This window comes from Martes martes (genome assembly GCF_963455335.1).
Source record: "Martes martes genome assembly, chromosome: 11".
Lineage (NCBI taxonomy): Eukaryota > Metazoa > Chordata > Mammalia > Carnivora > Mustelidae > Martes > Martes martes.
In genome coordinates, this window is record NC_137899.1 from 770,032 (window position 1) to 910,166 (window position 140,135).

At 53.7% G+C, this 140,135-nt stretch overlaps 4 protein-coding genes and 2 pseudogenes across 12 annotated transcripts in view; 2 read left to right on the top strand and 4 right to left on the bottom strand.

The window, feature by feature from the left end:
• Positions 1-3,753: 3,753 nt before the first annotated feature.
• Positions 3,754-4,704, top strand: LOC308352117 (putative olfactory receptor 2I1; annotated as a pseudogene). Its single transcript has one exon. The product of its transcript is annotated as a putative olfactory receptor 2I1 (transcript).
• Positions 4,705-6,380: 1,676 nt separating this feature from the next.
• On the bottom strand, positions 6,381-6,821 carry LOC308352118 (ubiquitin D-like; the record flags this gene model as incomplete). Its single annotated transcript, XM_080818173.1, has 1 exon — positions 6,381-6,821. The coding sequence occupies one exon, from the start codon at positions 6,819-6,821 to the stop codon at positions 6,381-6,383; it is 441 nt and encodes a 146-aa protein (XP_080674299.1).
• Positions 6,822-42,251: 35,430 nt separating this feature from the next.
• On the bottom strand, positions 42,252-44,470 carry LOC308352119 (histo-blood group ABO system transferase-like; annotated as a pseudogene). The gene is made up of 2 exons: positions 44,411-44,470; positions 42,252-42,902 (listed from the first exon to the last, which is right to left on the bottom strand). The product of its transcript is annotated as a histo-blood group ABO system transferase-like (transcript).
• An 11,202-nt stretch (positions 44,471-55,672) lies between these two features.
• MRPS24 (mitochondrial ribosomal protein S24) lies at positions 55,673-98,754 on the bottom strand. 3 transcript variants are annotated; one of them, XR_013967616.1, is made up of 9 exons: positions 86,805-86,825; positions 86,414-86,484; positions 78,266-78,298; positions 78,038-78,076; positions 67,164-67,232; positions 66,742-66,853; positions 64,977-65,340; positions 64,377-64,619; positions 55,673-55,907 (listed from the first exon to the last, which is right to left on the bottom strand). XR_013967616.1 is itself a non-coding variant. In XM_080817896.1 (7 exons), the coding sequence occupies exons 3-7, from the start codon at positions 78,269-78,271 to the stop codon at positions 65,057-65,059; spliced, it is 510 nt and encodes a 169-aa protein (XP_080674022.1). In that variant the 5' UTR covers positions 78,272-78,298; positions 86,414-86,484; positions 98,740-98,754; the 3' UTR covers positions 64,904-65,056. The 3 variants fall into 3 exon arrangements, 2 of the variants coding, with proteins under 2 accessions (XP_080674022.1, XP_080674021.1); XM_080817896.1 differs by lacking the exons at positions 55,673-55,907; positions 64,377-64,619; positions 86,805-86,825 and adding an exon at positions 98,740-98,754 and having other exon boundaries at positions 64,904-65,340; XM_080817895.1 differs by lacking the exons at positions 55,673-55,907; positions 64,377-64,619 and having other exon boundaries at positions 64,904-65,340.
• On the bottom strand, positions 73,289-98,883 carry LOC308351944 (up-regulator of cell proliferation-like). 2 transcript variants are annotated; one of them, XM_080817892.1, is made up of 6 exons: positions 98,740-98,883; positions 86,805-86,831; positions 86,414-86,484; positions 78,266-78,298; positions 78,038-78,076; positions 73,289-76,404 (listed from the first exon to the last, which is right to left on the bottom strand). In XM_080817892.1, exons 1-6 carry the CDS (start codon positions 98,751-98,753, stop codon positions 73,835-73,837), a joined length of 2,754 nt encoding a protein of 917 aa, XP_080674018.1. In that variant the 5' UTR covers positions 98,754-98,883; the 3' UTR covers positions 73,289-73,834. The 2 variants fall into 2 exon arrangements, with proteins under 2 accessions (XP_080674018.1, XP_080674019.1); XM_080817893.1 differs by lacking the exon at positions 86,805-86,831 and having other exon boundaries at positions 98,740-98,863.
• A 32,526-nt stretch (positions 98,884-131,409) lies between these two features.
• DBNL (drebrin like) overlaps positions 131,410-140,135 on the top strand; it is an 11,768-nt gene continuing 3,042 nt past the window's right edge. For all 4 annotated transcript variants that reach the window (XM_080818578.1, XM_080818580.1, XM_080818579.1 and 1 more), the window contains exons 1-7: positions 131,410-131,544; positions 135,738-135,793; positions 136,910-137,022; positions 137,542-137,616; positions 138,767-138,913; positions 139,574-139,651; positions 139,914-140,068. In XM_080818578.1, the coding sequence (XP_080674704.1) occupies positions 131,462-131,544; positions 135,738-135,793; positions 136,910-137,022; positions 137,542-137,616; positions 138,767-138,913; positions 139,574-139,651; positions 139,914-140,068 (707 nt within the window). In that variant the 5' untranslated portion in view covers positions 131,410-131,461. The remainder of the gene's footprint in view (positions 131,545-135,737; positions 135,794-136,909; positions 137,023-137,541; positions 137,617-138,766; positions 138,914-139,573; positions 139,652-139,913; positions 140,069-140,135) is intronic.

Below are 140,135 nucleotides of genomic sequence, written 5' to 3' on the forward strand. Positions count from 1 at the left end.
AGTAGCTACATGGTCGATGGAAAGAGGTATGCGGGGATCGGTTGGTCTGATTCTCGGTGTTGGTGCGAAATAAAGCTTTGCTTGACCTTTGCTTTGTATCAGTCTCGCTCCTTTGATCACAGACCCCATTAAATTGACATTTTTCCAAAGAAAACATACAAATGCCAAGAGGTACATGAAAAGGTGCTTGGTGGCACTAATCATTAGAGAAACATTAATCTTAACCACAAAGAGACATCACCTCACACTTGTCAGAGCGGTTCTTATCTGAAGGACAAGTGAGAAGAAGTGTTGGTAGAAATGTGGAGAACAGGGAACCCCATGCCCTGGTGGGGGGATGTGAACGAGCTCAGCCACCAGGGAAAACAGTATGCAGGTTCTCCAGCAAACGAAAAAGCACCACATCCAGCGATCTAGCAATTCCACTTGGGGATACATCCAAAGGAGATGAACTCACTTAAAGAGATATCCGCACTGCCGTGCTCCCTGCCCCGCTCCTCACGAGCCGTGTGAACAACTCCAGTGGCGCTGGATGCTCCCCCGTTTTCATACTGACCCCGAGAGTCACTGAGGTCATGCAGCTGCTCAAGGTCCCTCATCCCCAGAACAAAACCCTACACCGCTATGCTAGGAGAACAGGGGCTGGGCAGGAAGTCCGGGGCTGCCTCCAGCCTCCACGCAGCCAGGGACACACCACCCCCGAGGGCCTTTCCCTCCAGAATGTTCCTCTCCTTGCCCTGGGGGACTCTTCTCTGGACAAATCTGCACAGGTGCTCATTATGGGAGTGGGACAGGGGCTCCCCAGGGCCCCATCCTCTCTTCTCAACAGCAGGGAGAACTGATTCCCCTGCCGCCTCTCCAGTGAGCTGCTCACCAACATCCCCGCTGCACCGCTCCTGAGCCCTTTAGAATCCAGTGGGCGATTTCCGCGGCCAGCTGCAGCCACCGCCGCCCTGCGACCGGCCCAAGACGCCAGTCCTTGCCTGGGCTCACCCTGGTGTCGGCTCTCCAGGAACAGATACCACCACTCTGCCTGAATCTCGGTGCTTCTCCAGACCCGCCCGGCTTCTCTGCTGAAGACCTATGTTCACTCCTCGGCGGACGAGCAAGAGGCTCACCACCCCATGTCCTGTTCCTGAAGGAGGACCTGGCTCTGACCTCAGGCACCCATTCTCGAAATCAACAGTCATGCCATTCGCTCTTTCATCCCCCCCCACCCACGGCCATTTCCAACTCTGAGGATCCGGAGCGGACACAACAGACCGACGGATCATCTGGAAAGAACGGGCGGAACATCAGTGCCGGAGACCCGGACATGGAGGTAGGAAGACGGTCTTGCAGACGACGCGCACGCTCTAGAATACCGAGTGAGGTTTGGGGACACATCCTAGAATATTTTTACAACAGATTTGCCTCTGGAAGCTTCAGGGGAGTGATGAGGGGACATGTATGTGCACATATGTGTCTGAGTATTCGGGAATGTGTGGGTCCGTGGGTACAGGTGTTGGTTGTGTCATTTTATTGTTCTGCGCCTGTTTTCGGGGTTTGGCGTGTCTGGAGGGGAACTGTTCAGGGCTTGGCTGGCTGAACGGGTGTGTGTCTACGTGATCCCAGAATTAGAAAACTGGACTCTCTAGAACACCGTCTCTAGCACCGTTGGGCCACAAGGCTGAACGCCGGCTCTCGCCCGCATTCCTCTCCCCGATGGCCCTGGTGCTGCGCAGCCAGCTCGGGGTTCGCGTGTCCTTCCATCCCCCGCAGCCTCCGGCAGAGGAGAGCCTGGCTTAACGATATGTCCACAGATATAAAGCAAGGCTCTTGGAATTAGTGAGATTTGGGTGAAATCCTGACAAGCATTTATAAACAGTATGGCCCGGGCAAGTTATTTAACCTCAGCCAGCCGCCTACCTTCCTCTTAGAACAGGAGGATTGCCTCACTTCCGGGTGAATAAAGACCAGAGTTAATCAATAAAAAGACCTAAACTCACAGCCAGCTCTGGCCCTAACTGGTGTGGGAGTGTCCCACTGATGCACGTGTGGACAGTAAGAGCGAGCACTTACTAAACACCCACTCGGTCCCGTGCCTGTTCTGAGAGCTCTCTGTGCTTCCCCCCTCCACCAAGTCCGCTTTCTTTTTTTTTTTTTTCAAAGATTTTATTTATTTATTTGACAGACAGATCACAAGTAGGCAAAGAGGCAGGCAGAGAGAGAGGGAGAGGAGGAAGCAGGCTCCCCGCTGAGCAGAGAGCCTGATGCAGGGCTCGATCCCAGGACTCTGAGATCATGACCTGAGCCGAAGGCAGAGGCTTTAACCCACTGAGCCACCCAGGTGCCCCCCAAGTCCGCTTTCAAGTGAGGACACGGAGCCACAGACAGGTGAAGCCACGTGCCCAGGGTTATTCCACTGGGAAATGGCAGAGCCAAGACTGGAGCTCGGGCACTCTGACGGCCCCACCCTTGCTCTGACTCACACCATGAACACCTGTTCTGTCTCATAAGCATAAATGGATCCCTATAAGCACGACGTTCTTTGGGGGGAAAAGAGATTTTTCCTGAAACATTTTCAAGAAAATTAGGGGATCATGATTTTTAAACTCAGAATAGTGACTGTGAAGTTTATCTCTCTCCGCACACCTGCCAGGAAGTGTGCAGGAGCGAGATTTCACTGTAGCATTTAGTCATCGCATCTACCGTATGGTTTCTGTACCATTAGGAAATGCAACTCAGTGTCACTCTTCAGGGTTAAAGGCTTCTGTGTTGGGTCCCTTTTATTCAAATGACAATTTTTTTTCCCCCCGCAATGAGAGCCAGGTGATAAGACAGGAGCCCTGGAGATCATCTAGGTCAGGCCCCTCCTCTTACACATGGAAACACGAAGGCAAAGGGAAATGCAGTGACTTCTCCATATCAAATAATCCAACTGGCCCAAGGCAATTATGCTGGTGGGACCCAGGGCTTCTAGCTTCGTGTTCTGCCAGAGGACTCTGGGCTTCAAGGCCCCCAGATCATGACCATCACACTAGGGAGAAGCCAGAGGGGCATGGACGCTGGTGACAGCCTAGAAGACAAACTCCCCACAGAGTAGCGCTCAGTAGTCAGCAGCTAATGGTTGTATTCTCAAAAGTAGAATCCCTGAAACAAAGAAGGGGATAGACGGTTCTAATCTCCCAAGTGGTGGCTCTACCAAGCCTAGGGCACTGCACTTACTCGCAGGCACTACACACTTTGGAAGGAGGGGAGAGAGGCCCAAGGGGGAATCTGTCTTCCAGTATCTGAAGGACTAGTCTATGGGAGGAAGGTCAGATTTCTACTTTGGCCCCGAGGAGTGCAGTGAGAAGCCAGGGGGCAGCAGAAAAAGCGCGGATTTGGAAAGGAGACAAGCCCGACCACAAGCCCCACGGGGCCACTCACCAGCTGTGACCTTGGGCAATCTTCCCTCTCCCAGTCTAAGTCTGTTCTTCCCAAAGTGGAAATTCCTTCTTCCCGAAAGAGTCTGCGAAATAATTCATCAGCCAAGCTGTACTGAGGTAGGGCTAGCTTCCCAAAGTCAGGGCTCCCGTCTGTCATTGAGCGAGCGAGGTGCGCTCTGCTCGCTCCCATCGGATCCCCCGCCCACCCCACCCCGCACCCCTCGCTCCGGCTCCCATCCAGCTCCCGGACGGCCACGTCCGCCGGGCAGCGTTGCTCTCTTTAGCTCCCTGGGGGTAAACTCGCCCTTTCGCTCAGCCTCCTTCCAAACACTCTGGGAGTTTCCTCCCGCAGGCCAACCACAGCACCGGGGAGCGCTTCCTCCTGCTGGGTTTCTCCGACTGGCCCGCGCTGCAGCCCGCCCTCTTCGCCCTCGTCCTGCTCTGCTACCTCCTGACCCTGGCGGGCAACTCGACCCTCGTGCTGCTGGCCGTGCGCGACCCGCGCCTGCACACACCCATGTGCTACTTCCTGTGCCACCTGGCGCCGGCGGACGCAGGCTTCACCACGAGCGTGGCGCCCGCGCTGCCGGCCAGCCTGTGCGGCGCGGAGCTGTGGCTGCCCCGCGCGGGCTGCCTGGCCCAGCTGTGCACGTCGCTGGCGCCGGGCTCCGCCGAGTGCCCGCTGCTGGCGGTGATGGCGCCGGACCGCGCGGCCGCCGTGGTCCCCGCGCTGCGCCGCGCCGAGCTCGCCTCCCCGCGCCGGGGCCGCGCGCTGGCCTGCGCCTCCTGGCTGGGCGGCCTGGCCACCTCCGCCGCGCAGAGCGCGCTCCCGGCCGCGCGGCCGCTGTGCGCACCCCGCCGGCCGGACCCCTTCGTCTGCGAGCTCCCCGCGCTGCTGCAGCGGGCCCGTGGGGGCGGCCGCGACGCCAGCGAGCGCCGGACGTTCGCCGCGCGCGTGGTCATCCTGCTGCTGCCGTCCGCCGTCATCCTGGCCTCGTAGGGCGCCGTGGCCCGCGCCATCTGCGGCATGCGGTCCCGGGGCGGCCGCAGCCAAGCGCTGGGCACGTGCGGGTCCCACCTGACCGCCGTCTGCCTCTTCTACGGCTCGGCCGTCTACACCTACCTGCAGCCCACGCGCCGCTACGACCAGGGGCGGGGCAAGTTCGTTTCACTCTTCTACACCGTGGTCACCCCGGCCCTCAACCCGCTCATCTACACCCTCAGGAACAAGGAAGTGAAGGGGGCAGCCAGGAAGCTCCTGGGCAGTCTGGGGAGAGGGCAGGCTGGACGGTGAGTGCGGGGCGGGGGAGGGAGGAAAGGGTGAGCCCCGGGCCCACGGATGGGAATGTCCACTGGGAAGGCAGCGAGCCCTCAGCCTGTCCGTTTCCCTGTGAGAATCCGCAAGACGTGTCCTCAGGGAGTCCGAGGTCCCTGGGGGGGCCCCTCCTCCCCTCGGGAAATGTTCCTCTGCTTCGGGGCAAATCCCTCTACGCTGCATATACAGGTTCAGGGAGGGGAAGTGGCTTCCGGCTCTCTCTTAAGTTGATGAAGAGAGAGGGCATGATTTCGAGAGGAGCTTCCCCATCCTCAGGGGTCCAGTGACAACGCCCGGAGAGTCCACACGCTGGTAAGATCCTGTAGGACAGGACAACGAACATTCCCTCTCCCCCAGTCTGATGGCGCACACCGTGAAGACCCCACAGTGTCTGACCTCAGGAGTCCCCCAAGTTAACAGAGAAATCCCAGACTCTACCCTGCGAGAGACCCATCAGAAACAAGGAGCCGCAGTTCCTCCTCTCAGGAAATCAGTCCAACCTAATGTCCACCTAACCAGGTCACTAGAGCCACCAAGAGCACTAGAGCCCAAAGTGGGACAAGGAATTCCCCTAAGTGAGGGTTGTGCCGCTGGGGTTCAGCTGGGGACCTCTTCTGCACAAGGTGGTTCTTAAGCAAGTTTAAAGAGCAGAAGGGACTAGACGTGTCTTAGATGGTGCGAAAAATGTGTTCTTGACCAGTCATGAGACACAAGAGGGACAGTGGGACAGAGGAGTGAGTGAGGGAGAAAGATGGAGGAAGAGACCCACGTTCCCCAGGGAGGAGCAGACACGGGGTGGGAGGTGCAGGAGGCAGCCAGGAAAGGGCTCTATCAGCCAGGACCTGGGCACAGCCTTGGAAGTCAACCCAGAGTCCAACCGAAAGCCCCCACCCAAACGATGCCCCCACCCCAGAGTAGACCTGCTAGACCCTAACGCAGGCAGGACAGAGACGGCTCCACAACCACACCTTCCGCAGGGACCCCCCCACTGGAGAACAAAATCTCTGTGCCCCCAGAGGAGGTGTCTTCCCACGCCCACCATCATCTCCAGAAATAAGAACAGCTGAATTCGCAGTGGGGCGTAGAGAGTAAGATGGCACACCGTGCCGGGATTCATTTCCTACCAAACAACGTTCAATAAGGACAGAGAAGGTAGTTGAGTTGCGTTTCTAAATTCTTTATTGCTTAGATTGTAATCATATCAGAGGAATTAACACACTTCAATATAAATCATTTCACTGTTCTGTACAAGCAGAAATTCAATTCAATTCAACATATTGAGTGATATTACAGATGAAATGTATCGGTGGGAACACAGAAAGTAGGGGAACATGCATCCCAGTGTGAAACTTACTATCTTGTTGGGCAGAAGAAGAAATAGGAATTTTTCTAAAAATCAGAGGGAGGAGGGAAAGGATTAATTTTCAAGCTGGCTTTGATGTTATCTCAACTGTGCCTTAAAATACTATTTTCTATTTTCAGTAATACACACAATGCAGACACCTAATCAATTGTGTTTGATCAAAAAATCATGGAGTTAGAAAGTTTTCTGCAGTCTTCCTTCCCACTTCACCCCTACCTTTCCCTGTTTATCTTTCTCATTTATTTGGGGAAATCATCAAAGGATGTGGGAGGAGTGAGAGCTAGCAGCAGGCTCACCCCCCAATGCAGTATTTTCCCAGCCAGAGTGAAGCGCCTCGTCTGATGCCGTAATCCGCCACGGTCTTCCCGTCTTCCAGCCTCTTGCCATTGCAAGTCACAATCTGTCGCTCAGGCGGGATCGCGGTCTTGGTCTCGACCATCTGTTTCACCTGGGCCACTGAGCTGGACCTTCGCACCTGGAGGAGGTGCCTCTGCCCCCCATCACCTGGCTGCACCAGAGACACGGGCAGCTCCTCGTCACTGGGCGTCACCACCTTCAGAGTCAGGTGGGTGGTCGTCTCCTTGTCAATGCCATGAGAGAACAGCTTCCTCTGGGGCTTAAGCATCTCGGAGCCCAGCAACAGGACCTGGTCCCGCACGGGAATCCTGGTCTTAGCCCGGACGTGTTCTTTGATCTTCCTCACTGTGTCATCTGAGTTATCAGCGAAGGTCATTGATGTCTTTCCCTCAGAAGAGACCTTCTCCTGGACAAGGAAGGCCAAGAGACGGCAAATCAAAGTGCCTGGAACGCCTGCCACCTTTACACCACTGTCCCCTCCTTGCCCAGCCCCGCCCTCCAGCTCCTATACAACAGGCTGTGTCCTTCCCCTTTGTGGAACTCCTCTTTGGGAATCTCAAGCTTCTAACGCAGGAAAACCATCGTTTTCCTTTACAGCCATACCTCTCATTCATTCCAACGTCATGAGTGATTTCCCACATTTCGCATGCCTCCTATCCAGATAAAGGTTGTCAAGTGCCAAAAACTAAATCCAGTTACAAAGCACCCACAGTTACATACTGGACGCCAAAAACAGCTCCCAAAGAGAATTATCAAGACTCGTCAGCTCATGGGACACTCACGCACTGCCCTCCATGACTACTTTAGAAGGAAACCCTGGACAGGACACATACTCTTCCATACTCCTGGTTTCTTTCTTACTGTCCTATGGCCGTGTAATGACTCACACATTACGGTGACACGGTGTTCAGTGTGACTCGTCCCCCTGGACTTCCTGTGTGTTTCTATCTACCCATTGCAGAATATGGTCTCCTGTAGCTAGACCAGGGCCTCACTCACAGAAGGTAGGGCCAGATCGAGGTCTTCCTTCCATGGTCTGAAGCTGGCCAGTGCACCTCTGTGTTGTCGCTGGCAAGCCTGAGAGGACGTCCCTCTTGTTCCATTCAAAACCATCTTCCCAGTCTGGACGTCACAGACATTTCCTCGCAGGACCGACACCCCTCTGTGCTAAGCAGCCCCCCGATGCCAGCCCACATGTACTGCACGTGCTCCTCAAAGGCTCACGGATCTGGTCATTAATACCTTAGAGTGAATGAGTTTTGTGTACCTCTCTTTTGGGAGGAGAAGGAAGTTGAAGAGCCCAGGAGCCCCTAATCAAAGAAGGAGAAAGGCTCCAGACAACATTTCCATAGGTTCAAATCCAGCCCTGTGGGCCCAAAGCCCACTCCCACTTCCCACCGTCCTCCCTAATAGGGCCCAGTCGGGCCTGACACAGAAGAGCACTGAGGAGCCAAACAAGCCACTTCTATTCCCAGAACCTTCCTTCAGCTCCTGTAGAGATCGGAGCCTGTCTCCGGCCCTGCAGGATGTTTCCCAGCCGCTCTGCCCCCACCTCCCCGAGCTCTGTCCCTCGTGGACTCCTGAAATCACTCCCCAATGCTTGGCGGTGCTTTCCCTCTCCCCATCCCCACTTTTCAACCCCAGCTTACATGGAGGCGGGAAGAGCCAGATGCCATGTCTCCAGCCAGCAGGGCAGACACAGGAGGCTGAGGAGTTGGACCGGCGTCCAGCTTATGCACGAGCTGAGGTGGGAAGCCCCTGCCCGAGCCACTGTGCCCGCGCCCTGTGTCCTCCCATGATGTCATGAATTTTCTTTCACTTTCGCGTGGCAGAGTCAATACACAGAGAATACTCTCTGATCAAAACATTCCTTTCCTCCATGCCACCCGCCCTCCTCTTCCCAACATAGGAGGGTCCTTCTCTGTGGAGAACGTCCCCACTTAACAACCCACCACTACCAGTCTTGACTTACGACTCCCCAGCCCACAGCCTTGGGCCCTCACCCACTTCAAGACCTTTACTACTAGATGGTCCTCTCCTGCTGCTTTTGAGAACCTGCCCCATGCGTCGCTCAGGGGCCTTCCTGAGAGCAAGGGTGCCCAGGAGAGGCTGTAGGAGTCTGTGAGGAGTGATGAGACGTTGATCACCTTCTTCAAGCCAGTTGGGCAGAGTGGGAGGCCCAGGAGAAGATGTAGAGTCTGTGAGGAGTGATGAGACCGTGACCAGATTTTTCACACCAGCCACGCAGAGTGGGAGGCATGCCTCCAGATCACACAGGATACACAGCCTACTCTGAGAGGACACGGGAGTTTCAGTCCTGGGGTGCCCCTTGCTCCCTTAACTTGGGCAAGTCTGTTCACCACCTGAGATGTTTGTTTTCCAGTGAACGTGACATGATTGGTGAGAATTCAGAACACAGTTTGTAAAATGGACCTTACATCCCTGGGTCTTGAGCTCTCTAGCATGCTTCTGTTCCTGCCCCAGAATCGGCAGCCCAAATCTAGTACTTAGAACAATCCTGGCCCAACAGTCAAGGGCCAAGCCCACCTCCCATGTAGCAGAACAATACACATCGGCTCTCACGCTGCGGTGACTCTGTTTCTCCGCCTTTACTGCTGGACACTCCCTACTCCCTGTGCTCTGTGATCTCACACACACCACACGGCTCCTTCCTCCCTGGCTCTGGAGGTTTGGATCAGACAAGAAGGGAGGGCACAGGCTGTGTGCCCTCAGAGAATTTCTGTGACTACTCTGATCCTCCCAATATTCCAAAGGAATCCCTGCCCTCCCCCAAACTCCCAGGACAGTGCCACAAAACACATTCTCCAAGAAAGCCTTTATGAAAGGAACTCCCAATTTTTTCAAACTAAAAATCCCATAAAAATGTCACTATCATCTTCTTTGCTGTGTTCTTAGCGGCCATTTACTCTGTCTTCAGCACTGGTAGATGTCAAATGATCCCATTTTACTGCAGGACTTTCCATCCTGGAGAATGTGGTTTCTAGAAGTGCCTATACAGAGTAATGGCACTTCTGGTAAGCACCAGTCCAAGATTTCAAAAAACTCAACATAAATCAGGTTCTCCTATTTGAAGCTCTTATTAGATAGCCATAAACTTGGAAAATTTTTAGTTAAATGTGTTTTGGGGTAGACGCTACTTCAAACACATAGGATGAGTATGGAGGGAGAAGCGTGTCTGACGGAGCAGACAGGAAACAGTGGGCCCTGCCAGTCTCCCTTCAGAGGCCTCTCCGGGCTCCTATCATCCGCTCTGTGCAGAAACCAAGACTGTCATCTTGGATCTGCAGAAGCTGGAGCGGGGAGGGAGCCTCCGCAAGTTGGCTCCTAGAAAGTGATAGGACATCGGAAGCACAAAATCAGAACCCTTAGAAAACTGCTCCAGGGAGAGACATCCCTCTCTGAAAGGGGTTCAGGGGATGAAAAGGGCAGAATTCCAGGGGAGGCACTGTGGCTTCAGGATCCCCGGAGACACAGACAGAATGGGGGTGCCTGAGCCGGTAGAGTCGCCAAGCAGTGGGGCAGGGAAACTGGTTACAGTCACCAAGCCCGAGACGGACTCTCAGCTTGACTCACCATAAACTGTGAGCTGGGCCAGTCGGGTGATCATTTTTCCCCTGAGCACCCTGAAAAGGACTGGAACTTGCAGGCCGTTTACCATCCCCTGGGAGGGGCGAACAGCTGTGCCCATGGGCAACAGCTCTCAGGGTGGGGGTGGCCCTGGAAAGGACAGTAGGACGGCACCCAGCCATGACCCAGGAGCAGCAGAGCAGGGTGTACGAGTGAGCTGGCAATAGCTAGCAGACCCAAGTACACAAAGGGCAGTGGTGCTCGAGGGCCCCTGGGACTCCCCCCAGGGGACTGCAGTTGGGTGTGCACCACAAGAGTCTGTGAAGTTTGGCACCCACAAAAGGAAAACTCTTTGTCCTGAGGGTTGACTGGAGATGGGGGCCACAATCTTTCAGTTCTAGGCCAGAAATCCGGGCACAGCCATGGTTGCTGACCCTCTGTCGTGGTACAGAAAGCCTCCAGGGAACAAAAAGCACACAGACAACCAGCTCACACTGAGCCCAGGCCCTTGACAAGGGGCGGGGCAAATCCATGGATGCAAAGACCCCCGAGAAGAGCACAGCATGCCCCTCCCCCAGAAGACAGGCCGGAAGAACGGGTGGACCATGACTTCGTGGATCCACAGGACTGTACATCTCCAGCGCCAGGGGAGACGAGTACACTGAGCTCCGGGTGTTTTCTCACAACTCATTCAACTTTCAGTCTAAGGTTTTCCATTTCTTTTTTTTTTTTTTTTTTAGCTTTTTCAAGTAGATACTTATTTTACCAACTTGTGTTTTAAGTCACTTTTTAACTTTTTTAATTTTTGCATCTACATCTTATAGGTATATTCTTCATTTTAGTCCTTTGTTCTCTCCATTCAATTATTATATATATATATATATATATATATATATATATATATAGCTTTGTGTTATTTGCAGTTTGGGGAGGTGGTGTCTTCTAACACAGAGACCAAAATCCAATCAGGAACAAGTGGGTCACCCTGCTTTGTCCACCCTGCAAGATTATAATCTCCCCTCCACCTTTTTTTAGGTTTTGTTTCATTTTGCTAGTGTTTGCTTTTTGGTTGTGGCTTCAGATTTTTCTAGGGTAGATTTTGCTACGGTCATGGTTGCTATTTTGGACTCTGCTCATTCGCTCACCCATCCTTCTCTGGGCAAAATGACTAGAAGGTGGGATTCACAACAAAAGAAAGAATTAGAGGCAATGTTCCCTGATACAGAGTTAATTGTTATGGATACAGGTAAGATATCAGAGATGGAATTCAAGATAGCAATTATAAAGTTGATAGATGGGCTTGAGAAAAGCATAAATGACAGTACAGAATCTCTAAGGGTAGAAGTGAGACTGAATCCTGTTAAATTTAAAATAATACGAATGAGATGCAGTCGAAGTTGGATGCTATAACAGCTAGGGTCAATGAGGCAGAAGAGAGAACAAGTGATCTAGAGGACAGGCTGACTGGAAGGAAGAAAGAGGAGGTGGGAGGTTGGGGGCGCCTGGTGGTGGGTATTATGGAGGGCAGGTATTGTATGGAACACTGGGTGTGGTACATAAACAATGAATTCTGGTACACCGAAATGAAATTTTAAAAATTAATTAATCAATTAATTAAAAAAAAAAACTCCGAAGCTGACACCCAGACAGAACCCTTCCCTCAACTCTGTCCTGTAAAGCTCCCCTGTGCGGAGGTCCTCGAAGGAGCCTCGTGCACCCGGGATGTGTTCCCGGATGGCCGCGGTATGCACGGAGCAAGAATGTGCTCTAGACCACGGGCTCCAGCACAGCCAGAATCAGCGCCCAAGGCCAGCCAATTCTCAGTAGCTTTCTGCCCAAATCAATATCAGTTTGGGCAGAAAGCTCTTGAGAACTGTCCTGAAAACCCCCAGTGAACTCGATTCCTGTGGTGAATGTCAGCAGGGCCTCTGCCAAGGCCTGGCCCAGGGTCCCAAGTGGTCGCGGCCCACACCCTGCGAAAAAGTCCTCTACGAGTCAGGCGCATGCGAGTCCAATGCCTCCTGCTAGTCAGCCCCCTGGGGTAACCGCCCCGGCTCTGGCGAATTGGGACTGCCGTGCCCACAGGCCCTGGCCCTAACCCTCGGTTGGGTTTTCTGTCTTCCTTCTGCAGGGGCCTGTCCCTCAAGCCATCAAATTGGGGAACCTGGAACACACCCCATGAGTCCACCTGCCACTCAGGAAGAAACTGTGCCATTCGGAGCTGTGGAAAAGCCTCAGAGCGGGAGAAACCTGCATGACCCCCATGAGGCCATCACTTTCCTTCAGCAACACACAGGGCCGAAAACTCGGAAGCTGATGCCAAGCCAGAATCCCTCCCTCAACTCTGACCCCGGAAAGCTCCCCTGTGCGGGGGCCCCAGGGGAGCCATGTGGGCCCGGCCCGTGTTCCCGGATGGCTGCGACGCACAGACGAGAAATCGCTCTAGATCACGTTCGCCAGCATGGCCCGAATTGCTGCCAGACACCAAACAATACTCATGAGCTTTCTTTAGAAGCTCTCCTGCGTGGGGGCACATGGGGGAGCCGCATGGTCACGACCCGTGTTCCTGGGTGGCCGGGACATGCACCGAGCAAGGAAGCACTCTAGACCACGGGCACTAGTGTGGCCCGAATTGCCGCCCAACGCTGGCCAATTCTCACGATCTTTCTGCCCAAATAGATATCAATTTAGACAGAAAGCTCGTCAGAACGGGCCGGAAAACAACTGGCGGACTCGATTCCTACAGTGCATGTCTGCAGAGCCTCCTCCGGGACATGGCCCGGGGTCCCGAGTGGTCGCAGTCCAAACCCTGCCAGAAAGCCCTCCACAAGTCAGGTGCACGCAAGGCCAACATCTCCTGCTACTCCGCACCCAGGGGTACCAGCCCTGCACTCGCGGATCGGGACTCCCATGCCCATAGGCCCTGGCCTTAACCTTCGGTTGGGTTTTCAGTCTTCCTTCTCCAGCGACCTGTCCTTTGAGCCCTCAAATTGAAGTACCCTGAAACACACCCCACGAGTCTGCCTGCCTCCAAGAAGAAACCATGCCATTCGGAGCTCCACAAGTCGATATCGATTTGGGCCAAAAGCTCATGAGGACTGGCCGGAAAAACCCCGGTGAACTCGCTTCCTGCAGCACATGTGTGCAGGGCCTGGGCCTGGGCCTGGGCCAGGGTCCCCAGGGCTCGAGGGCCTAACCTTGGGAGAAAGCCCTCCACAAGTCAGGCAGACGAAAGGCCAATGGCTCCTGCCCTGGGCCCTGGCCCTAACCCTCAGTTGGGTTTTCAGACTTCCTTCCCCAGGGGCCTGTCCCTTGAGCCCTCAAATTGAGGTACCCTGAAACGCACCCCATAAGTCTGCCTGCCACCCAGGAGGAAACCGTGCTGTTCGGAGCTGCGGGAAACCCTCAGAGCAGGAGAAACCTGCATTCCCTCCCTGAGGCCATCCCCCATCTTCGATGTTACACCAGCCAGAAAACTCGGAGGCTGACTCCCAGCCAGAACCACTCCCTCAACTCTTCCCCAGAAAGCTCCCCTGTTCGGAGTCTTCAGGGGAGCCCCGTGGGCCCAGCCCATGTTCCCGGATGGCCACCACATGCACCGAGCGAGAAAGCGCTCTAGACCACGGGCTCCAGCATGGTGCGAATCGCCCCCCCAATGGCGGCCAATTCTCAAGAACTTTCTGCCCAAAACGATATTGATTTGGGCAGAAAGATCATGAGACTTGGCCAGCAAGCCTCCAGTGAACTCACAATCTGTGGCGCATGTCTACTGGTCCCGCACCTGGGCCTGGCCCGAGGTCCGGAGTGGTCGCAGCTCGAATCCTGCAAGAAAGCCCTCTACGAGTCACGTGCACACGAGGCCACCACCACCTGCTACTCATCCCCTGGGGTGCTCGCCCTGGCGCTGGTGGATCAGGCCTACCACGCCCCTAGGCCCTGGCCCTAACCCTCGTTTTGGTTTTCAGTCTTCCTTCGCCAGAGAACTGTCCCTCAAGCTCTCAAATTGGGGAAAGCTGAGACACATCCCATGGGTCCGCCTGCCACCCAGGAGGAAACCTGCCATTTGGAGCCGTAGGAAACCCTCAGAGTGGGAGAAACCTCCATGCTCCCCCGAGGTCATTCCCCACCTACGGTGCCATATTGGGCCGAAAACTCGGAGGCTGATGCCCAGCCAGGACCCCTCCCTCAGCTCTACCCCCAGGTAGCTCCCCTGCAGGGGGCTCTTGGGGGAGCCACGTGTGCCTAGCCTGTGTTTCCGGATGGCCGCAACACGCACCAAGCAAGAAAGAGCGCCAGCGCAGCCTAAATTCTTGCCCAATGCCGGCCAATTCTCACGAGGTTTCTGACCAAATTGGTGTCGATTTGGGCAGAAAGCTTGTGAAACTTGGCCAGAAAACCTGCGGCAAATTTGCTTCCTGCAGCGCAGGTCTGGAGGTCTGCCACCTGGGTCTGGCACAGGGTCCCGAGTGGTCTGGCACATGAACCTTGCGATAAAGTCCTCTATGAGCCAGGGACATGCGAAGCCAATGTCACCGCTACTCAGCCCCCTGGTGTGCCTGCTCTGGTGCTGGGAGATTGGGCCTGCCATTCCCCTAGGCTCTGGCCCAAACCCTCAGTTGGGTTTTCAGGCTTCCGTCCCCAGGGGCCTGTCCCTCAAGTCCTCCAGATTGCAGACGCCTGATCCTCACCCCATGAATTCACACGCCACCCAGGAGGAAACCGTGCTGTCTGGTCCTGGGCAAAACCCTCAAAGCCGGATTAACCTGCATGCCCCCCTGAAGCTACCCCCACCTTTGGTGCCCCACTGGGCCACAAACTCAGAGGCTGACACCCAGACGGAACCCCTCCCACAACTCTGCCCCTGGAGAAATCCCCTGCATGGGGGGCTGAGGGGAGTCGTGTGACCCCGGCCCGTGTTCCCGCATGGCCGCTACACATACCTAGCGAGAAAGTGCTCTAGACTGCCTGCACCAGGGAGGCCCAAATCACCGCCCAATGCCAACCTGTTCTCCTGAGTTTTCTGTCCAAATTGATATCAATCTGGGCAGAAAGCTCGGGAGAATCGGCCAGAAAACCCCCAGCGAACTCACTCCCTGCGGAGCACGTATGCAGGGCTGCTACCTGGGTGTGACCCGGGATCCCCGGTGTTCAAGGCCGGAACCCTGTGAGAATGCCCTCTTCGAGCCAGGCGCATGCGAGGACAATGCCACCCACCACTCAGCCCGCTGGGGTGCCCACCCTGGTGCTGGCAGATCCGGCCTGCCATGGCCCTAGGCCCTGGCCTGAACCCTCAGTCAGGTTTTCAGGCTTCCGTCCCCAGGGAACTGTCCCTCGAATCCTCCATATTGGGTTGCCAGATCCATACCCCATGACTCCACATGCCACCCAAGAGGAAACTGTGCCATTCGAAGCTGCGCAAAACACTCACAGCGGGATTAACCTACATGCCCCCCATGAGGAGGCCATCCCCCACATGTGGTCCCCCACCAGGCCACAAACACGGAGGCTGATGCCCAGCCGGTACCCCTCCCTCAACTCTGCCTCCGGAAAGCTGCCCTGCATGTGGCCCCTTGAGGGAGCCACCTGGGCCCAGCCCATGTTCCCGCATGCCATGTCACGCATCTAGCGAGAAAGCGCTCTAGACCGCAGGCGCCAGCGGGGCCTGAATCGCCGCCCAACACTGGCCAATTCTCACGAGCTTTCTGCCCAAATCGATATCGATTTGGGCAGAAAGCTCGTGAGAACTGGCCAGAAAACACCCAGCGAACTGGCTTCCTGCCACGCCTGTCTGCACGGCTGCCACATGGGCCTGGCCCAGGGTCCCAAGTGGTCGCAGCTCAAACCCTGGGAGAAAGTCCTCTAGGAGCCAGGCGCACACAAGACCAATGCCACCCGCTGCTCAGCCTCCTAGGGGATCCACCGCAGTACTGGCGGATCGGGCCTGCCATGCCCATAGGCCCGGGCCCAAACCCTCCGTTCAGTTTTCAGGCTTCCATCCCCAGGGGCCTATCCCTCGATTAATCCTCCAGATTAGGGACACATGAGCCACACCCCATGAGGGTGCCTGCCACCCAGGAGGAAACCGTGCCATTCAGAGCTGTACAAACCCTCCCAATGGGAGAAACCTGCATGCCTCCCTAAAGCTACCCCAACCATCGGCGGACCCCACGGCCATAAAGCCGGATTCTTGCAAGGCTGGATGTATGCCCTCAACTCAGCCTTGAGAGCGGCCCACCTCAGAGCCGGCAGATAGGGCCTGCAATGACTCTAGACCATAACTCGAACCCTAGTTTGGGCTTTCAAGCTTGCATTCCAAGGGGCCTGGCCCCCACGCCCCCCGGATAAAGGACCACTGAGCAGCACCCCAGGAATCTGCCCTCCACGTGGATGGAACACATGCCATTTGGAGCTGCGCTGAACCCTCAGATAGGGAGAAACCTGCATGTCCCCTTAAAGCCACCACTATCATCGGCAGCACCCTGGCAGCAAACCTGATTCAGCAGTGTCACCAGATGAATGTCCTCAACTCAGCCCCGAGGGGAGCCCGCTTCAGTGCTGCCACATCAGGCCTGCCATGTCCCTAGGCCCTAACCCTGACCCTAGCTGGGGTGTACAGGCTTCCGTACCCAGAGGCCTGGCCCCCAAGCCCGCCAGATCGGGGATGTCTGAGACTCACGCCGGCACTCCATCAGCTGCCTAGGGTTCAATGGTGCCACTTGGAGCTGCACCGAAACCTCAGAGGAGAAACCTGCATGCCCCCCTAAAGCCACCCCCATCATTGGCGGCCCCCTGGTCACAAAGCCGGATTCAGCCGTGGCACCGGATACCTGCCCTCAACTCAGCCCTGAGGAGAGCCTTCTTCAGCGCTGGCAGACTGGGCCTGTAATGCCCCAGGCCCTAACTCTAACCCCAGTTTAGGTTTCCAGGCTTCCTTTCTGAGGGACCTAGCTCCCCAGCCCCCCAGATCAAGGGCCCCTGAGCCATAACGCAGGACTCCGCCTGGCATCATGGAGGAAACCGTGCTGTTGGGAGCTGCTGGAAACACTCAGAGAGAAACCTGCACGCCCACCTAAGGCCACCCTCACGTTCGGCGCCCCCTTCTGCCAAAAAAAGCCAGAGCCTGAGGCTCAGGCTCACACCCGAACTCGACTCTGCCCCCAGAGACCTCTCCTCTGTGGGTGGCTTATAGGAGCTGCGTGGGCCCGGCTCCCGTTCTCGCACAGCTGTAACACACGCCCAGTGGGCAGCACTCCCAGCCTGGGGCCGGCGTGCAGGATGAATGGCCGCCCAATGCCGGCCGATTCTCACGGGCTTTCTGCCCAAAGCGATGTCGATTTGGGCAGAAAGCTCATGAGAACTGGCCAGAAAGCCCCCGCAAACTCGCTTCTGGCGGCCAGTGCCTTCAGAGGAGCCAGTTGGGCTTGGGCGGGAGTCCTGCGTGCTGTCGTCCAAAGCCTAAGGGAACGATCTAAAGGGCGGATGCACACGCGGCCCCGGTCGCTTCTGAATAATGGCCAAACCCTCCATCAACGCAGCCCCGCTGGGAGCCGCCTCATCACCGGCAGGTGGGGCCTGCCATGCCCCTAGACCCGAACCCTAATCCTGGGTTGGGTTCTCAGGCTTCTGTCCCCAGAGGATTGGCTCTCAAGCCCCCCACTGGGGACCCACAGCCATACTGCAGGAATCCATCTGCCACCCCGGAGGACACCGTGCCGTTGGGAGCTGCAGGAAACACTCAGAAGAGAGAACCCTACACGAGCACCTCAGGCCACCCTCACCTTCGGCGCCCCCTTCTGCCAAAAAAGCCAAAAACTGAGGCTCAGGCTCACACCCTAACTCAACTCTGCCCTCCGGGAACTCGCCTGTGCGGGCTGCCTCCAGGAACCGCATGGGCCCGGCTTGTGGTCTCACAGGACCGCAACACGCACCTAGAGAGAAAGCGCTCTCAGCACTAGCCCGGCGCGCGGACTGAGTCGCCGCCCATGCCGTCCAATTCTCATGAACTTTCTGCCCAAATTGACGTCATTTGGGGCAGAAAGCTCCTGAGAATTGGCCAGGAAGCCCCAGCGAAGTCGCTTCCGGCCTCGGGGCCCTTCAGGGGAGCCGCCTGGGCCCGGCCCAGTGTCCTGCGTGGTGTCACCCAAAGCCTAAGGGAAAGCGCTCTAAAGGGCGCAGGCACGTGTGGCCCCAGTCGCCTCCAAATGCCGGCCAAGTCCGCCCTCTACTCAGACCCGCAGGGAGCCCGCCTCAGCACCGCCAGGTGGGGCCTGCCATGCCCCGAGGCCCAAACCCTAACCTTGGGTTGGGTTCTCAGGCTTCCATTCCCAGACGCCTGGACCTCAAGTTCTGCAGATTGGGGACCCTGAGCCATACAGCAGCACTCTGCCTGCCACCCTGAAGAATTCTTGCCATTGGGAGCTGCGGGAAACACTCAGAGCGGGACAAACCTGCATGCGCATCTCAGGCAATCCTTGCTTTCCTCGAACCCTTCTGCCAAAAAAAAGCCAGAGCCTGAGGCTCAGGCTCACACCCTAACTCAACTCTGCCCCTGGGGATCTTGCCTGTGGGGGGGGCCACAGGAGCCGCGTGGGCCCAGCTCTCGGTCTCTTACGGCTGAAACACGCACCTAGTGAGAAAGCGCTCTGCTCGGGGCCAGCGCGCGGTCTGAATCACCGCCCAATGCCAGCTAATTCTCACGAGCTTTCTGCCCAAACTGATGTCGACTTGGTCAGAAAGTGCATGAAAACTGGCTGCCAAACCAGGGCCAACTCGCTTCCAGCAGCAGGAGCCTTCGGGGGAGTCACCTGGGCCCGGCGCAGGGTCCCACGTGATGTCACCCAAAGCCTATGGGAAAGTGCTCTGAAGGGCGGGCGCATGCACAGCCCTGGTCGCCTCCCAGTGCCGGCCAACCCCGCCCTTCACTCACTCCCCCAGGGAGCTGCCTCAGCACCAGCAGGTGGGGCCTGCCAGGCCCCGAGTCCCAAACCCTAACCCTGGGTTGGGTCCTCAGGCTTCCATCCCCAGAGGCCTGGCTCTCAAGTCCTCCAGATTGGGGACCCTGAGCCATACCGCAGGACTTCACCTGCCACCCAGGAGGAAGCCGTGCCCTTGGGAGCTGCGGGAAACACTCAAAAAAGGAGAAACCCGCATGCCGACCTCAGGCCACCCTCATCTTCAGCGTCCCCTCTGCCAAAAAAGGCTCAGGCTCTCACCCTACCTCAGCTCTGCTCCTAGAAAGCTCCCTCCATGGGGGCCCACAGGGAGCTGCGTGGGCCCTGCTCGTGGACTCACCCAGCCTCATCATGCACCGAGTCAATGTGGATTTGGGCAGAAAGCTCATGAGAATTGGCCAGAAACCCCAGCGAACTCGCTTCCGACGCTGGGGGCCTTCAGGGGAGGAGGCACCTGGGCCCGGCCTGGAGTCCCGCGTGGTTGCGGCCCGACGCCCGGGAGCGAGCACTCTGGACGCCGTGTGCAGCCTGGTCCGGGCAGACTCGGAAGGCCGGCCAGCTCTGGCCTCTACTCAGCTCCCCAGGGCAGCTCGCTTCAAGGGTGGCAGGCGGGCCCTGCCAGTCCCCTAGACCCTCACCCTAACCCGGGTTGTGTTCTCTGGCTTCTGTCCCCAGGGGCCTGGCCTCCTAGCCCTCCAGATTGGGGACCCCTGAGCCACCCCCCAGGAGTCCGCCTGCCACCACCCAGGAAGAAACCGTGCACTCTGGAGCTACGCAGCACCTTCAGAGCCGCAAAATCCTGCATGACCCCTGAGGCCACCGCCGCCTTCGGCAGCCCCCTGGCCACAAACCCGCAGCCATACACCCCGACGCCCACCCTCCACTCAGCCCCTCGGCGATCCGGCTTCAGTGCCGGCAGATCAGGCTTGCGAGGCCCCAAGGCCAAACCCTGGCTCTAGTTTGGAATTTCGGACTTCCATCCCCAGAGGCCTAGCCACCCAAGCCCTCCAGATTGGGGACCCCTTAGCCATACAGCAGGGCTCTGCCTACCACCAGGGAGGAAACCGTGCCCTTGGGAGCTGCGTGAAACACTAGAGCCGGAGAAACCTAGATGCCCCCTTCAGGCCACCCTCGAATTTGCTGCCCCTTTTGGCAAAAAACACGGAGGCTGACGCTCAATCTCACCCCCTCCCTCAAATCTGTCCCTGGGAAGCTCTCTGTGGGATCCCAGGGAGCTGCGTGGGTCCAGCTGCCAGTCCCCCATGGCCCCAGGATGCACCTAGCAAGAACGCACTCCCAGTATGGCACTAGCGCGTGGCCAGTATCACGGCCCAGCACCAGCCAATTTTCACAAGCTTTCTGTCCAAATTGATGTTGATTTAGGCAGAAGGTTTGAGAATTCGGAAGAAAACCCTGGAAAACTCACTTCTGGGGGTGGAGCCCATTGGGGGAACCACCAGGGTCCCGTGTGGTGTTGCCCGAAGCCTGCAATAAAACACTATAAACACTGGGTGCACCCGTGGCTGGGATCACTTCTGAACACCAGCCAACACTGCCCATTACTCAGCACCCGGAAGACTGATACAGCACCGGCAGGTGGGGCTTGCCATGCCTCAGGCCCGATCCCAAACCCTGGATTGGGTTCCCAGGCTTCCTTCGCCAGAGGCCCAGCCCTCAAACCCTCCAGATTAGGGACCCCTGAGCCACACCACAGGAGTCCACCTGCCACCCAGGAGGAAAACGTGCCCTTTGGAGCTCCGAAAAACCCTCAGAACGGGAGATACTGCATTCTCCTGAGACCGCCGCCACCATCGGCAGGCCCCCTGGCCACAAACCTGGAGACTGAAGCCCTGTCTGACGGCCGCCCTCCACCCAGCCATCCGGCAATGCCACCTCAGCGCCGACATACTGGACCTGCCATGCCCCCAGGCCCTAACTAGCTCTGGGTTGGGTTTGGGCTTCCGTCCCCAGAGGCCTGGCCATTCCAAGCCCTCCCGATAGGGGACCCTGATCCCCACCCAGGACTCTGCCTGCTGCCCAGGAGCAAACTGTACCCTTGGGAACTGGACAAAACCCTCAGGGCCGGAGAAACCTGCATGCCCCACTCTGGTCACCCCCATCTCCAGCGCCCCTTTTGGGCCAAAAACCCTAAGCCTGACACTCAGCCTCACCCACTCCCTCAACTATGCCCCTGGGGGAGCTCGCCTCTGTGAGGGCCCTATGGGAGCCGCGTGAGCCTGGCTCATTCCCGAACGGCCCAAACACACACCAAGCAAGGAAGCGCTCCCAGCACGGGGCCGGCATGCGATCGGAATTGGAGACCAATGCTGGCCACACGGGATTTCTACCCAATTGACATGCTCGTTAGAATTGGCGGAAAACCCCAGCGAACTCACTCCCAGCGCAAGGGCCCTCCGGGGAGAGCCGCCTGGGCCTGGCCTGGGGTCCCGCATGGTCACAGCATGATACTTGCGACAAAGCCTTCTAAATGCCAGGTGCAGGCCCGGCCGAGATCACCTCTGAGCGCTGGCCAACCCCACGCTCTACTCAGCACCCTGGGAGCCCAATTCAGTGGCAGCAGGTGGGCCCTGCCAGGCCCCTGGGCCCGAACCTGAACCCTGGATTGGGTTCTCATGCTTCCATCCACAGAGTCTTGGCCCTGAAGCCCCCCAGATTGGGGACCCCTGAGCCACACCCCAGGAGACTGCCTGCTCCCTGTGAGGAAACCATGCCATTTGGAGCTGTGCAGTACCCTCAGAATGGGAGAAACTGCATGCCCCCTGAGGCCACCGCCAACTTCGGCGGACCCCCATGCCAAACCCGGAACCTGACACCCCATTTGACCGCCGCCCTCTACTCAGCCCCCCGGCGATACTGCCTCAGCACCCACAGATCTTTCCTGTACTCCCAGACTCACATGGGGCTCTTCATGGGGCATACTGTGGAAACAAAGGTCATGTCGGGACCCACAAACCTCTGGCACTGGTTATAACAAGACTCTGGGATGTCAATGGAGTCCCAAGCCATGGGCCATCTCTGAGTTCATCTGCAAAGATATGGTTGGTGGGAGGGACGCCTGGGTGGCTCAGTGGGTTAAGGCCTCTCTGCCTTCGGCTCAGGTCATGATCCCAGAGTCCTGGGATTGAGCCCCGTGTCGGGCTCTCTGCTCTGCAGGGAGCCTGCTTCCTCCTCTCTCTCCGCCTGCCTCTCTGCCTACTTCTGATCTCTGTCTGCCAAATAAATAAATAAAATCTTAAAAAAAAAAAAAAAGATATGGTTGGTGGGAAACTCACATGCTGACAGAGGGTAAAGGAAGATGGAAAAAGCTACGCCTTTCCATCGTGACTGCACAGGTGGCCTAGGCCGAGCCCGCGCCAGTGCTCCAGGTGGCCCAGGAAGCCAGGGGCATTGCTGAGGGCTGAGTCAGACTCCTGAAGCCCAACATGCTAGACCCTCTGCTACCTCAGGAGACCCATAAATGTGCTCGTGGTATTGGCCTGAACAAGAGGAGCACCCGTGTGGAATAGGACCCACAAGATATACCCGCCTGATAATGGGGACTAACTCGGCCAAACAATACCTACATCGGATTCAACCACAGACAAATGTGTTGTGGGAAGCTCAAGGCCTCCAGAGACATGGGGGGGGGGGGGATTCCTGAGGCCTTAACTGTTGGCCAAACTCACTATCATCTTTTTTCAAGTGCAGGGGATGGGGTCAGGCAGGATAGATCCCAGAGTCTTCCCACTCTGCCACTGGAAAGGAAGAGCCCTCACCCCATCATCCATCCTGTTGCAGATCTGGGGTGTAGGAAACCACCACCTGTGGGCCAAATGGGATCTCCCCCCATATTCTCGCAATCAAGGGTATCTAGAACATGAGTTATGGGTGGTCTCTGGCTGCCATCAAGCCACAACGCAAGAGTGGAGTCGTTGTCAAAAACAACACATGGACTGCAACACCTAACAGAAAATCTTTACAGACGACTTTCCAGAAAAGATTGTGCCAATCCCTGGTCTCAAGGATCCTAGGACCATGGCCCTTCTTTGAGAACAACGTAGCGCCTTCTGGGTCAAATCTAATTGCTTCACCCCAGAGGCAAGGACTTCCAGCCTAAGCCAGAACTGCATCTCCGCCCTCCTCTATTACACCTGGACTGGCACATCTACAGGTCTGCAGCCCAATGGGAATTCACTGTTATTTCCATGGTCGAGATGCTCAGAAACGGAGACCTAAGTGTGAACGTGTGTGGGTGAGCGTGTGTTTCCTCTTTGGTAGCCACAGTGTGCAAGGAGACTACAATACACTAACATGCTTTCTGCCCCCCAGGAACGGCCACGCAATGTGGTTGCATAGTGTTCTCAGAAGGAAGCCATCTTCATAGAACAAACTTCTTCTGGGAGGACTCCCAAATCCCTTGCCCTGGACACTAGGTTCCAGCGAGGCTGGGGGCACTCAGAGGGACAGAGACTCCCCCTGCCCATCAGGGTTTTGAGGAACAGCTGCTGCTCCAGAACAAAAGATCCCGAAACCACTCATCCTGCTGCCATCCAGCCAGGAATCTGTGAGAGATCTACTCCATGCAGAAAGGACAGCCCGAGAGAGAACAAATGAGAGCCTTGTGTGACAAGTGCCACGACAGGGGACACTCGGGAACACTGGGGGTGTGCAGAGTTGGCCAGACCTGGGGGTAGAGGGACAGGGAATGCTCCATGAGGGTGATCACAGCTGTGTCACGACAGGGGATGCTTGGGAGGACTGGGGGTGTTGCAAGGTTGGCCTGAGTGGGGGGGCGGGGGGACAGGAGGACCAGGGGTGCTCCAGGAGGATCTCACAGCTGTGCCCTTGGGTGGCTACACGTGTCAGTGTGGCTGGGCATTGGCCAGGCTGGAAATGACAACACAGGTGAGGGTTGGTGTCCCTAAATGTCTTCTGCAAGGCACAAGTTCAGTAATGAGATTTCTTTTAGTACGATTTCATGTCACATGCATCCGTGAGTCCCTAAAGCTGATTGTGTAGAAGATGAAGTACATAGCTGGTCGTTGCTTCCAAATCTATGGTGCCGGTGGCAGAGCACACGTAATCTTTCTTTTGGCTGCTCTCAGAGTACTATGACTCTTCCTGCCTTCATCTCCAACCCCAGCATGGAGAAGAAAGGCAACATACATCTACATTTCGAAATGTCAACAGAAATCTGCAAACCCAAGTTCTCCCAGGAGCTAAAGCTTCAGGACCAGGGTGATGGACAAGGGAGGCAGACAGCAAGGAACCGAACATACACACGTCATGTGCACGTGAGCTGGCCCACTTCTCTGCCTGTCGGAAGCGAGCCATGCCTGCCCGGAGGGAGTCCCTCCTGCACCCGGTCCGTCTGTTTGCTGCCCTTGAGCAGGGCAGAGGATGGGCTGAGCCGGGTGTGGGTGTCGGGGGGAGATGGCCAGCTGGCCAAGATGCTGCCTGCCGAGGACCTGTAGGACCAGGTCCCGGTCCTCAGCTAAGATGACACCATCATTATGTGTGGTGACCTATTTCCGGGGACAGGGCATGCGCTCAGTGCTTTCTTTGTATTTTTTTAAAACACTACGATGGTTGGGAAGTAAGTAGTTGTGCATAAGGGAATATATAGCACTGTTTACAAGCACTGTCTCACTTTGTAGAAGAGGCTGAGCTGAGGGCTTTTAAATACTATTTCAGACCTGTCTTGCAGCACATTCTGAACATACTGGAACCTGAATCAATTTTTAAAAAGATACTTCTTTCAGTAACTTTAATATCAGAAAAATATTATCATGTCTCTGTTCCTAGGGATCTTCGAGTATCTTACTCAGAGGTCCTCCACGCTTCATGATCATGATGGGCAGAGATGAAAAGGCCAGCTGAATTCATTCCAGTTGACCACACAACAATAAAATCCTGAAACCAGAGATGTTTCCAGATCGAGAAGAGCAGAGATAAGAGGGAAATAGTACCATGTATGGAATAACAGGGATCTGGAGTCAGTTTGGGGATCCCACTTAGGTTTCTGACATTCAAATCCTCTATGACTCGAATAATCTCTGATCCCCTGTCTAACCATCTAGAAAATGTGACTGATAATGTCTACATCCAAGTCTGGACGTTTAAGAGAAAGAATTCCACAAAGAGCCAGTGTGCTGGCTCTCCAGACAGGTACTCAGGAAGCCATGATGACTTACTGGGGTCTGTTTCTTTGCCAGAACAAAGAACACATGTTGAATCCATATTTCTAAGAGATGACTCCCAAGATGATTTTCAAGCCTTAAGGAAGATCGAGAACCTATTATCGTGTCATATTTCCCTCAGAAAGCATGCTGTTGGACTGGTGAGGACAATAGCGCCATCATCATTAGTGTTGTGCAGTTTCCCATTTCCATATGGCCATGCTGACACCCTGAGGTCAGGGCAGCCTGGGCGGGGGGCACCATCATCACTAGGAGTGGGAAGCTTCCCATTTCCATACAGCCATGTTGTCCCTCTTAGCTCGGGGCTACCAAAAAGGGCAGACGTGGGGGGACCACAGGCCAAGGCTGCCAGGTGTGGCTGGGGCAGGCAGAACTCTGACTTAAGGCTCAACTCCTGTCTGGTTAATCACACTGCTCTTCGCAGACACAGTGTCATTGTCTGCGAGCTCTGATGTAGGAAAGGTTGAGAATTTCCCTTGTGACTCCCTCTCTGATCCTTAGGATATATAGCAAAGTTACATTTAATTTTTAAACATTGAGGGACTTTCCAGTTTTCTTTTCATTATGACTATGACTCAATTTCCCTGTGGTCTAAGAATATAATCTAGTTAATTTCAGGCTTTAAAATGTGTAGATTTGCTTCATGGCCCAACATTTCATCTGCTTGGGGAAATATCCTAGGACCACTTAATAATAATGTATTCTGTACTTAATGTGCAATGTCCCATATATGTCAATTAGGTCACATTTGTTACCAATGTTTCATCTTCTTTTTCTATCAGATATTGAGAAAGATATATTAAAATCTTCAAACAATGCTACTCTAGTCAACACTGCATTGGAAAATCTATCAAGTATTATAAGGCAAGAGAAACTAAAAGAATAAGAATTGAGGGGATAATTGTGACTATTCACAGATAATATGAGGGTGCACATAGAAAATATGAAATAGTCTATAAATACACTATTGGAATTTAAAAAATGGAAAACTTACAAATCTTAGAACCAAGAAAGCAATCCAGAAAGCAGCCCGGGGAATGAGATTTCTTTTTTTTTTTTTTTTAAGATTGTATTTATTTATTTGACAGAGAGAGATCACAAGTAGGCAGAGAGGCAGGCAGAGAGAGAGGGGGAAGCAGGCGCCCTGCTGAGCAGAGAGCCTGATGCAGGGCTCGATCCCAGGACCCTGAGGTCATGACCTGAGCCGAAGACAGAGACCTAACCCACTGAGCCACCCAGGCGCCCTGAAATTTCTTATAGAGGGAGGGAGGAACATCAGAATAATGTCAGAGCTGTCCACAGAGACCGGCAAGCCAGAAAGGGCTGGCAAGACATATTCAGGACACTAAATGAGAACATGCAGCCAAGGATCCCTTATCCAGCAAGGCTGTCATTCAAAGAAGAAATAAGACCTATTCTTCTGAAGCTGGTTCAAAAAATAGAAACAGAAGAAAAACTTCCAAATTCATTCTATGAGGCCAGCATTACCTTGATCCCAAAACCAGGCAAAGACCCCATCAAAAAGGAGAATTACAGAGCAATATCCCTTATGAACATGGGTGCCAAAATACTCAACAAGATCCTATCTGATAGGATCCAACAGTACATTAGAAGGATTATCCATCATGACCAGCTGGAATTTATTCCTGGGATGCAAGTGTGTGGTTCACCATTCGCAAATCAATCAACATGATAGAGCACATTTATAAAATAAAAGACAAGAGCCATAGGAGCCTCTCAATTAATGCAGTAAAAGCATTTGACAAAATACAGCACCCTTTCCTGATTAAAACTCTTCAGAGGGTAGGCATAGAGGAGACATTCCTCAGTTTCATAAAAACCATCTATGAATAGCCCACAGTGAATACCATTCTCAATGGGGACAAGCTGAGGACTTTCTCCTTAAGATCAGGAACACAACAGTGATGGCCACTCTCACCACTGTTGTTCAACATAGGACTAGACGTCCTGGCCTCAGCAATCAGACTACAAAAAGAAATAAAAGGTATTCAAATTGGCGAAGAAGTCAAACTCTCTCTTCCCAGATGACATGATACTTTATGTGGAAAACCCAAAAGACTCCACCCCCAAATTACTAGAAGTCATACAGTAACTCAGTCATGTGGCAGGATACAAAATCAATGCACAGAAATCTGTTGCTTCTCTATACACTAACAATGTAACTGTAGGAAGAGAAATTAGGGAATCAATTCCATTTACAGTAGCACCAAAAACTGTAAGATACCTTGGAATATACCTAACCAAAGAAGTAAAGGATCTATACTCTAGAAACTACAGAACACTTACGAAAGACATGGAGGAAGACACAAAAAGATGGAAAACCATTCCATGCTCATGGATCAGAATAAACATGGATAAAATGTCTATGCTGCCCAGAGCAATTTACACTTTCAACGCCATCCCTATTAAAATACCATTGGCATTTCTTATCGAGCTGGAATAAACCATCCTAAAACTTGTATGGAACCAGAAAAGACCCCGCACAGCCTGGGAAATGTTGAAAAAGAAAACCAAAGCTGGGGGCATCACAATGCCTGACTTCAAGCTATATTCCAAAGCTGTGACAGCAGGGTATTCACACAAAAACAGACACGTAGATCAATGGAACAGAATAGAGACCCTGGAAACTGACCTTCAACTCTATGGTCAGCTCATCTTTGACAAAGCAGAAATGAATGGCCAGTGGAAAAAAGGCAGTCTCTCCAATTAACGGTGCTGGGAAAATTGGACAGCCACATGCAGAAGATTGAAACTCAACCATTCTCTTACATCACACACAAAGATGAACTCAAAATGGATGGAGACCTCGATGTGATCCAGGAATCCATCAGAATCCTAGAGAAGAACGTAGGCAGTCACCTCTCCGACATCGGCCACAGCAACTTCTAGACACATCAGCAAAGGCCAGGGAAGCAAAAGCAAAAATGAACTATCAGGACTTCATCAAGATAAAGCACTCTGCACATCAAAGGAAACAGTCATCAAAACAAAGAGGCAACCCATGGAATGGGAGGTGTTTGGAAATGACATGTCATATAAAGGCTGGTATCCCAGATCTATAAGGAACTTCTCATTGCACAGAGGCAGAGAGCGAGGCCCAGAGGGGGGAGGCAAATGGCTCCAGTCACAGGACTGGTCGGCGGAGGGGCTGGGAGGCCAGCCCTCCCGAGCCCCCGTTAGCCCAGCCAAGGACTCCCTGAGCCCAGAGCAAGCCCTCCCCTGCCTGCGCAGCCACACACTGGCCCCTCAGCTGGATGATGAACTGTTCTTCTTGACCCTGGGGGTGTTGCTGACTAACTAGGAGAGGGAGTCCAGCTGGCGGGACAGGCTGTAGCTACAGGACAGAGTGACACTTCTGAGCTAGCACAAGCCACACTCTGGTCTCCCTCCTGGAGCCTGACTGGGAGCTGGAGTCTGGGTGCCCAGGGGTCGGCACACAACAGGGTCTGTGCTGACCAGGGAGCCGTGGCATCCAGGGAGAGTCCATTCTGCTCTCCCAGCCCCTGCCCCGAATAACCTCTCCACACTGTGGGGTTCCAGGGCCCGGAACCAGGCCCCATAGGGCTGACTCAGCTGCATCTTGTAATGAGTTTGCTGCCCCTGGGGCAGCTGGATTTCCTGGGGCTGGAGGGAGGATCGGCTGCAGACAAGGACTGGGCTGGGGGATGTGGGGCCTCATGGAGGGTGAAGGGTGGGGCAGGGGCTGAGTCCTGGGGCCACTGTTCATGTCTAAAAAGGGCTGAAATCCCTGAATGCCCACAGGGTCCCTCATTACAGTAACAACACCCTCACACTCGGGCAACCTGGTGGTGGGCCCCTCCTCCCCAGCCTCCTTCCCACACCTCTGACCCCAGCCAGGGCTGCAGCCAGGGACAGGCTGGACCTCTGTCCCAGGGTCCTACCAGGAAGATGAGGAAGGGGGGGGTGGACTGCTCTTCCCCCTGCCCTGAGTCGGCCTCCACTGCTGCCTCCAGATCCTCTGGCCCAGCCTGCACTTAGCTGGACCCGGGGAGGCAGTCTGCACTCCCGGCCAGCTGGGTGGGGGGTATTCAGTGACCTTTGTGTCCCCAGATGTCCAATCCACCTGGCCTTGCACCCTGAGGCTTGCTGCCCAGGATGAGCATGGTCCCAGGGCTAAGTGGACTTTGGGGCCACAGAGCCCTTGGCGGTATTGAGGAAACATGGGAGACCGGCCAGGTGCGGAGTCATGGGTGTCATGCATGTCCGCCATGGGACTGGGTCATGGTACAGGTGCTGTCTGCGGGTCCCCCGTGCACACTGGGCCCCCTCAGGAGGGAGGCCTGTGTGCCTGGTGTACCTGTCCTCCACCTACCCCTGGAGGAGTGGCCAAATTCAAACATTTCCACATCCAAACCTCAGGGACAGTTGGGAACCTGGGGTTAAGAAAGGCAGGGACTCAGCCAGGACAAATGAGAGGTACAGAGTCCAAGAAGTGGGGCTGCTCTCCAGTCCCAGGCCAGTCCCAACCCTCCTGTGAGGTTTGCTTTGGGGATGAGAGCCCCTCAGATCCTTGGGGAGAGCTACCCACCCTGTCCCATGTGGGGACATGGGCATCCCCAGACAAGTAGAGGCATGTGTGCCTACACACACACACACACACACACACACACACACACCACTCTGACTGCCCAGCTCGGGGTCTGAAGGGGCAGACACCTTGGGGGCCAGCTGGGTGACAAGGGGGAAAGAAGAAAGAGGTTGGAGACAGCTGGGCCATGGGGCAGGGGCATCAGGATCCCTGGCAAGAACCCAGATCCATAGCATGGGGTTGGGAGACAGGCCAGGCTGATAGTCAGGGGGTCCCCAAGGGAGCCTAGAGGGGGTTGCCAGGGCACTGGGAGAGGACAGGGTCTGGGGTCTGGTGTCCATCACAATTCTGGGCTACTGGGAGTAGGAAGAGATACCCAAAGGCCTCGGCTTACTCTTCTGTCAATGGGGCCATAGAGATGGGGTGTCCCTAGGGTCCCACAGGCTTGTGGAAAAGTCTGTTGGCCTTGGATCCTCACCCCTGACCCACTGTGCTCCAAGTCCTGGGAAAATGCTTTGTACTCCCTCGAGGTCCTTCTGAGCAGAGGACAGCCTGTGGGCTTGGGGGCCTGGTGACCTGGGTTTGCAGAACATGGCAGAGCACTGGACCACTGGTCTAGGGACCAAGGTCAGGACCCTCGTTGCAGCTTCAAGGTCCCCATTTGGAAGGGGTTCCAGAGTCAGTGCTCTGGTCAGGGTGAGGAGGCCTTAGGAAGGAACCAAGCACCAGGACAGGAGAGGGAAACGGGGAGAAGGTGGGCTTCTGAGGTTTCTCCCATCATCCCCAGAGCTCCCAGGTCCTGCTCCCGGGGGACAAACAGAGAAGACAGAGACAGAGAATGAACACAAGAGAGGGAACCAGAAGAAGTCACAGACCTTCCTCAATCGGGTTGGGAACAACTTCCCAACATTTTGCTCCATTCTATTCCTTAGAGCACAGTCACACAGGCCATCCACACTGGAGGGGACAGAATTCCACAGGGATGTGTGACCAGGATTCGGGAACGCCAGGAACCGCTGTGGGGACTGCCAAGCACATGGGCGCAGACGAGGCCCTGGGACTGGGCCTGAACCTAATGGGAGCCCCTGGAAGTCTGTGTCTCCAGGGGACAAGGTCGGAATCAGTTCACTACAACCTTCCCAGGCAGGAGGAGGGTGGCTTTGCCCGGACCCCAGAGCAGGCCCGGGCTCCTCTGAGCTGTGTTCTATGTCCCACCCAGCCCCCAACTCATCCTTGTATTGCCACGTGCGTGTCCCAGCCTCCTGTGATAGCAGGAACATATGGAGAGGTCCTACCCCTGATGGTGTCCCTAGAAGTAGAAGCCAGAAGACCCCACAGTGCAGACGGGGAGCCTGGGGAGGCCGTGAGAGGCACAGAGTCTGTCCAGGGTCGCAGTCCTGGGCATGAGCAGGAGCCTGGTCTGAACCCAGCTCTGTGTCCTCACAGCGGGGACACTGTCCACACCCAGGCCTCACAGGGGCTGTGGGTAGACTGAGTGGGTGTCACTGTATGGACGGGGCATGGGGTAGAGGGTGAGCACTGAGCAGCTGGGGGAGGGGAGCCCTGAAGGGGCTCTGGTGTGAGGAGGAAGTCAGGTAAGTGGTCCCTAGGAAGCAGTGACCTCACTTCCCTGACAACAGAGCCTAACAGGATTTGGAACCCAGGTAACCAGGCACCCACATTCCAGACACAGCCCCCTGCCCAGCTCATTTTGTCGGAGATCTTCGAAAGAAGAACATGCTTGTGTGTTGCATCCCGAAGTCCAGAGGCTGCAGGCCAAGGAAAGCACACCCTGCAAACACTTTCCCTTGCTGGGGATGTCATATCAGTGCTCCCCACATCTCTGGTTTGGCCAGAAGTACAGAAAGGTGACACCATGAGGCCCAGAGCCAGACCCCAGCCCCATATGCTCTGATCCGACCTGTGCAGCCCCAGATCCCCTCCCCATGCATGTGTGTGTGTGTGTGTGTGTGTGTAAAGAAGGGCCATGTGGGGTGCACCTACCCCATTCAAGAGCAGGGGTCAGATGCCTGGTGGGCAGGTCATGTTCACACCCCAGGTCAAGTCTGGCTGGGTGGGACAGGGTGTTGGGGGCTGTGAGCTTCTCCCCAGGGTTTATCCTGTGTCCTGCAGGTGTGGGTCCCTGTCCCAGGTGTGGGGCTGTGCACACACAGGTCTGTGTCTGATCTTGGAGCAGCAAGGGGACTGGGCAGGAGGACAGTGAGGATGCCGGGCAGGGCTGTGACGTATCCAGGCTGGTTACCAGTCCCTGTCTTTGCAGAACACCAGGGATGATGAAACAGGGAGGAGGCTAATGGACACCGGATCCATTTGCCTAACACAGGGAGTGACCGTAGGGGGCTCTCCAGGAGCAGGGACTGGGGACTGCCTGGGAAGGCCTCTGACACTGCCCAGACCACTGTCTCTGCTGGTACCGCACCGGACAGTGGTCCAGCACATGGAGGCCGAGCCCAAGCATGGGAAGGCCGGGGCTGGGTGTATGTGGATGTCTGGGGATGGGACAGAGCGAGGCCCCACAGGCAGGAGAGCCCAGAGGCTGGTGTAGGGCCAGGAGCAAGGACTGAGCTCAGAGCACCCAGCAGGTGGACTGCTGGGGAGATGTCCCAGCGAGGGCTCCTTCCTGGCTGTAGCTTCTCTGGGAGGCCCTGGGCTGAGCTCTGTCTCTGCAAAGGCACGTAAACATGTTCTTCGTTCCAGGATCTCCAACGAAATGAGCCAGGCGGGGGGCTGTCTCTGGAATGTGGGGGCCTGGATACCTGGGTCTAGCTCTGAAGAGCCAGAGCGTGCCCCAGCTTCACCCGCAGCTCCAGAGGAGGGATGGTGCCTGGAGAGACTTCAGCAGGAGACCAGGCACCTGCCCACAGAGAGCCTGACACTGTCTGGGAAGAGCTGGCACTGCCCCTGCCCCACCCCTGCTCCTGCTACGGTTCCTGCCCCTGTCCCTGCCCCTGCCTGCCCCTGCCCCACCCCCGCTTCTGTTCCTGCATCTGTCCCTGCTAGAGCCGCTCCCCCTTCCCCTGCCGCAGCCTGTGCTCCTGCTCTTGCATCTGTCCCTGCTCCTGTCCCTGCCCCGTCTCAACCCCTGCCCCGACTCCTGCTCCTGCGGGGCTCCCAGAGCCACATCCGCAGCCCGCAGCCCTGCTCCTTGCACAACTGTCCCTTGTTCTATCCCCAGAACCCGACGGCCCGCAGGAATGTGTCATCCCCTACCTGTATATTCTTTCTCTGATACATATTAACTTATTTTACCTTTCCATGTTCTGTGTACTGTTTATTATTGGTCTTAAATAAAATTACTTGTTTTCACTTGAACACATGACAAGTGTTAAGCACATTCCCAACGCTGTGCCACCACACCACAGAACACCGCAGCAGCAGGAGAACATCTCCTTCCCCAAAGGAGACCCTGAACCCAAAGCCCTCCCTGCGCATTTCTCCTCCAGCCCGGCCTCTCGCAACACCTAAGTTGCTTTCTCTCTCTGTTCCTTTGCCTGTTCTGGATGTTTCTGTATGTGGAATCACACAATATGTGCCTTTGTGTCTACCCACTTATTTTCAAAGGGGGCTTTTTTTTTTTTTTTTTACTGTGTTCATGTAACATAGAATTTCTTTTATTCGATATTGAGACCCCCAATGGATTAGAAATGAGATGTAATCATAGAGGTCCCTTTAGGCATTATGGGCACAATCTCGGGTTCGAGATCCCTGTTCCTGCTGTGACACCAGCCTGACCCCAGACAGGACATGGCTGGTTTCTCCTGTGGCCCATACAGAAACCAGAGAAAAGCAGAAAGCTGGAAGACACACCACAGAGGGCAAATGCATCGCTCACAACCCAAGGCCAGAGAAAAGTTTCACCTCACTCTGCTCCAAACCAGGTTCCAAGTCATGGGGTTCAACAGGGACAGAGACCAAATGCGTGCAAGTCCAGGGGGGAGGTTAGGCATGCGGGGAGTATGTGTCAGAGATGCGGGAGCTCCCGGGGAAGGACTCTGGCAAAGGAATCCCTATGGAGGCAAGACTTGTCACCCTCAGAGTGGCAGGTGTCTGGTCTGGGGACCGGCAGCCTTGGGGAGAATGTGAAGAACCAGAGGTCCAATGCAGGTCCCCTGGAGAGAAGGATGGCGGGCACCCCTGTCTGGGAAAACAGTGAGCAGCCCCCATCCCAGGCCACAGGGGCACCCATCACCTAGCAGTGCTCGGCCTCAGACTCAGCCCCAGAAACTCTGGCGTGATTTTTCACAGATGCATTGTCAGGAGTGTTCAGCAGAGCGGTGGTGGAGAGAGCAGGGAATGGCACAACACTCATGCCCAAGGAGATGGATGGGATCCATAGTCCCAGTCCTTATGATAGAACGTCCTGTAGCTACTGTCCCAGGGTCGTCCAGGCGCAGGATCCGGGAAGCCCCTCCCGAGACCCGCCTCCTGCCACCCTGCTCCTGGGAACATTCAGAATTGTTTGAGGAGGTGGAGAGGATCCAGGGGACAGCAGGGCCAAGGAGAAGGAAGGTCAGCACGGGGAGGACAGATGGACGTGCCCTGAGCCACCATCCAGGGCCCAGGCTGTGATGCCCTCGGACCTCACCCCAAATATCTCCTGATGTACAGACCCAACTTCTGCACTTTCACTGCCTCCTTCCCTACCTCATTTATTCACTCCCTCGTTCATTTCCCCCCTCACCTCCCCCTCCGTCCCTCCCTTCCCTCCCCCACCCCATCCCCCCTCCCTCCCATCCCCCCTCCCTCACTCTCATCCTCCCTCACTCCCACCCTGGCATTCTCCTTCTCTGCCTCCCTTTCTCCCTCAGTCCCCCCCCCCACACATCAATCCCTCCCTCTTCCCCTCCCTTCCTCTTTCCTTCCTTCCCTCTTTTCTCTCCCTCCCTCCATACCCTCCCTCCCTCATGCCTTCCTTCATTCAGCAAAAGGTCTGGGGTCCCTGCTCTGTACTGAGCACTGGGGCTTCATCAGTGAGCACCCCCAACCCACGTGGTCATGTCCACTGTGGGAGGTGATTGGGGGGGCGGCTAGCAGTGGTGATGAGCGCCAGGATTCCGCTCCCAAAAACAGAGGCCGGTTGCACAAAGAAAAGAAAGGAGAGAACCATGCTTAGCACTTCCTCTAGAAAAATCCAGTCCTTAAAAGTGATGAAAACTAAATATATCCTAGACTTCACGCAGTGTGTCGACTGGGGGTTGTGACAACTTTTCTGCCCAAATGACAGCGTTTCAGCCAACATCTCCAGGCCTCCCGAGTTTTCCCAGGGGCCTCTGCGATCCTCTGACTCTTCCACCGACCCCCTGAGGAAGTTCTGTCCTGTCGTCTTGTCTCCTGCCTTTTCTGCGACGCTTCTGTGGTCCCCCCTCCCCCCACCAGGGCCACCCTCGTCAGGATTCCCCATGCCCGTTGGCTGGGTGCCCACATCCCACACTGGGCTCCATGAGCCCTATGCTTTGTGCAAGGCCTGTGCGCTCCCTCTGGGGTCACCTGGCATCTCCCTTGAAGCGGCCTGCATCTCCCTGCACTGGGTCTCCTCTGACGAGTCTGTGAGGCCTGCCTGTGCCCATGTCACGGGCATGGAGCGCGAGTCCAGAAGGTCCAGACGACCCGTTCCCAGTCCCGGAGTGTGGACCCTGCGCCGAGAGTGGTCTCTGAGCAGAGAAGGAGTTGGGTTCAGGGAGCCTGAGGAAGGACGTGGCACAGTGAGCCCCCAGGAAGAAAATGAGCATCGTAGGGGCCTGGCGCTCAGGCCTGCTGGGAGACCACGTCCCACCCACACTGCATCTGTCCCCAGGGCTGGAGGTCGTCGGGGTGTCCACCCTCCCAGGCTGCAGGCTGGCAGTGACTGGCAGGGGAGGGGCACGGCTGGAGCAGGAGAGAGCCCTCAGGCAGAGAAGGGGAAGGCCCTCCCCCAGCAGCAGGTGCACTGGGGTGGACTAGGGTGGGGGGCATCGGCGGACAGCAGTGTCTGCAGCTGGGGTCTCCACACAGGCCCTCTCCTGAGGCTCAGCACAAGCTTGTCGGGATGGCCTGTGCTCCCAAACACAAAGTCTGGCCTAGGACCTCCCCTCAAGCTCCAATTGCCAATCCTTTGTACTCAGCTCATGCACAAGAAATGGCCAGTAGTTGAGGTGGTGTTGGGCGCACAGAGATGTGATTTTCTGGCCCACACTCTAACATTGCTGGCATTTTAAAGATGTCAGGGCTTTGATTCAAAAACAGTAGAATGCTGGGGACCCCACACAGCTTTCTGGAAACCTGCTTCTGTGCCTTGCAACCCTCCCATCCCATCAGCTCTGCTCAGAAGCCCTCCAGGCCACAGACCCATGGTCTCGGGTCCTCAGACAGCCCAGCGATCCAGGTAGGCCAGCAGGACACACTGCGGATTCCAGCTAATCCCCTCCCAGAAAGTGAGGGTGCTGCTGGACGAGCTGTCCAGAAACAGCCAGGTCCGGGTCCCAGGAAGACACCACAGGCACAGGAGTAACTGACGAGCATCTGAAGGTCAGGTAGGGACAGTGGGAATCTCGGGTGGTTTTGCCTGGGGGCAGCTCCCGTCCCCCCTAAACCCTCAGTGTGATGGCTCCACCGCGGGATGGGGGAGGGACCATGCCTAGAGGACACGCGGCTCCATTGTCAGAGGTCACCAACTTGATCTGTGCACAGGTGGGGAAACCCGGCCACACACCAAAGAATTTCTGGAAACAGGGGCCATCTTAGTGGCAGCCAACCTGGGAGGTCAGCCTTCCAGCTGCCTGAGGTGGGATCAAGCCACAGACCAGCACACTAGCCAGAAATGGAAGGAGAAGCAGTTTTCATTTCAACAGTTTCTGAGTTACTGGTTTGTTCCTACGGTTAGTATACTATGCGGGGCCTTGAAAATGTTCTCCTCATGTTCTTCTGCTGGAGAGGTGCTTGAAAAATCTCTGGCTTACAGGTAAAACCATCCAGAATTGACCTTGGTTGGCACAGCCATCATGCTGGGAAAAGTATAGAGTTTCGCCCAAATACTAAAAATAGAACTCCTATATGATCCCACTACCTGGGTAGACAATTGCAGGAAATAAAGTCAGTTTCTCAAAGATCCGTACACTCTCACCCAATGTCCTAGAGGAGGGGTGGCCACCCTTAGCAATAGGGCACCCACGTGGGAAGTCGTAGGCAACCCTCCCCTGGAGGCAGGTGCCTCCCTGGACAAGGGGCTCCCCCAGGGCTGGGCCGTCTCCACAGCAGCACACTCAATGTCCTGGATACTAGGAGGAGACGGACAGCACCAGGCCAGTGAGCATCAGGACACACTGCCCCAAATACAGCACCCTGGCAAATTAAATACAGAAACTGAGAGAACTGTGCATACAGCAGAGGCAGGAAGGTCCCTCTGATCCCCAGCCGTCAGCCCTTCTTCCCTGAAGCAGGTCGGAATACTCCCCTGGGGACTTTCTCTCCCCAGACCACAGGGAGGACGTGCTGATCACCCGAGTCAAGGAATTTAGGGCCACAAAGGCTGTAGGAACAAACCTGGTTAAACTAACCTTTATCTTCCTAGTTACTTTTTTACCGTTGACCAGCCCTAGCTCAAACCCCTGCGTCTCAATTCTTCATGCGTTGATTGTTTCTTTGCCTAAAATGTAGAACTGTCTGCTCCGGTTGCCTCTGCTGGTCTCCATGCTCTTGTGAGGCTCCCCCAGAAAAATCCATACACTCTGCCAGCTTTTCTCCTGTTCTTCTGTCTTTGTCAGTTTCCAGACCCAGGCAGGGACCTGAAGAGGAGTTGAAGAAAACTTTCTTCTCTTGCAGCCCAGGGGGAGGGGGGGTTAGGGGGGTGGTGGCAGCTGGAGTCAGGAAAACCCATCCCGTCTTCCTGACCTTGGTCAAAGCCGCCCTCTGCTGGGAAGCAGCACAGGGCTGCGCGTGGCCTGGGGAGCCCCGGAGAGGCAGGGGGAACATGTAGGAAGCGCCCTGACCCCCCGCCGGGGGACGTGGCCCCACTGACAAGTCCAGGGTGTGATGATGAATATTCTGATGGAAGCATCCCGAATATCAGACCTTCCCCACCCCAGGCTTCATCATTGCTGTTCATTGTGGTTGCTGCTGTTGGCTTAGTGGCTTTTCTGAGCTAACTTTGTCCAGTCTGTGTTCTGTGCTGTGTGTGGCCGCTGATCCCCCGTGCTGTGAACTTCGTGGTCAGCCAGTGGCTGGGCAGAGGGGTCACCCGTGCTTCCGAGCTACGGCTACAGACTGGAGGGCCCCACAGCCTCCTCCTCAGGTTTGAATAGTCTGCTCGAGCGGCTCATGGAACTCAGGGAAACACGTTACTTACTAGATGACCCGTTCATTCAAAGGACGGAGCTCAGGACCAGGCAGCTGGGAACAACGAGCAGGGCAAGGTGTGTAGCAGAGGCTCAGAGCAACCCCGCTCTCAGAGGGAAAGAGGCCTTTACCCCCTGCACTCTGACCTTCGTCTGTACTTCCGAACTGATGATGTCCCTCCTTCCGGCTCCTCTGTTAACTCAGTCACCAAAACAAGCCCTCAAGCTATAACCACTGCCTGACACCAGCAAGACCCTGCATGATGGACCCCAAGACAATGACTGACCGGAACATTACTGACCCCCTGCACCTGCCCACAGAGCTCTGTCCTAGACTTTCCTCATATAAAAGCGCAGGAGTGTTTTCAGCACCTTGAGACCACGCCAGTCCTCGGCCTTCTGGTGTCAGTGGCACTGAAACACATTCCTTTCCCGTGTCACCACCACTCGTCTCTCTGCCTTTGGATCTGGGACACTGCGGACAGTGCAGTGTAGCAAGTCAAATCCCAGTCCTGCCCCTCCCCAGGGTTCACCGCCGCTGCTGCTCTCGCTGCAGTTCTGCTGTGGCTCAGTGACAGTTCTCAACTGATTTTGTCGAATCTGTATCCCTCGTCGTGTGTGGCCACGGAAGTGTCTGGTCTGTGAAAGTAGTGCTCAACTGTCGACTGGGTGAGATTTCCTTAAACATCTGGAAACCGCCCTCCTTCTGGGAAAAAAAAAAAAAAAAAAACAACCTTCCAGTCCTTGCAGATGGGGAGGAGGGCTCTGGGGGCACGGGTGTCGGGATACACCTTCAGCACCAGCCAGGCCTCTTAGCACCCTGCCTTGGCCTTCGTTTCCTACTTGCCGAGTCTGACAATCACCAGAGGGCAGAGCCTAGGGCCTTCTCAGGTCGGCCCTGAGCGGGCACCCAGCCCACACATGCAGTGTCCCGGGGGCTCGGGAATAGGTCAGAGCTTCCAGGCCCTTCTTCCCTAAAGCTCCTCATCACTCGGCCTTTCTTCCAGTGATTCTGCTCGGTTTCTATTGCCCCAACTCTTGTCTATAGCCCTAGGCAGCAGAGACTCTCATATGCCTTTAAATGGTTTGGACATCGAATGTCCCCCAGTAGTGGGAGAGTTGGTGGAAAGCAACAAGTCCCCTCACTAGTGGGAGAGTTGGTGGAAAGCAACAAGTCACAGAGGAATCCAAGGGTCTGGACTAGGTGTGTCCCTCTCCTGAGATGGGGACATCTGTGAGAAGAGCAGGTGGCCGGCTGGTGGGGAGGGGGTGTGCAGGCACCTGAAGTGCACAGGACAGATGGGGTAGGTGAGGCCAAGACCCCCGGGGTGTGTTCCCGCCTCTGGGCTGAACTGGTCTTCAAAGCTGCACAGTGGTTGGGATCATCTTCAGGCTGAGGAGGAAAATGAGGGGAGCAGAGGGGACTGAGGAGGCTTGGCTTAGACAGGAAAGGGCTGAGCCATTCCTTTGGGGGAAAGGTGTGTCAGTTCCAGGCTCATGTGGACAGAACTTGAGCCCACGGCGCTCCGTGAAATAAGCCAGTCCCTAAACGACTGATACTAGAGGAGCCCACTAGTGAGGGACAGAGAGTGCTCCAACTCCTAGAGGTGGAAGGAGCTGCTGGGGGCCGGGGCTGGGGAGGGGAATGGGGATTCGGGTCTCATGGGTAGAGGTTCAGCTTGGGATGATGAAGAAGCGGCGGTGGTGGACGGAGGTGGCAGGGGCAGAACAGTGAGAGTATTTATCGCCACTGAACTGGACCCTGGAACGTGCTTAACAGTACCAGTTGTACGTCAGTTCCAGCACAGTAGGAAAGAAGTGAGTCAGGAGGACGGGGCCATCGCAAGTCCCAGGAGGGCAGGGGTCCTGTATCTTAGTTCTCACTCACGCTCTGCGCCTTGCTGGAGCTCACAGCAGGCACTCAGTGAATGCTCGCTAAGACGCCGTGCAGGCAGATGAGGGCACAAGTGCAGACCCACCAGTGGGCACCAAGGAATCCCAGTGGGACGTGCATCCAGACTGAGTGAGCACCCACATTTCACAAGCGCCAGCACAGAAATAGCCATTTAAAACCAAGGCAGGTGACTGTAAGCTGTATTACAAAGCTGTGATCATCAAGACAGTATGGTATCGGTACAAAAACAGACATAGATCAGTGGAACAGAATGGAGAACCCAGAAATGGACCCTCAACTTTATGGTCAACTAATCTTCAACAAAGCAGGAAAGAATGTCCAATGGAAAAAGACAGTCTCCTCAGTAAATGGTGCTGGGAACACAGGACAGCCACATGCAGAAGAATGAAACTGAACCGTTTCCTTACACCGTACACCAAAATAGACTCCAAATGGATGAAAGACCTCAAGGTGAGACAGGAATCCATCCAAATCCTTGAGGAGAACTCAGGCAGCAACCTCTTTGACCTCAGCCACAGCAATTTCTTGCTAGACACGTCTCCAAGGCAAGGGAAACAGAAGCAAAAATGAATTGTTGGGATTTCATCAAGATAGGAAGCTTTTACACAACAAATGAAACAGTCAACAAAACCAAAAGACAACAAAAAGAAGGAGAGAAGATATTTTCAAGTGACATATCAGATAAAGGGCTTGTATCCAAAATCTAGAGAGAACTTATCAAACTCAACACCCACAGAACAAATAATCCAATCAAGAGATAGGACGAAGACAGGAACAGACATTTCTCCAAAGAAGATAGCCAAATGGCCCACAGACATATAAAAAAGGGCTCAGCAGCCCTCAACAGGAGGGAAATACAAGTTAAAACTATGAGATACCACCTCACACCAGTTAGAATGGCTAAAATTAACAAGACAGGAAACAACAAGTGTTGGCGAGGTTGTGGAGAAAAGAGAACTTTCATACACTGTTGGCAGGAATGCAAGCCGGTGCAGCCACTCTGGAAAACAGTGTGGAGCTTCCTCAATGAATTGAAAATAGAGCTTCCCTACGCCCCAGCAACTGCACGCCTGGATATTTACCCCAGTGATACAGATGTAGTGAAAAGAAGGGCCACCTGCACCCCAATGTTCATAGCAGCAATGGCCACAATAGCCAAATTGTGGAAAGAGCCTAGATGTCCTTCAACAGATGAATGGATAAAGAAGATGTGGTCCATATATACAGTGGAGTACTACTCAGCCATCAGAGAGGATGAATACCCACATTTGCATAGACATGGATGGAACTAGAGGGAATTATACTGAATGAAATAAGTCAAGCAGAGAAAGACAGTTATCATATGGTTTCACTCATATGTGGAACATAAGGAATAGTGTGGAGGACCATAGGGGAAGGGAGGGAAAACTAAATGGGAAGAAATCAGAGAGGGAGACAAACCATAAGAGACTCTGGACTCTGGGAACCAAACTGAGGGTGACAGAAGGGAGGGGGTGGGGGGATGGGGTAGCTGGGTGGCAGGTATTAAGGAGGGCACATGCTGTGATGAGCACTGGGTGTTATAGGCAACTAATGAATCACTGAACACATTAAAATCTATTGATACACTATATGTTGGCAAAGAATTTAAATTTTAAAAATTAAATTAAATAAAAAATTAAACCAAGGCAGAAACCATACATAACCCAGAGGGCTCCGTGCTCCTGGAGGCTGAGCTACTGGCCACAGCCAAGGCCTCTGGCGGTCAGGGGACTGGGGATCTGACAGGTGGCTCTGCACAGCCCGCACCCTGAAGCCCCATGGCCCTGGCAAGGTGCAGGGACTGGGAGGGAAGATTTGGCCAGAGGCTATCCTGGCTCCCCAGCTGCTGCAGGACCACACCCACCCCCCAGGCAGTGTCTGTCTAGGAAACCTTTTCCCTAGATGGTTCTAAAGATGTTTGCTCAGCCTTGACACAGAAAAACATCTGACATAAAACTGGAGCCATTCACAGCTGCAAATGACCCAGAAGTTATCAGAACGTAGTGACCACGAAGAGAAGACCTTGTGTCCCCAGGCAGGCCTCCTGTGTGCGGGTGCATCTGGGGGCCCTGGACATGTCCGTGTGCGCAGAGCTGGGCTCCACAGTCTCCCTTGAGGGGACAGGAGTAGGAACCTGCTCTGACAGCTCTGCTCAGGACGGCACCCTCCGAAGGACAGGACAGCCCCTCATGAGTCCCAGATGTCCTGCTGATTCCTGGGCATGGCCCGAATCACAGCTTCTTCATGGGGGGTGGGGTGCAGGGAGGGCAGCCCGGCTGCTGCGGGTCCCACAGGTCCTCCGGGGATAGCTGGGCTTGTGGTCCAGCAGGTACCTGTTCAAATGGCTCTCATCACACCACACAACCCCAATCCCATTGGCCAGGTCGACCCCCAACGCCTGGTGACAGGCCAGGGTCAGTCGGTAAACCTCCACCACCAACCCCCCCAAAAAGGCCCCCGTGTAGTAAATGTTGCCCTGGTCCCGGGGGATATGGGCCTGGGACAGTGGCCGGCACTGGTAGCTGAAGTCTTCAAGGGACACCCAGTGGAAACTGGGATGCAGGGTGCCAAAGAGGGGGGACAGGATCTCCATGCCCACATGGTCACAGAACGTCATGTTCACATCCGCACACACCAGGTCGTCCATCTCACGGAGGAAGCGCTGCTCACAGAGGCAGGTGACCATCGCCATGCGCTGCACGGACATCCTGCAGTGCGGGGCGCCAGAGACCTCGAGGACCACCACCCTCCAGCCTTCCCGGGGTGGGGGGAGGGCACGCGGGCCTGGCAGCCCGCTGGTCAGTGAAGACCCAGTAGGTGACCCAGTGTCCCACCATGATGGGCTTCTGTACCCTCTGTAGGAACAGGTCCAGGAAGACCACCTACCTACAGGGACGAGGGACAAGGAGGAGGGACCCGGAGGAGGGTCACTGTCAGAGGCTGGTGGCAGGACCCCAGAGCTGGGGCCCACGGACGTGTGCACCTTCTTCACAGGGGCAGGTCCTGTGCTGCTGTAACCAATAGCTGCTCTCCCAGCCTGTCCCAAGCAAGTCTGCTCATGGGGCCTCCCTACCTTCTGCTCCCAGAGATGGGGGCCATCGGCACCCCATCATGCAAAGGGTAGCCTGAGGCTTCAGAGTCAGGAAACCAACCCCACAGTCAGCATGCTGGAGCCAGGAACACTCTCCCTGTGCCAAGTTCCCAGGCAAACCCTGCAGGTGCCCTCCCCTGGCCGAGCCCCTGCCAGGAGAGGAGCACCTTGCGGCACAGCCTTCCTTTCTATGCCCTACAGACTGGCTAGCATCAGCACGGCTGGCCTCCTGCCCCACTTGGCTTGGAGTGGGCTGTCGCTGACCCCCACAGAGCTGTCTCCACCACCATAGGGTCCTCCCGTGAAGGCTACGGGGCCTCTTGCTGACAAGGTCCATCAGTCAACCACTGCTACTCCTAGGGCCACCCTCGAACTCCCCCAGATCAGAAACCAGGTCCAACCCATGGGCAGGGAAGGGGAAAGAGGGCCGCTGGAAGAAGAGGGGGCTTGCTTAGGCCCAGCCATGAATCCAAGAGTGGAAGCTTTCAGGTCCAGGTCTACATCTCCCCAACCCCCAGAAGTTGGAAGTCTTGTCTCTCTGAGGGGACTGCCTGTGGGGACAGCAGGTCCCCCATTGTCAGCAAGGTGGTGAGCCCCTCCGAGACTGATTTTTTAAAGGTTTTATTTATTTACTTGACAGAGAGAGAAAGAGCTAGAGAGGGAACACAAGCTGGGGGAGTGCGAGAGGGAGAAGCATGCTCCCCGCTGAGCAGGGAACCCGACATGGTGGGGTTCGATACCAGGACCCAAGGATCATGGCCTGAGCTGATGGCAGATGCTTACTGACTGAGCCACCCAGGCGCCTTGAGACTGATTTTTTCACACAGGCATGAAGGCTACTTCCCTGTGCCTGCCCCATTCCTGGCATCTTAGTAAATCACTCCCACAGGGAAAGTGGGACACTACATTTAAATAAGGGACAAGGCTACCCACACCCAACAGAGACAAGTTAGGTCACCGGGGGGCAAATCCAGGTCCAGCCAATGAGGGAACAAGTCAGACATGAAGCAGGGAGAGAGGAGAGTGCTCCGGGCAGAGAGAATGTAAAGGCTTAGAGTCAGGCCCGAGGCACATGTGGGATGACACACACCTGGGAGGCCCATGGGGTGGGGGGGATATGATGGGAGAGGTGAGGCTGGAGAGGACAGACACCTGGGGAGCAGATCACAGAGAGGCTCAAAAGTTACGTTCCAAAAAGATCACTCTGGTTACCGGAGAACAATGGGCTCTGTACAGCGGAGGACAGGGAGACCCTAACCCTAAGCCTTAACCCTAACCCCACCCTAACCCTAACCAAACATCACGCTCAGTTTTGAAGACTGACAGGCTCTGCTCTGAAATCGCAAACAAGTCCATCATGCCGGCTTCCACTCCTTGCTCAGTATTGTACAGAAAGCTCTGCCCAGAACAATAAGACAGGAAATAGGGAATCCACATGTGAGAGGAAACAGTAGAACTAGGTCTATTCAGAGACCAGAGACGGCAGCATCTTATCCACAGAGCTTCCTTAAGAATCAACCAAAAATGATCACAGCCAGTTCCCTAATCCTGCAAATTTACAGGACTAAATATCAATGCACAGAAATCTCTCTTGTTTGTATACACTAGCAATGAACCATCCAAAATGAACTTTAAGAAAACAATTCCGTTTTAGGGATCAACACTGACCAAATACTTAAGAACAGATGTCATCAAGGCGTACGTCTCGTACACCGAATGTTACAAAACATTGCTGAAAGCAAGCAAGGGAAACCTAAATCAGCCTGAGGAAGGACACCCCCTGGTGATGGAAAGACGTACTATTGATAAGACGGCAACAGTACACAATGCGAAGTGGAAATTCAATACGCTCCCAAGAAATTTCACTTTTGGGAAGAAATGCACAAGCTAACTGTAACAGTTAAATGGAATTTTAAGGGACCACAAGATAACCAAAACCATCTTGGAAAAGAAAATCAAAGGGGAAAGGTCATTCTTCCAAAGTTCAATCTTAATACAAAGCAATAGTAAATAAAACATTATGATACAGTCGTAAAGGTATGTATACACCCTGAAACTAAGTTTACAAAAATTTTTAAATAAACAAAACAATTTTTTTCAAGAATGCATACAGATCAGTGGGATTTAACTGAGAGCCCAGAAATAAACCCCTTCATCTATGGTCCTCTGAATTTTGACAAGGGTGGACAACACTACACTGGGGAGACAGAATGGTCTTTTTAATGAAGGGTGCTAGACAATTGGCTACCCATGTACCGAGGAATGGAAATGGACCCTTACCTCACACGACCTATACACATTAGCTCAAGGGGCGCCTGGGTGGCTCAGTGGGTTAAACCTCTGCCTTTGGCTTGGCTCATGATCCTGGGGTCCTGGGATGGAGCCCTCTGTTGGGCTCAGTGGGGAGCCTGCTTCTCTCTCTCTCTCTCTCTCTCTCTGTGACTACTTGTGATCTCTGTCAAATAAATAAATAAAATCTTAAAATAAATAAATAAATAAATAAATAAAATGGACGAAGGACTTGGATAGACCCTTCTCCAGAGAAATCACAGAAATGGTGAAAAGCACATGAATAGATGTTAAACATCATCCGTCTTTATGGAAATGAGGATTCAAACCAGTTAGATGTCCTTTTACACAGAATCACTCTGATCAAGAAAACTGAAAGTAATAAAAGGATGTTGGGAAACTGAAACCCTTAACCCTCCCTTGTGAAAAATGGTGCAGTCTAGGAATAAAACAGTTTGTCATTTACTCAGAGATCAAAGCAGAACTACCATAGGGTTCAACAACTGCACTCCTAGATGTATCCCCCCAAAATTGAAAACACGGGTTCAAACAAACAAAAAACGCGCAGGAATATTCAAGCCGCGGGGATCCCGAGAGACAAAACCCAGAAACGATGCCAATGTCCATCCATGGGGAAAAGGACAAACAAAAGGAGGTAGATCCATAAACCTTGTTCCGCCCCATGAAGGGATAAGGTAAAATGGTTCATTTGCGGGAAAAACTGTGGTGGTTCCTTAAAACATTAAGCACAGAATTCCAGTGCAGCCTATATGCCCCCAAATAGAAAGGAGAACCGCCCTTATTCAGAGCAGCATTTCCCACGGCAGCGGGAGGGGGAAGCCACCCAAGCGGCCACGGACGGACGACGGACGGACGACGGACGGACAAACTGCGGTTCCTGGCCGCGGCACCGACTCACCCTAAGAGCGAAGCAGGTTCTGACGCGGCCGCAGCGCGGCGGAGCCCAAGTCCTCGCGCTGAGCGAGGTCAGCCCGCAGGGGAGGACGGACGCGGGAGGACCCCGCTCGGAGGGCGCGTCGGGACCCAACGCCGGCCGGGGCTGCGGGCGAGGGGACAGGACAGCGGGCAGCCGGCCGGGGCTGCGGGCGAGGGGACAGGACAGCGGGCAGCCGGCCGGGGCTGTGGCCGAGGGGACAGGACAGCGGGCAGCCGGCCGGGGCTGCGGCCGAGGGTCAGGGCAGCGGGCAGCCGGCCGGGGCTGCGGGCGAGGGGACAGGACAGCGGGCAGCCGGCCGGGGCTGCGGGCGAGGGTCAGGGCAGCGGGCAGCCGGCCGGGGCTGCGGCCGAGGGTCAGGGCAGCGGGCAACCAGCCGGGGCTGCGGGCGAGGGGACAGGACAGCGGGCAGCCGGCCGGGGCTGCGGCCGAGGGTCAGGACAGCCGGCAGCTGGTGTTCCGAGCGCGGCCTCCCTGGCGGGGACCGGAACGTCCTGGAGAACGAGGTGCCACCGCGGGACGCAGCCGAGGCCGAGCACCGCGCGCCGGAAGGGTCTCAAGGGGTCGGTGCTCCGTTTGCCACCGCGGAAGCGCGGACAGGGGCGGACACGCGCCCCCGCGCCGACGGACACTGAAGACGCCGGGGCCGAGCGCGCGGGAACAGCGCCGAGCCGTGCGCCCCCCGCGCCCCGCAAGCCCGTCGGGTTCCCAAGTCCGGAACGGGCCGGGGCAGCTCCGGAGGGAGAACGCGGCCGAGAGCCGGAGCACGTCGCGGCGGTGCGGCAGGCGGCGCCGCTGACCTGGGCCTGCGGTCTGGGGGCCCCTGCGGGCGCCGGCAGCCGGTCCTCACCTGGGGTTCCGTGGGGGTTCCGCGGGGCCGTGTCCCTGTTGGGGGTCAAACGCCCCGAAGCGGCCCGTGGGCCGCGGCGGACGCGGTTCGGAAGCGACGGCGGGGGCCCTGCGTGCGGCGAGGACGCGTGTCCGTGCGGCGGCGACCCGGTCCCGCAGAGCCGCCGGCGAGCGTCCCCGTCCCCCGAGCCCGGCCTGTCGTGCCCCGGACCCGCCGTCCCGCCCCCGACGCGCCCGCGGAGCCGCCCAGAGCCGGGGCCGCAGCGCGAGGCGACGGGCGGACACTCACGCCTCAGCGGCCGCGGCCGGGAGCGACCGGCGCAGAGAACCCCGGGCCGCCGCGTCCGACAGAGCGAGACTCGCGGAGCCGCGGCCCGGAGGGGACAGGCCGGTCCTCGCGCCGCCGCCGCCGCCCACGGACACGGACACGGACACGGGACGGAGACGCTCGGGCTCGGGAAACACCCGCCGGCCGCGCCGCTCCGGACCCGCGGACTCCGGCCGGCCCCGGCGGGTGTGGACGCGGGAAGGACGCGCGGGGCCGGGCGGGCGGGGCGGGGGCAGCGCGAGCCCCGAGGGGGCGGCCGCGCCGGACCGTCTGAGGAGCCGCGGGAGCCGCGTCCGCGACGCACGGACACAGCCGCGACCCGGGGCGCCTCCGAGCCCGGACAGGGGGACCCCGCAGCCCCGCGCTCCGCCCCGCGGGAGGCCGCCGCGCCGCGCAACCCCACGTCTACACGGCGCGCCCTTCCTCCGGGCGTCCTGCGAGCCCCGCCCCCTCGGCAGCCCCCGTCCGGCGGCTTCTGCTCACCTTCTCCCGTCAGCGTGGACGCGGCCTCACCGTCCCCCACAGCGGTCCCGTCAGCGTGGACGCGGCCTCACCATCCTCCACAGCGCTCCCGTCAGCGTGGACGCGGCCCCACCGACCCCCACAGCGGTCCCGTCAGCGTGGACGCGGCCTCACCGTCCCCCACAGCGGTCCCGTCAGCGTGGACGCCGCCCCGCGTCCCCCACAGCGGTCCCGTCAGCGTGGACGCGGCCTCACCGTCCCCCACAGCGGTCCCGTCAGCGTGGACGCGGCCTCACCGTCCTCCACAGCGGTCCCGTCAGCGTGGACGCGGCCCCACCGACCCCCACAGCGGTCCCGTCAGCGTGGACGCGGCCTCACCGTCCCCCACAGCGGTCCCGTCAGCGTGGACGCCGCCCCGCGTCTCCCACAGCGGTCCCGTCAGCGTAGACGCCGCCCCACCGTCCCCCACAGCGGTCCCGTCAGCGTGGACGCCGCCCCGCGTCTCCCACAGCGGTCCCGTCAGCGTGGACGCGGCCCCACCGTCCCCCACAGCGGTCCCGTCAGCGTGGACGCCGCCCCGCGTCCCCCACAGCGGTCCCGTCAGCGTGGACGCCGCCCCGCGTCCCCCACAGCGGTCCCGTCAGCGTGGACGCCGCCCCGCGTCCCCCACAGCGGTCCCGTCAGCGTGGACGCCGCCCCGCGTCCCCCACAGCGGTCCCGTCAGCATAGGCGCGGCCGCACGTGCTCCAGAAGCCTCCACAGCGGGTCGGGGGAGGCCGGCGGGGTCCCAGCTGCGGCTGCGCGGCCGGCTCGGGCGGGAGCTGCGGTCCGGCGCCCTCTGCAGGCGGAGGAGCGCAGTGCAGGACTGGGGAGCTCGCCCTTCCGCAGAAGCACCTGCTCCCTCCCGGGTCCGCGGAAGCCGTTTCATTCTGGAAACTGCAGCAATATGGAGCCCAGTGCGCCCCGACGTCTCCAAAAATAGCTGAGGAGCAACGAACTGGAAACACTGTGGAATGACGACAGTCCCTGACCCAAACGGGAGCACCGAACATGACCCTGGCCCTGACCCACACTCTGACCTCAACTTACTCTCAAGCCTGGGCCTGACCCAATGCAAGAGCCTAACCCCAGCCCCCAACCCAAACAGTGTTCCCAAGAACCGAAGGTAGAAGCTGCAAATATCCATCAGTGGTGCGTGCATCAACAGTGTGGTGAAGGGTTGGGGTCTGGGTTCAGGGTCAGGCTCCGGTCAGAGTTCTAGATCAGGCTTTGGGCTTAGGGTCAGAGTGAGGATTTAGAGGGAGGGGCGAGGGAACAGTTAGAGTTTAGGGCTTTAGGTTTATGATTTAGGGTTTAAGACTCAGGGCTTAGGAGATAAAGTCCAAATTTGGGGTTGGGTTCATGCTGGGATTTGGGATCAAGGTTCGTGGCTCAGAGTTCTGGTCTAGGGTGTGGGTTCGTGGTTCAGGGCTTGGACCCAGGGCTCAGGTTCAGAGTCCAGGCTTTGGGTTCAATTTTAGGTTTGGGACTGAGGGCTCCAGGTTGGGCTTTAAGGTCAGGTTAGGTTTCAGCGTTAAAGTTAGGGGTTAAGGTTAGGTTTAGGGATGACACATTTTCTTCAGTTGTCATCATGGACCCAAAATTTCTATCTGAAGTTTCGAAATCTGAAATGCATTTCATCTGGGTGTCAGGAGCTCCTTTAGAGTTTAAGGTCTCAGTAACTCCCTACCAATAGCATACTGATCCCAGGGCCTCCCAGTCACCCAGAATTCACTTTTGTCTTGGCTCAAACAAACCCTTGGCAGAGAAGGGTGAGCGGCTCCCAAAGTTGGGATGATTTCACTATGGTAGCGGTATGAATCCAAATATTGTGGACCTGTTCATGGAAAATGAAACAGGAGATGAATAACTGGTCGACTCCTGATTCTTCCACAATAGCAAAGACCGAGTTTCCAATAGAATCTGATAATGTTCCCTAGGAAGGACTACGGTCCTCATTACCAGTACTGAAAGAGGGCCCCCTCCCCTGCTTTAAACTAGGAATCACAGCAGGATATTTCCCACTCTGTGTCAAAAATAAAATTTTACTATTTGGCTGTGCCAGTGTACAATTTGTGGAAGCCCTGACAACGTGTCCCTCTCTCAAATCCGCACCAACACACGGGTAAAATGCAGGCAACGCTGTAATGCACTGCTCGTTGGAATACTGAGTACAAGGAGGGCTATTAGGAGTAATAAAAAGATATCAAATATGAACCTCAGAACAAGCACCCTTGACGGGCACTTAATGAGGATCCCTGACCATGAGATCTAACCTCTCATCCTGTGGAAGTCACCCATAAAAGTCATCACTAACAATAGCCTGCTCACCACTGTAACCACCTCGCCGTTGACCTCTCGGCTTGTAATACACACTGCAACCGCTAGAGACACACTTCTCAGTAGCGGAAGGGGACCTGCCCACTCCCCTTGGACCAACTCTTACAGTGAAGCCAAAAAATCCCACCCCTTGGAAAACCCAGCCATTAGGACACAGTCGCAGAAAGCACACCCAAAACTCAATAAAGGACAGACATCTCGTGAAGCAGATGCTGCAGATCACCCCCATCCCACGAAGTGGCTCTACAGTGGACTCCAGGTCTGTCCCCTGCCCGGGATCTCATGGGGCGCCGCATTCTTCCAAGACGCCACCCTCAGAGCAAAACCGTGAACCGTCCTCATCAGTCCTGTGCGCAGGCTCACAGTGAGCCCTGCAAAAGCCAGACACCTTCTTGAGAGCGCGCAGCCTCTCACGCCGATCCTAGCAGATGGAGGGCGCTGCTCTCCCCGACTTCCACACCAGCTAGAGAACACTTGGAATGAGTTTTGCCAAACTCCATGCAAAGGCATGTTCTTCATCTGCAAAAGATGGATGGTGAAACACCATGGATTCCCCGCACCTTCTTGAACCTAGGTATATCGGAGATACAGCTTGGCCAGAGCTATTATCCCCAACGCCCCACACACAGACACCCTCCCCTTGTGCACTCCAGACGAGTTTCCATCCACCTTGTTCATTTCCAGCCATTGTCTCTGCAGAGAAGGACAGTAGCACTGAGGTTCTGCGACTGAGGTGCTTTGTGCTAAGCCAGCACCTTGGACGAATTTACTATCAGAAATTATTATGTGTATTATTAACAGATGCGTCCCAGAAGATCTTGCCGCCACGGCCATTTGAAAAGTCATTACCACAGGGGTCCTAACAACCTCTGCCAATCTGCAGGGCTCCACTCCCTGGCTCCAGGGATTGGCTCGTTCATGGGCATGTGACCTGGTCCCAGCCAATGAGGTGGAAGGAACCTCGTGTCAGCCTGCAGAACTGAGGGATGGGGTGGGCCACCAGGCCAGGGGCTTTTCCATTACTACTGCAGAAGCGGCCTAGGCGAGGCCCAGGCCAGTGCCACAGAGGGCCCAGGAAGCCAGGTGCTCCATAACATTGCTGATGGCTGGATCGGACTCATCCTGAAGCCCACACAGGCTAGATCCTCTGCTACCTCAGGAGAACCCCCAATGTGCTCATGGTCTTGGCCTGAACAAGATGACCACCTATGTGGTATATAACCCGCAAGATATACCCACCTGGTAACGGGGCCCTACCCAGCCAAAGAGTACCTACGTGGAATTCAACCTCGGACAAACGTGTTGGGGGAAGCTCGAGGCCTACAGAGAAAGGTGGGAGAATCCTGAGGACTTAATTTTAGGTCAATCACACTATCTTTTTTTTTTTTTAACTTTCAAGAGGAGGGGCCATGGTCAGGCAGGATAGATCCCAGAATCTTCCCACTCTGCCACTGGAAAGGAAGAGCCCTCACCCCATCATCCATCGTGTTGCAGATCTGGGGTGTAGGAAACTACCACCTATGGGCCAAATGGCACTCCCCCTATAGTCTCTCAATCAAGTGTGGCGGGAACATGAGTTATGGACGGTCTCTGGCTGCCATCAAGCCACAATGCAAGAGAGGAGTCGTTGTCAGAGACCCCACGCGGACTGCAACACCTAACAGAAAATCTTCACAGACGACTTTACAGAAAAGTCTGTGCTGATCCCTGGTCCCAAAGATCCTAGGATCACGTCCCTTCTTTGAGTAGAACGTAGCGCCTTCTGGGTCAAATCTAACTGCTTCAGCCCCAGAGGCAAGGACGTCCATCCTTTTAGCCAGCACTGCATCTCCGCCCTCCTCTACTGACAGCTGGAGCGGCACGTCTGCAGGTCTGCGGCCCAACGGGACTTCACTGTCGATTTCACGGTCGTGATGCTCAGAAACAGAGATGTAAGTGTGGACGTGTGAGGGTGAGCGTGTGTTTCCTCTTTGCTAGCCACAGTGTGCATGGAGAATACAATACAGTAGCATGTTTTCTGTCCCACAGGAATGGCCGGCCACACCACATGGTTCCATAATGATCTCGGAAGGAAGCCACCTTCATAGAACAAACTTCATCTGGGAGGACTCCCAAGTCCCTTGTCCTGGACACTAGGTTCCACTGAGGCTGGGGGCACTCAGAGGGACAGAGAATTCCCCTGCCCATCAGGGTTTGGAAAGACGCCTACTGTTCTGGGACAGAAGATCCCGACACCATTCATGGGTCCGTCATCCAGCCAGGTGTCTGGGAGAGAGACCTACTCCAAGCAGGAAGGACAGACTGACAGACAACAACTGACAGCCTTGTGTGACATGTGCCATGACAGGGGACACTCAGGAGGACTGGGGGTGTGCAGGGTTGGCCAGACCAGGGTGGCAGGGGGACCGGGAGTGCTCCGGGAGGGTGTGGCAGCTGTGCCCTTGTGTGGCTACACGTGTCAGCGTGACTGGGCATTGGCCAGACCAGAAATAACAGCACGGGCGAGGGGCGGTGTCCCTAAACTGTCTTCTGCAAGGCAAAAGTTTGGTAATGAGAGTTCTTTCCATATGACTTCCCATCACATGCGCCCTGAGTCCCTAAAGCTGACTGTGTGGAACATCGCGTACACAGTTGGCCGCGGCTCTCAAGCCTGAGGTGCTGGGGGCAGAGCGCAGTGGATATTTCATCCTCCGCTTTCAGAGTATGATGACTTTTCCCGCCTTCATCTCCGACCCAAGCACAGGGAACAAAGGCAACACAGATCCACACTTCAAATGTCAACAGAAATCTGCAAACCCAAGTTCTCCCAGGAGCTAAAGCTTCAGGACCAGGGTGATGGACAAGGGAGGCAGACAGCAAGGAACCGAACATACACACATCATGTGCACGTGAGCTGGCCCACTTCTCTGCCTGTCGGAAGCGAGCCATGCCTGCCCGGAGGGAGTCCCTCCTGCACCCGGTCCGTCTGTTTGCTGCCCTTGAGCAGGGCAGAGGATGGGCTGAGCCGGGTGTGGGTGTCGGGGGGAGATGGCCAGCTGGCCAAGATGCTGCCTGCCGAGGACCTGTAGGACCAGGTCCCGGTCCTCAGCTAAGATGACACCATCATTACGTGTGGTGACCTATTTCCGGGGACAGGGCAGGTGCTCAGTGCTTTGGTGACTATATCCTCTCCCACTGTATTTTTTAAAAACACCTTAGGCATGAACACTGACATACACAAAGCTGTCCCCAGTTAATGTATGTAACTCGTCCCTGACCCCAACCCTGATATCTAGTGAGGAGACACTCGATTTAGAAAACTGCTCGTCAATTAGAGGATGGTTCTTAGGAGCTAAGGAATTCAGGCGCCAGCCCTCTCGTGTCCTCTCCCCGGAAGCCGGAAGCCGGTACACCGGAACACACGCGGCCTCGTGCTCTCTGGAGAGCGGCCACACGGGGGCAACAGGGAGTCAACCGCGCCCCAAACCCCACTGCAAAGCCAAGTCTCCCTTCATCCTGTCAAATTTTGTTCATTCAGTGTTTACAGATCATGGTAGAGATTATGAAAGGTCTGACTTTGCTGAAGCTTCTAAAACCAAATGAATTCTTTCAACCTGTTCAGAATAGAAGATGTTTTCTAAAATCTCAGAGTTGGCGAGCCGAGGAAGGCCCGGGGACCTGGGGAAAGGCTGTGACTGTAGACTCTCTTCGGGTCTACGTAGGACCGCGTGACTTCTACTCCACTTCGTTGCAGGAAGAATCAGGGTCCGCTCACAGCACTGAATCCACACAACAGAGTGCAGCTTGGAGGAAGCAAAGGAGGGTCGGCAGCCTCCAGAAGCAGAGAGCGAGCCACCCCGGGACCGAGAAGGCAGACCAGGAAGGCTCTGCGCAGGCCAGTTTGCATTTCTGGAGAGCCTCTGGAGCTGGAATGGCCCCACTGCCCCCGGGGTCGTGGGTCAGGCCCGGCGCACACCTGGCGCTGCACTGCCGGAACCCGTGACGAGCCTCCCGGTCCTTCCTCCACGAGACACCCCCTACCCTGGACGACTCCAGCCTGCCTCCTGGACCTCCCACTCCCCTCTCTGACCCCATCCTTCACTTTTCCCACCACGGCCGTAATACAGAGTACATTGAACTACCTTCTATTCTGTCATTTAAATCTTTTTTTTGTCATGGTTGCTCTAAAACTAAACCTTGCATCATCTACCCTGATGTAGAATCACTTGTTGCTTTGCATGACTGAACTGTGGACTCCGAGTGCCGTCACAGTGTCACGGGGCAAGCGTCCAGGGCGAGGTCCTCACTGGGCCGACCCAGCGGTTGCAGTGAAGGCCTGACCCAGACACTGCTGGTTTTGTGCAACTGAGGCAGCACAGCCAAAACCCGGGTTTGGCATCAGAATGGCTCATGGCCCCTCAGCCACTTCGGATGGCCTGGGGGCACGCCCTGAAGACACTTGCTGTCCAGTGTCGCCCTGGGGAATGTCCATGGAGTAGCCATTGTGTCCACAGGGGGAGCTCAGTAGGAGCGGGGACGATGGGAGTCGGAACTCCTGAGATAGAAGCCACCTTGGAGACTGCCCAGAACTTCCTGGGAGTTCATTCCATCATCTCGCATAAATCAATTCCTCTAAAACCATTTCCTCATTTTAGAAAGCATGAGCCTCAGGCTGCAATGACATGACTCTCCTGGGTCGTATTGGAAATCAGCGAAAGAGCCAGACTGAGCCTGGAGACGGTCTCCAGCAGGATCCCCCAGAGTGGCTTCAGCTAGAGCCACAATCACCCATTTATCTTTCCTGGAATCCCCGACTTGCATGGGACTCTTCATGGGGCCTATTCTGGGAACAAGGGTCATGTCAGGGCCACAGAAACCTCTGACACTGGTTGTAACGAGGCTCTGTGATGTCAGTGGAGTCCCAAGCCCTGGGCCATCTCAGAGTTTGTCTGCAAGGACACAGTTATTGGGAAACCCACATGCGGACAGAGCGTAGAAAACGGAAAAGCTAGGAAAGAGGGGGTGCTCACGTCACATCTGGCCCCAGATGTCCCAGCGGTGTCCAGCAGGATAAGCCCCCCAAATGCCCCCCAGCGGCTTCACAGAGCTCACCCTAAGGTTTGAAGCTGAGCTCATACACGGCTGAACATTCCGGCCAGCTCGGGGGAGCATGACATAGGACACAATGAAGCCTTGACAGATGTATAGTCATGGAGCAATAGCTTTCTCCAAATATATCCTGAAATGTTAAAAAAAAAAATCACTGATAAAACATCAACAGTTTTCATTAAAAAGAAAGCCATACATGTCATAGAGTATACTGGTTCAATTAATAAGTATTTATTGAGGATCTCCTTAGTGCAAATGTTTAGCTCTAGTCCCGCCTGGGAGCTTGCAAACAGCAGAGGATATAATCAACAGATCAGCAGTGGGAAGGAGTGCGGGCCAGGAGGACAGTGCAGACTAAGGGGCCGCCGCATTGAGGCCCACCAGGAACCCCCTCTGCGAAGGTGGCGTTCGAGCCAAGACCAGAATGAAAGGCGGAGCGAATCCATCTGTGCGGAGAGCAACAGAGCAAGGACATTTCTTATTAACTTTAAAGATAAAACAAATGCCGAGATGTTTTCACTTAGGTGTTGCTTTGGGAGCTCTGGTTCTTCCAACTTTTAGGGATACACGCTGACCTCTCCTCACTGTAAAATGGTGTAAGAAAAATGTCTTATTTAAGCATTGACATCTTTAATTAAAAGGCAAATAAGTTAACCCAAGCTAACCTCTAAGCCTAACCTAGAGATTGAGTACCGTATCAGTTTTCTACTGAAGCTTAAACAAATTTCTACAAACTTAGTGGCCTAAACAACAGCAATGTACTATCTCCGAGCTGTGCAGCCCGGGGGTCTAGTGTGGGGGTCCAGTGCGGGGGGCAGGGCTGTGGCCCTTCTGCAGGCTCCAGGGGAGAACCCCTTCCCAGGCCTTTCCTACCTAGTGGAGGGCGACTCCTACCTTCCACGGCTCATAGTCCCTTCCTGCATCTCCAAAGCTTCTAGAAAGGAATGTGGCTCTGTTGAAACTTTGCTTTTAACTCAGCAAGACCCAGTTTTGTCTTAAGGCCTGTGAAACTGTGATGAATACACCTGAATTACTTTAAGCCACTACACGGACCCACGCACGAGTGAAGGTGAGGGCCAAATGCAGGGATGAATCCAGCGTGAAGGTGAGGGCTATTAGGGTCAGAATCCTGTTGAGGTTAGCTGCAGGGTCGGGGGGGGGGCGCTAAGGGTCAAGGTCAAGGTCACCTGAAGGTCAAGGTTAGTGAGAAAGCAAGCATCAGGGTGAGCAGGGTCAGGGTCATAATCAGTGCTTCAGGGTTAATGTCAGGGTCAGTTTTAGGGGACTGGTCCACGTGAGTGTCAGGTTATGACTCAGTGTGAACAGTAGCATCAGATTACTGGGAGAGTTGGGTCCAGTTCAGGTTCCGGTGAGAGCAGGTTTCAGGTCAAAGTCAACATCAGAGTCAGAGTGAAGGTAAGGGTCAATTCTGGGTCAGCACCATGGTGAATGCCAGACTCAGAATCAGGTTAACGGTACACTGCAAGGTCAGGAACAGGGTGACGGTCAGAGTCGGGTCATTTCCAAGGGGAGGGTCATGATCAGGACCAAGGATAAGATGAGTGTAGGGTCAGGATCAGGGTCAGGTGTGACATCAGCATGGTGGCTGCAAGCGTCTTCCCTTTCTTCCTCTCCCCTTTTATTTACAACTACTTCGACGTTCATAATCAAACAAAAGTGCCTCTGATCATCACACCAGGGCACCCAGATTTCTATGCACCTGTGCATCAGAAAGCAGGCGGACAGGGCCGTGAAGGCGGCTGCAGATCCAAGGAAGAGGACGAGCCTGCCCCAGCCTGACTTGCCGGGACTGGGGGAGGCACACCTGGGCGACACTCACTGAAGACAGAGAGTTTGCGGAAGCCCAGCCAGCAGGGGAAACCAGGCCCAACACGCAAGCAGGGCAGAAATGGGCTTGGAGTCAGAGGAGCAGGAAGAATTCGAGTCGGTCCCTCCCCAGGGCACCCCTGGCGACAGCCTGCCCTTCGGGGTAGGTGGAAAGCCAAAGTGGCGAGTGAGTGAGTCCATGATGGGAGCTGGAGGAAAGGGAAAGAGGCAGACAAGACCAACCAAGGAACGTGTCCCCTGCCGTCCGCTTCAAGACTTCTGCAAGAGATGTGCCTGTGGGAGTCTGGGAGTCCCCTCACTGCAGGACACCCCTCCTGGGGTGTGGGCACCCCCAAAGCAGAAAGACCTTCTTCAAGGAAGGTCATTCATCGTATTTGACATTGTGATGACACTGGTACAGTCAGTCCTAAAGAGAGCCACTGGGGAACACAGGACGGTTAGCTACAACGGAGCCCCCGTTTGGCTATCAGTAGATCCCGCAGAAGGAACGCCGCAGGCCAGGAGAGTGGAAGGACCTACTCAGAGTTAAATGACAGAAACTGCCGGCCCCCAGTACTTCCTGAAGTGAAGCTCCCCTTCGGATACAGAGGTGCGACAGACACTTGGCCAGACACGCCAAAACCGAGGGAGCTCACCACCCCTAGACCAGCCTTGAAGGAAATGCTCAAAGGGTTCTCCAGCTGAAATGACATAAGCGCAGATGAAAGTACATAAAACACTAGCAAAGGCAAAAGGTGAACACAATTACAACTGGAAACTCTATATTAGAAGGGTGTGTTAAGGGGCACCTGGGTGAATCAGTCGTTAAGCGTCTGCTTTCGGCTCGGGTCACGGTCCCGGGGTCCTGGGATCGAGCCCCGCATCGAGCTCTCTGCTCAGCGGGGAGCCTGCTTCTCCCCCTCCCACTCCTCCTGCTTGTGCTCTTTCTCTCGCTGTCTCTCTGTCAAATAAATAAAATCTTTAAAAGAAGAAGGAGGAGGAGGAGGAGGAAGGTGTGTTAACACTTAATTACAGTTCAGAGGCTAAAGGAAAAGGGCATGAAAGATAACCGAAGTCACTCCCACTTCTCAGTGAATCCGCAGCATAAAAAGAGGCACATTTTAACATCAAAACTAAAGGGGAAGAGTAAAAGCGTGGAAACTTTACAGGGAATGAAAATAAGGTGTTATCAGCATCAAAAGGACTATTTTACCTAACAGATGTTGTTTGTAATCCACATGGTAAAACCTAGTCACGAAACAAGGAAAGGGGGAGACCAGACGCACGGTAGAAAACCAGGGCTTCACAAAGGTGGACAGAAACGGGGGAAATCACAAAGGAGCTACAAAACAACCAGAAGCAAGACGTAAGGTGGCAGCGTTCAGTTCGTACATATCAATAATCACTCCAGGGCGCCTGGGTGGCTCAGTGGGTTGAGCCTCTGCCTTCGGCTCAGGTCATGGTCCCAGGGTCCTGGGATCGAGCCCCATATCGGGCTCTCTGCTCAGCGGGGAGCCTGCTTCCCCTTCTCCAGCTCCCCCTGCTTGTGTTCCCTCCATCACTGTGTCTCTCTCTGCCAAATAAATAGATATAATCTTTAAAAGAAAGAAAAAAGAAAATGGAAAGTCGTCAAGCAAGCAACCTATCTTTACACCTCAGAGAACTAGAAAACAACAACAACAAATTAAGCTCAAAGTTAGCAGAACAAAGGAAACGACAAAGCTCAGAGCAGACAGAAATTAAATAGGAACAATGAAAACCATAGAAAGGACTGAAGAAACTGAGAACTTGTTCTATGACAAAGATAAACAAAATCAACAAACCTTTAGCTGGACTAAGAAAAAAAAATGAAAAGACTCAAATAAAATTAAGAGTGCTAAAGGAGACATTAGGTGCGCCTGCGGGCTTAGTTGGTGAAGCGTCTGCCTTTGGCTCAGGTCCGGATCTCAGGGCCCTGGGATCGAGTCCCGCATCAGGCTGCTGCTCAGTGCAGAGTCTGCTTGTCTCTCTCCCTCTCCTTCTGTTCCTCCCCCATTAGTGCTCTCTCTGCCTCTCAAATAAACAAATAAGATCTTTAGAAAAGGAAAAGAAAAAGGAGATGTTACAACTGAGACTGCAGAGAAACGGACTGTGAGACTAAATAATTACAAGCCAAAAACTCAGATAACTTAGAAGAAACAGACCCATTCCTAGAAACAAGCAACCTACCAGACTGAATCAGGAAGAAACAGAAAATCTGAACAGACCGGAGATTAAAGAGATTGAATCACGAATCAAAAACCTCCCAACACAGAACCTCCTCCAGGGCCAGACAGCTTCGCTGGAAATTCTACTGTCTACCAGACAGTCAAAGAATTAACATCAATTCTAGTCAAACTCTTCCAAAAAATGGAGGAGGAGGGACTACTTCTAAAAATCATCTTGTGGGGCTGCCATTGCCCTGATATGAAAGCCAGAGAAGGACACCACAAGAAAAGAAACCTACAGACCAGTATCTCTGACGAATCCAGATGCAGACGCTTTCAACAACATATTAGCAAACTGAACTCAAGATCAAGTAAAAAGGCACATCGTGAGCAAGCGGGCTTTATCCCTGGAAGCGAGGATCACTAGACACACACAAATCAATACCTGTGATCCATCACATTAATAAAATGAAAGGAAAAAATCACACGATCATCTTGACAGACACAGAAAAAGCATCTAACAAAATACATCATTTCGTAAAAACCCTCAGCAGATCGGGTATAGAAGGAACGTACCTCAATATATTAGAGGCCTACGTTAGGAGCCCACAGCATAGTACACGCACTGTTGGAACACTGAAAGCTTTTCCTCGAGGAGCAGGAACAAGACACGGGTGCCCACACACACCACTCTTACTCAGTCTGGTATTAAAGTCCCGTCATTATTTGTAGGTAACAGGATTTGGTATAGAACAAACCTGAAAGGCTGTTAGATTTCAATCAAGTTGCAGGATACAGAATCCACTCACAGAAATCATTTACGTTCCTATACACTATGAAAGAAACGTTGGAAAAAGAAATATAGAAAACTATCCCATTCACAGTAGCATCAAAAACAACAAAATACTAGGAATAAATGTAACCAAGGATGTGAAAATCCTGTACAATGAACTACAAGACTTCGCTGAAAGAAATCAAAGAAATGGAAAGATAAACAAATGGAAAGATATCCTGTGTTCATGGGTCAGAAGAATTAATGTTGTTAAAATGTCCTTCTTCAGGAAAAAAAATAACAAAGCCAGAGAAATCACACTTCCTGACTTCAAAATGTACTACAAAGCCTTAGTAATAAAAACAGTATTACTGCACAGACAGACAAAAACAGACACACAGACCAATGGAACAAGACAGAAGGCAGAGCAGTGAGAACGCCTGCTTATACAGTCAAGAAAATATTCAACAAAGGGGCACCTGGGTGGCTCAGTGGGTTAAGCCTCTGCCTTCAGCTCAGGTCATGGTCTCAGGGTCCTGGGATCGAGCCTCGCATCGGGCTCTCTGCTCAGCGGGGACCCTGCATCCCCCACCCCCCTCTGCCTGCCTCTCTGGCTACTGTGATCTCTGTCTGTCAAATAAATAAATAAAATCTTAGAAAAGAAAATATTCAACAAGGAAGCCAAACACACCAAGGGGAAAGGACAGACTTGCCAACCAGTGAGCAGGGAAAACCGGATGAGCACGTGCGATGAAATTAGACCCTATCTTACACCAGTCACAAAAATTCACTCAAAGAGGTTAGAGACTGAGACAGAAGAACCGGGAACAACAAAACTCCTAGAAGCAAATGTCAGGATGATGCTCCTTAACCTTGAATTGTTACGACCGAGTTTTCGCATTGGAGATACCATCAAGGAGCCAACACCGATGTAAACACACAAGGGTTTATTCAGCAAGCTTAAGCTTGGGCCCAAGTATACCTGACGCAGCAGAGTAGGGACTTGGACCCCGAACCACATTACAGTCAGAGTTTTTAAAGGCAGAGTAGGGGTGGACTCGGCGGTGGGTGAGAACAAAGGAGATTATGGATGATGTAAGTCTCCAAGGATTTTTGGAAGCGAGGTCTCCGGGACCTTGAGGGGCTAGCTATTGTTGGGAGAAAGGTTATTTATTAGAGTAATAAAAAGTATTCTCATGAGACCCTTTAGATGTTTATCAGTGGGTCATATGCTTGGGAATGATTCTCGACACTATCTTGGAGGTTTAGAGATAAAGTTTCACAGTTCTCCTATCAAGTGTCTTTGTTAGTGAGATTTGGGTTTAGAAGAAATTTAACTTTATTTCCACTTCCTTCTGCCTCAGCCTCCTTCAGTTTTATGGTGGGGAGGGCGACATTAGGGCTTGAGGAACTGAGTTATTTGTCTCTGGAAATTGGGCTATTGTTAAATCTCTAGGACATTTGTAAACCAAGCGAGACTCCTGTCTTGCAGGATTGTGATCTCTGCGAGTTAACTATTTGTTTTTCTTTCAGGGCAGCCAGGGGTGGCTGGGGAATGTCACACATATTACCGAGGGGAGCGGAGCGGGTGGAGAGGGGGTGCAAGGTGCCAGCTTTTGCTTTACCAAGATGGCTGTCCTTATGTCAGGGCTAAACTTGAGGTGGGTACAACCTTGTTTTTCTTGGCCTCCACAGAATATGACAATATGACACCAGCAGCACCAAAGACCAACGTGAAAATGAACACATAGGGCTCCATGAAACTTAACACCTTCCACACAGCAAAGGGAACCGTTAACAGAATGAAAAAGTGCTCTAGAGAATGGAAGAAAATTTTTGCAAGCCATAACTGGGTAAGGAGTTAATACTGAAAACATATAAAGAAGTCATACAACTCAAAATCAAAAACAAACAATCCAACTGAAAAATGCGTAGAACTAGACCTTTCTCCCAAGAACACATTGCAGCGGCCAGCAGACACATGAAAAGATGCTCCACATCACTGGCCGTCAAAGAAATGCGGATGGAACCACAATGAGATATGACGTCACACCCGTCAGAAGGCCAATTACCAAGAGGACGAGAGACAGAAATTGCTGGCAAGGGTGTGGAGAAAAGGGAACTCTCCCACACGGCTGGTGTGCGTGCGCACTGACTCAACCGCCGTGGGAAACAACATGAAGCCCTCTCACAAAATTAAAAATCGACCCACCAAGGATCCCATGCAACTCCACTTCCGGATTCATACACAAAGGAAATGAAAACGGGATTTTGAAGAGAGATGTGCACTCCGGCATTTACTGCAGTGTCGTTCTCAACACCCCGTCCGTGCCTGTCAGCAGATGAATAGATAAAGACGTGGTATAGAAATACAATGGAATACGATACAGCCATGAGAAAAGAGGACTCCTGCCGTTTCCAACCACATGATGGACCTTGTGGAAGTTATGCTCACTGAGATAAGTCAGACCAAGAAAGACAAATACCGCATGACATCCCTTATACATGTAATCTATAAAAGCAAAACTCCCCCAAAACAGAGTAAAATGGTGGTTACCAGGTGTCAGGGAGTAGAGGGGACAGGGCAGCTGTTGCCTAAGGGTATAAATTTATAACAAACAGGGAGCACAGACAACAATATTGTGTTATAATCAACGGACTTGATAGGAACCTACAACTTAATTATTCTAATGACTAAAAAGACAGAATTATGTAATTATGATAAAGGTGCTAATTGTCCAACCACATTATGATATATAACACATTAAGATACATAAATGCATCAACACGTATACCTGAAACTTACACAATGTTGTATGTCAAATATATTTCAACTTAAAAAATGGGTCAGGGTCACGATCTGGGTGAGGCTGTGGGGCAAGGCTGTGCGAGAGGGTCACAGTCTGGGACAGGACAAGCACCTGTGTCAGTTAAGGATTGGAGTAAGGTTCAGGATCAGGGTCAGGGTTAAGTGAAGTTTCATGATCAGTAACCGGGTGGATCAGGGTCATGAGGGTCAGGAACAGGATCAGTCAGCTGAGGTTCAGTCAGATCACTGCAGGTGGAAGGGTCAAGGTCAGTGTTAAGGTGCGAATCAAGAGTGTGACAGTCAAATTCACTTAAGTCCAGGGTCGGGGTCAGTGCCAGAGTGAAGGTCAGAAGGGTCAGGGTCAGGTCAAGGTTGAGTGTTGTCAGCAAGGTGTGCAGGTGTCTCAGGGCCTGAATGACAATCAGCCCAATCAATCCAGGGTTGCTGAGTGTTGGAATCAGGGTTAAGAGTAGCTCAGATCTGGGGTGCCTGGGTGACTCAGTTAAGCATCTGACTCAGGGGGGCCACCTGGGTGGTTCAGTCATTAAGCGTCGGCCTTTGGCTCAGCTCATAGTCCCAGGGTCCTGGGATTGAGCCGTGCATTGGGCTCCCTGCTCAAGCGGGAAGCCTGCTTCTCCCTCCACCTCCCACTCCCCGACTTGTGTTCCCTCTCTCACTGTGTCTGTCAAATAAATAAAATCTTAAAAAAAAAAATAAAAAAGTAGGCTCAGATCTGTATGAGGGAGAGTCTGGGTGACAATTGGGTTTAAGGATCAAGGTCAGAGTCTGGTTTATCAGTAAGAGAAGATCAGGGCTAGGGTCAAATTTAAAGGACTGTCAGTTTTATGGACAAAGTCATGGTAAGAGTCTGGGGGAGGATCATGGTCAGTGTTAGAACTAGGTTAAGATCACAGTCGTGATAAGGGTCAGACAGCATTAGGGTATTTTCAGAGTGAAGTTCTGAATGAAAGTCAGGGTTACGTGAGGAATGTACTGTCAGACATGATCAAGGGAGGGTCCCGGGGAGACTCTCAGTTAAGAGTGAGGTCAAGGGAAGATCAAGCTGTGGGCAAGCTCGGGAGAGCCTGACTGGTAGAGTGAGGGTAAAGTTTAGGGTAGAGTCAGGGTAGTAAGTCAAGGTTAGGGTTGGGATTAGGGTGTGTGAGGTTGAGGTTCAGGGTTAAGTGTAACAGGGCCACGGTCAGTGTCACAGTGAAGTTGGCCACCAATCCCTGCCCCACTGCCCAGCACCATGTGCAGCTTTGGCAAACGCCACCTCCTGAAACGCTCTCCCACCAAGCTGTGGGTCTACCTCGCTCACCTGCCTGGAGTCCTCAGCGCTGCCTGACCCTCCCCGTCCACCTCCATGGGGACTTAAGTGTCACGAAGGCAGGGATCTCGGAACAGAACGTTTCATACAAGGATGGATTTCAAGCCCTCCAAAGAACGTGGTGCACAGAGCGGGAGCTCAGCTGAAAGCCTGTTTAATAAGCGATGAGTGTCCATAAAGGTATTTCTGGAGGGAAAAGTGCATCTGGCCATCAACTGTCCACAGTAGTTCTCTCTGTGGAAGAATGACAAGAAACATCATGGTTCACTTGACACATGTCCATGCTGTTTAAAATTCCTTAAAATTAATGTTGATTATCTTATAATCACTAAAAATGGATTTTTCCACCTTGAGAGAAAAAGAGCTCCAGGTAAAGTTCCTGGTAAAGTGATAAGACACTCATTGCACCGTAGCTATTACCCAAGCCTCAAACAACCAGCAGCCTTCTGGGAGCCCTGGAGCACCCTCGGATCCCTGCTCTAGCGCTCTTCTCCAAGGAGGGAAGACAAACGAAGAGGCAAGACAACAGGAAGGCCCATTTATTCAACAGCAGCTTTGGAAAGGAATCCTCGAGACAGTGAGGGGACGTACTTCCCCGTCTCTGCTTCACTCCTCTCCCACACGCCTCTGTCCTTCGCAGGCTAGAGCCTGATGCAGAAGAGGTGACTGTCTCAGATGTACTTATACACCACCTTGGAGGGCACAGTCTGGAGGTGCAGACGGACAGGACATTTGTAAAAGTGGGACAGCAGAGTCTCACTGTAGCCCACCAGGAAGTAGAACTTGTGTGCAGGCAGCTGCCTCAGGACCAGGGCACAGATCTCCAGCTGGTTAGCCCGGCGCTTCAGGACCAGCTGGTCGGCCAGGCACCCTGGGAAGGTGCCCAGCATGAACTTCCGGAGGAAAACGTCCTCCACTGTTCGCTCTGCAGTGTGGTCCTCCCCATCCAGGTTACCTGAAAGGAGAAGGGACCTCGAAGACTCAGCAGAAACTCCAGGAGCCTGTCACTCAATTCCACCCCAAACCTCCCTTCTCATTCTTCTTCAAGTGGAATAAAAGGAATAACACTTTAAAGTTCAAAATACACGGCACTTGAGTGGCTCGGTTGGTTGAGTGACTGGCTTTGGCTCAGGTCATGATCCCAGGGTCCTGGGATCGAGTCCTGCATCAGGCTCTGCTCAGCGGGACCCTGCTTCTCCCTCTCTCTCTACGGCTCCTCCCCTTGCTTGTACTCTCCCTCTCACTGTCAAATAAACAAAAAATTCTTTAAATAAATAAATAAAATTCAAATACATTATTTCACTGCATTCGCAAACAAATCCTGTGACATCGGTATTATCATAGTTACCCTGGTTTTACAAAAGGGAAGACTGAGGCCTTAGCAGGGCATAAAATTCCTAAGATCCTTTCCTATCTAGCCCCTTCCCACTCTTTCTGGGCCATTTATAGAAGCACTGGCCATCCCTTGGCCCAGAGAGAGGAGGCCACCAGCTACTTCTGAGACTGGGGACATGAGCTCTGTCACCAGCCAGGGCCATGGCCTCAACCAGCGGATTCTCAGTGCAGACCCTGAAACCCCTCCACCTGCTGCAGTATGCCTCAGGAGTCTCCACACCCGGCCCCAGACCCCAGACCTAGAACCTGGAAAGGCTGGGGGACAGGAATCCATTATTTTAAGTTCTCTAGACAGACGGATCTCAAAACGCCCAAGTTGAGAAGCCTCATACTGGACAAAAGACAGCCGATTCCCGTAAGATCCCGGGAGTTAATGTCCTATGAAGTCAGCACGAGCAATGAGTTAGGAACACTGAACCCTCGCTCCTAGGGGATCCAAGGAGTTAGGTTTCTGCTTGCCCTGGACTAAGACAGTTTGGTCAACACATCAATATATAACCTTGTGTCCTGCGTGTTTCTGCGTAAAGACCCCTTGCTTAACACACATCACGGCTTAACCCTGAACTCTCGGCCCACGGCATTAGAGCTTATTAACACGTGTATCTTCTCCCCAACGGAGGTCACACCCTTCCTGAGCGCCACACGTCAGCATGAGGCTCCGTTAAGGCAGCGAAGTCACGACAAGAGCACAAACCGCAGACGTGGGGCACTCACGGGCCTCGGAAAGGCACCTGCTCACAGCAGGGGCGGAAACAAGGCGGCAGCGCCCTGCGCGGGGAGGCGCGAGCGGGCGGCGGCTCCGCCCTGGTCCCTCGCTGATGCGGGAATACGAAATCTGAGAATGAAAACCCCTGAACGAGCAGGAGTTGAACCGGGCCTCTCGCCCGTGTCTGCCGGATGTCTGTGCGACACCGCGACCGCGAACTTCATCCGCGGGGCCCCCAGCACCGCGACCCCTCACCTGTGTGCAGCGACAGCCAGCCCTTGCGGTGGGCGATGTAGTGCGGCGCGTGCGCCTCCTCGTAGGTCACCGGCTTGTCCCCCTTGCCCACTCTGACTCGGGCCGCCCGGTTCTAGGAGCACAGAGTGGCCGTGATGCTACGCGCCCGCCGACCCAATCTGCGGTGCGCCCCCCGACCCCTGCGCCCCCGCCCCCCGGAACCCCCGCCCCCAGGCCCCGGCCGCCCGACCCAGGACCCCCGGACCCTCCCACCCCCAGGCCCCGGGCCGCCCGACCCAGGACCCCCGGACCCCCCGCCCCCAGGCCCCGGCCGCCCGACTCCGGACCCCCGGACCCCCCGCCCCCAGGCCCTAGGTCCCCAGCCCCCCACCCCCGGCCGCCCAACCCCAGGACCCCCGGCCCCGGGGCCCCGCCGCGCTCACCTTGGCGCAGACCGCAGACGTGTGCAGGGCGCGCGAGGAGCACGGCAGCTCTCGGCTCCAGGACAGCACCTGCGGGAGGAGGGGACGTGAGACGGACACTGAGGCCCCCACCGCAGACCGCGGGCCCCCGCCAGCGTCGCCCGCTCACTCAGCCGGGGCCCGAGGACCCGGCAGGACGCGGCCGCCGCCATCTTGGGCCCGGCGCCGCGCGCCGGAAGTAAGAACCGCGGCGCCGCGAGGGGACACGAGGCGGGGCGGCCTCGGGGCAAAGGTCAACCCCCAGGCGACTGCGGCGGCCGATTAGACGAAATCGGAACCTGCGCAGGTGCGCCGGGCGCTTACGGGGGTGGGGTCGAGGAGGGGTGGGGCCTCCCGGCAGGGGCGGAGCCTCTGTCGGGATAGGGCCGCGAGAGGGCGGAGTCTCGGGCGGGGCGGGGCCTCCTGTCGGGAGGAGGCCTTCCATCCGGGGCGGGGCGTCGGGGGCGGAGTCTCAGTCGGGGGCGGGCCCGCAGCGGGCGGGGTCTCCGTGGGTGGGCGGGGCCTGCCTGCCGGGGCGGGTCCGTGGGCTCAGCGGGTAGAGGCGGTGCAGTGCCCGGCCAGGCGGTGCAGGCGGCGGGTCCTTCTCGCCGCCCCGCAGCGCAGCGGGGCCCCCAGCTGTGCCCGTCTCCACCTGCCACGGTCGGGGGGTGCGTGGTGGTTCAGGTCCGGGACGCAGGCGGTGCAGAGGTGAGGTCTCGCCGTCCGGGAGCTCGCAGCGACGGAGACGGAATCAGCGTGGGTCCCGCTGCGCCCGCTGAGCTCCGCCCCGACCCTCGGCGCTCAGCTGCGAGCGGACCGCGTCCCCACCTTCTAGAAAGCGGGCTGCTGAGTTCTGCCTCCAAATAAGTCTTTAAGAAGGAAAGAAAACGAACGAACCCGGCTTTTTTTTTTTTTTAAAGATTTTATTTATTTGACAGACAGAGAGAGATCACAAGTAGGCAGAGAGGCAGGCAGGGAGAGTGAGGACGAAGCAGGCTCCCCACTGAGCAGAGAGCCCGATGCGGGGCTGGATCCCAGGGCCCTGGGATCATGACCTGAGCCGAAGGCAGAGGCTTAACTCACCGAGCCACCCAGGGGTCCCGGAACCTGGCTTTTATCCACAAAGAAGAAATTCGTTTGGTTAAAATTTCATCCAGTTCTTTGAGGATGCCTTAGGCAGAGAAATAGGTCGTCTCCCATGGGACCATACCCTAGTGTCTGGTCGTTAGGGAAGGAAAATTTTAAGTAAGAGAGAAAGGGCTGGATGATAAGGAAATTCATACTCAAACCGAGCGTTGTCATGGTCATCGGTATCCAGTAATTATTGTCGGAGGGAAAGATACCAGCCCTGGGTATCTTACTTCACAGCTCATCACAGAAACGGAAAAAGCACGGACTCTGGAGTCGGCCCCAGGCGTGACAGTCTTTGGACAACTGAGCCTCAGCTCCGTAATCTATAAGATGGGTTTATTAGCTCTGCTAGCTCCAGGGCTGTTCGGATAAATAGCTCTCATCGCTGTGTTCAGCTGAATGGTACGGAATTGCCAAGGCTGGGCTGGTTTTGACCTACATCATTTACCCTAACACTGCTTGCAAAGTCTGTGCTGCCCGTGGTAGGGAGGACTGGGTTGTCATCTATGTGGAGGGGAAATGCCGGGTGCTGTGAGTTGCCCAAGGTCACAGGGGGCAGGGGGCGGGTGCAGAGAGAGACCAAGACACGGATTCTGACTGCAGGCCACTGTATTTTCCATGGTCAAGATTCCTCCGACCACTGGAAGCCAGGTCCTCAGAAAATCCTTAATAAAGGGACAGCATCTTTCATGCCGTAGGACATATTCCTAATACTAAGAATGTTTTACTTCCAAATGTTTAAACTACGGTCTCCAACTGTTCTGCATATCAGATAAGGGGGCAGAAGGAGTGTGAGATCACAATAGTTTCCAAATATAAGAACTCTCAACTTTTTCCAAAGGACCTTTTAAACTGATAGTATTTTCTCTTTTTAAAGATTCCCTAAAGTTTGATAATTTCATAATTTGATAAGTTTTCTAAATCTACCCAAAGTGGGAGGAATATGGGAGCTGGTATATGAATTACAGCTTCCGGGCAAGTGACTGGACCTTCCCAGGCATCAGTTTTTCTAATCTGTAAAATGGGAACAATGACAATTGTTGTGAAAATTACATTGTAAAATGCAGAGCAGAGTGAGCAGCTAATAAATGTGTCTTTAAAAAAGAATAAAGCCAGGGGCGCCCGGCTGCTCAGTCAGACTCTTGATCTCGGGGTGGTGAGCTTGAGTCCCAAGTTGGGTTTAGAGTTTAAAAAAACAAAACAAAACGAAAAAAACCGGCCTGTCACGCCTGACATGCACCTCCTCTTGGAGAAATATAAGAACTCACAGGAACCCTCATGAGAGGAAGGAAGAGCCTCTTGACTTCTGTTGGAGCCCCAGGAGGCATGGCCTCGCGAGCAGATCTACCCTCCACGAGCAGATCTACCCTCAAAGCATCGGACAATGACACTGGCAGATTTGGGTTTGTCTTCATTCCCGTCTCTCTCCCTTAGGTCTGAGGTGTCTCCAGGGAAATCCAGACAGCCCTAGGTCTTTGGAGTGGCTAACAGCCTGCTAACCTAACTCTCTGCCGTGCCTTGTTGCAAAGAGGGTTCCAGCTGGTGCCTTTGTGGTGGTGGTGGGGGAGGGGGTTGCATGTAAGTGAGTTTGCGGTGATTAAAATAAAGGAATGGATTGTATGGATTGTTAGATTGTTTTAAATCACAGTGGAAACAGTTTAATGGGATGTTTCATTTTTCTGTCATTTCCATTTGCTAATGGTTTTGTTTGTTTGGCCAGAGAGACAGAGAAAGCAAGAAGGGGGGGGGGTATGGGGGGCACGGCAGCAGAGGCAGAGAGAGAAGCAGGCTCCCCGCTGAGCAGGGAACCCGGATGCAGGACTCCACCCCAGGACCCTGAGATCAGGACCCGAGCCCTGGGCAGACGCTTCACCGACTGAGCCCCCAGGTAGCCCTGTTAGTGTTTGATGTGCTTTGCTTCTCCCCTCAACTCTGTGAAGGAGGCAGTTTTGCAGAACAGAAAATGGAGGCTCAGCGAGTCACCTGGGGTCACAGAACTAGCCAGTGGTAGCACGCCTCCTTGTTCCAAAGCATGTTCCTTGTCTGGGGTCCTCCTGTGTCTCGGGGTGAGCATTTAGAACCTTGTGGGACAGGGGAATGGCCTGGCTTTCTGGAGGTGGATGCAAAAAGCTCAGGAGTGGCTCTGAGGGACTTCTCGGAAACGGAGTGACCCTGGGTAGGAACAAGACCCACATGAAGGGCCCACAGGGGTTCCCACGCCAGAACTGTGGGAAGATGAGGACGGACACCTGTTTCTTCACTGACGTGAGCCTCTTTGCTCTCCGTGATAACCAGTTACCTTCATGCTTGCACGATGCCGGCTTCTGCTCGTTTAGAGTCAGACGGGCCCCACCGCAAGTACGGGGATGACAGGTTTACGTGGGCGACTCCCAGAACCGGACTTGTAGCGATCCTTCTCGGGGAGAGGGCTGTTGGCTGCTCCTCACACCTCTTTTCTACCCCTGGTCCTACAAGACTGCGGCAGCTTTCCCTCCAAGAGGCCTGGCCTTAGTCCGGTCCTGCTGCTCTTGGGCCACAGGGCAGAGGAGGGGCCCGTGGGCACATCTGGGCTCATCTGGACTTCTCGGAGACAGTCCAATAGGTTCCAGCGCGGCTCCAGGGCGCACCGGTCTCGGATGAAGGAGTGCTGGCCAGGCTGCAGGTGCGACCCTGCGTGAGACAGACACTGTGGGCCCAGCCGAACGTGCGGAAAGCAGTCCAGCCTGGACTGTGCTGTATTTCCTTGGAACTCACCAGAATCTAGCCTCAGGGAGGGATCCCTTAGCCAGAGACGTCTGCCTTCCTGTTGGAGTAAGGGTTAGCCAAGACAACCCTATTCTCCCAACTTGGAACTGCTGACGTTTGCATTTCATGAACCTCTGCTAAATCTGGTGCTTCATACTCCTGGTGATTCATTCTCTCCTGATGACCACAACCATTCACCAAAGAATCCCAGAGGCTCTCAGCTGTATTCAGGGAACTAAGCCAAACCACCAAGGAAGTCCAGTTAAAAGTGAGCCTTGAATTATCCCTCGTTTTTGCACAGGAAGCCAGGGGGATGCCAATCCCGCATTCCCCTACCCCCGCTCTCCTCCTGCTGAGGCACAGGAAGAAGGGGGCATCTCAGCAGGTCCATGCCCTGGTCAGCTCCACCATCGGTGGCCTGGCCTCTTCCCTCCCTGCCCCCGCAAGCATCATCAACGCCCTGAGGTCTTCAGGCCCAAGGCAGGGCCCTCAGGCTGTGGGGAGGGGACTGGGCAGGGCAAACTCATGCTGAGCGTTTGGAACCCCAGGGTCTGCCTCAGGCAAGACCCAGGTTTCTGGAAATTGGAATCACAGAGCAGCGCTGGCTTTGGGGTCTGAAGAAGCCCTCCTGGGACTGAACATCGCCTAAAACAGGGGGAGGGGAACGCCGCGACAGACGCTCTCCAAGGCCCCAGGGCAGCCTCTCCAGCCCCTGCACCCGAGCGGCGGTGGTCTGCTCCCACTTGGTCGGACGGCGAGTCCCCCACCGCCACCGGGGTCCTGCCCGGGCCCCCTTGTGGTCAGATTCTGTTACGCAAAGTCTTTAGACGGGTCTGTTTCCAAAAGTTTAGACACTTTCGGCAAATACTGGATGCAACACGAATACAGTGATTTTCCTGATTGTGAGGCAGTTAGTCTCGTCCGGGTCCCGCGTCCTTTTGAAAGCGTCAGACTCTTTCCGTGGGGGGAGGGAAGAGGCACACACATAATTCTCTGGAGTTCAGTGATTAAACCTCATCTCCGGGTGACGGACAGAGCCACTAGGGATAACTTGCCTGGTTCAGGTTCAAGAAGAGCTTGCATCAGTTTGTAAGGGAGTTGACATTCAACGAGTGTAACGGAGCTTTCCCTGAACCCTGGGCCCGTGAGTGTCCCCGGCGATGTTCCCACAGTGCTGGAGAAGCAACTGGGTAGCCCCGGCTCTGCGGGAAGGGGGGAAGGCAGGAGAGACTTTGGTATTTCCAGGGGAACCAACATCTTAAAATCTGTGTGATTTAATGATCCCGAAGAGAGGAGTTCCTAGTGCCCAAGGGTTAGAGATTCCTTCCGTGTCTCAGAAGGAAAAAGGTTTTCCCAACTTCATCAGCGGGAGGTCAGGTTTTCTGAGCCCAGTACTGCATTCAGCATGCGTCTTGTCCGTCCTGAGCCAGGCTCCCAGGACACAGGAACGACACTCTGAACATCGGGGGGCAGCAGCTGTGGCGACCCGGAGCTCCAGGAAAGCGGCCCAGGGGCTCACGGCTCACGAAGGGGCTCCCATCCAGAGGGCTGCCTCGCCGAGTCCGGCAAAGAGGGGGCAAGGACCGCGGAGAGGGTCCTGGTCACCAGAGAGGGCCCGTTTCCCCAAAGCCACAACACACAGACGGAAGGAGCCCCCAGGTTTCCAGACCTCGCAGAGTTGGGGTTGGGCCCAGGGACTGCGGGGTGCCCCCCAGGCTCTGTGAGGCCAGCACGGGCCAGGATTCAGTCACAGCATCCAGGAAGGAGCTCGTACGCAGCCAGAGGCCACGGACGCCATCAGGAAGAGAGCCTGGCCCTGAAGGGCACGCCACGGGCCAGCTGGGGTTGGCCTGGCAGCTGTGGGGGCCTGGGGGTGAGCCATGGGCCAGACAAAGGCCACAGCCTGCCCATCCGTCCCCCGACCCCCGAGGTGTATGGGTGTCAGTGCTCTAGGCCTCCCTTCTCGTCTGCAAGGTGGGACGGCCCAGGCCGTGCCCGGCGTTACTGTGAAGAAGCCGAGTCCCACTCCTGGGAACACCTGCAGGGTGGAGCTCTGCTTGAAGTCGGGGGAAAGTGGGGCATTTGTGAGACCCTAGTCTCGGGCGTCTGCCATTCCCAACCTTCCGTCCCGCACCCCTCCTCGGACACTGTGATCCTCTTGGAGGAAACAGGAAAATCAAGAGGAACCTGCCCGTCACCATCATTTACACATTCATTCATTCCTTTCTTTTAACAAACATTTATTAAGTGCCTACAGTGTGCCAGGCCCCTTGCCAGGCCCCGGGGGACAGAGTGGGGTCACACACAGCCCTCCCCTCAAGGAGCTCACAGCCTGGGGAGGGGCAGACTCGGGAGCTGGGCAGGAGGGACGCGCTGGGCTGAGTGTGGTGGAGGTGTAAACAGACGGCTGCAGGGGGACGATGTAAACAGATGGCTGTGGGGGACAGAGCAGTCGAACGGGCAGGACGGAGTCGCCAACGGCCTGCCCCCGCTTCCTCGGGACAGCATCTCGGCTACGCTCCAGGGGCACAGAGAGGGAGCCCGGACACAAAGCGCATCACTGCCGCGTCGTCCCCCCGCCAAGGGCCACTCTGCTCCTGAGAGCGCCTCCGACCCGGGCTGCGAGGTCGCCTCCTTCCTCAACACTGTGTAGGAAACTCCAGGCCCCCAGCTTCCGCTTCTCTCCCTTCTCGCACAGGTGGGCCGCCAGCCCCGCGCAGGCTCCGGGCACGGCCCCGTGAGGACGCCGGCCCTGGGACGGGCCTCCCCCCGGACACTCAGAGCCGCCTGACAAGCTCAATGAGCTGCTGGATGTTTTTGTTGGGGTTGGACAGGCCATTCCGGATGTTCTCCAGAAGGCATCGCTTTAACTCAAAAATGGCCTCACTGTACGCCAGGCTCACCGCGGCCATGGGAGGCACCCCGTGCCACAGGCCTGGGATGTGCCAAATATGCTGTTTCCCAGGGTCACAGAAGGCCAGGCCCGCCAGCGTCCGCATGCCGCCGCCCGGTCTCTCCGTGTGCGCCACGGCCCTGCCCGCCTCGCCGGGCGGATCCAGGAGCGGCCTCCTCTCGCGCGGCCTGGGCCCGGGGGCACACGCGTCATGAAGGTTCTGGCACACGAACTGACAGTTGGGCACGCGCCCCGTCTTCTCCAACCTCAGAAACGCGTGCACAATGGCCGGCGGTATGTCCCTGGTCTCAGCTAAGCTGACCACGGTGACGTTGCTCAGCCCCAGGAGCTGCGTGGCCAGGGAGGCCTCCTGCTCGAACCTCTCCCCGGCCGAGGCCAGGGCCCCGCCGATCAGGCCCCCGGAGTCTATCACCAGGATGTGGTCGCAGCCCAGGTCCTGGCTGAAGCTCTCGGCCACCGAGACGAGCTGCATGAAGGCCCCTCGAGGCCCCCGGCCCCGCCCCGTGGCAAAGCGCAGCCCGAACATGGTGTTGAGCAGCGTGGACTTGCCCGTGCCTGGCACGCCCAGCGCCGACAGGACCACCAGCCGCGGCCTGCGCTCTAGGCGCGCGTGCAGCTCCCGGAGGAGCCCCGTGACCCAGCGCAGCGGGGTGCTCAGCGCACTCCCGTCGATCAGCTCCACGGGCAGCCCCTTCAGCAGCAGCTCCAAGGCCAGGCCCGGGAAGTGGGCGAAGCGCCTCTGCGCGGCCGGCAGCTTCCCTGCCTCCACCAGGCAGCTCTCCGCCTCGTAGAACTGCCCCATCTCCCGCAGGAAGTGCTCCACGCCCAGGGGCTCGCCGGAGTCCGCGGCCCCACAGTGTTTCGGTCTCAGCGCGAGGATGGTCTCCGGAGGCTGCCGCGGCCTGGGCGGGGCCACCCGGGCCAGCCCCCACTCCATCCACCTCAGGAAGTACTGCTTCTCGCCCGGGGCCGGGCCGCTGATGCCCGAGATGAACTCCTGCAGGCCCCCGGCGGGCTCGTGGCCGAGCTGCTGCACCCGCAGCTCCAGCAGCCGCTGCCTCAGCTCCTTGTCCGGGGGGTCCCCGGCCCACTGGGCCTGGCACAGCTCCTTCTCCACCTGCGCCGCCTTCCTCCAGGCGTCGCCCTGCAGCCTGAGCTCGTCCCTGCGGTAGGCGTCCGCGTCCTTGATCCTCCTGGTGATGCGCTCCGCCCGGTCCCTCGCCCGCTGACACTCCTCGCAGTCCTCATCCACGCGCAGGCCCAGCTTGCGCGCCGCGTGGGCCATCTCCTCCACGGACAGCCTCCGGCAGGGGGCCCGCGCCACGTGAGCCACGATGGCGCGCACCCTGCGCACGAAGCCCGCGCTGTCCGTGCTGCTGACCTTCACCAGCACGTGCGAGTGGTCCATCCTGAGCACCGGGATGAGCCTGTTGAGGAACCGCAGGTTGGCGTTCCGCTTCCCGCGGTACGGGCTCAGGATGAAGTAGTACTTCGTGGCCGACCCCTTCATGGAGTACAGCAGCTTGTACTCCTTCTTGCTGATGTTGTCCGTCAAGATGAACACGGCGGAGGACACTTCGGTCAACAGCTTGAACTGCAGCCAGTGAGACCCGATGTCGCCCCGCAGGTTCAGGAAGGCCACGGGCTCCGGGAAAACGTCCAGGTCCTCCCGGCCGCTGGGAAGAAACCAGGAGACCTCCACCAGCCCGTCTGCGATCTCCCGAGGGTTGGTGCCCACGTTCAGGTCGCGGTGCCAGAAGCAGTCCCGCGGCCTGTGGCCCGGGCCGAGCACGGCGTTGAGGAGCTGGGACTTGGAGTTGCTGCTGACCTCCATGCGCACGAAGGCAAAGGCGGGCGTCCGCGACAGGACCGCGCTGTCTTCGCGGAGGCCGCCCACCCCCCGCGGGGGCTGCGTCCACCACGTCCGCACGACACCCCGCAGGGCCCAGAGCAGAAATGTGTGGTAGTGGTTCTCCGAGTCAGGCAGGACGAGAGGGAGGGCGAACTGGCAGAGGGACATCTTGTGCACGATTTCTTGCTGCAGGAAACTGTCCGAGGACAGCAGAAGGGCACAGAGAAGGTCCAAGGGGTTCACGGGCGTGTCGGGCGTTGGCAGCTCAGAGAAGGAGTAGATGTCGGCGGCGAGGTCGTCGGCCGCATCCCAGTAGATGATCTCCTCCTCCATCCGGCTCTCCTTCTCTGCGGGCCTGCCGTCCGGGGGCGCGTCCAGCACCACGGCGGTGCTCCGGGCTTCGGAGCTGAGAGCCTGCAGCTTCCTAAGGAAAGTCCAGGGCAAGTCCCTGGGGGCCTGAGGGGCCCGGTTCCTCACGCTGTCGCTGCTGATCTGCAGGGAGTCCTGGAGGCTGAGCTTGTGGGCCTGGTAGGTGTCCAGGCCCAGAAGCGACAGCATTTCCTGCAGCCTGCTCCTCTCCACTGTGGGAAGAACAGAAGACGTCAGCGCTCACCCTGCACGTCGGGGCCCCGGCTGGAGGTGGGGAGGGAGACGGCATCCTCCGGGAAGCAGGTGTGGGCGCCCGGGGCCTGCCTGAGGCCAACAGAGGCCAATGCAGCCAGACCCAGGAGATGTTAGCAAAGAGAAAGAAGAGGACACTCAGGGGCCGCGTTTAAGGATTGGGAGATGCTGTGAAAAGGTCTACATGTCTGGGTTCTCTTGGAACCTGCGAGACCAGCTCCGCCAGGCCCACCGTAACCGTGTGCAGCGTGCAGCCGCGCACCCGCATGTGGGATGCCCGCCCCTCCCGTGACCCTGTGCCCGTCCCCACATCCTGGGCCCAGCAGCGGGTTTCCCCACGCCGTCGCCAGGAATGTCCCACAGGGGACGTGGTCCCTGAGTCACTTGGATCTTCTAGGTAATGTTCTCTTCCTTTTTACAAATAAGTTGGGAGGATTTTTAAAGGGAACAGTACGTTATTATTAAATCCAGTCACAGAAATCATAGCTACACGACCCTTGAACAAATCGGAAGCCCACTGTGTGGTTTTCAGCGTTACCGTGGCAACATATGTGGCAGACGGGATCAGAGGCCTTCCAGCATCGTCCACACAGTACGAGTTCCTACGGGCACTAGGTTTCGCCCGCGATCCCCGTTCCTGGCCATGGTCACACTGCACAAGTTAGTACACTCTCAGTGTCACCTACGTGAACGGTTTAAACGCAAATCCCATGGAGGTTCGGGATCATCTCCATTATGAAGCCGCGCGCCCACTCCCACAAACCAGGGAGGAGTCGCGAGACAGCCCCCGAGCGGGACCCGGCCCTGGGGCACAGGTGCCCGAGCAGCGGGGGACGGCCCCGAGCAGGAGCTGGCGCTGGGCACAGGAGTCTCCTCCCCGAGGGCCCTGCGGGCAGCACGCGCCACCCGGCACAGGGCTGCAGAACCTGCCGCCGAGACGCGAGCGGCGCGGGGACACTGGGGGCGGGACCCTTCCCGCCGCTGCTCCAGTTCCCAGCGTGGCCTGAACGGCCGGGGCGTGGCCTGAAGGACCGACCGGGGCGGGGCCTGAACGACCGACCGGGGCGGGGCCTGAACGACCGGGGCGTGGCCTGAAGGACCGGGGCGCGGCCTGAACGACCGGGGCGCGGCCTGAACGACCGGGGCGGGGCCTGAACGACCGACCGGGGCGGGGCCTGAACGACCAGGGCGTGGCCTGAACGACCGGGGCGCGGCCTGAAGGACCGGGGCGTGGCCTGAACGGACCCGGGCGTGGGTTCCTCCACCCACACGAGAACAACTGGTTTCGTCCTTCCAGCAGCAGCAGTGACACACGCGGGGAAGAGCCAGAGCAGGGAACCTCTCGTGCGCTCCGGCCCGGCGCGTGAGCCGCGGCGGGAGCGAAACCACGGGTACAGGCCAGGGCTGCCGAAACCCGCCCGCTCTGGGAACGCGTCAAAAATCGGGGCCCTGCACCTGCCCCCGCAAAGACGCTAGTCTCCATCTCCTCCCTGGGGGGTCAGAGGTGGCGCACAGGGCCAGGGACGAGAGGGGCTCTCACAGGGCGGGGCCTCCTGCGACAGGACAGGGAGCCGGAGCGGAGAGAATGCGTACCTGCTGGGAAGTCACCGTCCTGAGCCTCATTTGCACCATCTGAAAAAGCAAAGGAAAGTGACGCGTCAAGCAAGTCAGCGCCTGAGATCAACACAGCGAAGGCTGAACCCGCAGCCCCTTCTTCTAAGGCAGGAACTTCTAAGGGCTCACGATATGCGCCCCCGTCACACCCCCCTTCCTGCGCCCGTCCCTGGCCGGTCCCCGCCCTGCCGTCCCCACAGGACTCACAGTCATCTGCGTCCATGTCTCTCCATTCCAAATCTGCAAGAGAGCACACACACGTTGACTTTTGTCAGCCAGCTAAGACCTTTCTTCCTAAAGTCTCGAGTTTACTTTAGTGTGGGGACGGGCTTCAGTTCTTCCTACATAAATTTCTGTTTTCCAAACCCAAACACAACAGAGTAGCGACAGCTACATGCAGGACAGCAATTTGCTCCAGAACATATTCCTGTAAGAATTTACTGAAGTTTCTGAAAATAAGATATAAATAAGTTCACGACACTTACATAGATTAATCTTGGATTTTTAGAAACTATTTAAAACATAAGTCAATGTAAATTCCTTGGTTCAGTTTCAAAATTGAAACATTTTTACTTTTTTAAAAAATTATTTATTTATTTATTTGAGGGCAGAGAGTGAGTGAGCACGGGAAGGCGCAGAGGGAGGGGGACAAGCAAGCGTAAGCTGAGCGTGGGGCCCAACATGGGGCTTGATCCCAGGACCCTGAGATCATGAGCTGAGCCAGCACCAAGAGTTGGACGCTCGGCTGACCGAGCCACTTAGCTGCCCCATTGTGCACTTTTATATTGTTCTGACTTCTGATCCAAGTAAAACTATCATCTAATCCAAAATGAAAATTAACATGTTTTAAAGCTTATGAATTGAGAAAAGATTCTGATATTTTCAGATTAATTCCTCTTCTGATTTCCATATAGTCAGGCAGATAAACAGATGTTTCAAACAGTCTTCTTTGATGGGGTCTCTGGAGACCGACATGAGGAACAAGGGAGAGAAACAGGAAATCACAAGAGATTATTCACACACATCAAACTGCAACATCGAGCAATAAAAGATTATTTTATCCAAAGTGGAGAAAAGACATCAGAAGAATTTTTTCAAGGAATTCAAAATGCCCTCCAAGAAAATACAGCAGTTAAAGGAGTGGACAAGACAGGGAGAAAAGCCCAGAACGGGCTGCAGGGAACCCTGAGAGCAGAGGTCAGGGATTAAATCTCAGACCCACAGAGGTCGAGGCCTCGCCTTGTTAGGGATGGGACACAGCCCTGATGGGACCGGACAGATTACAGATGATGGCAAAGATGCCCGTGGCCAGAGGGTCCGCCTCTCGAACTGCGGGAACCACCGAGGGGCAGGAGAGCCTCGTGGTCCATGGGCAGAGACGGCTGGGAGCCTGGGTTGGCACCGGTGGGCAGCAGAGGACACAGCAGGATTTCAGGTGGGGACACAGTAGAAGCGTCCTCACCAGTACATGTTCTTGGTCTCTCTCTGCGTGACAGTGGCCACGCAGTGGGGGTGAGTGGTAGTGGGACTGTGGTTTGCCCCCGCAGGTGCTCACTGCCCCTTCAAACACCACCTCCAGAGAAATGTCCATTTAGGTCCTCTGCCCATTTGTAAATCACATCGGTTTCATGGCGGAGACCAGGAGCTCTCCGGATACTCTGCCTATTAATCCCTCATCAGACACAAGGTTGGCAAACACTGTCTCCCATTCTGCAGGTGCCCGTTCTGTGCCGTAGAGAGTGTCCTCCGCGGCCAAAATGTTTACCTTTCCACGCAGTCCCGTTTGTCCCATTCTGTTCTTGTGGACTTTTCTGTGGCATCACCTCCCGGACGTCACTGCCGCATCCAAATGCATGAAGCTTCTGTCCAGTGTGTTCTTCCAAGTGTTTTGTTGTTTTAGGGCTTACATTTAGGATGACCCTGATCCGTTTTTGCCTTAACTCTTGTCCATAGTGTTGGGTAAGAGTCTGACTTCAATACTTCACATGTGAACATCCAGCTTCCCAACACCATGTGCTGAAAAGACTGTCCTGTACCCGGTACTTGGCACTCTGGTCCAAAATCACTTGAGCACGCACCTGAGGGTCCGTTTCTGGGCTATTTCACGGGTCTGGACGCGTGTCTGGATGCCAGCGCCACACTGTCTTGACTGCTCTCGCTCTGCAGTAGGCTTTGACGGCAGGAGCGGTGAGTCCTCCGGTTCAGTACGTGCTGCCGAAGCGAGCACAAGTCCTCTGGTTCATTTCTTCTTTCTCAGGACTGTCTTGGCTCTTCACGGGCCCTTAAGATTCCATGCGAAGGACGGGCTTTTCCTTTTCTGCAAAATGCCACTGGCTTGCTGATGGGCACTGCTATCAGTCTGCACATCACGTTGGGTGTCACTGACACGGGACAGTTGGGTGTCCCATCCATGAACATGGGATGTGTTTCCAGCTGCTTTTGTCTATTTTAATTTCTGGCAGCAACCTTCTGTACTTTCATTGTACGAGTTTTTCAGCTCCTTGATTAATTCCTAAGTGTTTTATTCTTTTTGATGCTACTGGGAGTGGAACGTTTTTTGTGATTTCTTCTTCAGTGTCTGTAGAAATGTAACTGATTTTCGTGTGTTGGCTTTGTATCCTCCCTTGGCTGAATTTAATTATTAGCTCTAACAGGTTTTTGTGAAATCTTTAGGATTTTCTACACAAGATGACATCACCCGCCAACAGATCATTTCAACTCTTCCTCTCCAGTTTGCCTTTTATTGGTTCTTCTCCCCCAGCTGCTCTGGCTGGGGCTTCCTGTACGAGGCTGGGTGGGAGCGGTGAGGGCAGCCTCCCCTTCTCGTTCCTGATCTTAGAGGAGAAGCTCAGTCTCTCACTGCCGGGGGCTGTCCACGTGTGGTTTCGTCATGTGGAGGTGGCTTCTATCTACTACTTGGTTCCTACTTGGAAGAGCGTTTTTTATCAAAATAAGGGGGTAGGGAATTTGATCAAACGCTTTTTCTGCATCAACTGAGATCATCCTTTATCTTCCCCTTCATCTCGTTGACACCACTGAGGAGTTTTGCATCAATGGTCCTAAAGGATGTTGGTCTATAGTTTCCTTTCTTTTGTCCGACTTTGGTTATGGGGGTTGTACTGGCGTCAAGAGCGAGTTAGGAAGTTTTCCCTCCCTTCAGTTGTTGAAGAAGTGTGAGAAGCAGAAATATTTGTCGAATTCACCAGTGAAACCTTCAGGACCAGGGCTCCTCCTTGTCGGGAGACGCTTTATCACAGATTCAGTCTCCTTACTAGTTACGGGTTTACTCGGACTGCTCATTTCTTTGTGATTGAGTCTTGGTAGGTTTTATGTTCCTGGGGATTTGTCCTTTCCATCCAGGCTAAGCAATTTTTTGGCATACAATTACTCACAGTAATCTGTTATAATCCCTCTTACTTCTGTAGAATCAGTAGTAATGTCCCATGTCCACATCCAATTTTAGTGATTTGAGTACTCTCTCCTTTTTTGTCAACGTAGCTAAAAGTGTGTCAGTGTTGTTGATCTTGTCCAATAACCCACTTCTGGTTTCGTTGATGTTCTGTACCACTTTTCTACTGTCTCATTGATCTCTGCTCTAATCTTTATTATTTCCTCTGTTTCCAGCTGTGGGTTTCATTTGTTCTTCTTCTAGTTCCTCAAGTTGTAAAATTGTCGTTGTTCTCATTTGTCTCTAAGTATTTTCTAACTCCCTTGAGATTTCCTCTTTGATATACTAGTTAGAAGTCTGTGTTTGGTGTCCACAATTTAAAAACATTTTTCGTTTTATGCTATTGATTTCTAATTACTTCCCACTATGCTCACTTTGTCTGACATCTGTCTCCTAACATCTGTGCAGACTTCGTCTGTGGACCTGGTGGATCCATGCTGGAAAGTGTCCTGTGTACACTTGAGAAGGATGCGTGTGCCGGGGTGAAGTGCTGCTTCTGTTCGATGAGGGTGGGTTACTGTGTTGTTTAAATCCTCTGTTCCTTTCTCGTCTTCCGACTGGTTGTTCTGCCATTATTGCGAGTAGGTATTAAGGTTCCCAACTGAAGCTGTAGAGCTATTACTTTCTTCAATTCTATCACTTTTTGCTTCAAATATTTTGATGGTCTGTCACTGGATGTGCAAATGTTTAATTATATCTTCGTGCTGTACTGAGACCTCTATTAATACACAACATCCTTGTCTGTCTCGAAAACGTCTTTATGTGCATTCCGTTCTGTCTGGTATTAGTACAGCCACTCCTTACTACCCAAGGGTTACTGTCTGCACGGAGGGACCTTTCTCTATCCTCCCACTCTCAACCCGTTTGTATATTCGGCTCTCGAGTGAGTCTCCTTAGACAGCATATAGTGGGATCCGTTCTGCCCATCTCTGTCTTTTCACTGGAGACAGCAATCCCTTCCCATCTGAAGTAATCACTGATAAGGAGGCATTACTCTGTCAATGCACTCTTGGTTTTCCTATGCCCTGTTTACATACAAAACTCTGTCCCCTGACATTCTGTCGCCACGTGTTTGGGTGCTGACATCACAAATCACAGCTTCATACACTGACTGCCCAGAACATGAACTGATAATTCTGTCAAAGCATTAGTCTCAGAAGTTAGAGAAAACAAGATGTGGAGTTACGAACCAAAGTTGCAGTGATACTAGATCCACATTTTTTGTTTTTTCTTTAAATGAATTAGTCTTTTAAATCATTAAGAAATCAGAAAGCACAGTTATGAGCCATCATTAAAATTGTTAAATTAGCTATTAAAACTGCCAGGAATTTCCCCTTACTGAGATCTTTGCTTCTTGAAACGGCTTCAAGTCCTTCTCTAGGACCCTTTCCTTCTGCCCACAGGTCTCCCTGGAGCACCTCCCGCAGGTGCACGGGTCTCCCTCTTTTGTTCCCCTGGGAGTGTTTGTTTCTCCCTCACTCTGGGAGGACATATTTGTGGAATATAGGATTCTTAACTCACAATTTCTTCTTTGGTTTAGCACTTTAAATATATCTGCCTGCGGCCTTGCGGCGTCTGAAGTTTCTGACTGAGAAATCGAGACATGATCTTGGAAGCCGGGGGTATGGATGGCCTGCTGCTCTGCTGCTTTCTAGACTCACGCTTTGTCGTCTGAAGATGAGCTTTGACACGTCTCCGTGCGGGTCTCATCTTACCTGGGGTCTGCTGAGCTTCCTGCACTTTCTACTCGTGTCTGTGTAAGAAGTTCTCAGCTGGGGGGCGCTCAGGTGGTTCAGTTTTAAGTGTCTGCCTTGGGCTCAGGTCATGGTCCTGGGGGCCTGGGATCCAGCCCCGCATTGGGCTCCCTGCTTCACCCTCTCCCTCTGCTGCTCCCCCTGCTTGTGCTCCCTCTCTCACTGTGTCTCTCTGTCAAATAAATAAAATCTTTTAAAAAAAAGTTGTTGTTCCTGGACATCATTTCTTCAATTTTCTCTTGCCCCTTCCTGTCTCCCTCTTCTCCCTCTGGGACGCCCACAACAAGCACCTACTGATGGCATCCGACAGGGGCTCTAGGCTCTGTTCGCTTTTCTTCAATCTTTCCTTTCTCTGGTCCTCAGCCTCCAGACACCCCATCTTCCCATCTTTAAGTTCACTGATTCCTTCTCCCACCGCCTCTTTCTGCCTCTGAACCCCACGAGTGAGGTTTTCATTCTGGCTACTGTACCTTTCCTTTGGTCTCTCAGGCTTTCCAGCTCTTTACCGATGCTACGGTTTTGTTCACATATCACGTTCTTGCCTTTCTCCACACCTTCCTCTAGATCCGCCAGCATCTTCAGGACCATCGTCGTAAAGTCTTCGTCTGACACGTGTGCCGCTGCGTCTTTTCAGAGACAGCTGTGGGTCAGTTACGCTCCCGCCCTGAGCGGGCCGGACCTCCCTATCCCGTGCGTCTCCTGGGATTCCGCTGCTGCACACCGGACATCTGAATCTAATAACGTGGTAACTCTGGAAACCAGGTTCCTCCCACCTCTCCCGGGGCTTACTGCTTTTTGTTATTGTCTTTGTCTGCGGGATCGTCGGAGGCTCTCTCTGTGCCCGGGATCAAACGGAGGTGTACAAGTTAGGTCCTCCCAGGTCTTTTCTGAGACTTTCTTTGGGAACGCACAGTCACTTTCTAATTTCCCCATATATGCAGTTGTCTCCCCAAAGGGGGAAAGAGCAAAAAGTTCATGGGAGGCAGGACACTGGCCTGGAAATGCCCTGGAAGTCACTTCAGCTGGAGGGGGAGGGGCTGGCAACCATGAGGCCCCCTGCGTCTGCACCTCCGTGACCAGAAGCGGCACAGCAGAGCTCCTGGTACCCGGACAGGGTTCTCTCTGCCCACGCCGGCTCGTTCCCACCCGCTGTGTGTGCACGGCTGCCTGCTGCTCGTCCAGGAACGGGAGACCGGGCACTGATACCGTGCCGACGGATAAAGTCGACCAGATTAGCTGGAAACTTACTCTCCACGTCTTGCCCTGTAAACTGCAGGGCTCCAACCGACTCCAAAGGCGCAGCACAGGTCACGGAACCTTCCGGCCGGGGCAACTGTCCAGCTCGGGAGCCAGGTTCCCGGTGCTTTCCATGCTGCCGTCTCCCCAGAACCCTCGCCAGTGGCTTTCTAAAACCTCCTTTCAAGGATGAGCTATGAGGTAACCGGCGTCCTCAGACCTGAGAGAAGGTAATACACTCCGTAGGACGACTGTACACGGCACAGCTAATCCGCGCTTTCAGGAAGTGCGAACACGCTTCTCCTCGGCAGGGGCGGGTGGGGACAGGCGTCCTGGGGGATGACGTGCCCGGCTTCCTCGTCCGGCGCTGCTCCAAACAGGTCCGTCCCGCTTGTGAAACGCATCAGGCTACACGCTGGTAAGATGGGCACTTTCCCACTTGCCTCTCAAGCGTCAGTATAACTTTTCCTTTTGAAGGGTTTGCTTTCAGTCTTACTAACAAAACACGCCACAGAGGAAGTCACCTACCTCAAGAAGAAAATTTCTAAAAAATAATTATGGGCGGGCCCCTGGGTGGCTCAATGGGTTAAGCCTCTGCCTTCCGCTCAGGTCATGATCTCAGGGTCCTGGGATCGAGTCCCTCGTCGGGCTCTCTGCTCCGTGGGGAGCCTGCTTCCCCCTCTCTCTGCCTGCCTCTCTGCCTACTTGTGATCTCTCTCTGTCAAATAAAGAAATAAAATCTTTAAAAAACATTAATAATAATGACGGGAGGCTTCTTCACTGGAGACATAATGAAGATGGAGCCTGGGGAAGCACCAGAGCGTGTCTGAGCCTCAGTTTCCCCAAGCAGAACAAAGGACCCCGATAACTAACCCCACGGCAGCATCCAGGGAGGAGACTGTGTCCCCGGAGCCCACCCCAGCTGCCCCCCCAGTCTCCCTAGAGCAACACTCTCACTCCCACAGAACTGTCTGTGAGGAAGCAAACATTCTCTGTCTGCGCCGGCCGACGAGCACCGTGTGCCTCGCTCCTCAGCACCAGAAATACTGCTAGTGTGGCTCAGCGGCGCACTGTTTACTACTGCTCAAATCTGCACCACGTGCCCGGTGGCTACCATACCACCCAGATCCTGAGAAAGTGAAGGGCTTTGGCCAATTACTGCCACTGGACCCCAATTTTACTGTGAGGCTTGCCCTGGCCATTAATCCCCCCAGCGCCCACAGTCTGCAACGTAAGTTCCAGGAAGACGAGGCATCGGGGCCACTTTGTTCACCACCGTTTACTACACTCACAGCACCTACTACAACGCCTGCTCATTAACTGTTCAGTGAGCATTTGTTTAAGTGAATAAAATAAAACAAAATTTGGTTAATCCAAACACCTTTGCGTATTTTTGTGGGACTGTCTTTGCCAGACACTATTAAATCCAACAGGACTTACTTATTTTCTGAAGTGCCGAATTAAGGACAGATCCAAAACAAGTTTCTAAGAGGAAAGATGTGTGGAATGTGGCCACAACCCGTTAAAGCTGAAGTCATGAGGGGCAGCCACAGACCTGGCCCCCAGATCCACGGAGACGGAGCCCACACGAACCACAGCCAGGAAGAGCACAAGCCCCGGCCTGCCCGGGACAGGCCCAGTTCACAGCCGTTGTCCCAAGTCAACACTCAGGAGTGCCCAGGTCAGAAACTAGACAGTCGCCCTAAGCCAGACCCGAGGTGACAGTTGTGACGCACTCGGATTGTGATGATGTGTTCCTGGTAAACTGCGGGATAATCACCGGTGTGAAATGAATCCTCTTAGGAAAAACCACAGCCTTCAGCCCTGTATGTCTGTGGCGTGTGCTCCCCTACCCCGGGCGTTCCGGAACCCAGAACCCGCCCCAGAGCTGCAGGACGGGCACCAGCCCCACACTACCTGCGATGGCCACCGCTGTTCGTCTCTCAGATGCTTTTATTTCTGGGGCCACTTCTCCCAAATCTGCGCGTCTGAAACAATTGCAGAAGAAAATTGTCATTAAAATAATGAAGTAATGCTACAAACTGAATCTATCTATTAAGTTAGCTGCATATCAGAATCTCTTGGGGAGCCTTTAAAAACTACAAACCCTGGCCACACCCCAGACCACCGAAACCAGACCGGGGGAGGGGGGGCAGGCCTGGGCATAAAAAACGGCTCCTAGGAGCAACCCCGAGGATTCCCATGTGCAGCTGCCGCCGAGAAGCGCCCGTCTGGACAGACCGGCACCCGCCGCCACCGCAGGCCAGGGCACGACTCGCCGCTCAAAAAGACATAAAAATATACATACCCTTTGACCAGTAATTCCACTTCTACCCTAAGGAAATAATTAAGATTTAGTTACAAAGGTGTTGATGTCAGCTTTATACATAATAGCGAACAACGGGGTGCCTTTTAAAATCAAAGTCCAATTACGGGGAAGTACCGTACAGGCTCGGCCTGCAGCCGTTAGAAACAGCATATTGATTTCATTTTGTGGACAGAAAGATGCTGGATGACGTTATGGGATGACGTTAATGGCATGTATATGAGTGGGAAGAAATACATGAATATTTACAGTGAGAAAATGTACAGTATGATGACATTTTAATGAAATTGTGTGTATTTATGCATTCGTCCATAGGTTTTTAAGGAGATCTAGAAGGACGGCTCATCAAAAGTTAATAGTGTGGGCAGGAAGGGGCGATCCTGAATTCTTTTAAGCTGATTTGGTAAATGTAGTCCGTTTAAGAATAAACTATTTTAGGTTTATTATCAGAATGAGTAAACGTGTTGATTTTATCGGGAGCCACGCACCACTGTTGTAGAAGGACGTACGAATGTGGGAAGAAGGTGGGGCACCCGGGGGGCTCACGCGGTGCAGCGCCGGACTTTAGCCCAGGTCACGATCCCAGGGTCCTGGGAGAGAGTCCCGCAGCATCGGGCTCCCTGCTGAACGGGGAGCCTGCTTCTCCCTCTGCCACTCCCCTCCCCCTGCTTGCACTCTTTCTGTCTCTCTGTCAAATAAATAAATAAAATCTTCTAAAATCTTTAGAAACAGCAAAACAAATATGGAAAGAAGTAAGAGGGGACTCCCAGGGCCAAGCTGGAACCCGAGGTGCAGCGTGAACACGCGACTTCCACCCACGTGCTTGTGTACAAGCCCATGCGTGTGCACACTGGCGTCTACACACATGCCTTCCAACCAAAGACTCTACAGAGGAGCGACGAGCACACCAAGCGCCCTTTAGCCCCTTGCACACTAAGAGACACGAGGTCTCCTTGGAGAAATGGCAGGTGCCAGACCTGGGGCAGGGAGAGAGTAAGAGGGGTCTGAGCATCTGATTTCAGAAAAGAAGGAAGTGCTCGGGGCGCCCGGGGGCTCAGCGGGTTAAAGCCTCTGCCTTCGGCTCAGGTCATGATCTCAGGGTCCTGGGATCGAGCCCCGCATCGGGCTCTCTGCTCAGTGGGGAGCCTGCTTCCCCCCCGCCCGCCTCTCTGCCAACTTGTGATCTCTTTCTGTCAAATAAATAAATAAAATCGTCAAAGAAAAGAAGGAAGTGCTCAAAAAAAAAGCTAGGGCATGCCTAGGAACACCGGAGCTGGCAAGTCCAGGGCCATCAGGCTCGGACGCAATAAATACAGCAGTTAGTGAGAAGCTGCTGAGAGACGGGAGCGAGGGAGTCCACACGGGTGATAAACAGGCAAGCTGGGGGCGGGGGGCTTATGACCATCTGACGTGTGGCAGCGCTGCCGTAGGACCGCGTCCTTCTGCAACCCTCCCAACCTCAGTGAAGGTCGGCTCAAGCCGGAAACGCCAACAAATGCCAACTCTGAGAAGACCGTGCGGACCGGGAGCAAGGTGCGGCCCAGTTCCAACGCGGCTCCTCGCGGAAGCTCCTCCGGTGCCAGGAGAAGAGCCCTAGCGATGGTAACGCAGGCCCTTGGGGAGCCGGATCGGGGACGGGTGACGCAGACCACCACTGTGTGCCCAGCTGCCCCGCCCAGAGAGCGGGACAGAAACACGAACACCGCGAGGCGGGGGATGGGAAGTGAGAGCGCGAGCGAAAACACCAACGAGACCGCACTCCGCATAGGAAACCTGTTATTTTTATAATTTAGCTCTAGGTACCAACTCTTTTCATAAAAAATGTAGTAATAGTGGGTGGCAGAGACATGCGTTTATTCTGTCCTGTTTGCGTTTCTTCACGCAGAAGGAAGCATTGACTGATTAAGACAGAAAGAGCGACAAGAAGGACACAAGGAGCAGGGTCTGGGTCAGAGAGAGACATGTGGGTGCCCAGAGGACACTGGTTCTCTGCGGCCTCTTGCACTGCGCGGACCCCGAACCCTATGCAAGGAGCCGCACAGACACAGCGACCCAGCTCCCATTTAATTCTGCAGCAAAATATATGAAATCCACCCTCCCGGGGGGAACCCCGGAGCCCCCACTGGTTCTTCCAGCATGTTCTCTGGGTGCCTCGTCCTCCGCCCGCCGCGGTCACTGTGTTCGTGGCTTTCAGCCCCTGCCCAGTGCACAGCACTAAGCAGCGCTTGGACACTGACGCTGATTAAAAAATGAGAAATACTCATCGCGTTTGTAGTAAGAAAAAAACCCCTTAAAAAGAGACAACAGGACAACAGGTTAAAACTAGCCCCAGAGCAGAAGCTGCCTGGCCTGGCAGCCGCACACACATCACTAGCCGCCCACCCCCAGCACACGGGCTCCCTGGACAGGGGCTGAAACCCAACCCACCGCTTCCCACGCAGGAGAGCACGCAGGTGACCGTGTCGCAGGGACGGGCTGAGCTTGCACGAGCTCATCCACGCGCACACAGAATTCTGCCCGGCAGCAGCAAAGGCCAAGCACAACCGCGTCCCTGAGCTGTGGCCCCGGGCAGGACCCAGCCTGGCAGGGGACAGCAGAGGCCCAGCTTTGTCCCGTGCTGTCCGCTTGACGATGACTCCACCTGCAACGCTCGCACGGCCTGAACCGCGCCCAGACCCCAGAGCGGAAACCCTGGCCCCCAATATCCCGGATCTGGAGAGGGGGCCTGTGACATCGGGTCTGCGTCCCTCTTTCTGGCACGCAGCCCCTAAACCTGAGTTGTGCAAGTACCTAAGGACGGGGGCGCACTGCCCGGGGAGCCAACTGTGTGCTTGGCATTTTCAGTCCCACCTCCCCCCACGTCCGGGCATCAATCCCCAGTCACCGGTGGCCAATGAGTCCAGAAAGCGCACCCGCACCACGAAGCCCCCATCAGACCCCGAAGGGACAGGGCTCCGAAGCTTCCGGTCAGCGCACGCGAGAGCCGGTGAGCAGCTCTGAGAGGGCTCGGAGGCCCCTGCCCCTTCCGACAGACTCGCCCCGTGCACAGCTCCCCTCGGGCCGTTCCCGAGCCACATCCTTTAGAAGGGTCATCTGGTAACGAAAATATTTCCCTGAGTTCTGCGAGTCACGCCGGCAAATCACGGAACCCAAAGCGGGGTCACGGAAAGCCGTGATTTACAGCCTGTCGGCCCCACAGACAGGTGGTAACCCAGACTCTTGCCACTGGAATGCTAGGCTGGAGCTGCTCATGGGACACCCCCCCTCCCCCGTCTGTCGCCGGCAGCCACAGCACGGCAGCGTCTGTAGCGGGGGTGGGAGCTGGCGGGGACAGGACTGACGGACAGGACAGGACGGAGGACGGAGGCCTCAGGACAGGACGGGGACCTCAGGAGAACCCAAAGCTGCCCACACGGCCATCGGGGTGTCCAGCCTCCAGGATGGTGGGAACCTCCTGTCGCTGAAGTAGCCTGGCCCGCGGGCCTCGTGATGGCGCCCTGAGCAGACGACGGTGAGACCCAAACCATCCTTGCCCGACACCACCCCGCCGGACTCACACATGAGTTTTCTGGTTCCCTCCAGGCCCATTACTTCTAAAACTCAGAGAGATTTTAGGGGACTTGCGCTTGTAGCCAGTAATCACAAGAGTCCTGACAATCAGACGGTCCGCCCGCTCCCAGCCCAGCCCTGGGAGTAACAGCCGCGCTCCCCGGGCTGCGGGCAAGCCCGGGGGGCCAAGTGCGCTCGCCGGGGCCCCGGATGCAGCCCCGGGGGCTTTCAGCAAAGCAGGCTTGCAGAACCACTAATATCTTAGTATCTTTTCTGACCCCCAAATAAGACAAATATAAAATACAGAAAAGTAGAAAGAAAATGCCTTTGCCATTTTGAAAATGACTCACCATGTTAACCAGTCCTCTCCCCGTCTCGTCCAGTCACGTTGCTGTCGCTCCTTCTGGCCACTGACTCTAGCCTCCGGCTTCCCTAAGGCCCTCTGTCCCCTAGGCTGAAGGGAGCCCCGCGGAGGGGTCAGTCTTCTCGTGTGGCGCGAGCACGGCGCGGAGCCAGACATGGAGCCCAGCTCAGTCCCACCAGACACTGGGTGCATAGAGACCCACCGCGGTGCTGACCAGACCTGGGGGTCTCCGCACACGGACAAGGGGTGACCTGCCCACACTGAGCGCCCCGAGCATCTAGCGGCTCTTCCTGACTAAGTCAGTGAGCGCACGGTCCGGCCTGTGCCCTTCGAAGGCTCCCTTCGGGCCTGCAGGGGCAAGGGGGCCTGGGCAACTCGGCGGCCTCACTGGCCGTGTCTCCCGGGGGGCACGGCAGGGCATCCTGTCCTCGTCCGTCCGCCCAGCAGCTCAGGCTGCGGGACTTTTCCACCTACAAGTCCCCCAGCACCTGGGGGTTCCGATTCTGGGACCACGATGTTCCGGGCTCGGACCACAGAGACACCGGCCCCCGCAGAGCTCAGGGCCACCAGACCAGAACGAACTGTCCAACCCTCGTGAGCAGGACTGATGCCCAGCGACAGACCCAGCCCCTTCAGCAGCTGGTGCTGAGGACACAGAGAAAACCACCCCAGACAGGAGGATGCGGGACAAACAGGGCACTGGCCCCGACCGTCATGCAGCCGGCGACAGACGAGGAATTGCTTTGGATAATAAAAGGTCTGACGGGATGTTTGCTGTTGGATGCCAACAGCTTCGAAGACCCACCACTTACCCTCCTGCCCCGCGCCTACGCCAGCCGACAAGAGAGCCTGGGGGCCCCCTCCTTCGGCACTGGCGGGACCCCCAACCCATTACCACCCCGAAACAAGATAAAACCTGCAGCCAAGTGATCTGCCCAGAAAGCCCACTAGACGGTACTGAACTTTTTAAACCGGCCTGGTGTGTGCTGTGGGTTGAAACGTGACCCCTGAAAAGATATGTCCAAGTCCTAACCCCAGTACAGCGAACATGGCCTTGTTTAGAAATAGGGTCTTTGTGGGGCTCCTGGGTGGCTCAGTGGGTTAAAGCCTCTGCCTTCGGCTCAGGTCGTGATCCCAGGGTCCTGGGATTGAGCCCCGTATTGGGCTCTCTGCTCGGCAGGGAGCCTACTTCTGCCTCTCCCGCTCCCCCTGCTTGTCTCTCTTGCTGTCTCTCTCTCTGTGTCAAATAAATAAATAAAATCTTAAAAAAAAAAAAGAAATAGGGTCTTTGTAGATGTGATTAGTTAAATTAAGATCAGATGATGGTGGGCAGGGTGGGCCCCCGATACAACCACTGGTATCACAGGCAGAGGCAAGTGTGGGCAGATGCGCAGGGAGAAAAACAGGACAGCAGAGTCACGGCGTCTCCAGTCCCAGGATGGCCCAGGATCGCCGGCAGCCACCAGAAGCCAGCAGAGGTGGGAGCACACTGGCCCTCAGAGACTCCGGGAGGCACCCACCGGCCCACACCTTCGACTCCCAGCACCCGGAACTGAGGGGATCCTCACGCCATCCAGCGGCATCTCCAGCCACTGACACGGCAGCGCGTGGCTCCGGGCAGGGGGATGGCCCCTGCCTCTGTCTGCGTCTCTTCTCTGCTTCTGGTACGGACACCGGGCGCTGGGGGAGGGGAGGGGAGGGGAGGGGAGGGGAGGGGAGGGGAGGGGAGGGGAGGGGAGGGGAGGGGAGGGCCCACCCCACCCAACCCAGTCTGGCCTCATTTTACCTCATCACATGGGCAAAGGGCCTACTTCCAAAAATGGTCACATTCACAGGTACCAGGGGTTAGGACTTCAACATTCGTTTGGGAAGGGACAGGATTCAACCCGGAACAACCGCCAAGCCCAAACCAGAGGCTGTCCCACAGCGGCAGGGTGACTGCGCAGTGGCGGGCCTGGCTGAGAAAACGTCGGCGACAAGGCTGCCCCACAAGGCACCGGGGCAGCGGTGGGGGACACAAGAGAAGGTCAGATGATACAGCACAGGTAGGACACAAGGACCCTGCAGCCTGGCAGCGTCGCCCCCACACATGCTGGAGCGTGTAGGGAGCACGCGGGAGCGCCTCCTGCTGCCCTCCTGCTTTTCTGCAGCGGGAACCCCTCGACAGCACAGGGGAGCCTGCACCCCGAGAAAGACGCACACCCCCTGGGACAGCCCCTGGCATCAGACACTGCTGTCCCCGCGGTGGGCCCGGGGCAGCCTCAGCCCAGCACGGCAAGCTGAGCGTCTTCCCAGGACAGGGACGGCGTGTCCCCACAAGGCTTTGTCCTGGGCTCCCACCGTGTGGGCCACTGAGCAAGGGGAGGCGGCCTTAAACTCTGCCTGATCCTCCAGGAGCCTCCACTAGAGCTGGTCACAGCCGTGGAGCACACCCGGACAATCTCTGGGCCAAGGCTGGCTGTCCCCTCCACCGCCGCACACCTCCTCGGGTCACCGTGAGCGTCTGGAGAGATGCGCAGGGGAAGCAGGTTCATACAAGGCAGCCAGTGTGCGCGGTTTTACGCGCACGTTACTCCCTGCTGGGAAACTCCCTAGGAGTCGGGGAGAGCTCCGAGAAGCACACCACTACCCAAGTTTTAACCAGAGCCTGGGCTGGGACGCAGGGGAATGGACCGCTGCGGGTATGGGGCGGGGGGCTCCCGGAGCAGGGGGCACCACCGGAGAGCGCGGGCGCAGGTAAGACTGAGCCTTCCCGGCCGCAGGCAAGACTCGCTTCTGCTCCGGAGGGTGAGCTGAGCGCAGATGACATGCTTGTCTGGCACTGGGACAGCGAAGGTGGCAGGGTCAGCCCCGGGGGATGGCAGCCTGGGGGCAGGGGGGGCGGGGGGGCAGCCCCGAGGCGCCCACACAGGGTGGGGCGGAAGCCACGGGCAGGTGTGAGAAAGCCAGAGGTGGGAAGGCTGCAGGCGGGCGAGCCCGCGGCTGGCGCGGCCGGGCTGGGAGCCGTCGTAAAGGGACTACTTGTGTGTCCCCAGCTCCCCAAATTCTCCTCATTATGGCAGGCAGTTTTCCGGGTCTATTTGCAAATAAAATTATCAAAACCCTGCTGCCACCCCGCAGCCCAGCAGAAGGTTAGAGAGGCCGGGGAAGGCTCTTACAGATGCATCCACGTTGAAAAACAGGTAAGATGACTCTGTGGAGAAACATGTGTATAACAACAATCGGGAAAATTCGGAAAAAGAACAGAAAGAGGACAAAGCCTGCGGAGAGGAGAACACGGGGACGGGCGGCCAGAAATCAAGGCTGTGGGCCTGGCTCACGAGAGGCAGCTCAGTCACAGAGACATGGCTCCCCAGTCAGCCAGGATCCTCGGCTCCGGCCCAGGGGCTCCGTGTCTGGGGTCATTCAGGCATAAGAACCTGGGAGAACAGGGCCGCCTGGGGGACTCCGTTGGTGAAGCGGCTGCCTTGGGCTCAGGTCATGGTCTCAGGCTCCTGGGATCAGCCGGGAGCTGGGAGCTGGGATCCCAGCTGATCCCAGGAGCCTGCTTCTCCGTGTGCCCCCCCCCCCCGCCGCCGCGCTTGTGGACTCTCTATCTCAAATACATAAATAAAATCCTTTAAAAACAAAAAAAAACTTGGAAAATAAAGGCAGATCCTGGCCACTCGCTTCTCCAAAATGAGTACCGACCAGACTTAAGGTGCAGACTGGAAAGGAAACAACACCCTGAAAGGAGACGTCGAAGCCTAAAACTCAGAGTCAGGAAGGCTTCAGAGTCACAAGGCAAGCGCAAGGCTGAGGAAAAGTATTCGTAACACAAATGACAAGGGCTCATTTCCTCCACACACAAGGAACTACAAATCCATGAGAAAACACCAAGAAAAGGCCTCTCCAAAACACATTTTGGGCTTAAAACAAACGAGGGGACATAGCGCCCTGCCGTGCCCGGACTGCGACCGGCCTGCATCTCCACCTAAGTCCCTTTTCTGCCTTTTGAAATCTGTACCATGTGCATATAACTCGTTTTTAAAAATAAGGCAACTGGGGGCGCCTGGGTGGCTCAGCGGGTTAAGCCTCTGCCTTCGGCTCAGGTCACGATCTCAGGGTCCTGGGATCGAGCCCCACATAGGGCTCTCTGCACAGTGGGGAGCCTGCTTCCCCCTCTCCTCTGCCCCTGCTCGTGTGCTCTCTCTCTCTCTCTCACTCTATGTCTCAAATAAATAAACACAACCTTTAAAATAATAAAAAATAAAAATAAATACAGCAACTAACAATTTCACAAAACATCACAACGCAGAGAGGCTGACAGAACGAGCCCAGTGAACCAGGCAGGCAGGTCTGGGAACCCCAAGTGGGAGCCAGGCTGTGGCGGGAGAGCTGAACCCCCCCAGGAGGCAAAGGCCAGGATCCGCTCCTTCGCCACCAAATGACAGGGTCAGGAGAGCGTCCTCGTGGGCAGGAAGGTCAAACACGGTTAAGACGGTCCTCAGTACTCGTAAACGTCTGGTGCATGGGGGGGCACCCTCAGCTGCTAGGAAGGCGGGCGGGCCTCTAGGACACTCACTGACCCCCTGCTTGTCGGAGGGCAGGCCTCACTGGGGTCCTTCCAGAAACGAAAATCTGAGGGGATGGCGATGGCGAGGCCCTGATGGCAACCACAGGACCAAAGGCCCTGGGACGGACTTGGCTGAGGAAACACAAGAGGTCAGGCAGGAAGTGTCCATCTTTAAAGATGAGGGGAGTGAGGATTCCTAGTTCTTACCTCAGTAATTCCATCAGACGGGCGAGACTTTTCAAGTCTAATGTCGGGTGTTGGGAGGCGCAGAGAGCCCTTCAAGTCCCGGGGTGGGGGGGAGGCAGTGCGACACCCCCCAGCCCCCCGTGAGGACACTTCAGTAGGATCAACTAAAAGAGACAGGCCCCAGGCCCCAACGTCCAATGCTTGCACACGTCCAGAGGGAGAGGCGACGTGCAGCATTATTTCACGGAGAAAACTAGAAACGCTGGGGCTGCATAATGGGGCCGTGCTGCACAATATTCCATAAATGTCAAAAGTTAGGGAGAGCTGGTCCTCGTTCTGACCCGCGGAGAACGGAAACCGCCCCACCGCGCGAACCAAGCAGGCCGCGGAGCTGCCTGTAAAACCCCAACAAACACGTTGTGCGGACGGCAAACCTCACGATGTCTATCTGACCGGAACAAAGAAAAAAACTGGGGTGAGGGACAAACAGAACCTGGAAGTGCAAAGGAGAATGTCAGACTGCTCGCCTAGCTGAGACGGGCAGGGGGCTCCCCAGCTGTGTCCGGAAGGCTCCCTCTGTCAGAGTACAGCCCAATACACCACGCCTGCAGAAGTGGTATCTGCGGAAAATCAGATTACGTTTGGTTTTTATTTTGTTTTATGGCTTTTTGTTTTTTAAATTACCTACCATTAACGATCTGAAAAATGGGGGCACCTGGGTGGCTCAGCTGGTCAGTCAGGCGTCCGCCTTCGGCTCAGGTCAGGATCCCAGGGTCCGGGATCCAGTCCTGGTTCAGGTTCCCTGCTGGGCAGGGGGCCTGCTTCTCCCTCTCCCTCTGCTGCTCCCCCCAGCTCATGCGCGCACGCGCTCGCTCTCTTTCTCAAATAAATAAATCTTTAAAAAAACGATCTGAAAAATGTATTTATTGAGCCCAGGTACTCCAGGCTTGTGACCCGTACTCCAGGAGGGTGTGGATGGAGGTGGTGAGGACGCTGAGTTGAGCCCCTCCAGATGGGCTGTGGACCTGGTCCCAGCAACACACATGCCAACCCCCTACACCATGCACCGCTTCAGGGGACACAGGAACCCCAGAAGCCCACCAGTGAGTCACGGCCCCCAGGGTTAAGAACCTCTGACTTAGACAACATTTCAAGCCACGGAAGCCATGGGGCAGGGAACAGGGGCTGGGATGAGCACACAGGGGCCACATAAGCTGTGCAGCCCTGACACGGAGGCACAGGGTACAGGAGACAAGCCTGGAGGCTCGCAGGACGTGGCTCACAAAAGCAGGTCCCCCAGCTCCGTCTCTCCTGCCCCTCCAGGCTGCTGTCACAGGGACTCCCCCTCCAGGAGCGGTGGGCAGGGAGCCCACACACCGGGCCAGGTCCCACAGTCTGGCCCAGCAGCCTTGTCTCTATGTAGCCCCAAACTCCACTGGACTGTGGGTCACCTGCACCGTATCTTTCCCTTTGAGGCCTTGCTCCTGGCCAGGCCCTTGTGCCTAATGCCCGGCACATCAGTCAGGGCCTCCCCTGTCCTTCCCAGCTCCCCCACAGTGATTCACAGAGGAAAGAACACCAGAGTCAGAGGCTCCTCCGTGCACAGCCCAGCAGACATCAGAGACCCCACCCCGTCCCCGCCCCGAAGCTCAGCCTTGCTCCCGCAGTGCAGGTCCGCCAGGCCGAGCATCTGCGGGTCAGCGGAGACAGGCCAGAAAGTCGAAGGAAGTTGGGTCTTCTTGGCTGGACTCTGCCCTACCAGTGAAACCGGCGGTGTACACAGGTCAGGGTTACACATGGACCTATGGACTGTCCCCAAATGCATACGTGCCTTAGTCATACGCCACAGTGCACAGTTCTCTCTGTAAAATGGAGCAGAGGACACTGAAAGTTCTGTGACCTCAGCTTTCCCGTGAACACGCATCACAGCGCCACAGCTGAACACCACCCTCAGACTCGTGGGGTCACTCACAACAGAACGATACCAAATTGACACGAACGCCACCTACTACAGGGACACCGCGTAGGGCCTGCGGGCTCATAGCAGCCCACCATAAGGCCACCTCTGAGCCAGGTCTACTAAGTCGTGTGTCTGGACGAAAGGCACCATCGCATCAGACAGGCCTCAGGACAGCCCCACACGGGCTTAGACGTCTGGCGGCTGCCTGGCCACCCCGCCTCCCCCTTTCCTGACGAGAGAGGCAGGGACAGGGTGGGACCTTGAACTCCTGTTCAGTCAGTCTGGCCTTCTGAGGGATGGGCCAGGTGTTTATTCTATTTATGAGCTCAAAGTACTGGGTACTTCGTGACCAGAGCTCCCCAGACTGGAAAGCCTGCAGGCAGGTGGGAATGCCCATGACTCCGCTGGGGTCATGAAGGCCGTGGGCAGTGCCAGCTGGGGGGGGGGGGGGCGGGGGCACAGCCGAGTCTCCCCAGTGAGAGGCCTGGCTCCGGCCCTCTCCACCCCAGAGGACCTGCTCCCACGGCCACCACCTCCGAGACCCTCCGGATGCGCAGTGGTGCCCCGAGAACCTCACGGGCTGAAGTAATGACCTTGAGACTCATTTCCCTCCCCTGTGGACTGTCATTTCCAGCTCGCATGACTAGTTAGATTATGGAAGCAAAAACTAATTATAATTAATGGCTGAGGTTTTATTTTGCAAGAAAGGATTTTTTCAAAAATGACAAGCTCGGCGTGTGTCACCATGTTTTCCTGAAGGCAGCACATTTTAGCGCCGAGGCCGAGGCCGTGGAAGACGGTGATGTCAGACCGGGGCTGCCCCCCTAGCGGCCCGCGGCCCGGCCGGCCCGTGTCCCGACCCGCAGCCCCGGCCTGGCGGGCGCGCGGCCTCCCCCTGCCCTCGCGCGCGACCTTCGGGGACCCTCGGGCTGCGCCCCCGGGGGAGAGTCCGGCGTCCGCTCCCCCGCGAGCAAGTGGAAAACAGCTGCGCAGGGCAGGGCGGGGGCGCCGGCCGGGCACCGGGCGCTCGGGGCCCAGCGGCTCCCAGACCCCCGGGTCGCGCCCGCCCTCCCCGCCCCCGCCCCCGCCCCCCGGCCCAGCCCCGCCGCCTCGGCCCGCGCCCCCCGCGCCCCCCGCCCGGCCGCGCTCGCCAAGGTCGGCGGGAGGGCCGCGGGGCCCGGCGGGCGGGGGTCCGGGCGGGGGCCTGCGGCGGGGGTCGGGGGCCGGCGGCCGCACCTGCACCCGGGGCCCCGCCGCGCGGCCCGCAGCCCCCTCTCCGGCGCGGCCCCAGCGCCGCACTCACCCGGGCGACGCCATCAGCGCGGCGAGATCTCCGCGCTGCCGCCGCCTCCGCTTCCTCCGCGCCGAGCGCCTCCGCCGGGGAGGGGCCTCGCGCCGGCCACGGCCACCCGCCCGGGCCGCTCCGGGCGGCGGGGGCGCGCGGGGGGGGCCCTGCTCGGGGAGGGGCCGGGGCGGCGGGGACGCGGGGAGGGGCCCGGCGTCGCCCCGAGCGGCCGAAGGGAGGGGACGCGGGGGGCAGGCAGGGCAGGGCTGGCCCGGGAGCGGGGGCGGCCGCGGAGGCCTGCAGCCCCGACGCGCCCGCCGGCCCACCTGCCCAGGTGCCCGCAGGCCAGGGCCCCCGGAGAGGTGCCGCGGGCCGAACCGGCCGAGAGCCTGTCCCGGGGCCACGGGTCGGCGGCGGGGCCGGGTGAGGTCGACGCCTCCCCACCGAGGACTTTGCTTCCCCGAAGAAAAGCCTTTTCTCCCGCCCAGGACAGCAAGGCGTGGTCACGGCTCTCCAGCCCGCGGTAACCGGGCTCCTGCTGTGCGGCCTTGCACCAGTCGCCGGCCTCTCGGGGCCAGTCACCCCCTTGTAAAATGTGTGTAGAATCAACGCCGTTCAGCCCGAGCGCGGTGTGGCACTTCGGTCCCCCTCACGTGGTGCGACTCAGCAACACGCAGGAGACCGGGTCCTGGGGCGCCCGCAGGCACCAGGTGGACGGCTTGTCTCGGTTCTGGTGGCGGCACAATGAGTTTTCGAAAAATAAATGAGCTCTTGTAAGTGAAAAGCTTAACGAAGAGCTTTGTAAAATGTAAACCACTGTGGATCACGTTTCTGTGTTGCATTAGACGTTACTGATAATTACTCTGTTTTTATTGCTACTAGAGTAGGAGCAAAGCCAAGACAGGAGCCAGAACTGGGTTGAAATCTGGGCTCTACCCGCCCGCAACCCTGCTATCTGGGCAACAGAGAACTTCTCAGGGCTGTCCTTTCCTCGCTGGAAAAATGGGGTAAAAACAGGTCCCTTCCCCTCCCTGAGGGCTGAACGAGTTAGTATTTGTAAAGTGGGTGACACATTGGCTGGTGCATGGTCTCTTTCCTTCCTGAGAATCCATCCAATGCTTTAAGCATCTCTGTTCCCTTGGGTAAAATGGAAGATCAAGAAATTGCTGTGTTCAATGGCCACAACCACGAAACTGTGGAAACAGTTGCCCTTCAACGGACCAATGGATGAGGAAGACGTGGTCCATATACACTATGGAGTATTACGCCTGCATCAGAAAGGACGAATACCCAACTTTTGTAGCAACATGGACGGGACTGGAGGAGATGATGGTGAGTGAAATAAGTCAAGCAGAGAAAGTCAAGTATCAGATGGTTTCACTTACTTGTGGAGCATAACAAATAACATGGAGGACAGGGGGAGATGGAGAGGAGAAGGGAGTTGGGGGAAATCAGAGGGGAGGTGAACCATGAGAGACTATGGACTCTGAAAAACAAATGGAGGATTTCGGGGGGGGGGGTTGATGTATTAGCCTGGTGGTGGGTATTAGGGAGGACACGGATTGCATGGAGCACTGGGTGTGGTGCATAAACAGTGAACCTTGGAACACTGAAAAATAAATAAATAAAAATAAAAAATAAAAATGCTTGGGGAAAAAAAAGAAATTGCTGCGTTAAGTTCAGCAGGTAATTAATGCTCTGTAAAGTCAGCTAAGTAAAGCCACAGGGCTGTGAGACCCAAATTGGGAATAAACCCAAGAGGACCAGGGTTAGGAAAAGTTTGGGGAGGGGGAAACTGCTAAATGGCCTGCTTCAAGGCAGTAATGATTGCTACTGGACTGATAATTTTTTTTAAATCAACTTAATTGATTTTAAAATATATTTCTAGGGGTGCCTGGGTGGCTCAGTGAGTTAAAGCCTCTGCCTTCGGCTTGGGTCATGATCTCAGGGTCCTGGGATCGAGCCCCGCATCGAGCTCTCTGTTCAGCGGGAAGCCGGCTTCCCTTCCTCTCTCTCTCTGCCTACTTATGATCTCTGTCAAATAAATAAAATCTTAAAATATATATATATATTTCTAAAAAATAACGAAATATAAGTTCACTGAAATACTCTTCCTCAACATGAATTTTAGTGCCACTTCTGTGCCCAGTGGATGATCATGTTTTAACCAGCCCTGACTGTTGGACATAAATATTGCTGCCAGTAGTCATAATTATACGAAATGCGGACAGCAAATATCCCCATCCATGATGATTTCATCCAGTATGCATCCATGATTATTTCCTTAGGCCAAGTTTGTAGGAGTTGAATTTCTAGGTCAGATGACATCAGCATTTTAAGTCTTTTCAGATACGTATATAATACACACACACACACACACACACACACACACACACACACACACTTGCATATGCTACATACACGTATCCACACATTCATACACACACACAGATTACTCTCCCAGCACACTCTTTGGCACTGATAGTACCAGTTTCCCAAAACTTGTTCTATAAATTTAACAGTTTCTTTTGTTGCCAATTTGATAGGTTAAAAACCAGTATTTTGGCAAAATGGCAAACTAGGAAGTTCCAAGCTCTCATTTCCCCACAGAAAATTGAAGAAAACAGCCTGAACCTGCCTGAACTAATTCTGTAGCTGCTCTGAGCACCAAAGACCAACACCAACCAAGCAAACACTCCAGCAGGAAACAGATGTATCCAAGATTACAGGAAAGTTTCTGGCGTTTTTACGTGCATTGCCCTAACCCTTCCCCAGGGTAGCAGTGTCTTGGCCTTCAGCAGATAGGGTCCTGTTGCCCAGGCCCCACATACTTATTGCCTTGGATGGGCCGTATAAGGGAGTCCATCAGATTGAAATGACATAATGCAAGACCATAACTCACAGCAGGATGAAGGTGTAAAGATCTATCATAAATATAAAGATATGGGCGAATACAAAAACCAAAATTTTAATTTTGGTAGTAACTCCACTTTTTATTTTCAATGGGGCTTAAAAGACTAATGCATACAAATAATTATGTTATAAATATATCTTACCGGGGGGCACCTGGGTGGCTTAGTCAGTGAAGCATCTGCCTTTGGCTCAGGTTATGATCCCAGGGTCCTGGGATCAAGTTCCACATTGGGCTCGTTGCTCCTTAGGGAGCCTGCTTCTCTCTCCGCCTCTGCCTGCCACTCTGCCTGCTTGTGTGTGCTCTCTCTCTCTCTCTGACAAATAAATAAATAAATAAATAAAATCTTTTTAAAAAATTATAAAATTGGAATGTTGTAACTTTAGGATGTTATCTGTAATTCAGAAAGAAAATCTCTATACAATATATAGAAGAGTCTATATTTGAAGGGAATCAAAACATGTCATTACAAAAAGTCAGCTAACCAGAAATAAGGCAGTAAGAGAAGAGAGACAATGCTCTAAGAAAAAAATAATAATAATAATTTTTTTTAAAAGGCAAAATGGCAGTAGTAAATTCCTCCTTATCAGTAATTATTTCAAATGTGAATGGATTATGTTGTCCAATTAAAAGGCAGAGATTGGCAGAATGGGTTTTAAAAAATAACCCAAGTACACACTGTTTATAAGAGACTCACCTTGAGGGGCACCTGGGTGGCTCAGTGGATTAAAGCCTCTGCCTTCGGCTCGGGTCATGGTTCCAGGGTCCTGGGATCGAGCCCCGCATCGGGCTCCCTGCTCAGTGGGGAGCCTGTCCTCTTCTCTCTCTCTCTGCCTGCCTCTCTGCCTACTCATAATCTGTCTGTCAAACAAATAAATAAATTAAAAAAAAAAAAAGAGAGAGACTCACCTTGAGTCTACAGACAGAAAAGGACTGGCAGTGGAAGGATGGTAAAAGGTGTTCCGTGCACACAGTAACCAAGAAAGCTGGGCAAGCTATCTAGACAAAACAGACTTTGTTACACTGTTACAAGAGATGAAGACATGATATATATTTTTTTAAATAGTCAATTCACCAAGACAGCAATTATAAACATACATGCACCAAATAAAGAGGCCCAAATATAGGAAGCAGATATTCACACAACTGAGGGGAAAACTAGTTCTGTAATAATACTCGGATACTTCACTAGGCACCTCCCACAGGAGACAGGACAACCGGCAGAAGGTCAGGCAGTTTACAAAACTCAACACCCTTTCATGGCAAAAACTCTCAACAAAACAGGTACAGAAGGACGTTACCTCAACACAAGAGAGGCTGTTGACAAGAAGCCCGCAGTAACACTGTACTCAGTGATGAAAAAGCTTGGCCTCTAGCACGTGAAACAAGGCAAGAATGCCCACTCTCGCTTCTCCTATTCAACATGGTACTGTAAGTCCGAGACAGGATAATTAAGTAAGAAAAAATAAATAAATAAAAGATATCCAAATCAGAAAGAAGTAAAATTGTCTCTGTTTACAGAAGACATGATCTTCTACGTAGAAAGACTAAAGACCACACACACACACACACACACACACACACACACACCATTAAAATAAATGGATTCAGTAAAAATCCACATACAAAAATCAGTTGCATTTCTATACACAAACAATATATCCAAAAAGGAATTTAAGAAAATAGTCTCATTTACAATAGCATAAAAACAATAAAACACTTAGGAATAAACTAAGGCGTTAAGAGACTTGTACATAGAAATGTATAAAACAGTGATGAAAGAAATTAGACACAAATAAATGGAACGACATTTCATGTTCATTGAACAAAAGAATTAACATTGTTAAAGTTAATTACTCAAAGAGATCTACAGTTTCAATTCAACCAAAAAAAAAAAAAAAAAAACAAATGGCATTCTTTATCAAAGTAGAAAAACTAATCCTAGAATTCATTTGGAACCACAACAGACCTTGAGTGGCCAAAGCAAATTCTGAGCAAGAAAAAAGCTGGAGGCATCACACTTCCTGATTTAAAAATATATTATAGAGCTGCAATAATCAAAACAGCAAGATACTGGCATGAAAACAAATATACAGGGCACCTGGGTGACTCAGTAGGTTAAGCGTCTGCCTTCCGCTCAGGTCAATGATCCCGGGGTCCTGGGATTGAGCCCTGTGTTGGGCTCCCTGCTCAGTGGAGAGCCTGCTTCTCCCTCTCCCTCTGCCTGCCACTCTGCCTACTTGTGCCCTTTCTCTATCTCTCTGTCAAATAAGCAAATAAAATCTTTTCAAAAAATTAAACCTTATCATAGGTATGCACATGCAGGAAACAACAGAGTGTATGTAGAGTTCCGTATTATTCCCCTTTCAGGCATCCACTGGGGATCTTGGAACACGTCCCCCACTGATAAGGGGAGACCAGCAGCGGAACAGACTGGAGAGCCCAGAAGTCAGTCCATGCATCTACAGTCACCTGATCTCAGAGAACGGTGCCACGAACACTGAATGAGGAAAGGACGGTCTCCTCAATAAATGGTTATGGGAAACTGGACATCCACGTGCAGAAAGATGACACTGGATACTTCCCTCACATCATCTACACACATCGACTCAAAATGGATAGAAGACATAATCCTATAACCTGAAACTATAAAACTCTTAGGAGAAAACATAGGGGAAAAGCTAAATATCGCACTTGGCAATGAATTCTTGGATAAGACATCAAAAGCACAGGCAACAAAACCAAAAACCACATGAGTGGGACTATCCCCAGCAAAAGAACAATTGACTGAATGAAAAGACAAACTACAGAGCGGGAGACGTTATTTGCGAACCACAAATCTGATAAGAGGTGAATATTCGAAATACAGAAGGAACTCCTTCAACTCAATAATAACTTCTTTTAAGAAAAACGGATTTTAAAATGGGCAAAAGACCTCAAGAGACGTTTCTCAAAAGAAGACATAAATTGGCCAACAGGTATATGAAATGGTGCTCTGCATAACCAATCATCAGGGAAATGTGAATGAAAACCGCGGTAAGATACCTGCTCACACCAGTTAGTAGGACCATTATCAAGATGGCAAGAAGGTTGAGAAGCAGGAAGGCTTGTACCCTGGTGCTGGGAATGCAAACTGGTGCAGCCCCTGTGGAAAACAACGTGGAGGTTCCTCAAAAAGCTAAACACAGAAATACCATATGATCCAAAATCACACATCTGAGTATACACCCCAAAGTACTGAAGCCGGTATCTCAAAGAGATACTTGTACTCTGATGTTCGTTGCAGCATTATTCACAATAATCAAGATACGGAAACAAACTAACTGTCCATCAAGGCATGAATGGATAGGGAAAAACGTGGTGTATAAATACAGTAGAATATTGGTCAGCCTTTAAAAAGCAGAAAATCCTGACATTTGCAACAACATGGAAGTACTTATGCTAAGTGAAATAAACCAGACAAAGGACAAATTCTGCATGACCCCATTTTTAAGAGGAATCTAAAATAGGAAAATTGAGAAGCACAGCTTGGAATAATGGTTACAGGGGCTGGGAGGAGGGAAGAATAGAGGCATTGGCTAGTCAAAGGGTACGAAGTTCCAGTTATGCAAAATGAATAAGTTCCGGAGATCTAATGGACAACACAGGGCCCATAGTTAACAACACTGCACGGCACACTTAAAAATATGCCAAGAAGGGGGGCACCTGGGTGGCTCAGTGGGTTGAGCCTCTGCCTTCGGCTCAGGTCATGATCCCAGGGTCCTGGGATCGAGCCCCGCATCGGGCTCTCTGCTCAGCGGGGAGCCTGCTTCCCCCTCTCTCTCTGCCTGCCTCTCTGCCTACCTGTGATCGCTGTCTGTCAAATAAGTAAATAAAATCTTTAAAAAAATAGGTCAAGAAGGTAGATCTTATATTAAGTGCTCTTAAACACAAAAGAAAAACTACATATAATAAGTAAACAAATAAAAATAATAAACTACATAAAGAGAGTGAGAAGAAACTTTTTAGGTGATAGAGGGTTTATGGCCTTCATTGTAATAATGTCTCCACAGGGATATTCTGATCTTCAAGCCCATCAAGTTGTCTACATTAGATACATAGAGCTGTTTGAATATCAGCCATACTCAATTAAGAGAGTAAGAGAATAAGAAATAAGAAAGAGAATAAGAAAAGCCAGTTGCATTTCCATTCACTAACAATAAGAAATATTAAAAAAAGAAATTAAGGAACCAGTTCTATTTACATTAGCATCAGAAAGAAAAAATATGTAGAAATAATGGCCACCTGGGTAGCTCAGTCACTGAAGCAGCCGGCTCTTGATCTCGGCTCAGGTCGTGATCTCAGGGTGGTGAGATTGAGCCTCACGTCAGGCCCCACACTCAGTGAGGAGCCCGCTTGAGATCCTCCCTCCTCTCCCTCTCTTCCTGCCCCTCCCCTGCTCATGTGATCTCTCTCTAAAATGAATAAATAAATCCTTTAAAAAATGTATACAAACTGACAGAAGATGTGATGGAAAACCACAAAACAATGTTGAGAAAAATTAATGAAGATAGAAATAAGTGAAAAGATATTCCATATTCACAGATTCAAAATCTTAATATTGTTAGGATGTCAATGCAACCCAAAGCGATTTACAAATTCAATGGAATCACGATCAAAACCGCAAGACATTTTTTAAAGGATAGAAGAAGTCATCCTAAAATTCACATGGAATCTCAAGAACAATGAGTAACCAGAATACTCCTAAAAATAAAGAACAGGGGCACCTGGCTGGCTCGTTCGTTCAGCATCTGCCTTCAATTCAGGTCATAATCCCGGGGTTCTGGGATTGAGCCCCATGTCAGGCTCCCTGCTCAGCAGGAAGCCTTCTTCTCTCTCTCCCATGCCCCCTCCTCATGTTCCCTCTCTCACTGTGTCTCTCTCTGTCAAATAAATAATAAAATCTTTAAAAATAAAAAAAATAAAGAACGTTGGAGTACTCATACATCTCAATTTCAAAACGAACTATAAAACTATAGTAATCAAAATAGTGTAGTACATAAAGACAGACATATAGACCAATGGAATAGAATATTGATCCCAGAAATAAATTCTCACATATGTGGTCCAATATATTTTTGACTTAATTGCTAAGACCAGTTAATGTGAAAAGGATAGTCTTTTCAACAAACGGTGCTGAGAAAACTGGATATCCACACACAGAAGAGTGAGGTTGGACTCATACCTTATATCACAGGCAAAAATTACTTGGGGGGGGTGCCGCATTGCTGGCTCAGTCGGTGAAGCGTCTGCCTTCGGCTCAGGTCATGATCCCAGGGTCTTGGAATGGAGTCCAACATGAGATTCTCTGCTCGGCAGGGAACCTGCTTCTCCCTCTCCCTCTGCCTGCCACTCTGCCTACTTGTGCTCTCCCTCTCTCTCTGTCAAATAAATAAAATCTTTAAAAAAAAATTACTCGGGGTGCCTGGGTGGCACAGTCAGTTAAGTGTCCAACTCTTGGTTTCAGCTCATTTCATGATCTCAGGATCGAGCCCTGCCTCAGGCTTTGCACTCAGCATGGAATCTGTTTGAGACACTATCCCCCCTCCATCTGCCCCTCTTCCCTGCATGTGCGTTCTCTCTCTCTAAAATAAATAAATAAATCTTTTTAAAAAATTACTCAAAATTGGTCAAAGACCTAAACATTAAAACAATAAAACTCTTATGAAAAAAAAAAAAAAAAACAGGGAAAAGCTTCATGACATTGTATTTGGCAATGATTCTTTTGGATATGATACCAAAAGCTCTGGCAACAAAAGAAAAAACTTGATCAATTAGACTTCATCAAAATTTTTTTAAAAATTGTATCAAAGGACATTACCAAAAGAGTGAAAAGACAACCCACAGAATGGAAAAAGATATTTACAAATCATATACCTGATAAGGAGATTAATATCCAAAATACATAAGGAACCCATACAACTCAACCACAAAAAAAAAAAAAATTTAAAAATGGGCAAAGGGCTTGAACAGACATTTCTCCAAGGAAGATATACTTATGGTAAATGAAAATATGCTCATCATTAGTCATTAAAGAAACACAAATAAAAAGCACAGTGAGATACCTCTTCCCACATACTGAGGTGGCAATCACCAAACAAAAGAAAATATCAAGTATTGATGATGATGTGGAGAAATTGGGACCCTTGTATATCTTTGGTGGGAATGTAGGATGGTTCAACCACTGTGGAAAACAGTTCCACAGTTGCTAGAAATGCTAAACATTAGAAATACCATATGAGCCAGCTGTTCTGCTTCTGGGTATAGATCCCAAAGAAGTGAAGGCGGGAACTCATACAGATACTTGTGCACCAAGGCTCACAGTAGTAGGTATTCATAATGGTGAACAGGCAGAAACAACCCAAATGCCCATCAACAACTGAACGGATAAACAAAATATGGCATAAACATACGATGGAACATTATTCATTCATAAGAAGTGGAGTTCTGACACACGCCACAACACAGATAAGCCTAGAAAACACACTACATGAAATCACCCAGACACAAAGGGATATTCTGGGACTCAACCTATATGAGGAAGCTAGAGAAGGCAAACTAACAGATACAGAAAGAGAATTAGGGGTTACCAGGGGCCAGAGATGGGGGAATGGGGAGTTACTGCCTAGTAGTTATAGAGTCTCTGGAATGATAAAGTTTTAGAAATAGTGACGTCATGGTTGGACAACATGGGAATGGAATGAATGCCACAGAATTGTACACTTAAAATGATTAGAATAGTAAGTTTTATTTTGAATAGTTTGCCAAGACAAAAAAAATTTGAAAAGAATCTATTTAGAAATCTCAGAAATCTTAAAAATATATTGTCAAAATAAAAGGTCTGAAAGAGTGGATTTTTTTAAATTTTTTATTTATTTTCAGCGTAACAGAATTGTTTATGCACCACACCCAGTGCTCCATGCAATACGTGTCCTCCATAATACCCACCACAGGGGTCCCCCAACCTCCCACCCCCCGCCCCTTCAAAACCTCAGATTGTTTTTCAGAGTCCATAGTCTCTCATGGTTCATCTCCTCTTCCAATTTCCCTCAACTCCCTTCTACTCTCCATCTCCCTATGTCCTCCATGTTATTTGTTATGCTCCACAAATAAGTGAAACCATATGATAATTGACTCTCTCTGCTTGACTTATTTCACTCGGCATCATCTCCTCCAGTCCCATCCATGTTGATACAAAAGTTGGGTATTCATCCTTTCTGATGGAGGCATCATACTCCATAGTGTATATGGACCACATCTTCCTTATCCATTCGTCCGTTGAAGGGCATCTTGGTTCTTTCCACACTTTAGCGACTTTGGCCATTGCTGCTATAAACATTGGGGTACAGATGGCCCTTCTTTTCACTACATTTTAATTATCAGAAAATGCAGGCTATATACCTAATGGACCCTAATCCTAAAAACAATTTAAAACTCTGGATAATTACTTTAAAATTAAATTGTCTAATCAGTAGGTAAGATAGCTGGGAATCTTCATCAGGTCACAGGAGCAAAGAGGTAAGCCTAGAGACGACAGTTGCTTCTTTCTCTCGGGGGCCTTCACCAGACCAGAGAACCTGCATTTGGGATTTCACAGCCACAGGTGTTTAAGAAACAGAAAATAACCTTCAGGACCCAACCAAGGCAGGGGCTATAAAAGAGCAGCCTCCCTCCCTTGGGCTGGGATTCCAGAGGGTCATACCCATGGTTTTGACACTGAAATAGAAATTACTGGCTTCCACCCCAGAGAAGAGTTGAATGTCTCCAGTTCAGCTTAGGAGATTATTGCCTCCGAGAATATGGGAACCACTAGTGGCCCTTACATGGCTGTGCAGTGTAAATTCATGCCACCTGGGTGATCTGAAAATTGAGAAGCAGCTTTAGAGTGATCCTGGGCTGGGAGTCCTTCTAAAGTCTGGCAGACGCAAACACACATTTCCTCAAATTGTGGAAGGATCCACAATTATCCTGGGCATCCGAGAATTTATGAAATAAAATTCCAAGGAAAATAAAATTCCAAAGAATAATTCCAAATAAATTTTGAAAGTCAAAAATAACGCAAACAGAAACACGGCACCATGGATGAGGGAAAAAAAAATCGGAACAGACCTTTAAGAATTTCAGATAAATGGAATTATTAGACACAGGCTTTAGAGTAACTATGTTTAATACTTTAAAACAGGTAAAAATGACCTTGAAATACATACAAAAAAGGATGAGATTTTAAAAAACAATCAAAATTCAAATAAAATAGAATTGAAATTACAAGTGTCATGGATGGGTCTCATAGCAAATTAGACACCCTGAAACTAGTGAAATGGAAAATAGAACTGAAAAGATTATCAGTAATGGAGCAAAAGTTCAAAGAGAAGGAAACTATGAAGGGTTAAGAAAATCAGCAGATAAAGCCAGAAGGTCTGACATGTGTAATTATGGACCCAGACGGGAAAAGAGGGAAAATGGAGAAGCAACAAATGAGCCCTAAATAAATTAGTTATGTAACTCCTGGTTACATAAGAGTGAAATGCATAAAACTCAGAGAGTGTACGCTAGACAAGAGGAAATTGGCAGATGGAAGATCTGGGCTGCATGAAGAAATAAAGACATAGAAAATAGAAATCTATTTATTTATTTATTTGTTTATTTTTTATTTGACAGACAGAGATCACAAGCAGGCAGAGAGGCAGGCAGAGAGAGAGGGGAAGCAAGCTCCCCGCTGAGCAGAGAGCCCGATGCGGGGCTCGATCCCAGGACCCTGAGATCATGACCTGAGCCGAAGGCAGAGGCTCAACCCACTGAGCCACCCAGGCACCCCAGAAAATAGAAATCTAAACAAACACTGGCTTTAGAAACAAAAATAGTGTATTGTGGGTTAAATTTTTTAAAATTTTAAAGCAAGAATTATAGGGAAAGTAATGGTCTCCCAAAGATGCCCACATCCTCATTCCTGTCACCTATGAATACAACATGTCACATGGCAAAAGAGCATAAATTCATCACCTTCCAGTTCTGTAGGTTAGAAGGTGTTGGAAAGGCTGTTTCTTGCCAAAGGCCCCTGGGGAAAACTCTATTCCCTGACCTTTCCCAGTTTCTAGAGGTGGCCTGTTGATCTCATCTCACAACCCCCTCCTCATTCTTCAAACTCAGCAACCTCGCATCTCCTCATATTTTCCTCTGCTTCCTGTCTACCTTCATGAACTCTGGTAATGACGACGCCCCTTCCCCTAATGCAGATAATTGTTTCATATTAAAGTCAGCCAATAGGGGTGCCTGGGTGGCTCAGTGGGTTAAGCCTCTGCCTTCCGCTCGGGTCATGGTCCCAGGGTCCTGGGATCGAGCCCCACATCGGGCTCTCTGCTCAGTGGGGAGCCTGCTTCCCCCTCTCTCTGCCTGCCTCTCTGCCTCCTTGTGATCTGTCAAACAAATAAATAAATCTTTAAAATCACAACCATTATAAAAAAAATAAAATCAGCCAATTACCAACCTTAATTCCATCTTCAAACTTAATTTTTCTTTGCCATATCCAGTACTTGAGAAACATACACCAAAAAAAACCCCTCATAACCATAAAGAATACATGAAAAGAAAGAACTTGACCTAACATACATATATAGAATATTACACTCCATATCTATAGAATACACGTTCTTTCAAGTGCTCATGTAACACCCATCCCCCAATCCCCTTCCCCTCTGGTAACCATCAGGTTGTTCTCTATATAAAAGCCTATTTCTTGATTTTTCTCTCTTTCTTATTTTTCCCTTGTTTATTTCTTAAATTCAACATATGAGTGAAATCATTTGGTATTTGTCTTTATCTGACTGACTTACTTCAATAAAGGGTTAGTATCCAAAATATATAAAGAACTTATACAGCTCAACACCCAAAAAACAAATAATCCAATTTTTAAAATGAGCAAAAGACATAAACAGACATTTCTTCAAAGAATATAGACAGGTGGCCAACAGACACACGAAATGATGCTCATCATCACTTATCATCAAAGAGGTACAGGTTTATTTCTGAGCTATTCTATTCCATTGGTCTATATGTGTATCATATACCAACACCACACCATTTTGACTACTGTAGCTTTGTAGTAAGTTTTGAAATCAGGAACTATGGACCCTCCAGGTTTGGTATTTTTCAAGACTGTCTCAGCTATTCACTGTCCCTTGAGATTCACATAAATTTTAGAATGGACTGGAAAAAAAAAAAAAGCCACTGGGATTTTGTTAGGGATACACTGAATATGTAGATCACTGTGAGTAATACATCTCAACGATATCATCTTCCAGTCCACAAACATGGGATAGGTTTCCATTTATTTATGTCTTATTTCTTTCGGCAACATTCTGAAATTCTCATGGTGTAAGTCTTTCGTATCCTTGGTTAAGTTAGTTCTTAAGTATTTCATTCTTTTTTATGCTATTATATATTTTTTTTAATTATTTAATTTTTTATTTGACAGAGAGAGAAATCACAAGTAGGCAGAGAGGCAGGCAGATAGGAAGGGAGAAGCAGGCTCCCTGCTGAGCAGAGAGCCCGATGTGGGGCTCGATCCCAGGACCCTGGGATCACGACCTGAGCCGAAGGCAGAGGCTTAACCCACTGAGCCACCCTGGTGCCCCATTTTTTATGCTATTATAAATAGAATTGCTTTTATTTTTGTATGTATTATTTATTTATTTATAGAGAGTGTGGGAGTATTGGGGAGGGACAGAGGGAGAGGGAAAGAAAGAATCCCAAGCAGGATCCACGCCCAGCACAGAGTCTGACACGGGGTTCCATCTCATGACCCCTGAGATCATGACCTGAACCCAAATCAAGAGTTGGATGCTTAACTGACTGAGCCACTCAGGCACCTCAATAATTGCTCTCATAATTTCCTTTTCAGTTTGCTCATTGTTAGTGTTAGGAATTGCAGCTGGTTTCTGTATTTTTTATCCTGCTACTTTGCTGAATTCACTTATTAAGTAGTTTTGTAGCATCTTTAGGATCTTCATATAAGATCATATCATCTGCAAACAGAGATTTTACTTTTTCCTTTCCATTTTGGATGCCTTTTATTTGTCTTGCCTAACAGCTCTATCTAGAACTTCTATTACTATGTTGTATAGAAGGAGTGAAAGTGGGCATCCTTGCCTTATTCCTGATCTTAGAGGAGAAGTTTTCAGTCTTTCACCATTGAGTGTCAAGTTTGTTGTGTTTTTCATGTATGGCTTTTATTACATAGCATTTATTAGATTTTTACATAGTTTCCTACTATTCTTGTTTGTTGTATCATAAAAGGATGTTGAATTTGACAAATGTTCTCTCTGTATCAAATGAGATGATCATGTGTGTTTTCCCTTCATTTTATTGATGTGTTGCATCACATTGACTTGTATAATTTGAACCATTTGTGCATACTAGGGATAAATCCCACTAGGTTGTGATTACAAAACCCTCTTAAAATGCTGCTGAATTGTTTACTAGCATTTTGTCGAGGATTTCTACATCAATGTTCATAAGGTCTGTAGTTTTCTGTTCTTATAGTTTCTGTCTAGCTTTGTCTGGCCAACAGAGTAAGTCAGTCTCATAGAATGATTTACAAAGTATACACTTCAATTTTTTGGACATGTTTGAAAAGGTATTTTCTTTAAATGTCTGGTAGAATTCACCAGTGAAGCCATCAGGACCAGCACCTTTCTTCGTTGGGAGATTTTTTTTATTACTGACTCAATCTCCTTACTAATAAGAGGTCTAATCAGATTGTCTATTTCTTCATGATTTAGTCTTGGTAGGTTTTGTGCATCTAGAAATTTGTCCATTTTGGGCTCCTGGGTGGCTCAGTGGGTTAAAGTCTCTGCCTTCCGCTCAGGTCATGTTCCCAGGGTCCTGGGATCGAGCCCCACATCGGGCTCTCTGCTCAGCAGGGAGCCTGCTTCCCCCTTTCTCTCTCTGCCTGCCTCTCTGCCTAGTTATGATCTCTAGCTATCAAATAAATAAAAATAAATAAATCTTAGAAATTTGTCCATTTCAACTATATTATTCAATTTTTCAGCATACAATTGTTCATGTACTCTCTTATAATCTTTTTATTTCTGTACGATCAATAGTAATGTCCCCACTTTCATTTGTGATTTTAGTAATTTGAGACTTCCTTTTCTCTTACTCCATCTAGCTAAAGGTTTTCAAAAAACCAACTTTTGGTTTCGTTTACTTTCTCTACCATTTTTCTACACTATTTCATTGATCTCTGCTCTAATCTTTATTGTTTCTTTCCTTTTGCTAACTGTGGCTTTAGTATATTCTTTCTAGTTCCTCAAGTTGTTTGTTGTTTTGAGATCTTTCTTGTTTCTAATGTAGACATTCATAGCTATAAATTTCCCTCTTAGCACCACTTTCAATGCATCTCATGAGTTTTATATATTGTTTTTGTTTTCATTTGTCCAAGTATTTTCAAATTTCCCTTGTGATTTCTTCTTCAATCTGTTGGTTGGTTGTTTAAAAGTGTGGGATTCTTTTTGTTTTTAAGATTTTATTTATTTGAGAGAAAGTAAGCACAAACAGGGGGAGTGGCAAGGAGAGGGAGAAGCAGGCTCTCCACTGAGGCTTCTCCACTGAAGGAACCTGATGCACGACTCAATCCCAGGAACCCAGGATCACGACCCGAGCCAAAGGCAGGTGCTCAGTGGACTGATTCACCCATGCATCCCTAAAAGTGTGTTTTATAGGGCACCTGGGTGGCTCAGCTGGTTGGGCATCTGCCTTCGGCTCAGGTCATGATCACAGAGTACCAGGATCAAGTCCCTCATCGGACTCCCAGCTCCACGGGGAGTCTGCTTCTCCTCTCTCATGCTCTTTCACTGTCTCTCTCTCAAATAAATAAATAAAATCTTTTTTTTTCCAAGTGTGTTTTATAATGCCCAAAATTTTGTGCATTTTAGTTTGTTATTGGCTTCTAACTTTACCCATTGTGGTCAGAGAAGACACCTTGGATTACAACTAACTTTTAAAATCTATTGAGTTAATTTGTGGGCCTCCATATGGTCTACCCTGGAAAATCTCCCACGTACACTTGATAAGAATGTGTATGATGTGTGGTTAGGTGGAGTGCTCTGTATGTGTCTGTTAGAACTAGCTGGTTTGTTGTATTGCTTAAGTCCTTATCTCTTTATCTTCTGTCTTGTTGTTCTATTACTTTGAGTGGGGTTCTTAAGTTTCCAAATGTTGTTGTAAAACTATTTCTCCCTTCAGTTCTGTCACTTTTTGTTTTACATATTTTGATGGTCTGTGATTAGGTGCATAAATATTTAAATTACCTTCTTGCTATTAAAATGTTCATTAACACATAATGTCTTTTTTTTTCTCTTATAAGCTTTTTTTATTTTAAGTCTACTTTTTTCTGAAGTTAGTATAGTCCTTTGTGCTCTCTTTTGGTAACTTATTTGCATGGAATATCTTTCTCTCTTTTCACTTTCAAGTGGTATCTTGAAATCGCAAGTGAGTCTCTTGTAGACAGATAGTTTGATCTGCCAATCTCGGTTTTTTAACTGGAGAGTTTAATCCATTTACATTTAAAGTAATTATTTATATGAAGGGACTTATTACTGTCATTGTGCTGTTTATTTTCTATATGTCCTATCGCTTTTTTTCTCCTTTTTCCTGCATCCCTATCTTCTTTTGTGTTTGATTTTTTTTTGTAGCAAAATGTTTAAGTTCCTTCTTACTTTCCTTTTGTGTATATTCTACAGTTATTTTCTTGTGGCTGCCATAGTGATCGACACTTACTATCCTAAAGTTGTAAAATTCTAAATTGAATTTATAGCATTCTGAATTGAATTTATTTAACTTCAATAATTTAAACTGTCCCCAACCCTTTTAGTTGATGTCACCAAATCGCATCTTTATACACTGTATGCTCCAAAACATAAATTACTACTTTAAATGCATTAGTCTCTTAAATCATGTAGAAAATACAATTTGGAGTTATAAGTCAAAATTACAGTAATAATTATACTAGTAACTGGGTTTTTTTTTTCCATTTAAATGCATTAGTACCATAAATCCCCTAGAAAAAGAAAACGTACAATTACAAGCTATTACAATAGTCCTACATTTATAATTTTCCATGTATTTATTTTTACTGAGATCTTTATTTCTCCTCATGGCTTCAGGTTAATATCCAGTGTCTTTCATTTTCCAGGACTCCCTTAAACATTTCTTGCAGGGCAGATCTAGTGGTCACAAACCCCCTCAATTTTTGTTTGATTTCTCCCTCACTTTTTTTTTTTTAAAGATTTTATTTATTTATTTGACAGACAGATTACAAGTAGGCAAGAGAGGCAGGCAGGGAGAGAGAGGAGGAAGCAGGCTCTCCACGGAGCAGAGAGCCCGATGTGGGGCTCGATCCCAGGACCCTGGGATCATGACCTGAGCCGAAGGCAGAGGCTTTAACCCACTGAGCCACCCAGGCGCCCCCTCCCTCACTTTTGAAGGATGGTTTTGCTGTATATAGGATTCTTGGTTGAGTTTTTTTTTTCCCTTTGAGCACTTAGAATATATCCATCCATTGTCTTCTAGCTTCCAACATTTCTGATTTTAAAAAATCTGTAGATGATCCTTGATGATCACTTGTATTTTACAATTGTCTTCTTTCTTGCTGCTTTCAAGGTTTGCCCTTTTTATTTGGGTTTTGAAAGTCTGATTATAATGTGTCTTGGAGTGGGTCTTTTTTAAGTTCATCTTAGTTGGAGTTGAGCTTCTTGGATGTTCATATTCATGTCTTTCTTCAAATCCGGGAAGCTTTCAGCAATCCTTTCATTAAATATTCCCTCTGGCTCTTTCTTCTTCTTCTGAGACTCCCATAATGCATACGTTGGTGCTTTTGGTGATTTCCCACAGACATCCAGGTTGTGTTTGCTATTTTTCAACTTTACCTATTCCTGAATCTCAATAACTTCCATTGTCTTTTCTTGAAGTACTGATTTATGTTCTGCCAGCTCAAATCTGCCTTTGACTCCTTGTGATTTTTTAAAAATTTCAGTTACTGTAACTTTCAGTTCCAGAACTTCATTTTGGTTTCATTTCAGATCTTCCATTTCTTAATTGATACTTGCATTTTGTTCTCACATTGTTTTCTCGACTTTCTCTACATCTTCCTTTAGTTCTTTTTTAAAAGTATTTTTTTTTTAATTTTTTAAAGATTTTTACTTCTTTATTTGACAGAGATCACAAGTAGGCGGAGAGGCAGGCAGAGAGAGAGGAGGAAGCAGGCTCCCTGTTGAGCTGAGAGCCTGATGCTGGGCTTGATCCCAGGACCCCGAGATCATGACCTGAGCTGAAAGCAGAGACTTTAACCCACTGAGCCACCCAGGTGCCCCTCCCTTTAGTTCTTTTAGCATCTTTAAGAACATTATTTTAAGGTCTTTGCCTAATATATCTTCCAACAAGTGTTTTTCAGGAACGGATTCTGTTGTATTTTTTTCCTTTGAATGAGTAGTACTTTCCTGTCTCTCTGCCTTGTGATATTTTGTTGAACACTGGACATTTGTTTCTAATAATGTGATAACTCCAAAAATCAGATTATTTCCCTTCCCCATGGTTGGCTGCTTTTTGTTATTTTTGTTTATTTTTTATTATACGCATTCTGTGCTCAGGATCAGCCCAAGGTGTAGATACAACATCTTTTTCCTTAGGCATACACAATCACTTTCTAATTTTCCCTGTATATGCAGGTGTTTTTGAATACATTAGTTTGTTTTTTTTTTTAAGATTTTATTTATTTACTTGACAGACAGAGATCACAAGTAGGCAGAGAGGCAGGCAGAGAGGGAGGAGGAAGCAGGCTCATTGCTGAGCAGAGAGCCTGATACGGGGCTCGGTCCCAGGACCCTGGGATAATGACCTGAGCCAAAAGCAGAGGCTTAACCCACTGACCCACACAGGCGCCCCTGAATATGTTAGTTTTTAATGCCTAGTTCCCCACCACACACACACACATACATACACACAACAACAACAACACAGCAAAAAATGAAGGGATGAATGGTGGGAGGAGGGGGGACACTTGCCCTTTAAATATCCTGTGTGGGGAAGGTGCAATGATAATGGGGATTCCTTCTTTTATCATTTCCTTTGAAAATGAAGAAACTCCTTTAGCCTTTTTTTTTTTTGAATGGGTAGATCTTCTGCTGACAAATCTCTTAGTTTTCCTTCTTCAGAGAATGTCTTGATTCCCACTTTATTCCAGAAAAGTATTTTCACTGGATAGAGAACTCTGAGTTACAGTTCTTTGTTTTCACACTTGAAAATACCATGCCACTTTCTCCTGGGCTTCTTGGTTTCTAATAAAAATTCTGCTATAATTTGGATTGTTTTCCACGTATTATTTCTTTTTTCAAGATATCTTGTCTCTGGTTTTCAGAATTTTGACTATGAAGCATCTTGGCATGGTCTTTTTTGAAGTATATCCTATTTGGTTACCATAGACTGGAGAGCGTATAAACAACAGAGATTCATTTCTCACAGTTCTAGGATGTTGGCCTCCTCTGACATCACACAAGCACAAGAAGGAAGATCCCACCTTTTACTGCCAAGTGAAGATGAGAGTTCACCAACCAGGCTGCAAGAATGTGATGGTCAATTTTTACGTCAGCTTGACTGGGCCACAAAATGCCAAGGTAGCTGGTTAAAGATTATTTCTGAATGCATCTGCAATGGTGTTTTCAGAGGAGATTCGCCTTTGAATTGACAGACTGAATAAAACAGAGATCCTCCCCAATGTGGATGGTAATACCCAACCTGTTGTGGGCCTGAACAGAACAAAAAGTGGAGGAAAGTTAAATTGGCTCTCTGCCTCAATGCTTGAACTAAGACATCAATCTTTTGTACTCAGGGCTCCTGGTTCTCAGGCTTTCAGATACAGACTGGCATATACACCATCAGTTCCCCAGTGCTCGGGCTTCAAACCCCACCACGAGCTCTCCTGGGTCTCCAGTTTGTACAGAGCCAGTCATGGGATTCCTCAGCCTCCATAATCCCATAACCCAGTATCTTATAATAAACATATCTCCCTTTCCCCACTCCCACCCCTAGTTTCTCTAGAGAACACCAATACAGAGGGTGAGGAACGCCTTGTAACTGCTCCCCATGTGGCCTTCCCTGTGAGAGAGAAAAGGTACCATCACTGTGGGGGGCATGACAATCCCATCTCCTCTGGGCCTTCTCTGACATCAGCCCAGCAAGGAAGGAGGAATACCTCTTTACAACACAGCTATCATCAAAGTCTAGGCTCCTCACTGAACCTTCAATAATGCAGATGGGGCCTCATTTTGTTCCATAGTGTTTGGCTACAGTAAAGCAGTTATTTCCTGTAAGTTTTCTGTCTTGCTAAACTGTCCCTTTCCTGGTTCCTGGGTGAAAAAGAACAAGCTTCTGTTGGGGCTTCCCCCACCCCGACAACTCCCATTGGTATTTCTAGGGTGTTGGCTTCTCCAGCATCAAATCCAGGATATATTGAGCAAAAAGAGAACTCACTGTCATGTCATTTTCAGATCCCATGATCCCTTCCCATGTCTGCCATCTTCTCTTCATACTTCAGAGTTTCCTCATGGTTTGATAAAGCCCAATTTATTTTATTTTTGTATAGCACATGCCTAAGTTATAGTTAAAGTATTTTTGTTCAACCCAAGGTCACAAAGATTTTCTGGTTTTTTTTCTAGAAGTTTTATAGTTCTAAACTAATTTAACAGTTAAGTCTATGAACCTTTTTTATGTGAGTAAAGCTGTTATCTTTTATACATCTAATAGTTTCAGAGCCGTTCTCCATTGAATGGCTCTGATGTCCATCGTAGTCCATCTGGGTTGCTGTAACAGAAAACCAGAGACTGGGGACCTTATAAACAACAGAGATTTTATTTCTCACAATTCAGAGGCTGGGAAGTCCCAAATCAAGGCACAAGCAGATTTAGTATCTGGTAGGGTCCACTTCCTAATTTATAGATGACTGTTTTTTGCTATGTACTGACATGATAGAAGGGACAAAGGAACTCCCTAGGGTTTCTTTTTTATATGGACACTATTCCCATTCATGAGGGCTCTGCTCTCATGACCTAATTAATTGAAAAGTGCCCCACCTCCTAATGCCATCACCTTAGAGATTAGGATTTAACATATGACATTTAGGTGGACACGTTCAGTCTACGGCAGCACCTTTTTAAAAATCAACATGGGGGTTTATTTCTATACTCTCTATTCTTTTTTCATTTTCACATTTCATTTTCTATTCTTTCATTATTTCAAGATAACTTGGCTATCTTTATGCCAACACATCTTCTTCACTGCATAGCTTTATATTTTGTAATCATATGCCTTGAGTCCTCCCACTTTGTTTCTCTTCAAAGTTGGTCTGTCCATTCTGAGTCCTCCCCATATCCATATAAAGGCTAGAATCAATTTGCAAATGTGTACCAAAAAAAGTTGCTGGGATTTTTTTTTTCTTAAATATTTTATTTACTTATTTGAGAGAGCATGAGCAAGGGGAGGGGGAGTTGAGGAGGCAGACTCACCGCTGAGTAGGGAGTGTGATGTGTGGCTGGATCCCAGGGCCCTGAGATCATGACCTGAGCTGAAGTCAGATGCTTAACTGACTGAGCCACCCAGGTGCCCCCGCTGGGATTTTTATTTTGATTACACTGAATATACTGACTAATTCAGGAAGAACTGATATCTTAACAACACTGAGTCTTCCAACCCATGAACACAGGCTATCTTGCAATTACTTTGATCTTTAATTTCTCTGAGCAATGTTTGGTAGTTTTCAGTGTAAAGGTCTTCCATATCTTTTCTCAAGTTTATTCAGACGCATTTAATATTTCTCATAGTACCATATATGGCACTGTTTTTTTCAATTTCTGATTGTTGCTAGCACACAGCAATAAAATTAATGTCTGTAGATGATTTTGCACCTGTTAACAGCTAAAGTGTTAATAGCTCCAGAAGCTTTCTGTAATCTCCAATTTTCTGGACAGACAAGCATGTTGTCTGTGAATAAAAACATTTTTCTTTCTTTCCACTGCCTGAATTTTACTTCTTTTCCTTGCTTTACAGAAATGGCTAGAACATCCAGTACAACGCTGGATAGCAGCGAGGTTTTAGGGTGATCTTCGGGAGTACTAGACTGAGTTTTTCACTAGCTGTTGGCAAAAGGCCTCTCTCAGTTCCTTGGCACAGGGGCCTGTCCACAGGACAGCTCACAGTATGGCAGCTGGCTTCCATCAGAGCAAGGGGGTGAGGCAGTAAGGAAGCAAGAGGAGGAGACAGCGAGAGAGGGTGCCCAAGACGGAAGCCAGTCTTTTTCTTACCCTAATCTCGGAAATGACTTCCATCACCTTTTCTATTCGTTAGAAACATCGCTTAATCTAGCCCACACTCAAGGAGGGGAGATTACACAAGAGTCTGAATACCGGGAGGTAGGAATTGTTGGGGGCCATCTTAGAGGCTCCCTACAATAAGCTCTCAATAGCCAAATCAGGGACAATTTGAGCAACATAATAAATAATGACACTAATGGACTAAACTCAACAGAATAAAAATCCATGAGTCCATACTGATATAAACAAAAAAATTGAAAAAATGAATTTAAAAACGGGGGGGGAGGGGTGCCTGTCTGGCTCAGTCAGTGGAGCATATGACCCCTGACCTCGGGATCATGAGTTTGAGGCCCAAGCTGGGTATAGAGATTACTTAAAAAAATAAAACATTAAAAAAAATAAATACATAAACAGACAAATAATAAAAGTAGGGGAGAAAAGACAGCTCTTCCTTACCGCAGAATTCCATTTAACAAATGTTGAAAGAGGGGTGCCTGGGTGGCTCAGTCAGTTGAGCATCTGCCTTCGGCTCAGGTCATGATCCTGGAGTCCTGGGATGGAGTCCCGCATCAGGATCCCTGCTCAAAGGGAAGTCTGCTTCTCTTTCTGCCCTGCACCCCACTTGTGCTCTCTCGCGTACGCTCTCTCTCTCTCAAATAATTAAAATCTAAAAAAATATATAAATGAAAATAAAAATAAGCATAGAGAACTAGAAATAAAAGCACAGGGAAACACCACAGGAACAAGTGCCGTAGGCAAGACTGCAACCTACAACGCGGGGATGAACGTGTGGTGAATAAGCGTGCGCACGGTCTCAGCAGTCCTCCCCAGAAGCTATTTGTTACTTTAAAAAGAAAAAAATTAACTTTACAATTAAAAAAATCAACCTAACTGATCAGATTTAATTAGTAATAAAACTTACCAATGTCATGTACCCTCCAATAAGATGCACTGGGGACACAGCATCACTTCCATAATAGTCTTGCCAAAAATGCATAACCTGAGTCTCAGGAATCAGAAAATCCAAACTGAAGGACATTCTACAAAATGACTTTCCCATACTTGCCCAACAATGACAAGGTCATCAGAGACTAAAAAAAGACTAGAATTTCTGCAGAAGGCTAAGAGACAGGACAAGCATCAGACAATAATTGGACAATTGACAAAATCTGACTGAGGTCTGTATGTCAATCAGCTAACAGTTCCGTACAGATGTTACTTTTCTGGGTTAGCTCATTGTATCAGTTCTGTGATATGCGAACATTAGGGCACGCTGGGTGAGTAAACAAGTACGTATTGTTGTTGTTACTCTATTTTAAACAGCTTACCAACCGTACTCTTACAATTCACATGCATTTTAGCAGCCACTCTCTGTTCCCCCTCCCTCAGCCCTAGGCCACCACTGATCCATGCTCTGTGTCTACGGAGCTGCCCATCCTGGACAACTGATGTAAGTGGCATCGTACGATATGCAGCCTCTTATGAACGGTCTCTCATTTACCATGTTGCCAAGCCTCACCCATTGTTATGCCTTGAACTGTGTCCCCCCAAAAGATGGAAGTCCTAATCCCCAGTCCCTGTCAATGTGACTTCTCTGAAAACTGGGTGTCCACAATGTCAAGGTATGATGAGGTCATTCAGGAGGGCCCCAAACTCGGGGACTGCTTATAAAAAGGAGAAATTTGGACAATGGACACATGGAGAGATTAAGACAATGTCAAGACAGGGAAAACACCATCCGCAGGCCCAGAGTGCCCGGGGCTGTCAGAGGCTGGATGAGAGGCACAACCCTCACAGCCCTGACAAGGAAACAACCCTGCCAATACCTTGATTTGAGACTTCTAGGCTCCAAAACTGTGAGCCAATACATTCTACCCGGCCGCCCAGTTTGTGTCCTTTGTCGCGGCGACCCCAGCATCTCACCTACCCACGTGGCAGCACTCATCAGTGCTTCGTTCCTTGTTACTGCCAGAAGTATCCCTCGGAGTGGATGTGTCACGCCGCCTTTATCCCTTCAACGTGGGGTTGTTTGACCTTCCGGCTAGTACAAATAATGCTGCTGTAAACATCTGTGTACAAGTTTCCGCGCGGGCATGCATTCTGTACTTCGTTCATTCCTCCTGGGCACGCACCGAAGAATGGAACGCTAGCTCCTACCGTTCTGTGCTCAACTGCTTAAGGAACTGCCAAACTGTTTGCCAAAGCAGTAGCACCTGCTTACGTTCCCGCCAGGATTGGATGAGGCTTCCAACTTCTCCTCGTCGTCTCCGACATTTGCCGCCGTCTGTCATTTTGACTGGAGCCATCCTAGAGGGTGTGAAGGGCCATCTCACTGTGTCTGCAACTCTGCATTTCTCTATGACTAAGGACACTGAGCCTTTGTGCTCCATGTGCTGATTGGCCATTTCTTTATCTCCTTTAAGGAAACGTGTATTCAAGTCTTTTGCTCAGTTTTTAATGAGTTTGCCTTTTTTATTAACTTGTAAGAGTTCTTATACACTCTGAACACCAGATCCTTATCAAATATATGATTTGCAAATATTTTCTCTCATTCTGTTGGTTGTCTTTTTACTTCCTGACGGTGCTATTTGCAACCCCAAAGTTTTAAATTTTTCTGCAGCCCAACTTATCAATTTTTAAATCTTTTACTGTATTTGCAACACTTCTGTACATCGAAAATTACACGGAAAACCAGGTGCGAAATAAACAACGATTAAGATAAAAAGATGTACAAAATACGGGGCGCCTGGGTGACTCAGTGGGTTAAAGCCTCTGCCTTCAGCTCAGGTCATGATCCCAGGGTCCTGGGATCCAGCCCTGCGTGGGGGGGGGTCTCTGCTCAGCAGGGAGTCTGCTTCCCCCTCTCTCTCTGCCGGTCTCTCTGCCTACTTGTGATCTCTGTCAAATAAATAAATAAAATCTTTAAAAAAATAAATAATAAATAAAAAGATGCACAAAACAGACATTAATCAAAACAAGCTGTACGAAAGTTTATGGAGATCTAAACCCCTACGCACTAAACTACCAACACGCAGCAGAAATGGACTGTTCTCATTGCTATTCAACACAAGTGTTTTTTTCCAATTATACAACTGATACAAATCCTCTAAGGAAATTTCGTCATTGAGATCATTAGCAAAATCACCATTCAGACAGCCATTGTCGTCATGGCTATATAAAACGATTTATAAACACTTGGGATCATCTGTTTTATAGGAGGAGAGCCACGTAACAACTTATGGACTAAGAAGTCTTACGCAGAGACAAGGACAGGGGCTCAGGCAGGGCTGCTCAGGCAGGGGACGCCTGAGCGGGCTCTGGAAGGTCAGCGATGGCTCTGCTTCAGGGGAGGTAGCGAGCTCTCTGAGCAGAAGGTGGCCGGGAGCAGGGACAGTCATGGGAATAATAATGGTGGCAGCCGGGAGTAGGGAAGGGCACGGGGGCGGTAATGGGGTCAGCGGGAGAGGGAAGGGCACGGGGCCGGTGACGGAAACCGGCGACTGTAAGCCAAGCCGGACCACGCCGGAGTTTGGAGAACCTGAGAGGCCCATGGACGAGCGCCTCGCGGGCGTCCCTGCAGCGTGCCGGGCAGGGCGCGCCCTGGTGAGACGCACGCGGTACTGGAGAGCGCGCTCAGGGACGGAAGGCACAGCTGGGGGGCCGGGCGAGGTCCGCGGCACCTCGTGTTCCGCCGCCGCACACCGGGTGAGCCCACGTCCTGCTGGAGCGGGGAGACGGCCGTCCCGGGGCGAGCGCTCCGCACGTCCGCTCCCCCGAAACTCAGTCTAGGGCGCGGGCGGGCGCCGTGGTCGAGCACGCGCCTCCGGAGGCCCGGGCGCGAGTCCGAGCGCGCCGCGGGTGTGGACGCGACTGAACCCAGCAGCGCTCGCGAAGCGCCCAGGGCGGAGGGGAGCGCGCCGGACCCCGCGCGGCTCCGCCCTCCACGCGTCCGCCCTGCCACGGCGCGCGCCCTCGCTCCTCGCCGCGGGCTGCAGCCCTCGCGCCGCGCCGCCCGCCGCGCCCGAGCTCGGTAGGAGGCAGGACGGAGGCTGGGCCCGCGGGGTCCTGACCGCGGCTCCGAGGCCACACAGAACACGCGCGGGCGGCGGTACTTACAGAACCACGGCCCTCGGGACTGCCCCGCGGCCTGGGAGCGAGCCCAGCGGGCGGGCACGGACCATGGCCTGGGAGCGAGCCCAGCGGGCGGGCACACAGCGGGGCGCAGAGCCGGAGCGGCCCGGACGCGCTGGACTCGGCGACCGCCCCGCCTCACAGGGAGCGCCCCGCCCGCGGGCGCCGGCCGCACAGTGCCCCGCGGCGCGCACGCGCAGACGGCCGCTCCGTGACGCGCACGCGCAGACGGCCGCTCCGTGACGCGCACGCGCTGACGGCCGCTCCGTGACGCGCACGCGCAGACGGCCGCTCCGTGACGCGGAGAACCCAGGCGGGACAGCCGCCGCGCGGCCTTGAAAGGGCAGGGCCACGCCCCGGCGTCACGTGGGGCTTGCGGGACGCGGGGCGGGGCCCTGGGGGCGGGGCCGGGGTCCGAAGGGCGGAGGGCCTGAGGGAGAGGACCGACGGGGCGGGGCCTGAGGGCGGTGTTCCAGCGCTCCTGGTGGGCGGGGCCAGATGTGCCGTGGGGCGGAGCCTGGGGCGGGGTCCGTGAGAGGAGTCCCCGTATAAATACTTACATAAATACTGAGTAAGTAATAAATTCCCATGGGTTCAAAATTCAGAAGGTACAAAGGGGTCTCCGGGGAGACTCTGGCATCCACGCCTGTCCCCCAGTTCCCCGAGGGTGACCCGCGTTAGGGGCTCCTCCAGGCCGCACCCCCCAGCCCGCCCTTCGCAGCACTGATGCCGGCCTCCTCGGCTCCGTGCCGGACACACCTGCGTGCGCCATCCACGCCCCAGAATGCACAGGACAGTGCAGGCCAGGCGGCAGCCAAGTGTCGTCCTCACGACGCGCCAGATAATTATGTGGAGGCCCAGAGTGGTCCCGGCGATGTTCCCCGTCGTAGAGCCGGGGCTCAGACCGGGGTCTTCCCACCGCCTTCGAAAGCTTAGAAATGCGATCCACGAGCGGATTCGTTTCTGGCAAATCACTCTGTGCTCCCTTCAAACGCCAGCCAGCCTTCGAAACTCCTTGGTGTTTGTTGGAGTGTCCCAGCAGAGACCACTTCTGGCCTCTCAGGGAATGTCCCTTCTTAGTGTCCATTCACCAGCCCCCGCCCTGAAGAGAGACGCACGTTCTCAGGGCAGGAAACCGCCGGAGCTGGGGAGAAGCCCGGTGGGCCGCGGGCGTCAGGAAACCCGCGGTACAGCCAGCTTCTCCTCCCCCCATGGTTCCCACTGCCTCTCCAGGACTTGCCCCAACGGACCTTGCACCAAGGAGCTCACGCAGCATTGCAGAGGACACAAGTCCGGCCCTGGGAGCCCGAGTGAGCAGGAAAGAAACTGCTCTGCGGAAGTGTCTGGAACCTCACTGCCCCAGTGAGTGTGTCCCCCAGTACCCTCACATGACCTTAGTTCCCCAAATTCACCGCTGCCGTGACCACTGCTCTGCTTCCTGAGTGCTGACCACGTGTGATCCATGTAGACACATGGGATACTGAGAACCGACTGGTGGTGTTGTGGCGGGTGTCTGAAAACCAGCCTCGGGGGTGAGATGTGGCCCTGACTTCCGTGCTTGCTCGTTTCTGTGGTGCAAATACTCACTGTGACCAACTATATTTGGGGGGAGGCATGGGAGAAGCACAGGATGGCCAGAGAGGTGGGGGTAACTCGCATGGTCAGCACACCCAGAGACGTTAGGTGGGATCAGGAGGGTCTGTGAGACCCGGGAAGCTGGTGACCTTTCTGGGTCCAGGGAGAATTTCCCCAACCCTGTGCTCTGTGCTGGAGCAGAGAGAGCAAACCCAAGCCCTTACGGTCTGTACTGTGCATTATCACTCACCCCGTGCAAGCCTGAGTTCCACTCTGTACCTGCCACACCCCTCGGACAGGTCCCCACGGTGCTGCTCCACCGGCCTGTCTCTGCACATCCCCCGGACTCTCTCCCTCGGGGAACTCACATGCCTTCCAGGGCGCAGGTCAGCCCCCAAAACAGGCTTCTTAGGTCAGAACCTTCTTTCAAGATGCACCGGGTGCCAGCCACTCCTGTATCACTCGTGTTCAGACGCCGTGTTTCCAAGGCAAGTCCCAGGTCAGCAAGTGGAGAGCAGATCCAAAAACCCAACTGCAGGGGTGACGTGTTATTCTTCTCTGTGGCCCGGAGAGCTTGGGAAGATGCGTGACCTTAAGCAACTGATCCACCACGGACAGATGACTATTAACTCTGGCCAGAGGCATCTGGGTTTGCTGGATAGTGCTGAGATCTTGGTCCTTTGTCACGCTCCGGGAAGAACCAGGAGTTCCAAGAATATGGCACAGGGTCAAAATCTCCTGACAAGGGATTAAAATGCTGGGACGCAGACCTCCAGCAGTCCTAGCAGCTCACGGCTGAGTGTCATGTCCCCGCCCTGGGATTCCACACACCGCCCTGCAAATGCTCAGGGCCAGGCGGGTTTCTGTCTCTGCAATCCAGAAGCAAACCTCTTTAAGGGCCCCAGTAGTGCTTGGGGGACTCCTCTGCAGATCTCTCGGCCTGAGGTCTGTCCCTGGTGCTGAAGAGAGCCTCAAGGTCAATACGGGCCCTCACCCCCACCCCTCCCTGTGCTACTGCTCCTCCACCGGCCCTTCTCACTGTGACACACCCTTCCTCCCCAGCAGCGCTGGGTGAGGGCTGGTCCTCTGAACCATGGAGGCTGTGGCTGCCATTCCCACGAAGGTGGCCCAGTACCCTGCGGTGCTGTCGGCTGCTGGGGAGGAAGTAGCTAACGCTCCCCATGGCTGTTCTGCCAGCCTCATCATGCCCATCACACCAGCTTCTCCCTGCTGGCAGATGTGATGAGTAATAAAAATCAAGTGGCTATAGAGAATCTGTAAAAACCCGATCAGACCAGAGAGCGACTTCTTGAGTTCCCTGAAAAATGTCTCCTTCCTTCCCCGTCCTCCCCACTTCTCCCAGACCCCCACTCGATGCCTTTCAGAGAGGCCCACAGGCTATCCACCACCGAGCTGCTTTCAGACATGGGGGCTGGGCCAGGCTCTGCTTCGGGAGGGGAATGACAGGGCTGCCCCCTCAGAGCCAGCCTCTCACCCCTGCACCCTCCAGGTCTATCTGTGTGGTTGCAAATGGCAGGACTTCCTTCCTTTGCACAACTGAGCAGTCATGGCCTTTTTCTCAATGCTGTTCGTTCTTCCTGCAAGGCAGCGCCAGAGGGAGTCAGCTGGCAAGCTCCTCCCCCCATACTTGGGCTTGGGTGCCTTTAGCACAGGGTCAACTGTCCTCAGGGGGTGGAGGACATTGGCTCTGGCTCTGGTTTTGTGCCCTAGATCTGTCATCTGAACCCACCAGGAGGAAAGCAGCTCTGTGCTTACCCTCCTGCAAGAAGGCCACAGAAGTCAGTCAGTTAAGGAGAAGACAGTGGAGTCTTAGGGTCACCTCTGGGGACATCTCAGGCTTTTATTTATTTATTTATTTTTAAAGATTTTATTTATTTATTTGACAGAGAGAGATCACAAGTAGGCAGAGCAGCAGGCAGAGAAAGAGAGGGAAGCAGGCTCCCTGCTGAGCAGAGAGCCGGATGTGGGGGCTCGATCCCAGGACCCTGAGATCATGACCTGAGAGGAAGGCAGCAGCTTAACCCACTGAGCCACCCAGGCGCCCCTATTTATTTTAGGGTTGTTGCTTTTGCTTTTTTTTTTTTTTACATCTCATGCTTTTAAAGATTTTATTTATTTATTTGACAGACACAGAGATCACAAATAGGCAGAGAGGCAGGCAGAGAGAGAGAGGGAAGCAGACTCCCTGCTGAGCAGAGAGCCCGATGCAGGGCTCAATCACAGGACCCTGAGATCATGACCTGAGCGGAAGGCAGAGGCTTAACCCACTGAACCACCCAGGTGCCCCACATCCCATGCTTTTAAACAGCGGAGCAGCTGACCAAAAAGGGTGATGGGTTTGAGGAAACAGGAACGCAGACAAGCCGCAGCTCGAGGAATAAGCACGGAAGCGTCCGGGGAGCAACCAGCCGGACGGCTTTAAAACATTAGCAGATCACACTGCTCTGGTCAAAGCCCCTCGGGGATTTGGCTACACCTAGAACAAAGTGTGAAGTCCTTCCCTGACCTACAGGGTCCTCCAGGACCCAGCGCCCCTCGTTCTCCTTCTCCCCGTGCTCAATCGTCAGTCCGTCACTAGACTCCCCCACTTCAGAGCCCCAACACGTCGTCTTGTTCCCCCGCCCAGAGCACGTCTGCCCAGACCTTCCACAGCCGTGCTCCCCACCCCGTATCCAGTCTCTGCTCCAGTGTTACCTCTGCAGAGACGCCTTTCCCAGCCTGTCAAGTGGAAACAGACTCCCACACCCTAGAGCAGAAAGCAGAATCCTGCTCCCCACCTTCCCACACCAGGGACCCCTGCTTAAGAGCCTTCTCTCGATGGAGCCCACATCTCCCTGCTTTTTCCCTCATCCGTGGGATGCACCTGGCTACCACACCGAGTTGATCTTTTTCCAGAACAGAGCAGCGTAGCCCAATTCAGGTAAGGTGGGTTCTCCCTAAGTTGACTGAAATGTGGAAAAGTGCTCCCAGACCTCCTCGGGGTCCAGGGACCAGAGGCTGGGGCCTGGCAGCCAGGTCAAGGAAGAAACTGGGGACCAGGAGGTGTTTAAAGAGAAGACATTGCCAGCGAAAGAAGAAAAACACAGATGCACTGTGGCCAAAAGGAGGGCTGAAGAACAGTAAGACGGGCTGACTCTCCCCGACCGTGGAGAGGAAAGTGGCCTGAGGGGGTCTGAGGGCAAACAAGGACAGAGGAGAAGTTACTGAAGAGAAACAGAGGACACGGTGAGTGTTAAGGAGGGCACCTGATGTGGGCCCTGGCGTTATGTGCCGACTGATGAATCGTCGAGGGCTACATCCGAAACGGATGATGTACTACTGTATGTTGGCTAAGGGAATTTAAATTAGAAAATAAAAGATAAGAGATTGGGAGAGCCCGGAGGAGGCCTGCCGTTGGGGGAGCTCACCTTTCTGATGCAAACACAGCAGTGACGTCAGGGCGGAGAACAGACCAGCAGCTTGCGCGAGGCCCGGGAAGGACTGGGGGAGGGACGGGCCGCAGGCGGAAGCTGCTGAAGGGCAGGAGTGTTTGTTCAGGCCCTAGACTCCCCGGGTTCGGGGGAGGTGGCTGCTCTGCCCAGAGATGTCGGGCTTCTGCCGGAGACCTACAGCAATGACACACAGAAGTGCACGTGCACATAACCTGTAAGCCACGTCTGTGCCCAGACGGAGCCGACAAGCCTGTATCTGCACAATCAGACCCCACACTCTCATCCCGCCTGCCCCGAGGCCGTGTGGTCTTTCCATAGCCCGCCCTGGAGATTTCTCACTGACGTCGCTGCAGAAATGTGGGCGCGCGGGACTGCGGGACGGAACCTGCGGGACGGACCCTGCGGGATGGGCCCCTGCGGGACGGGGCCCTGCGGGACGGACCCTGCGGGATGGGCCCCTGCGGGACGGGGCCCTGCGGGACGGACCCTGCGGGATGGGCCCCTGCGGGACGGACCCTGTGGGATGGGCCCCTGCGGGACGGACTCGGTGGGATGGGCCCCTGCGGGACGGACCCTGTGGGATGGGCCCCTGCGGGACGGGGCCCTGCGGGACGGACCCTGCGGGATGGGCCCCTGCGGGACGGGGCCTTGCGGGACGGACCCTGTGGGATGGGCCCCTGCGGGACGGGGCCCTGCGGGACGGGGCCCTGCGGGAGGCCTACCCGAGCGCACAGGGTCAGCACCGGGCCGCCTCTCTGACATCCCAGAGACTCATGCACCTGCGCCGGGACGTGCGTGCAGGGCAGGGAGCGGGGCTCCCCGCGCCAGCCGGTGCTCCACGAACAGAGCGGGGAACGCAGGTGCGGGCGAAGAGGCTCGGCAGCACCTCGGCCCGGGCGGGCGCGGCCCGCACGCAGCACTCGTGTTCGCCGGCGCAGGCTCCGGTCGCCGCTCAGGCGCGTGAGGAAGGTCCACGCAGAGGCCGGAGACGCTGGAACCAGTGCGCTGACTGCGGCGAGAGAAGAGAGAAACGCGCGCTCCTCCGTGAGCGCAGCTCCCAGCGCCCGTCTTGGCCCCGCCCGCCACTCCGCGCCCCTGCGCCGCAAACCGCGACGGCCCCGCCCACTCCCCGCCAGCCGCGCCCTCTCCCCGCGGTCCTGCCGGCCGCGCTTCCGCTTCCGGCCGCAGGGGCGGGGCTTCCGGTCGCGGGGTGGGCGGGGCCCGGAAGCGGCGGCGGCGGCGGCGGTGGCGGAGCGGGGACTGCGGGGCCGGTCATGGCTGCGAACCTGAGCCGGAACGGGCCGGCGCTGCAGGAGGCCTACGTGCGGGTGGTCACCGAGAAGTCCCCGACTGACTGGTGGGCGCCGGGCCGGGCGGGCCGGGCGGGTGGGGGCCGGGCCGGGGCGGGAGGGGGTCCCGGGGGTTCCCCGCTCCCCCCACAGCGGCGCCCCGCGAGCTGCGGGCCCCGCCGCCGTCCCCCGCCGCGGCTGCGCCCCTCGGCCGGTGTCCATGTTGGATTGTGCGGCCGGGGGCGCTCCGTGGCTCCGCCAGCTTCTCCTTCCCAGCCCCGGGACTTCCCTGCGCACAGGGGCTCCCCGCGGCCCTCGCCGACGGGGCGCGAACCGGGCCCGGGGTCTTCCCGGCGCCGCGTTCAGGGAGGGGCCTCTGAGCGGGCGCCCCGGACCCCGCCCGGCAACGGGCGCCCTGCCCCACGGCCAGGAGGTCTGGGTTTGGGTCTCTGGTTTTCTGGGAATGTGGATTCTGTCCAAGGATTCCCTTTCCTGTGCGAGCCGCGCGGACGCCAGTGACACAGCGGTGCTGGCTGCCTGTGGAGGAGCCCCCGTCCCCCCTGCACCTGCCGCGGACACCCTCCACTCTGCCGTCGGGCCCCGGAGGAGCTTTCTAGCTCTGGAAGCAGGCCCGAAGTCTCTGGGATGGCCCGGGCAGCCCCCGCGCAGGGTCCGCGGCCGGTCCCTCCCGGTTGCTTCAGTTGTGTGCACTGACCAGTTCTGAGCACTTGCAGCCCCAAGAAATACGCTGAGCTTGATGAACTAAGGTGACCCGCTGTCAGCCTTTTCCCGGAGCAGGGGCAGGCGCCTCTCGGGGTGACTGCGTGCTGTGCCCGGCTGGTCGCCACGCCCTGGTGCTCGCGGCTCGTGGCTTTCCCTGGGCCTTCATACCCTGGGCTGTCGTGCACTGGGCCTTTGGGGAAGAGCTTCAGAGCACCTGCTGCCGGGGTGTGCAGACGCCTCTCGTGCCTGGGACACCTATGACCCTGATGGGACTTGGGTGCTGCGTTGCCGGGGAGCCAAGCGGCTCCTCTGTCCGGAACACATCCGCGCAGTTAGGGAGTGCGTCTGGGAGCAGTGGGATTTCTCTGCCTTCTCCGTCTCATAATGCTTTAGGAAGGTCACCCACACTTGAGGCGCTTACTTTACCAAGAGTTTCTAAATGTCCACCCCCGACCCTACCTGTCTTCTGCTCTCCGAGGGCCGTCACACCTCTGCTGTTACTCCAAACCCTGCTGACAGGCTGGCACCCGGCGCGCCCCGTTTCACATCCACCTGCGGCCTCGTGCCTTTGCGCCAGCAGCGTGTCGGCCCCCTCCAGTCCTGCTTGGCGGGGGTGTTGCTCTTTTATGTGCTCCTGAGTAGCGGCCCGGCCCTTCCTGAGGTATCTGCGAGACTCCTGGGCCCCCTGCTGCCTGCCTTCCGACCCCTTCATTCTCAGGGACCACCCCTGCTCTGGGGCTGATGTCCCACAGTCCCGCTGGCAGCTCGGGCCTCGCATGTTTCTGGCTCTTCCTCGGCTTCTCAGAGTTGTCTGCTACCACCCTGGTCTGAAACTCATCCACCCCGGCTTCGCTCGGTCCCTCCCGAGGGTGCTGAGCCTCTCCCCCCCGCCCCGGTCCGAGCCCACCCGCCTGGCAGCACTCCAGGCCGCACAGCCAGTGGCGCGAGCCCCCGGCTTTTGATCTCCCCGTCACGGCCGTTAAGCACCTCCGCAGATAACGCGTGGCGGCCCCCACTCATGAGCCAGGCGGGTATCTAGATCGCGCTACTTCTGTGCTTAAACTCGGCAGCTTCCTCTTTCACAGTAAGTAGAGCCCAGACCTCTCACCTCAGCTGCGAGGCCCTGTGGGGCCGGCTCCCGACCCCCTCCTGCCACCCCTCCCACTTACCACACTGGGGCCACACCTGTTTGTCACCACGGTGGCCGCCTCTCTCTTCCTCAGACGTGCGGGCTGCTTCCTCCTCAGAGCCCTTGCTCTGGCTGCTTCCCCATTCTAGAGCGCCTTCCCCATGGTCCCGGGGGCTCCCCGGACGTCTCAGCGCTGGCGCCGCCTTCCTGGAGAGGCCTTGTTCCACTGCTGGCTCCTTGTGTGACTTTGCCCAGACGGGCACCAGACACCTTCAGTGGGCTTCCTGGCACCGCTCTCTTCACCGGAGGGCTGGGCCCTGTCTGTGTCCCTGGCGCGGTCAGCGCCCACGTGCACAGCGACCTGAGAAGGGGACAGAAGATGTGGCAGAGGATACCGACAGGAGGAAGTGGTCTCCAGTTTGGTGGGTCGTGAAAGGTTTCCCAGGCAGAGTGGGCGGCTTCCGGCTGGGCCCTGAAGCCAGGTAGGCCGGAGAGCAGGCCCGTCAGCTCTCCACCGCGGGCCTCGGTCTTGGTTCCCCGGATTGTTCTAGATTGAGGCACGTTTGTTTCCCTCCGGCTCCCTCTTCACTACCTGACAGGACATCAGTGTGGGTGTGTTTCTTTTTTGTCTCCCGTTAGAAAGGAAGCTCCGTGGTCAGGTCCATGGTCAGGGCCTCTGGGGATTTACTGGACGCTTCATGCCCGGGAGCAGGAAGGAGCAGGTCCTCAGTACGTGTGTTTGCAAGGGACGCTTGAGTTCCCGGGCGCTCGGTGCACCACGCTCTGTGTGCTGTGCCCGGGCCAGCACGCCTCTCTTCCACAGTGATTTGAAAGAGGGATGGGAGTCCGTTGAACGTGGGAATGAGTCTCTGAGCTGCGAACATTCAAGAAGGTGGCTAGGTCCAGAGCCTGGGGCGGAGGGGAGGGCAGGCGCCAGGCAGGCCCTTGGCTCCTGCGAGCTGCTGGGTCCCTTCTTGGAAGCGGTCTGTGCTGCCTGCTACCTGTCTGTTGTCCCCATCTTCTGCACTCAGAGCTTGGTGGCTTTGAGATGTATGGGATTCTTTCCTCCAGGAGGACGTCTGGGCATCCACGAACTCCCACATCTTTTCACTGTTTGTCTGCGTATTCCTTTTGGTATCTCTCCTCGGAGGCCCTGTGCCAGCTAGACCCTTGGGGCCTGGGTCTCCTTTCTTCCGACTTTGTCAGTCTAGGCAGCTCTGCCCGGTGGCCATACCGAGGCCCTGGGGAAGCTGAATGGAGGCTGATTTGGTTCCTGTCAGATTCTTTTTTTTTTCCCCAGATTTTATTTTTAAGTGAGCTCTACACGCATTGTAGGGCTCGAACCCCAACCCCGAGATCAAGAGTCACACAGCAACTGAGGCATCAGGGCGTCCCGGTTCCTGTCACACTGTCACCCCACAACCCTATCTGGCCCTCCTCGGCAAGCCTGTCTGTGCGCAGAGCGTGGGGATGGCCCGCTGGTCCGGGTTCTGCCTTTGACTTGTCTGCTGGGTCAGCACCCCTACCCCGTGGTCTGCCAGCTCCGCCTGGAGCTGAACGGCAGCAGAGCTGGTGTTGATGTTTGGGCTCCATGTGGGTTGTGGATAATCCAGCTCTTCCAGAATGTTCTCCATGGGTAACCTCTGCTCTGGTCAAGGGGCTTTCCATGCCCTGGATGTAATAAAATTTGCCATATTTCCTCAACTCCTCTGGGGGTCACGTTCGTAAGCATCTTTCCCAGAGTTCTTAGGAACAGTTAGTCTCACAGGAAAAAGCAGGGGCAGCCTAGGGTCACCTGTGGAAAGGTAAGGCTCCTCCAGAAAGAGGATTTTGCCCAGACGAGGAGTCTGTCCTGTAAAGAGCCTGACTTCATGCTGAGTCATGGCCCATGTGGCTTCTGGGTTTTCTAGAAGAGTCCCAAGCCCAGAGCGACCTGTTCCGCCGACTCCTCGGGTTTCAGAAGACAGAGCAGACCTGCACGAGGGCATGGGGCGCCTTCCCAGGTGCCTGATGTGCACACCCGCCCCCTGCTCCTCCTGGGGTGCTTCGGGTTCAGGCAGGTGTGGAAGGTTGCCTCGATACGGCTTCCCAGCCCCGGGGCGCCGGGCCGGTCAGTCGAGCGTGCGGCTCTTGATCTTGGGGAGGCGAGTTCCAGCCCCACGTGGGACGTGGAGCGTCTTTCAAATCAAACAGCCTTCACAGCTCAGTGTTTCTCATGGCAGACAGGGGCTCCCTGCGTACATTTGTCCCTCAGGAGAAGCTGCCGCGCCAAGGCCTGAGAGGCCCCAGCTCCGGGAGGCCTGCCGAGCTCCCGCCTCACGGGTCAGCGGGGCCCGTGGCCACCGTGCTCCGCTCGTGGTGGGTGCGGCGGGAACGCCGGTCACAGAGCTTGTTTGTGTTTTGTTTCAGGGCTCTCTTCACCTACGAGGGTAACAGCAATGACATCCGTGTGGCCGGCACTGGGGGTGAGTATGGCCCAGTGAGGACGCCAGTGGGCTGGAGGCCCCAGGAGGCAGGTGTGGGGGAGGGGAGAGATCGTAGCCAGCAGTGTCCCCGGAGGCCGGCATTTCAGCCCTCACTGCGTATGGAAGGAGCCACAGGCACGCGGGTGTCCCCTGCAAGTAGCAAGCCTGCCATGACCGTCCCCACAGTAGCCTCTGTGCTGGGGAGCCACTCACCGCTCTCTTCACGGGGAGGGTCTAAGAGCTGAGCCCGAGCGTGACTGCGGGACATTCCCATCTGCTCAGGGCCCTTCGCGGGGCCCCAAACAGCGGGCACGCTGTTGCAGGAACCGTCCGTTTGAAAGCCTGGTGCCTAGGGCGCCTGGGTGGCTCAGTGGGTTAAAGCCTCTGCCTTCGGCTCAGGTCATGATCCCAGAGTCCTGGGATCGAGCCCCATATCCGGCTCTCTGCTCTGCAGGGAGCCTGCTTCCTCCAATCAATCTCTCTCTCTCTCTCTCTCTCTCTCTCTCTCTCTCTCTGCCTTTCTGCCTACCTGTGATTTCTGTCAAATAAATAAATAAAATTCTTCAAAAAAATTTTTGAAAAAAGAAAGCCTGATACCTAATTTGTAGCAGAATTGACATCTTTTTTTTCTGGAACTCCCTGTGGGTTTTATAGGAATGTGTTTTTTTTTTTTCTTTTTTTTTTTTAAAGATTTTATTTATTTATTTGATAGAGAAAGAGAAATCACAAGTAGGCAGAGAGGCAGGCAGAGAGAGAGGGGAAAGCAGGCTCCCCGCTAAGCAGAGAGCCCGATGCGGGGCTCAATCCCAGGACTGTGAGATCATGACCTGAGCTGAAGGCAGAGGCTTAACCCACTGAGCCACCCAGGCGCCCCTAGGAATGGTTTTAAAACTGGGGGGTGTACACCATCACCTGAGGTCCTTGTCACAGATGCAGATCCCACGCCCCGCCAGCTCCTGTAAGTCCGTGTAGTGGGGCAGGACCCGGAGTCTGATTCTGATGCAGGCGGCCCGGAGAACCCTGGCTCGGGGCAGGTTGAGTTTCCCTTCCCGGTGGGCGTTGTACAGGGCCAGCCACGGGTGTGGGGCCCGCTGACGCCCCCTGTGCCTGCTGCAGAGGGGGGCCTGGAGGAGATGGTGGAGGAGCTCAACAGCGGGAAGGTGATGTACGGCTTCTGCAGGGTGAAGGACCCCAACTCCGGTCTGCCCAAGTTTGTCCTCATCAACTGGGTACGTGGAACTGGGGGGCCCCGAGTTCTCATCTAGGAGTGACCCGGGAAAACTCCTTTGCCTTCTTTCCTCCTCTGCCTCCTGTGATGGGAGCAGAGGAGGACTTGCCTTCTGGGCGCCTCGCAGGCAGTGAACGAACGGGAGTGGCTGGAGTGTGTGAGGCCCGGACCGCGGGGGCCTTGCCGGCGCAGAATCCCCCGCTCTACCCCCAAGCCCAGAATCATTCCCACGAAACAGAGCACAGAGTGCAGTCACACGACACCCTTGCCTTTGTCCCAATCAGAGTAGTCGTCCGAGGGAGCAGAGGGCCTGGGCCTGGAGAAGGCTCAGAGAGCACGGGCCCCCTGGGTAGGACTGGGAAGCTCCGAGCCGCCCACGCCCAGCGGAAGCAGGCGGTCACCCTGCCTCAAGAACCTTCTTGACCTGGGGGCGTGGGGCTCACTCTATCCTCTGCTGCGCCCCAGGGACGGCAGTGGCTCTGCGGGGGTGACGGGTCGCACCGGGTGTGTTTTGTTGCAGACGGGCGAGGGTGTGAACGACGTGCGGAAGGGAGCGTGCGCCAACCACGTCAGCACCATGGCCAGCTTCCTGAAGGTGAGGACGCCCCCCCCCCCCCGCCCCGGGGGCCTCCCACGGCGCCTGGGCGGGTGTGAGCGCGGTTGCGGGTGTGAGCACGGTTGCGGGTGTGAGCGCGGTTGTGGGTGCGAGCATGGTTGCGGGTGCGAGCACGGTTGCTGGTGCGAGCGCAGTTGCAGCCAGGGCTGGAAGCGTGTCCACACCCGCGACGCTTCCTCCAGACTCCAGGGCGTGACCAGAGGCTGCTACACTCTTGCTCGGCGAGTGCCCAGGAGGCCAGGCTGCGGCCGGAGCCCCCGGCGAGCTGAGCTCCCTGCGGAGGAAGGATGGATGACTGTGTCCTTCTCGAGCACAGAGAGCATTGTGTGCAGCTAGTCCTGGGGCGCAAGGCCTTGGCTTCCGTTGGTTTTGTGAGGGTTTGTTCAGCCGTGTTGTTAGGAGCTGGAGGAGACGGGAAGTTGCCCGTGCCCGGTCCCTTCTGCGTTCCTTTCCAGCACACCTCATTTAGTTCCAAAAGCGCTTGTCGTTTGCTTGTCAGGTCACTTTGCGTGTCTTTTCCTGACAGAGAGGCTTGGGACTTTGATTTGTAGCCTGCCAACACTTCTTCAGATAGGCCTCAGTTTCTCCATCTAGGAGCCGAGAGAGGATCCCAGGCTCACTGGGTGTTTACTAACAGTGAGTGACGCCATGGATCTGACTTGTCCAAAAGAAATTGGTGGCCGGGGTGCCTGGCTGGCTCCGTGGGAGGAGCACGTGATACGCAGTCTCGGGGCTGTGAGTTCAAGCCTCCGGTTGGGTGTAGAGGTACTTGAACAAATAAAACCTAAAGAATTTCAGAAGAAAAAGAAATGGGTAGGTTGCATTTTGTGGAAAATACATTTCCAGATTCTTTTTGAAGTTCGCTTTTGTGAATTAGAAAGGATCTCTCTCATGCCTGGGCCTACGGCAGGGGCGCCCGGCACCTGGGAACAAGCCGTAGGCAGGGCCACGGAGGGCAGAGACCGCGTGCCTGTGCTGGGACAAGTGCAGTGTGTTTGTCTCAGGCGCTTTGTCGGCCCTGAGGTCCCCAGCCCAGAGCCCAGAACGACAGTTGTCCACGCTGCGCACCCTGAGCTGTGTGTCTTGTCCTGTCCTGGACTTGCAACACCTGCGTGCGGTCCCGCCACAGGGGGCCCACGTGACCATCAACGCGAGGGCTGAGGAGGACGTGGAGCCCGAGTGCATCATGCAGAAGGTGGCCAGAGCCTCGGGTGCCAACTATGCCTTCCACAAGGAGAGCGGCCGTTTCCAGGATACGGGCCCTCAGGCCCCGGTGGTGAGTGCTCCCTGGGCCCGAGTGTGGCAGGCCAGGAGCCAGCAGACGGGCTGGCTTCTCCCTTGTGGGGCTGGGCTCCTGCCTGCCTGGCTTTCGGTCCCAAGGCCCCCATTCCGGTGACGACGGTGACCCCGTGCCAGCCGGAAGCCGGAGCTGCCCCTAGTGGGGCAGGCGCTAGTGGGCATGAGGAGCAGCCCTCTGTGCTGCCCGGTGGTTCCACTGGCTGTCCTGGAGCCTCTCATACCCCAGGGACAGTCCAGTCACGAGGCCATGGCCCCCGCATTCCTGCACAGTCCTGGGTGGTGGGCTCTGTGGAGGGACGTGAGGTGGGCGGGCAGGCCCCTCCCCATCGGGGGCAGACACCAGGTACCCCAGCTATGGGGAGCCCAGTTCCCAGGGCACAGCTGGGGTCTGTGGAGCCTCCCTGGCCACGGCCACGGTGGTGGGCTGTCTGAGGCTGGGGGACTGGCTTCCATCCACAGGGGCCTGGTGTAGCCAGAGACCCCCGTCGGCGTTGCCTGGTGGCTTTCAGGGCCCTCAGGCCATCTTGTGCTGGCTGGTCTCCAGAGGGGGCACCAGGCCCGGTGCAGTCCCCACGGCTGTTGCTTGAGCCCTGGGCTCCCGAGGGCGGCCCCACAGAGGACGCTCTGTCGTCCGCAGGGCTCCGTGTACCAGAAGACCAATGCCATATCTGAGATCAAGAGAGTTGGCAAAGACAGCTTCTGGGCCAAAGCAGAGGTGAGTGCTGCGGGGCGCACGGAGCACAGCTGCCCCTCAGAGATGGTGCCGCGGCGCCCTCCTCGCCGTTCCTCAGGTTCTCTCACAATAAGGTCGCGGGACATGCGCTCTTGGTCGTGCCTGTGGCCAGGCGAAGGCCGAGCGGGCTCTGGTTGCTGGGCCGGTGGGCGGCCCCTCCAGGCGGCGCCGCACGGATGCCCGGGTAGCCCCGGGCGGGAGGGTGCAGGTGCCGAGTGGGGCAGGCCGGCCGCTGTCCCTGCAGAAGGAGGAGGAGAACCGCAGGCTGGAGGAGAAGCGGCGGGTGGAGGAGGAGAGGCAGCGGCTGGAGCAGGAGCGCCGGGAGCGGGAGCTGCGCGAGGCCGCCCGCCGGGAGCAGCGCTATCGGGAGGAGCAGGACGGCGAGGCCGGGTCCCAGAGGTGAGGCCCCAGAGTTAAGAGGGAGGGAGGGTCCCGAGTGGGCCACGGCCGGGCTGCAGCTCCTGCC

Excerpts from the sequence above, each read along its gene's own strand:
- MRPS24 (XM_080817896.1), bottom strand. Across the intron at positions 67,233-78,037 it reads GGACGGTGACTTCCCAGCAG|GTGCTGTCCTGGAGCCGAGA; the intron begins GTACGCATTCTC and ends CTCCTCCCGCAG. Across the intron at positions 66,854-67,163 it reads CGTCTGCGGTCTGCGCCAAG|AACCGGGCGGCCCGAGTCAG; the intron begins GTGAGCGCGGCG and ends CTGTGCTCCTAG.
- LOC308351944 (XM_080817892.1), bottom strand. Across the intron at positions 78,077-78,265 it reads AGACATGGACGCAGATGACT|ATGGTGCAAATGAGGCTCAG; the intron begins GTGAGTCCTGTG and ends TTGCTTTTTCAG. Across the intron at positions 76,405-78,037 it reads GGACGGTGACTTCCCAGCAG|TGGAGAGGAGCAGGCTGCAG; the intron begins GTACGCATTCTC and ends TTCTTCCCACAG.